At 41.1% G+C, this 144,179-nt stretch overlaps 3 protein-coding genes across 4 annotated transcripts in view; 2 read left to right on the forward strand and 1 right to left on the reverse strand.

The window, feature by feature from the left end:
* Window positions 1–14,779: 14,779 nt before the first annotated feature.
* Window positions 14,780–23,093, reverse strand: LOC139446492 (probable splicing factor, arginine/serine-rich 7). Its single transcript, XM_071227799.1, has 2 exons — window positions 23,083–23,093; window positions 14,780–15,206 (listed from the first exon to the last, which is right to left on the reverse strand). The coding sequence occupies exons 1-2, from the start codon at window positions 23,091–23,093 to the stop codon at window positions 14,780–14,782; spliced, it is 438 nt and encodes a 145-aa protein (XP_071083900.1).
* Window positions 20,169–114,891, forward strand: LOC139445552 (beta-1,3-galactosyltransferase 5-like). 2 transcript variants are annotated; one of them, XM_071226696.1, is made up of 3 exons: window positions 20,169–20,561; window positions 71,868–71,923; window positions 113,351–114,891. In XM_071226696.1, exon 3 carries the CDS (start codon window positions 113,507–113,509, stop codon window positions 114,644–114,646), a length of 1,140 nt encoding a protein of 379 aa, XP_071082797.1. In that variant the 5' UTR covers window positions 20,169–20,561; window positions 71,868–71,923; window positions 113,351–113,506; the 3' UTR covers window positions 114,647–114,891. The 2 variants fall into 2 exon arrangements, with proteins under 2 accessions (XP_071082797.1, XP_071082799.1); XM_071226698.1 differs by lacking the exons at window positions 20,169–20,561; window positions 71,868–71,923 and adding an exon at window positions 104,500–104,578.
* A 19,162-nt stretch (window positions 114,892–134,053) lies between these two features.
* LOC139446493 (cadherin-23-like) overlaps window positions 134,054–144,179 on the forward strand; it is an 18,682-nt gene continuing 8,556 nt past the window's right edge. The window contains exons 1-9 of the mRNA XM_071227800.1: window positions 134,054–134,257; window positions 135,844–136,072; window positions 136,629–136,819; window positions 138,271–138,400; window positions 139,172–139,387; window positions 140,593–140,739; window positions 141,428–141,585; window positions 143,489–143,603; window positions 143,976–144,179. The exon at window positions 143,976–144,179 is cut by the window's right edge and continues 21 nt beyond it. Of these exons, the coding sequence (XP_071083901.1) occupies window positions 134,054–134,257; window positions 135,844–136,072; window positions 136,629–136,819; window positions 138,271–138,400; window positions 139,172–139,387; window positions 140,593–140,739; window positions 141,428–141,585; window positions 143,489–143,603; window positions 143,976–144,179 (1,594 nt within the window). The remainder of the gene's footprint in view (window positions 134,258–135,843; window positions 136,073–136,628; window positions 136,820–138,270; window positions 138,401–139,171; window positions 139,388–140,592; window positions 140,740–141,427; window positions 141,586–143,488; window positions 143,604–143,975) is intronic.

Genomic DNA, 144,179 nt, shown 5'->3' on the forward strand with positions numbered 1-144,179 from the left:
TTTTTCCAAAATTTCTTCTCCAGGAACCCGAATAGAGAAACTCACTTACCCCTAACACTAATTTGTCAGCCTGTCCCTCCAAAAAAACACCACCATCCACAACTTTAATTCTCCACGCAATTCAGGACTCTACCATATTTACTTCTCCGTCATGAGATTAAATACTTTTTTCGCCGGATTTGCTCCAGGACGAAAGACGTGCGAGGAACTCCAATTTTCATTCGCATGTAGTTTTGAATTAAACAAAATGTCAGAAAAACTGCATAAAGTCTCCTCACATGTGAAGGCATTGCGTCAACGTCAGAGCAAATCGTACCTAGTCAACACAAATTTGTCTTCAAAATTGAAGAGTTCGCGTTGCGTCCCTTGCCTGGTTAGCGGATAAGATGGACCCCTGTTGATCACATTAGCCCGATGGGATAACTGTACAGACTACCAATTGTGTCCGCTGCCTTGATTCCCGATTCCGTTTTATACGGAGTCCAACATTTCGATTTGCTCGCCGCGGGTCCTCTGTATAATTTCAGAATATTTAAGTCTCCACTCCAGAATGAAAAATGTCCTTGGGAAAGAAATGTTATATTTACAGTAGCTTTCTTTGGGCAGGGTTAAAATCATTTGGGGTCTAATTCAATGTTTCCATTCGTGCTGTGAACATAATTTCTGGAAAAGGTTCTGAAATTCTGAAACGAAATTTGAACAAATCAAATACTTGACCGATTGGTATAAAAAAAGATTAGAAAGAAAAGTTGGATGAAATAAACTGAAGTTTAATCCGCTTAAAGATAAAGTGTATCTGACGAAGCTAGGTAGAGTAATGTAAGGTAGAATTACTCTATCATGTGTTGTGGATATTGGTGTGATGGCGGGTTCATGGGGATGCTTGTCTGGGGAGCGTGATAAAATATATCACGGCCTTTTTCTAATCACGATGTCACGTGACAATCTCGCTGTATGGCGTGTGTGGTATAATGGTTTTGGTTTGGTTTGGTTTGTTGTTTAACGCCACACTCAGCAATATTCCAGCTGTATGACGACGGTCTGTAAATAATCGAGTCTTGACCAGACAATCCAGTGATTGACAGCATGAACATCTATCCACGCAATTGGGATCGATGACATGTATCAACCAAGTCAGCGAGCCTGACCACCCGATCCCGTTAGCCGCCTTTTACGACAAGCATAGTCGCCTTTTACGGCAAGTATGGGTTGCTGAAGACCTATTCTATCCCGGAATCTTCACGGGTCGTGTGGTGAATACCCCTTGTTTTGTGGTATAGATAGATAATGTAATGGGCTAAACTATTGTCTGAATCATTTCTTGTAAAACCTGAATTACCGTATCTTCTGGAATGAAAACTCCAAATGAAAACTCAGGTCACGTAGGAGCCATTACTTTTGATTTGGTTTGAGCCGATATTTGCCTTCAGTCGAATTCCCTTTATAAGTGGTAAACATCTAAGATCTGCATTACTTCGGGTTTTCCTCCCACATCAAGCTAACACGCCGTGATATAACTGGAATATTGTTCAAAGCGGCGTTAACCCAACTCACTCACTCAGTGAGTGCGAGATACGCTAGCTGAAAGTTGGAATTCTTTATATTTTGTTCCAAATGTGATAATCATAATGCTCATGGGATTTTACCGCGTATTCACTATCCTCTAACATTAAGGTGAGGTTGGATGCAAGGGGTTTACGTCGCATTCAAGAGTATTGCACTTATTCACGTGTGGACTAATGTCGGTTTTATAGTGCTAGCCCACTGAGATACCATGCCGCAGTTTACCATGAATACCCCACTCAGACATAGTATACTGACTCCGAGCCGACCAGTCCTTGTTTTAGCCCCTTAATACCGAGCGCCAGACAGGGTAACAACAAGTACCATCTTGTAACGTCCTTTGGTATGACGCGGCCAGGGATCGAACCCCAGACCTTCCGGGCGGACGCTCTACCACTAGACCACGGAGGCGGTCATCTCACACCAAGCTTACACCCCATGATATAAGAACTGTTACATGTCATGATATGTACTCTCACAGTGATAACTCTCACATGGCGTGGGCTCGATTGTTGCAAATCTTTCAGCTTTTCAGATTATAGTCCCATGTCTATCTCTGTTAGATTATCACGATAACACATATTAAAAACGACAGCCAACATATAACAATCCATAATTCCAATTATGATGTAGAAACATTTTCTGAAAATATGCAATCGGAACATACCATTCTTCACCCTGTACAATTACGATCACCTCCGATCTTGATTGTGAACAGACATAAAAATCAATCGCCCCCCTAGCGACCAGCAGTCAAACTTAATTCAACAACTACAGCATCTCAGCAATACAATGCACATATGTATGTGGACAATGTTAACATATAGACATTAGTTCACATTTACTGTCCGGATCATTTTTCTCTCCTTTGATTTATTTTGCAACAGTTTCGGTGTTTTTTCACGAACTACCTGTAAGTGTAATCCATTCCTTGCCTGCACGCAGCTGCGCGCTCTCCCATCACGCCATTATTGTACCATCAGGGGAGATTACTCTGTTTGACCGTGCAAATTGGAGTTGACACTGTCCTAGCTACGGGGATGTCAAGTCTCGCACACTCGGTCCCCAGATATTGCATATTGTACGTGTTGAGACTCCAACATTCACAAAACCAGTTTTAATACCTTCGTGACTGTCCCATGAGAAAGACAGTAGATCGGTCACTGGGCCATGCTGGTCTATTTACGCGGTTACATTTGGTCGTAGTAGTCATTTAAGCAGTTTTCTCGCGAACACCGTTTACACAATGGTTGATTGTCTCCAAGTCGAGGTAATATTATTATAACAATTCGAGGTATATACATGTATATTATATTTCTCGTTATTGGTGTTTTCCGAATACATGTATTCTATTTTACCATTTCACAATTCATTGTTCATATGGTGACACCGCCATACCTCGCTATCTTTGTTATATTGCCGTTGTCACTTCGAGTTAACGATAGTCGACAGAAACGAATCGGACAGTACAACTAATAAAAAAACACACTTTGGTTATACATCGGTATTGACGTGGCATACAATCAATGTAGCGAAGGGGGCGGTCGGGTAGCCTTGTGGTTAAAGCGTTCGCTCGTCACGCCGAAGACCCGGGTTCGATTCCCGACATGGGTACAATGGGTGAAGCCCATTTCTGGTGTCCCCCGCCGTGATATTGCTGGAATATTGCTAAAAGCTGCGTAAAACCATACTCACTCACTCACTCACTCACTCACTCACTCACTCACTCACTCACTCACTCTCACTCACTCACTCACTCACTCACTGTAGCGAACTTTAAGGAACCTCAAAAAATGCTGTTCACATGAGTGGGGTTTCAAATGAAAATAATTTTCCCCAGGTTTCACATACACACTTGAACGCATACAAACCCTCCGCTCTTATCCAGTATCCGGTCACTACCTTAATATATCCAAAATACTGTTCTTTTTCAACTTTTATGAGAAGACATAAACGGGATATAAAAGAAGTAGACCAGAAGAACTTTATTGCTACGGTTATAATGAACTTAAAGGGGCCACTAAATTTAGTTCGTTATAACCGTAGTTCGTTATAAGCATATATACATCAAATGGCCGGAACCCCAAAATAAGTTCGTTATATCCGTCAGTTCGTTATAAGCGTGTTCGGTATAAACGTGTACATATTCATCGCTTGGCATTCTGGATCTCCTGAAAAATAATGTGTTGTTTTGTTTACATTACAAATACAGCTAAAAAAGTCATACTTTATTCAAATTTGAGAAACAAAGATAACAAGCATCCCAAAGGCCACTTGATTCGATATGTTCCATAGGGCTTTGAAAACAATTACGCTTACGGCATGGTGGGCCTCGTGATATATGCCCTACACATCCACTAAAATGATGATAAAGTAAAGCCTCATCAATGGTAGAACTCATCATCCCAAGCACATCAAACGCTGATGTATCACCCTGTAACACAATCCACCGCCTGTAGTACCAGCACCTGTCGAGATTTCCATGTCCGTTCTGATGATAGAAACCTACTTCAAATAGTTATCTTAATTAAGCTGGTCTTCATTATTGACAACAACAGCAACTTAATTGCTGTCCCATGCTCTCCGCCACTGCCGCAAGCAGCAATCAACCGACATTAATAGAGTAGTGTAACAAACTTACTTCTGAGAATAAAATGTGCAGGGGTATAGCGGTTTATGGCGTCCATTGATTTGAGACGGGGCTGGCACTCGTGGTCATTCAATAAATCTATTGTGAAGCTTTGTTCTTTCAGCAATGGTGTCTGGCTCGGGCCGCAGTTCCAACATTCCTGGGAACTGAAATATGTTCCGTATTCTGTTGGGATATCAAATCTATAGTGTGTTATGAATACTGATGTGGCAACAGAAAGAGATGGACTTCATCAGGATTTGAAATCTGCTATCTGAATATTGGTGGACCCACTTGCAAGGTCAATGCGAATACTTGTTTGAATTCGAGAGTTTTGTGTTTGATGATAAATGTGGACGTGGTTTGGAAAAGTAGATTCTTGGAGAAATATAAATTACGAGATTTCGAGAAAACTGAAAGGGACCTTTATAAGTCAATGAGATCATGTTCAATGATGGTAGGACATTATTTTTTGTGATAGGGATCTATTTTGCACCGGAGTACCCACAGGCCTGGCAAGCAATGAGTGCTGGGCCTACATAGAGGATATTTCATGTGTCGAATGAAGGATCGTGTTTCTCAGACTGGGGAAGGGAGATATTTTTACAAGTGGCGTGGTTATATAAGTTCAATAATCTTGAACGCGACGTTAAACCCCATTTCACCTCACCTCGCAACTGTTTGGTACGAATCAGTTTGAGCAAGGCTAGATCTAGACAAAGGAGATAACTCTCACCAACTGCATCGGGATTATCCCAATAAACAGATGTCAACGTTGCCTTAGTCATACATACCCTCAAATGAATAAATATCCAATAAAGACCATGCAAGTCTACATTATTTCGCAAGTCTTGATTACTGAATTATGAAGAGAATCTCTTATGATATTTCATGACTATAATTGAATACTTTTATCTGTCAAATATGTTATTTTCAGAGACTATATGTTAGTTTAACGTTGATGTTGGAACGTTTCATGTAACACCCTACAACATCCCAAATGTTGGTGTTGGTAATATTCATGTAATACACAATAAGACTCCAAATGTTGGTGTTGGGAATATTCATGTAATACCAAATAATACCCAAATTATTGGCGTTGGAAATATTCATATAATACCAAATAATACCCAAAATATTGGCGTTGAAACGTGCCATGTAACTCCCTATAATATCCAAAATATTGGCGTTGGTAATATTCATGTAATACCCAATAAGACCCCAAATATTGGCGTTCGAACGTTGCATGTAACTCCCTTTGATACATCAAACATTGGCGTTGGAAATATTCATGTAATACCCCAAAATACCCCAAATATTGGTGTTGGAACGTTTCATGTAATACCCAATAATACCCCAAATATTGGCGTTGAAACATTTCATGTAACTCCCTATAATACCCCAAATATTGGCGTTGTTAATATCCAGGTAATACCCAATAATACCCCAAATATTGGTGTTGGAACGTTTCATGTAATACCAAATATTACCCCAAATATTGGTGTTATAAATATTCATGTAACCCCCTATAATACCCCAAATATTGGCGTTGTTAATATCCAGGTAATACCCATAAAACCCCAATTATTGGTGTTGGAACTTTTCATGTAATACCCTATAATATCATCAAATATGGTGATGAAACTTGTCATGTAATGTCCTGTAATACCTCATATCGTGGTGTTGACACGCTTCGTGTAATACCCAAAGAAATTATTTTGTGGTTGCTTTATTAACTAGTTTTTGTGTTTATTACAAAATTTACAAAAAAGAACTATACGATTTCAATTACTCTTAATAATTGATTCTCAGCTAAACTGTTCTTAAACAACGTGATCAATACTCCGAAAACTGATTAGTGCTTGTGTGCTACGAGAGTGAAGTCTTGCGTCTTCCACAAGATAATCAATACAATTTCGAAAACGTAACCATAGGAAGTTTAGCGTTGATAACGTTCTGTCTTTGGACCAATGCTTAAAAGTACGGACTGAAAGTCTCACCGATCTTGGCTCCATAACTATGTGGCATTTACTCGCGGTAAAGTATGAAAAAAAAAGACAAAAAAATATTTAAAATAAACTACGGGGGAAAAAAATGCCACAGACAATTTTCTGGTCTAAAACAAAACAGACGCAAAATTTAGTAACAGTTGATGTTTTATTATAAAAAAACCAATTATTCACAAACGGTATTTGAAAACGACAAGATGAAACAACATGTGCTTAAAGTTCTGGAGACACGTTTATCCTGCTGGGTGTACTGCCAGTATTCGATCACACCCTCAGAATCGACGTCGATGGCTCATGGCTCAGTATCGGATGTGACCCCCTCCAGCAACGATGCAGGCCCTAACACGACGTCAAACTGAGTACACGAGTCTCCTGACATCCTGAGAAGGGATCCTACGTCATTCTTCCTGCAGGGAAATTGCCAAGGCATCCCTCGCCAATGGCGGTTGTTGACGTTTCCGAATCCTGCGTCCAAGTTGGTCCCAGGGTTGCTCTATGGGCGACAGGTCCGGTGATCTGGCTGGCCACTGTAATACGGTCACGTTGTTGGCGTTCAGAAAGTCGCTAGTGACTCGAGCTGTGTGAGGGGTGGCGTTGTCTTGCTAAAACAGCGTCCGTGGGTATCGTTGCAGGAAAGCCAGTACCACAGACCGCAACACCTCATCAATGTAACAACGTACAGTGAGATTTCCGTCGATGATAAACAGATCTGTCTTCTTGTCCCCTCAGATGGCACCCCAGACCATGACACTACCACCTCCATAAGGCTCCACTTCTAGGACCCAACAACGTGCCGTCCGTTCACAACGTCGTCGGTAGATTCAAACCCGCCCATCAGACTTGAAGAGCTGGCACCTACTCTCGTCGCTGAATAGCACTCTTCGTAAATTTCTCTGCTGCCATTGCTGTACAGTCCTGGCCCATCTCAGTCTGTGACGTCCGTGTGGAAACGTTAACATCATGGCCTTGAAAAGTCTAGACCATACAGGCGTAGTCGTCTAGCAACGGTCCTTCTGCTGACTGGGTGTGTGCGAATGATGACGTCACAGTTAGGAATCTGGACATTATGTGAAGCACCTGTAAATACCGGTCTTCCTGTGGGGTCGTGACCTTGGGTCTTCCACTCCTCGGCCTGTCTGTAGTACTGCCAGTTTGCCTATAACGTGTGACAAGTCTGGCGATGGTGCACTTAAAGCAGCCTATGATCCTGGCAGCGTGCTCCTGCGTCCCTCCCATTTGTAACATACCCATGGCTCTCTCCCTCTGCTCTGCGGTTAGTCGAGGCATGTTCGTTGTTTTAAACGGTTTCATGTGATGTGAGAGTACAATCCTGCTCATATTTCATACCAGAATTTCATACGGGTAACTTTGTGCACAATTTGTATTTTTTAGTGATTAAATTCACTTTTCTCGCAAATCACGTGAAGCACGTGCACATGTTCACAGGGAATAGGTTAGTTGCATTCCAGCTCTGTGTTCCCAACTGTTTTCGTGTTGTTTGGCAAATTTGTTGAACACCGACGACCATTGTTTGTTTGGGGGCGTTTCTTTTGCCCGCCAGTCTATTACAGTTTTTTATTATTAAATTTGTTTCACTTTTTTCGATTAAAAATGTATATACATCTGTAACAATTGCTTAACGTTGTAAATGTTTGGTGAAGAAGTTATAAACTTCCAGTCTAGATCGACAGTTAAATAATTTTTGTTGCTGGTTGGTTTGTTGTTTAACGCCGCATTCAGCAATATTCCAGCTATATGACGGCGGTCTGTAAATAATCGAGTCTGGACCAGATAATCCAGAGATTAACATCATGAGCATCGATCCACGCAATCGGGATTCGCTAATATGCTTCAACCAAGTCAGCGAACCTGACCACCCGATCCCGTTAGATGCCTTTTACGGCAAGCATGGGTTAATGAAGACCTACCCTCTACCCGGATCTTCGCAGGCCTTGTAATTAGTGTATGTGTGACATTGAGCCATCGTCGCCATATGACCAATTCTGAACTGATATAAATTTACATAATGCAATTAAAGTTTGCAGATAAACGAAATGGTGTTTTAACATTGACTGATTACGAGGAGTGACATTTATAACTCGAAGGGACCTTGAGTGTTCGACACTTCCGAAAACAGTTTACGGACGTCACACACAACACAAAATTTATCGCACGGGAGGTTTTGTGTAACAGTATATTGCGATTTATAATATTTATGTTAAACTAACAATAGTTTTAGTATATAAGTTGAGGTGAGGTGAAATTGGGTTTAACGTCGCGTCCAAGATTATTGCACTTAAATAGCGACGTGCATGCACGTGTGTGTGTGTGTGTGTGTGTGTGTTACTGCTTGTACTAGTCCGGACTGATGCCGATTTATAGTGCTAGCTCACTGAGACGCCATGCCGCAGTTGAACATGAATACCCCACTCAGACACAGTATACTGACTCCGAGCCGACCAGTCCTTGTTTTAGCCCCTTAATGCCAAGCGCAAGACAGGGTAACAACAAGAACCATTTTTTAACGTCTTTTGGTATGACGCGGCCGGGAATCGAACCCCTGACCTACCGCTCTCCGGGCGGACCCTCTACCACAAGACCACGGAGGCGGCGGTTTAGTATATAAGAACAGGATGATCACAGGAAGAAAGCCCTTGCAGTTTGACGACTCGTGAAGATCCGGGGTAGAATAGGTCTTCATCAAAACACGCTTGCCGTCCAAGGCGACTATGCTTGTCGTAAAAGGCGTCTAACGGGATCGGGTGGTCAAGTTCGCTGACTTGGTTGATGCATGTCATCGATCCCTATTGCGTGGATCGATTCTCGTGATATCAATCACTGGAGTGTCGGCTCCAGACTCAACCGCCGTCATATAGCTGGAATATTGGTTGGTGGCGTTGGTTAGTTCGAATTGTCCCCTCCCCCCAAAAAAAATAATAAAAACGACCGAAAATTCGACACCTCATAGGTGAAATGATGTTATCAAGGAATTTACAGGGACCGGGAAACCTGTTCGACAGAACCGGAAGTCGACACATTCGATATCGACTGTAGATTCTTCTGTTGTGGATTTCTGCCCATGTCATCTTTAACAGTGAACGGAGAACTTAATCTCCTACAAAAAAAAATCATATTGGCCTGAAGATACATTATTGGCCTCGTGGTGATTTTATTAACCTTAGTGTTATATAATCACGCGCGATGATGTGCTATTTAAGGCTAATCCTAATCCTGGAATGCAGTAATTCATCGTTGATTAGCATTACAGTGGAGAGACAATCCTCGTCACGCATGTTGAAAACAGCATTAGGAGGTTAGATAATTTTGGAAATGTTCCATAAATCTTCACCGTTCCATCGATCTGTCTGTCTTGTGTTATAGGGCATCATTACCGACTTATTTCAAGAGTGAAACGATAATTTATGTGAAACAGGATAATATCTACACTTTGCAGATTACGAAAATGATGAGAATTTCTCTGAGGTATGTAAGATTTATTCCCGCATTTCACGTAACGTAATAATTCACGTGACCTTCACCCCTCTTGCATCGTTCGGCTGCATATATTTGTGGGAGATCAGTGGAGTAAGGAGACGCATCTCATAATTCTAAGTGACGTCCCTTAGCCGTACCAGGATCCGCTGGTCGTGGTTTGAATCCACCATTCGCGCCAATTATGACCCTTAGAGAGCACCATAGCCATTCCCTTGGGTTTCACTTAGCGTGTAACGTCAAAAACCTACATTACTTTTGGCTTTTTCACACATGAAGCTGCAGGTCGTGTTCATTCAGCACCATACTGTTCTCCAATGTCAACTAATGTTTTATTCTTTTTTAACATTAATATTGGCAAGCATTACAAACAACAGGGGGCACGGGTGGCCCAGTCGTCTAAGGCGCCGCGATTCGCTGTGCAGAGTTGCGTCCCTTGGGCACGCCAGAAACCTATGATTGTGGGTTCAAATCCCGGTTCACCCCGATTATGTTTCTAGGTTTGCACCATACCCGTGCTCGTGGGTTTCACCGAAGTGGTAAGCGTCTAAGACCTGCATCACTTCGGGCTTTCCTCCCACATTAAGCTGACACGCCGTGATATAATTGGAATACTGTTAAAAGCGGCGTTAAACCCAACTCACTTATACAAACAACAACTGGTGACCATAGAGATGGCATAAGTCCTGCTATAAAATCATGCAGGAATCATGAAGTCCCATGATTACTGGTGGCCTATAGCCTGGTTGTAATTCATATGTAATCTATTATATATTGAAATGTTCTTTTTTTTATGTTTTGCTTTATTCTAAAACTTTGATATACCTTACTGCTTGACTTTGTCCACATATATTTTATGATGAATACCTTGTTCTCATCGTTGTTCTTATCGCCGCAATATTGCCGACGCGATGTTCCATTTGAACTCACTCACTCACTCTTACAGTGTTCGTTGTGTTACAAATGAGGTTTTGCAAAACATCTACGTATTATCAAATGTCCAACCATAGTATGCCTTAACATTAATGTCATATCAATTAAATAGGCATTAAACCACAACCACACACTCACTTTAAGGTGTTGCCTGATTTCAATAGGGGGCTGGGGGTGGGGGCTGGATGTTGGGGGTTCCATTTTGTTTCTTGGGGTCTGGATGCTTACCCTTTTCGCGAACACCCGGTGTCATCACATATTTTCAGTGATCAATTCATATAATTTCCAATACTGTTTTGCCTTCCGGGTTTAGTGGAATCTCTTTCGGTGGATAATCGAGATTGGTTATTCTCTTGCGTTGATGTTTTACATTTGGTAACATTTTGAAAAATATAATGTGTTCCCAAAATGCTGAAATCTATCGTCCACAGGATATTATGGATGTTCTGAAAAAGGCACCTTCTTTCAGAGAAAAAAATAGTGTATATCCTGAAGCGATGACCGATAAAATATTTTGTCGCTAACAAAAATCCCATACAAGATAGACACAATTTTATGGATAACAACTTCTTTAATACTGTGAATTTTTTTTAAAAAAATCCCATATGTAGCCACGGGATACATTAGATTCAAGTTCGCTTCTAATAGATTTGTGGCCTACCAACGAAATAAATAAAGAAAATACGTCATGAGTAACAAGATTTGTTTAGTTGGCATACTACTACCGGGTACCCATTCGTGGCTGGATGAACAGAGGCAAAGTTTTTATACCAAAGGAGACACCACATGTTCTATAATTAGTTTTCATGCGAACCATTTTTTATGAATAAATGTCTAATCATATCATATTAATTTTCCATCTATAAACACGCTGAAAAACAGTTTTTACTGAATATTAATATGAATAATGAATACATTTTGTGTAAATGATAATACCGTGTGTTACAGATTTAGATTAAAAAGAATTGATTAAGGGATTATTAAGTTATTAGATTACAATAGCCATGTAGGTTATGGTGGAAGCAGCTCGTGGTAGCCGATGCCGAATACGTGTTGAACAACGTTAAGGTTATATCACGGCGTGTCAGCTTGATTCGTGTGGAAAATGCCGTGATGCAGGTCTTAGACGTTTATCACTTTGGTGAAACCCACGAACAGGGGTATGGTGCTGACAAACCTTGAAACATAATCGGGGCGAACCGGGATTCGAACCCACGATCATATGTTTCTGGTGTGCCCAAGGAACGCAACTCTGCACAGCGAATTGCGGCGCCTTAGACGACTGGGCCACCCGAGGTGAAGAAATACTATTAGATAATATAATGTTCTGTTGTGCTTTATTTTTCATCATGCATTTTGTACATTATGTTAGCTTTTTTCCAAAAATATTATTCTCCATTCCATTCATGTCAAGATTAATATCTGATTGCAAACACACACACAAAAAGTATGTAACTTTGTAAATATACTAAACTTTAGAACTTTAAACGAGAGAATATTAAAATGATTTGTTCTTATATATGCCGTCCTGTCTGGTCCCATTGCCTTACCACAATTAAGATTATTTTAACGAAATATAACTTTTGCCAAATTACACCGCACCTCCGAAAAAATGCCCACTCTAAAGTGTAAATACATGCAAGTCAAGACCAATCAACGCCTCCCAAATTAAGCGTTTGATCACTGTGATCAAGGTTTCAAATGGGAAGATATGACACATGCTAACACCTGGTGTCATCACTATTCGATAGTAATTCATAAGCACATGCACATGTTGAAGTCGCAAATAGTACAATGGATTCTGCTTTTTACCTAGATTTCTTGTGAATATGGAACGGGTTTTGTTGCTTTTGTTTACAGTAAATGGCCATTATAGAAATGCACATGGGGTTATATTTTAATCAGCGTTCGACAAACATGTTTTCTCTCTCTCCAAGACAGGGTGCATGCAAGTGGCTGTTGTCTCGGTGCCCTCACGAAGTTTCTGTTGATAATTGAATCAATTTATGTTGTGAGAGCTTTTATGCTCAATACAGAAGTAAAACAGTAAACTACGGTTATAACGAACTTATATTCAATACTAATTTTAGTTCGTTATAACCGTAGCTCGTTATAAGCATATATACAGCATAACTACAGCAACTAGTCGGGGCCAAAACAGTAAGTTCGTTATATCCGTCAGTTCGTTATAAGCGTGTTCGTTATAACCGTAGTTTACTGTACTTGAATCATAGTGGAATCGTGAACCTACACCATCATAACTACCATTGATTTCTTTTATTCAAAGACACAATCAGCGAATCCTGGTTCGGCTAATTTAAGGAACACAACTCTACACACTGAATAGGGCCGCCACAAAACCAAGAATCGCCTTGTTATGGTGTAGGTAGGCTTCATCAAAGCCGTGAAAGAACTAGATCTGCACCGCATTTTGCGTTCTTCCGACATTAATCTGGCAATACTTGACACGTCTAGATCGAGGAGGTCCCTCTATCGAGGTCTGTACATTTTCAGCCATGGGTATTGTCCAGTGTGTTTATGTTTGTTGTTTAACGCCGCACTCAGCAATATTCCATCTATATAAGGCCTGTGAAGATCCGGGTGGGAATATGTCTTCAGCAACCTATGCATGCCGTAAAAGGCGACTTATGGGATCGGGTGGTCAAGCTCGCTGACTTGGTAGATGCATGTCATCGATCCCAATTGCGTGGATCGATGCTCATGATATCAATCACTCGATTGTCTGGTCCAGACTCGATTATTTACAGGCCGCCGTCATATAGCTGGAATGTTGCTTAGTGCGGCGTTAAACAACACACCAACCAACCAACCATCTATATAACGGCGGCCTTCAAAGGATTAACTCTGGACTAGACAATCCAGTGATTGATATTGTGAGCAACGATCTACTTCGTCGGGGTACGATGAAACGCCAAATCAACAAGCCTGCCCTCCAGATCTGATAAGCTGCCTCTCATGACCAGCATACCATATATGTAGGTTAGAATAAGGGCTCAATTAGAAAACAGAGGGTAGGATGTAGGGTTGGGGGGTGGAATTGTGGAACTCACCAATCCACCCTATATATACCCACCCCACACAACAAACACACATACACCAGCACCCGACCCCCACCACCCTCCGCTCTTATCTGTGATCCGGTCACTGCCCTGATATAGCCAAAATATGGCCAAAACGGTGTTTTGTGAAACCCATTTCTGGTGTCGCCCGACGTGATATTGGAATATTACTAAAAGCGGCGTAAAAACATACTCACTCACTCCAAACGGTGTTTAACTCGCTCACTTCCCTGAACAACGTATTATCATTACTTCTACATTAAACTAACCACCGAGTCAGGAAATCCCTGAAATAAGAGTCTCCTTTTAACCTTTCTACGGAGACATAAAAGGGATGTGAATGAGGTAGTCGTGAAGAAACCTGTAATATTGTATAGTCTACTGCAGCGATATGACAAGCTCTCCTCGTAATGACGAGCGATATGTATCAATTTGTATCGTCAGGCAACTTTCTCTAACTTTGTCAAAATTAATCGAACTTTATGATCACAGGAAGGATTAGATTACGGTGGAATTGTGTTGCCATGGTTACAGATGAACGTGACCATGATCAGGATGGCATTTTTCCCGAGGGGTGAATCCAGAACATATCAGTTTACCTTATTGATGAAACTGTGACCGTTGTGAATGTATCATATTGACAGTATAAAATGGTTATCGTGTATACACTTGTCAGTTTGTCAACATTTGAGGCACTATTTTCACATAAATAACGAATAGGATTTTTAAAATGTGCAAGTTAGGATTTATATTTTAGAAGATACTTGTATATACTTGTCGACTAACATGTACATTTCAACGGATGAACCGACATGGTATATTTTCATAAGTAACTGATTATGACTGTATACTCCCTAGGGAGCTGAGAATGAAATCGAGTGCACACTGACCGGTGTAATAGTGGCGTAGCGCTTTGAACATGCCCCTGCGTGGTGTGGAAATATAGAGCAAAATAAATCTTCTCCTCCTTCTTCTTCTTCTTCTTCCTCTCTCTCCTTCGTCTTCTTTCTCTCTTCTCCTTCTTCGTCTTTTTCTTCTTCGTCGTCGCCTTCTCCTTCGTCTTCATCGTCGTCCTACTTCTTCGTCTTTTTCTTCTTCGTCGTCGACTTCTCCTCTTCGTATTCTTCTCCTTCGTCTTCTTCTTCTACGATTCTCCTTCGTCTTCTTCTTCGTCTTCTTCTTTGTATTCTCCTTCTTCTCGTATTCTTCTCCTTCTTTGTCTCCCTTTTCTTCTTCGTCGTCTTCCTCCTCTCTTCGTCGTTGTCTTCTTCTCTTCGTATTCTTCTCCTTCGTCTTCTTCTTCGTCTTCTTCTTTGTATTCTCCTTCTTATCGTATTCTTCTCCTTCTTCTTCTTTGTCTCCCTTTTCTTATTCTTCGTCGTCGTCTTCTTCTTTGTCTTCCTTTTCTTCTTCGTCGTCTTCCTCCTCTCTTCGTCGTTGTCTTCTTCTTCTCCTGGTCTTCTTCGACGTTTTCTTCTCCTTCTTCTTCTTCTTCGCTCCCTTTAAGCCGACACGACGTAGAATAATACTTTCTAAAATGCTCCTAGTTGTCGGACAGGATGATAGACGAACTATATTTTTGGCATGCCGAAGTGTAAACAAACACTATATTTCCGTCGTTGGTGTTTTGGTCAGTTGCGAGTGCGACTTTAAAGTCAGCTTGTGCAGAGTCAACCGGATCCAGCTTCAAACTGCAGACAGTTTTAAAGTTCTATTTGGGGCGGTCAGGTAGATAGAAGTTTATTTTCTGTTTTGTAGTCCATCGGCCCATGTACACAACTGATACAACAATATCATACATATATGGCAATTAGGTGGTAGATGACCCAATATACTTACTGTCAAATGCATATTTACATTTCAGAGCTTATTTAACGAACGTAGCACATTTGTTAAGGGTTGACACATCATTAGAAGTCAGTAATTTATGAAATTGATGAAATATGCCACTTTGGTATGTACTGATTTCTCAACAATACATATGCCTCTCAATTAAATATGAAATGGAGTTTATCTTCAATTCTATTAGTATTACACATCCTACAAATTCGGTTGACAGTTATAGCTTTTTTACATCTGATATTACATCGCAACGGCAGTTCATGCAATCTCAACAAACACATATATCTTGAGTTCTTAATTCCCTGACACTGATGTTTGTAACATAATATTCAACAGTCAGCAATGACTTAATATTCTTATAATGTGCAAGTCGTTTTGAATCATTGATAATACTGAAAATGTTTTGTTTTCCACAATCTTCTCATCTCTGTCTGAACATCGACAGAAAATGTGGAATATCCCCAATATCTTGACTAACCCATGTATATCCAAAACCATGGTGTATAACAACAATCTTACACAGGATGTCCATGTTTTACTTCCTGCTGAATCTAACTTCTTAATAAGTAGGTAACATTGTTTGAGATAACGAACATTTGACATTCTTAACAATTTACACCAGAACTTTACACATATTTGGTAGTAATCTATATAAAGTCCGTGTCTACCGCAGTCGGCTAAAGCTGCACTACTCGGTACATGTTTACCAACACCCAATACATATTTACAAAAATTATAATGAAATCTTTCAATAACAGCTCTTTCATGATTCCGACATGGGTACAATATATGAAGCCCATTTCTGGTGTTCCCCGCCGTTATATTGCTGGAATATTGCTGAAAGCGGCGTAAAACCATACTCACTCACTCACTCACTAAAGTTCTATTTTGCCGTTTGTCTATCATCCGATTCATAACCGCCCTGAACGACGTGAAAGTCCACTCACTCACTGACTCACGCTCTCACTCACTCACTGACTCACGCTCCACTCACTCACTCACTCACTCAACCGACGCGTGGCAGAGGTTTGTTTACGGGTGTATCTCAGCACGATACACAATACAATTGTCGTGAATAGATTTGATTAAAGATACCAATCCATTATTGATGTCAGCAATGGCTGAAAATCGATGCAGTGATCTGTCAGGGTTATTGATACAGACTAACGATATATTCACAATACATCAATTATCAATGTCCACCATTCGTTAGTACGCCTCATTAAGCATCGCTTCCAAAGGCACGCTTCAAGCGCGAGGCGAGCGGAGGCTTAAAGAACTGTGACAGGGTACGGACAGGCTTCAGGTATTCGTTTTCAAATACAACGAAACTCAAATTGAAATAAATGACAGGCTGTTTAAATATATATCGGAATGTTTTGAAAGCGTTTTCCGTGCTCGTGTTTTATGTCTTTGCTGTTTCACGTATTTACAGAGATGACGATGAACATGTTTTTTTGATGATGAGAAACAATAATAGAATGAAAGAAGGCTTGGAAGAAGTGAAACTCACCATCTGTATCCCATACCTTACCAGCAGATACAATTCTCCGCCCGCTACTTCTCCCTATTCCTCTGCTACCCCTCACCGTGACTATCTCCCCCCGTCCCCTTCGCCTCACTACCTCTCCCCGTCCCCTACCCCTCACTACCTCTCCCCGTCCCCTACCCCTCACTACCTCTCCCCGTCCCCTACCCCTCACTACCTCTCCCCGTCCCTTAACTCTCCCCGTCCCCTTCGCCTCACTACCTCTCCCCGTCCCTTAACTCTCCCCGTCCCCTTCGCCTCACTACCTCTCCCCGTCCCCAACCCCTCACTACCTCTCCCCGTCCCTTAACTCTCCCCGTCCCCTACCCCTCTATATATCTCCCCTTCTCCTACCCCTACCCATCACTACCTCTCCCCGTCCCCTACCCCTCACTACCTCTCCCCGTACCCTTCCCCTAACTACCTCTCCCTGTCCCCTTCCCCTAACTACCTCTCCCCGTCCCCTACCACTCACTACCTCTCCCCGTGACCTACCCCTCACTACCTCTCCCCGTCCCCTTCCCCTCACTACCTCTCCCCGTCCCCTTCCCCTCACTACCTCTCCCCGTCCCCCACCCCTCAATAACTCTCCCCGTCAACTACCCCTCACTACCTCCCCGCGTCCCCTTCCCATAACTACCTCTCCCCGTCCCCTACCCCTCACAACCTCTCCGCGTCCCCTACCCCTCACTACCACTCCCCGTCCCCTTCCCCTAACTACCTCTCCCCGTCCCCTTCCCCTAACTATCTCTCCCCGTCCCCTACCCCTCACTACCTGTCCCCGTCCCAAACCCCTCAATACCTCTCCCCGTCCCCTACCCCTAACTACCCCTCCCCGTCCCTTAACTTTCCCCGTCCCCTACCCCTCTATATATCTCCCCTTCTCCTTCCCCTACCCCTCACTAACTCCCCCGTCCCCTACCCCTCACTACCTCTCCCCGTCCCCTACCCCTCACTACCTTTCCCGGTCCCCTACCCCTCACTAACTCTCCCCGTGCCCTACCCCTCACTACCTCTCCCCGTCCCCTACCCCTCACTTCCTCTCCCCGTCCCCTACCCCTCACTACCTTTCCCGGTCCCCTACCCCTCACTAACTCTCCCCGTGCCCTACCCCTCACTACCTCTCCCCGTCCCCTACCCCTCACTTCCTCTCCACGTCCCTTACCCTCACTACCTCTCCCCGTCCCCTCACTACCTTTCCCCGTCCCCTTCCCCTAACTACCTCTCCCCGTCCCCTACCCCTCACTACCTCTCCCCGTCCCCCACCCCTCAATACCTCTCCCCGTCCCCTACCCCTCACTACCTCTCCCCGTCCCCCACCCCTCAATACCTCTCCCCGTCCCCTACCCCTCACTAACTCTCCCCGTCCCCTACCCCTCACTACCTCTCCCCGTCCCCTCACTACCTCTCCCCGTCCCCTACCCCTCACTACCTCTCCCCGTCCCCTTCCCCTAACTACCTCTCCCCGTCCCCTATCCTCACTACCTCCCCGTCCCCCACCCCTCACTACCTCTCCCCGTCCCCTACCCTCACTACCTCTCCCCGTCCCCTACCCCTCACTACCTCTCCCCGTCCCCTACCCCTCAATACCTCTCCCCGTCCCCTGCCCCTCAATACCTCTCCCCGTCCCCTACCCCTCACTACCTCTCCCCGTCCCCTACCCCTCACTACCTCTCCCCGTCCCCTACCCCTCACTACCTCTCCCCGTCCCCTACCCCTCACTACCTCTCCCCGTCCCCTACCCCTCACTACCTCTCCCCGTCCCCTTCCCCTCACTACCTCTCCCCGTCCCCTACCCCTCACTACCTCTCCCCGTCCCCTACCCCTCACTACCTCCCCGCGTCCCCTTCCCCTAACTACCTCTCCCCGTCCCTTACCCTCACTACCTCTCCCCGTCCCCTTCCCCTAACTACCTCTCCCCGTCCCCTACCCCTCACTACCTCTCCCCGTCCCCTACCCCTCAATACCTCTCCCCGTCCCCTACCCCTCACTAACTCTCCCCGTCCCCTACCCCTCACTACCTCTCCCCGTCCCCTCACTACCTCTCCCCGTCCCCTTCCCCTCACTACCTCTCCCCGTCCCTTACCCTCACTACCTCTCCCTGTCCCCTACCCTTCAATACCTCTCGCCGTCCCCCACCCCTCACTACCTCTCCCCGTCCCCTACCCCTCACTACCTCTCCCCGTCCCTTACCCCTCACTACCTCTCCCCGTCCCCTACCCTTCACTACCTCTCCCCGTCCCCTACCCCTCACTAACTCTCCCCGTCCCCTACCCCTCATTACCTCTCCCCGTCCCCTACCCCTCACTAACTCTCCCCGTCCCCTACCCTTCACTACCTCTCCCCGTCCCCTACCCCTCACTAACTCTCCCCGTCCCCTACCCTTCACTAACTCTCCCCGTCCCCTACCCCTCACTAACTCTCCCCGTCCCCTACCCCTCATTACCTCTCCCCGTCCCCTACCCCTCACTAACTCTCCCCGTCCCCTACCCTTCACTACCTCTCCCCGTCCCCTACCCCTCACTACCTCTCCCCGTCGCCTACCCCTCACTACCTCTACCCGTCCTCTTCCCCTCACTAGTCTACCCTTCTCCATCGCAACCCCTACCCGTCCCCTACGTACAAAGATTTCAATATGTTCAGAAGTTCTGAAGCAGCAAGTTGCAGAGAGAGGGGCGAACGGTATCAAAGCGACGCCGACATATCCAAGTAACGCAAAGATCTACAGGACTTTAATGCTTGTTTTGGCTCGACTATAACCCAGTATTGATTTACACCCTCAATGTCACAGGGTCTAGCAAGGATTAATCCCAACATCAGAATCTATGCTGTAACATGGATGCCCATAACATCCACAGAATGACCGGGATCGATCCGTGGTGTGTTGAAAGCGCCGTGTTCTGTACCATATCCGTTACCTCATGCGAGACTTTCAGCCCCCGAGATGAGGCATTCGCCATCGTTCAATATCGATTTCCATCCTCCGCGTCTGCGCAGGACTAGCTTCCGGCACTATGACCTGCCAAACGATAGCGGCTAAAGGAATGTTTATATTGAGATAAGTCGCCGGCGCTTCGGATTCAACCATCAATGGATCAGTCGTCCTCGGTGCTGTCGGTTCCCACCATGCAGTTCCATCACCGAACACGTTGACGCTTGTAACACGAAAATTACGCATTACCATGGTAACGTACTAGTGTTCTGTGAGTATGGAATCGGACGCTTCCGAGGGAGTCAATATCCCAAGCATGATGCATCCAAGTAATTGAACAACTCTGGATATACAATGTGTTTCGACAGCATCGTCCGATCTCAATTAACTGAGGCGGCCAACCGACTTGCTTCATCGTCAGCTGCATGTGGATGCGAGACTGTGTTTACAATCGGTTCAGCCAGATATCATCGCTCATATTAACTGGACCTCTGTAACCAACTGCTCTGTGATTCTATCAGGTCTGACGCAGCATCCTTCGTGTGACTGACCAGTAAGTACTTCCCCTTGAGTTCTACCACGTGGTTTTCTATTGTCTGTCACATCATCATACTTTGTTAAGTGTTAACACACGTAACCTCTTTGACCTCTGTATAAGTGCAAAACGATTATCTGGAATGTTTTGATAATTATGTGTGATGTTATCAATACACTTTTGATAAATATTTCACTGCAGGAAGCGTGTTGAGTCTCACACGATTATCAATGTTTACAATACTTGCCGTTGGCGTTTTGATCGCATTATTGTTTAAAAATGTGTATATTTAGTACAAATGCATACATATGATATACATTTGCTTTGTAAAATGAAAAAGACGATTCGAAGTTTTTTTTTATATGATAACAAAAGCTGTTTCAATATTTTTAACCAATGTACATAATGCCATATACTAGTACACGTGAATATTCGGTGTAGAATAGGTCTTCAGCAACCCATGCTTGTCGTAACAGGTGACTAACGGCGGTCAGGTTCGCTGACTTGGTTGATGCATGTAATCGTATCCCATTTGCGTGGATCGATGCTCATGATGTCAATTACTGGATTGTCTGGTCCAGACTCAATTATCTACAAACCGCCGTCATATACATGTAGCTTGCTGATTGCGGCGTTAAACAACGAACAAACAAACAAAAGTTTGTTTTAAAATACAACAAATTTGAGTTGAGTTGAAAGTGTACATGTAATCGATGCATTATACACAACACAACCATTAAATTCTAAAATCAACAATAATTAACGACTAACAGCTGACAAATGTATGTTTATATTATTTCTGATAAGTTTGGGAAGTACTACATATTTTATGATTAATTGAAATTTGATTACACAAATTAATCAATATACTGTCACGTGTTTTCCTAATAGATACTACATTAAATCCCTACAGCGTAAAATGACCAGCAACTTGATGGTCGTTTTTGTCAATGTTAGTGGCCATCTGCTTTTCGTTAGGGGGCTGATTTCGCAGAGTGAGTGTATATGGTTTTACGCCGCTTTTAGCAATATTCCAGCATTATCACGGCTGGGGACACCAGAAATGGGCTTCACACATTGTGCCCATGTCGGGAATCGAACCCGGGTCTTCGGCGTGACGAGCGAACGCTTTAACCACTAGGCTACCTGATTGCCCCCCTGCTTTCGCAGAAACTGCTTTGATGATAATTGGTATGGAACCACAATCGATTTTGCATCAGATTGATGATAATTAGCATTATCTGCCAGCGGGAGTTATGAAATATTCATCACTCGACACTCTACATGCTGCCTGTAAAACTAGATCCTGACAGAGTTGACCAGCGTTGTGCATTAAATGAACTCCCAACGGTTGGAGAGCTAACTCACAAAGTGCATCAGTGTGGAAAAGACCGAAAGCTACATATAGTTACAATAACAATTATTGATGACTTTAATTAATTTTATCCTTCTCTTTTGAATGGAAAGCAATAAATAATGGTTTTAACTTTTTCTTGCTTAATGAACATAACATTTCATTGGAATGTTATGATTTGAAACCTGTTTTCATACTCCATCGGCGATATACTTTACCCTGTGTCCTATACTTTACTCTATATCCTTTACTATATATCCTATATTTTTATCATATATCCTATACTTTACTCTATATCCTATATATTTATTATATATCCTATATTTTTATGACATATCCTATACCTTACGCTATATTCTATACGTGTACTCTATATCCTCTAACTTGCTAAAACTCCTTTACTTTGCTCTATATTCTATACTTTGCTCGATAACCTATACTTTGCTCTATATCCTATACTTTGCTCTATATCCTATACTTTGCTCTATATCCTATGCTTTGCTCGATATCCTATACTTTGCCCTATATTCTATACTTTGCTCTATATCCTATACTTTGCTCGATATCCTATACTTTGCTCTATATTCTATACTTTGCTCGATATCCTATACTTTGCTCTATATCTATACTTTGCTCTATATTCTATACTTTGCTCTATATCCTATACTTTGCTCGATATGCTATACTTTGCTCTATATTCTATACTTTGCTCTATATTCTATACTTTGCCCTATATCCTAAACTTTGCCCTATATTCTATATGTTTATTAGTTATACCATATACTTTACTCTGTATCCTATACCATGCTCTATATCCAATAATTTGCTTTATATGCTATACTTTGCTCTATATCCTCTAATTTGCTAAAAATCCTTTACTTTCCTCTATATATCATACTTTTCTCTATACCCTATACTTTGCTCAATATCTTATACTTTGCTCTATATTCAGATACTTTATTCTATATCATATAAGTTCACTCTATATCTGAATATACTTTTACTCTATATCCAATATGTATATGCCCCGTACTTCACTCTATATCCTACACTTTACTCTATATGTAGCAGGGCGTGGAAGCATCCCACAGATGACATCCTTACCTTGTCAGCACCCAACTTGGGGTCAACGTAACGGCCATAAAATTTCCGAATCCCGTTATGGGATTCGCACCACGTACTTACTGATCCGCCATGTCCACCTGACGGAAAGAAGTTAATCCCGTCAGCACGCTTACAAGGTAAGGATGCCAACTGTGGGATGACTCCACGCCCTGCATCCCCCTCCCTGAGATACCGCTGAGGTGCCGGGGCAGAATGGGTCCCTGCTAATCATTCGTGTAAAAGTCGTGCTCCTTTACAGACCGTGATATTGTTGGCATATTGGTGACTCTGGTGTAAAACACTTCCCCACTCAAACACATCAGTAAGAATGAGAAGGGTTGTCGTCCCCCAGAGAGACGTTCAACGTTACTCTTGCGGCGTCATAACGTCACGGCGTCACAGTGTCACAATCAAGCATTCAGATTTCCCAACTCACGAGTATCGTTATATAAACAGCTACTGTAGCTTCTCGCCAGTGCTCTAATTAGACTGGTGTATTTGTCCACAGAACGCATTAAATCAATATTGCCTCAACGATATGGTACATGCTCTGAAAGGTGTGAAAATTCAATTAAAGTAACGCCATCATTTTTCACATATTCCCGACGAGTGAGTGAGTATGGTTTTACGCCGCTTTTAGCAATGTTCCAGCAATATCACGGCGGGGGACACCAGAAATGGGCTATTCCCGACGAACGTTCCAGTGATATTCTATATTACTTTTTCCATTAATGTGAGTGAATGTCGTTAAACGCCGCTGTCAGAAATACCCCATATCACAAAACGAACCAATGGTAATCAGCATGTCAGTAGCGTTCCACACCAACCGGACGATGACACACAATCAGTCATGTCTAACATTGTATAACCATTTTAGCGATGATGTTACGAGTTGCGTCCCTTAGGTGTACCAGAAACCTATGATCGTGGGTTCGAACCCCAGATTCTTCCTGATTATGTTTCTAGGTTGTCAGCACCATACTGGTGCTCGTGGTTTGCATCAAAGTGGCAAACGTCTAAGACCTGCATCACTTCGGGTTTTACTCCCACATCAAGCTCATACGCCGTGATACAACTTAAATGTTGTTCGAGATCTATTCTGCAGTTACCACAAGCTGTTTTCATATTAAGGTATATCGCTAATGCAATCAAATGATTTAATAATTCCTTTATTATGTTTTAAAATGATATTTTGTTACAGACGGTATTATCATTACACAACATAGACTTATCATTCACATCGTTCAATAAAAGCTCCAAACGGCGATAAGCCCAAATCACTCACTCAATCGATAAAAGCTTATATATAAAAGTTCCATACGAATAACAAATGCTATTTTGATTTCACACTGAGACATGCACAGGCACGACATGTAAAATAGCTAATAACCCTTGAAGTACAACATAGTAAAATAGCTAATAACCCTCAAAGTACAACATGGTAAAATAGCTAATAACCCTCTAAGTACATGTAAAATTGCTGATAACCCTCAAAGCGCGACATGTAAAATAGCTAATAACCCTCAAATTACAACATAGTAAAATAGCTAATCACCCTCAAAGTAAAACATAGTAAAATAGCTAATAACCCTCAAAGTACATGTAAAATAGCTGATAACCCTCAAAGCACGACATGTAAAATAGTAAATAACCCCCAAAGCACGACATGTAAAATAGCTAATAAGCCTCAAAGCACGACATGTAAAATAGCTAATAATCCCTGAAGCACGACATGCACTGCCACAAGACCAGTCGCAACTCAAGACTCCACCTTAGCCCATGACAAACATGTTAGTTTTTTATTCTCCGGGATCGTCATATTCCTTGTCAGCCGCCGTTAAAACCAAGAGTAATTAGCAATTTATTCGTCCAACTTTTTATGCCAAAAGGCATTAAGAAGAGGACTATGTGAACGAGAGAACGTAAAATATGTTGCTTTGTGCCATGATTGACAACTGAGCTATTCATTTTCCTTGTTCACCAAATACAATGTTGTTGGGATGTTGCTAGAACCACAGATACCCACTGATTCACTTACTAATATTTTTGGTTTATTAATTCATAAATTCAAAAATATTTTCAAATAACATATATAGAATGACGAAAACGATAGGCACATCAATTAAACGTCACAAATATATACACCGTGGGGGCTTTCCGGATTAGAATAGGTCCCCAGCAACCTATGCTTGTCTAACTGGGAGAATTTACTGGTCGGATTGACTACGTGTCATCGAATCCCGACTGTGTGGGGCGTGCCTTTTTCGCGAACACCTGGTGTCATCACTTATTTGCAGTAAATTCATATACCTTTCACAACTGTTTTTGCCTTTTAAGCCCAAAGGAATCTGTTTCGGTAGATAATCGAGACTTTTTATTCTGGCGTTGATGTTGTGTGTTTATAGTATCAATCACTTGATTGTCTGGTCCAGACTCATACTTTCAGGCGGCCGTCATATAGCTGGAATATTGCTAAGCGGCGTATAACAATAAATATAAGATAGCCACGCGATAAATCGCAAAGAACAATTAAGAACGAAGCGTAGTTTATTTCACGATAAAACATTGTTCTATCATGACGTCATTTCTGCAGATTCGAACATGGGCTCGAAAAGTGGATGACGTCGTAAATTGGACAACGTTATTTTTGAGAGGGAAGTGTCTTTTGAGTTGTTCCCCATGCATGTACCTTGGCACCACAGATAAACTCAATGGCGAACGATCGCATCCCAAAGCGGGAGCGATATGACAATCGGTATTGGGAGAAAGGGTACAGGTAATCGACGTGAAAATTGCGAGAATATGCGAGAAAGATCAAGTTTAACCTCCATGTTCATAAAATTGGATTTTCCGACATTGCCGACGTCGGATTCTATTCAGGGAATCATCATTATTGAAATACGGGTAACTATTTTTAAAGCTTGTATATTTTATTAACATCCTTAAAGAGGTTGTACTTAATATTGATATCTGACATAAGCTATGACTCGTGGTCGTTGTTTATCGAACAATAAAACACTGCAGGGAGAATAAACCACGCGGAGCTGCGCCCCTCATTGTTAGTTTTTAAATGATGGAGCACACAAATGTTTCGGCATTCAGGGCCTGTTACGTTGTGAGGAGATTGCATCTTTATATTCATCATCGTCACTACGACTTTTTATCAGCAGCCGTGCTCCTTGCTTTGTCACTCCGACCAATTAACTCCCCATAACTCACAGGGGTGGTGCGGACAATGGCAATTATGGATGCATATGTGTCTAAACAGCATTCCATATAATTATAAGTAATATAATAAGGGTGATAACTGTCCCATTGCTTTGATGATAATTTCGAAATACCGTATTTATTAGAGTGGAAGTCAAACGATATAAATATACCACTGTCTGGCTGTTTTAACGTCGCGACCAAGATTATTGCACTTACATAGCGACGTGTGTGTGTGTGTGCGTGCGTGCGTGCGTGCGTGCGTGTGTGTGTGTGTGTGTGTGTGTGTGTGTCTCCTTGTACTAGTCTGGACTAATGCCGATGTATAGTGCTAGGTCACTGAGATACCATGCCGCAGTTTAACATGAATACCACACTCAGACACAGTATACTGACTCCGAGCCGACCAGTCCTTGTTTTAGCCCCTTAATGCCGAACGTCAGACAGGGTAACAGCAAGTACCATCGTTTAACGTCTTTTGGTATGACGCGGCCGGGGATCGAACTCCGGACCTTCCGCTGTCCGGGCGGACGCTCTACCACTAGACCACGGAGGCGGTCGGATCGGGATGAAGAATGGATGGATGATGGATGGTTATAATGAAAGGGATATTAAAGGGTAACATTATGGCAGTAGACTTAAATGGATCGGGTTAACAGGATATGCTACTTGTTCTGATTGCGCGTCATAGTACCCCGATGACATTAAATGGTGCTCATTATATCAATCACTGGTTTGTCTGGCCTAGATTCGGTCATATACATGCCGCCGTGATATAGCGTGGATATTGTTGACTGGCTATAAGCGTCAATGACCCTTCTCTCCTCAGGTTTGACTAAAAAGCAAAGCGGAGTGAGGTTGGGAGAGCCAAAATATAAAAAAAATAAACAGAGGGGCAAATGAAGCAATACTTCTCAGTTGATTTTATGATATGTCTGATTTTCAATTAAGTTAGGGATGTTATATTAAAATGAGACTGTACTGGCGCCTATTCATCAGTGTTAGAATACTCAATTTAAGGCACTGTTCTTATCATGAATATATGTCTTTATCCTTATATGGCAACATCAGATGTATGACAGTCATCTTAACCGCCAGCACTCAAGGAATACTTGTACATGGTTTTATTTTCTAAAAAATAATTTGAATTTAACTTTTAAGAATGAAAACATCGCATAATACACAACTGCGGATGGTTATTTTCGACATCTTATCTTTGAAAATCAATAGATTTTTATTTTCGGTAAAAATTTACAGCATTTCAAACATGGCAGAGGTCATGTGGTTCCAAATTCATTTTTTACCCTAGTCTTCACTGAACCAATTTATTTTTTGCACACAAAGTATCCAGCCACAGATTACTTTTTACGAACTGTTGCAGGAATGAGTGATGGTTAAATAGACATAATAAAATTTAACAACACTTCTTTCGATTTTCAATTACACAAAAAAATACCTCGGCATACTTTCATTTGCCCCTATGTTTATAATACATGCTCATATTTATATATATTTAGCTATCACAGATTGCTGCTAAAACACTTCTCGGATGGTGTAGCGAGAATATTTTGCTTCCGTGTGTAACAAGGGACTCGTTAGAGCCGTATCATGTCAGACGTAAGTAGATGTGCACACGACCCCCAAAACTGCAATTTAATGAGGCATTTAGTTTCAATTTATTATATTATAATTGCTTTGGGTTTTTAAAATAAATAAATAACATATATGATCTGCAGGGCGTCATCGAGGAGATAAAATGACTGACGGTGCCTGCCTGCCACATTTATCATATTTATCACCCAACGGCACACGCATAGATAACAGATTGATCCCAAGACGGAATAATTTGAGGGTTCGTAAATATCTTATGAACACAAGCATATATCAAGCTCGTATTACGAAAAATTTGTTGCTGGGCAACGCCGAAGCTGAAGAATGTTACCCATGACGTCATTGGGAAAATACGTTGGCGAACTAACGTCACAGTGTTCTTGTCAGTTTGACGTCACTCTGCACACGTATCTTTCTCTGTTTCTTTTGACCAAATATCTATAAGAAGTTTACAGCATGCGTCTTATAAATCCATTGTTATCAAAATGATATTAAATGTCATCCGTCATCAAATCAGTAATGGGCGTTCTGATAGAGACTTTTGTCGACCTGCCGACGTATATCGTTTCACCATATGGTGTAATACTGAAACCCATCCTAGGTGCCCCCTGTTGTGTCATGGACGGGCGGGTAGATGATGGCTAAAAGAGGTGTGAACTGGTATGCGATCACTTGATACGACCAAAATAACTCACTGGAAATAACATTTGGATGAATGATCCTCGAGTATGGTATTTGTTAATTGTGTTCCATAGTCCGTCGTTGCTTCCAAAAAAAAGGATACGTATTGGTACATGAACGTATTGGTAGGTGAATGTATTGGTAGCTCAACGTATTGGTAGATGAATGTATTGGTAGGTGAATGTATTGGAAGATGAACGTATTGGTACATGAATGTATGGGTAGATGAATGTATTGGTAGGTGAATGTATTGGTAGATGAACGTATTGGTAGATGAACGTATTGGCAGATGAAGGTATTGGTAGATGAATGTATCGGCAGATGAATGTATTAGTAGATGAATGTATTGGTAGTTGAATGTATTGGCAGGTGAATGTATTGATAGATGAACGTATTGGTAGATGCATCTATTGGTAGATGAACGTATTGGCAGATGAATGTATTGGTAGATGAACGTATTGGCAGATGAATGTATTGGTAGATGAACGTATTTGTAGATGAATGTATTGGTAGATGCATCTATTGGTAGATGAATGTATTAGTAGATGAATGTATTGGTAGTTGAATGTATTGGCAGGTGAATGTATTGGTACATGAATGTATTGGTTGATTAACGTATCAGTAGATGAATGTATTTGCAGGTGAATGTATTGATAGATGAATGTATTGGTAGATTAACGTATTGGTAGATGAATGTATTGGCAGATGAATGTATTTGTAGATGAATGTATTAGTAGATGAGTATATTGGTAGATGAATGTATTCGTAGATGGATGTATTGATAGATGAATGTATTGGTATTGGTACTTTAATATGGCTGGAGTACAAGAGACGTGAAGCCATATGCACTTACTCACTGATTGCAAACAGAGCCTCAGTGTAGCCCAGTGGTTACAGCGTTTACTCGTCACGCTGAAGGCACTGCTTCGATTCCCATATAAGTGCAATGTGCGAAGCCAATTTCTGGTGTCCTCCGCCCTGACATTGATGGAATATTGCTATATAACTATACTCATTCACTGATTGGAAGCACGGACCCATGAAGATGCGGGGTAGAATAGGTCTTCAGCAACCCTTGCTTGCCCTAAAAGGTGACTATGCGTGTCGTAAGAGGCGACTTACGGGATCAGGTGGTCAGGCTCGCTGACTTGGTTTGATGCATGTCATCGTATCCCAATTGCGTGGATTGATGCTCATGATGTCAATCACTGGGTTGTCTGGTCCAGACAAGATTATTTACTGTCCGCTGTCATACAGCTCGAATATTGCTGAGTGCGGCGTTAAACAACAAACAAATATTGGAAACACGGATAAAGCTCTTTAGAAAACAGAGGTGCATTTGAGATCAAAACCTCACGTTTAAATGTGTTTGGTAGTCATACTATTTTTTAAATCATTATTAATATCAAATAAAGTAAGTCATATTGTTGCAATACATTTACCTTCGTACTCACGGTTACCTAATAGACATCCAGATCGGAATGGGTCAGGTGTGCTCTTGTTTATCTATACTTTTCGTCCAGCAATACTGAGGGGGTCTCAGATCACCGCGTCTGAGGGGGAAAGGGGAAGATCCCTCCTCGATCCTTCAAGAGGAGACATTTGCAAAGTGCATTAGATGTTGGGATTCACCGAGGTCAGAACAACTGTTGTGAATAAAAGCGAGTCGTAGACGTGCCAATGTCGTTATCGTTGTACGTTACCGCCCAGCTGTGTGGCTGACTAGCTTGGTGAGTTTTCTTGAGGTTGCTGCATTGTTGTGTGCTGTTTAGTTTTACGTAACTAGTCCATTTAAAGAATACTAATGATAATAATAGCGATAATAAAAAAGAAAAACTAACAACAACAACAATAACAATAACAACAACAACAATAATAATAATGATAAAATAATAATAGTGAGTGAGTACGGTTTTACGCCGCTTTTAGCAATATTCCGGCAATATCACGGCGGGGGACACCAGAAATGGGCTTCACACATTGTACCCATGTCGGGAATCGAACCCGGGTCTTTGGCGTGACGAGCGAACGCTTTAACCACTAGGCTACCCGACCGCCCCTATATAAAAATAATAGGCGACTTATGAAGCGAAAGACTCCACATGAAGAGGGGAATGTTCAAAGCGAATGGCACATTTTCATTAGCCCCATCGACGGATCACGGCGCTATCCAATTCCATTCTCAACTACTTCGGGAATATACAACGTCTATGTTGGTTATTAATATGATTATTTCGCTAGACGTAGCTTTGAAGTGGAAATATGAACCCTTAGATTGAAACTGGAGTAAACCATCTCTAGAAGTATATTCATCAGTATATTCCAAGGCGGTGTGTATAGGGAATATGAACATGCTATGTTGAAGGAAGGTTCCGTTGTGTATTTTCAGTGGTGTTTTTGTCAGTGTGGGAAATACTTTTGAACCTTGCGCTTACAATATTTCTTCAAGGTATAGTTATCATTATAATAAAATCTACAAAATTCATTTCCATAAACATAATTAATCTCTACAAAAAGCAGAGTCCATTGTACGATTCTAACTTTATCCAAATCATGTAGTTATGAATCACTTTCAAATCGTAAAGAAACCAGGTGTTCGCGAAAGGTGAGCATATCCTGATCCACCGCTTGCAGCCGTCACAAACACATGCAAAGACAAGTCAATTGTTCATTTGAAAAAACGCGGGAACATCTGGGTAATTCAAATCAAAATCGGCAATTGTTTCGGACATCATTTTTGTCACTGTTGCGTCGGGGTAGCCTAGTGGTTAAAGCGTTCGCTCGTCACGCCGAAGACCCGGGTTCAATCCCCGACGTGGGTACAATGTGTGAAGCCTATTTCTGGTGTCCCGCGCCGTGATATTGCTGGAATATTTCTAAAAGCGGCGTAAAACCACACTCACTCACTGTTGCGTCAAATTTGGGAAGTTTTACTGAGGCCTTGGATGTCGTAACCTTCATGAATCAACTTTTGAACTAAAGTCGAATGACTCTCTTTGAAATCCTGGTAGAAAGAGCATGCTCGGTTGAACATCAAAAGTTGTGAAACGTAAACACCAAAGGATAGAGCTGCAAGAATATTTCTCGACTTGAAGGGAAAATGGTTTATTGGAAAGCCATCCCTCTTGTCATACAGGAGGGAGTTTTGTCACTCTGAATCTTTATGCATGCGTGTCTAAATATGAAACAGATGAGGATGTCAAACAATTCCCCTGAGGCATAGTGGCTATGGATTCTGACTTAATTTTAATGCTTTCTTTATGACAAATGTATTTTGCATTTGAAACTCTCACCCAATATCATACTCTTTTCACAGTTAAAATGTGTGTGTGTTTATATATTTAAAAAACAGGTTCAGATCTAAAATACTTGCCAGACTACAAAATCGATTTCTTCAGAAGCAACAGCGGTTATCGAAACCACTTCGTCTTCGTACAGAGCGCATCATGTTTCCGGTTTATGAACCATCGATATTTTCCTTTTCGCGATTGATTTCTGTTTGCGTCTTAAAATGGATATGAAAGTGTCATAAAATGAATGTCACACAGTTTACTTTGAGTAGTTTGGAAGAAAGATCTATCATGAAACCTCGATAGGGGCTACTTGATATTATGCACTCTGCCCTTATCATGGATTCACTGTTTTGTTTATTCGCAGTATCTGATGGCAAATGGGAACTATTTATGTAAATCCATTAAGAGAGAGATGTTTAAGTCCTCTGAGATTATGCCTCAAAGTTCTTAAAGGAGAGGTTGCAGTTATGGTGCCAACTGCTGGGAAATACAGGTATACATTGAAAATTGGATTTGATAAAAAGAATATCAAACGTTGTCAAAACGTTACTCGGTTGAAAACGGTCGCCAAAACAATACCAACTTGCTGAAGAAACCAGAATTAGTAGAACCAACTCACAAGACGCGGTGCACAGAAGTTGGGCAAACATGTTTGGTTTGTTGCAGGTAGAGCCGATGTTTGCTTTGTGTGCACGTGCAGGGCATGAAGATGAAACTGATCACCCTCCTGTGGATACCCGTGTTGCTCATAAGACTATCAATATGTCGGTGTGACAAGTCCATACCAGAATTCTTAGCCGAGACGCGCACATATCCACATAATTTGTGTGTGTGTGTGTGTGGCTCTGTTTGTGTGTGTGTGTGTGTGCGTGTGTGTGTGTGTGTGTGTGTGTGTGTGTGTGTGTGTGTGTGTGTGTGTGTGTGTGTGTGTGTGTCCGGGCTGATGCTGGTTGTATGGTGCTAGCCCACTGAGATGCATGTTTAACATGAATAGCCCACTCAGGTAAAATACACTCCGAAAAAGAATTGCATTTTGTATAATTGACGCTATTCCCGTTTTCGTCACAGAAACTTCAGTAGAAAAACCCAAAACATAAATTGTATTTTTTTTTATTTTGAAGAAAAACCGAACCTCGCAATGTCATAATACTTTATTACGAAACATTTCTCTGTCTAACGATACCTTAAGTATTTGTATCACACTTATCTCTGAGCCTCGCTTAATTCAAACAGACCACAGCTCGAGGTATGATGAATGTTCTGTATAAGGTAACAGGTCCACTCTGTTACCACTTATATACACACAGATGTGTGAAGGTGTACATGTATGTTTTTGTATCATAATCGCGTCAAGATCCCATTAGAATTGGTATTCACCAACCCATGCTTGTAAGAGGCGATTAAATCCATCGGGTGGTCAGACTCGGTGACTTGGTTGATGCATGTCATCGTATCTTAATTGTGTGAATCGGTCCTCCTGATGACAATCACAGAATTATCTGGTCCAAACGTGAATATTTACAGACCGCCGTCATCTTGCTGGTACAATGCCGAGTGCGGCGTTAAACAACAAACAAACCAACATTACATTATAATTTAATTATCCAGTGGTTGAATAAAGTAAGTTGGTAAGAGTGGGAACATGTCTTTTATCCGTATTAACAGGTTCCGATATACTGAAATGAAATCTACAGATAAGAGGAAAAATATAATGCTTATATATACAATACAAATTAATTTATACAACCACATTTAGAATTGCAATATAAACTCTGCAAAAAAGGAAACGCAAACCTAGTAATGGCATATTTCGAAATGCAGAGTTGGAACTTTGGCAAATAAAACGCCTTGATCACAGAACTGAATCATGGCACGTGACTGGAACATAGAATGTATCGGATATACTGAATATTCGATTTTACCCAAATCAATTCAAATCCGAATGAGTTGTTTTTTACAGTTACAATTCGGTTCTTTGATTGTCATTGTTTTTTGATTGACATTGTTTTTTGATAGACATTGTTCTTTTGATTTTTTTCTTTGATTGGCCTTGTTCTTTGATTAACTTTGTACTTTGATTGGTATTGTTCTTTGATTGGCATTGTTCTTTGATTGGTATTGTTCTTTGGTTGGCATTGTACTTTGGTTGGCATTGTACTTTGATTGGCATTGTACTTTAATTGGCATTTTTTTAATGAAAATCAGCATTTGTTCTTTGATTGGCGTTGTTCTTTGATAGACTTTGTTCTTTGATTGGCATTGTACTTTGATTGGCATTTTTTTTTTTAAATCAGCATTTGTTCTTTGATTGGCGTTGTTCTTTGATTGACTTTGTTCTTTGATTGGCATTGTTCTTTGATTGGCATTTTACTTTGATTGGTATTGTTCCTTGTTTGACATTGTTTTTGATTGGCATTGTTCTATGATTGCATTGTTCTTTGATTGGCATTGTTCTTTGATTGGTATTGTTCTTTGATTGACATTGTTCTTTGCTTGGCATAGTTCTTTGCTTGACTTTGTTCTTTGATTGGTGTTGTTCCTTGTTTGTCACTGTCATTGGTATGGTTACTGGGTGTGTTACTTGTACAGGGCATCATCGAAGCATAACATGCGTGTTTTCCAGTGCCATAAATTCTGGTCACAGCAGAACTCCACTTAGTACTAGCATAATCTTTTAATACCATCTTATGATGAAGCACTGGGATCACAACCACACATCATATATGATACCCCCTGTTGAGCCAAATGCGTCGGGATATTACTGAGACAGGCTTGCGGTCGTGCTTAAACTGTCTCCTGTTCGTTGATACGCTCAGCTGTCTCTGATAGAAGCGTTCCAACAAATTGGCTGGTATGCGCCGACCCTATACAACGACATAACTCGGCCATTAATATGACATAATAGAAGAATTAGCGGCTCGTGTCGATGTTTCAAGCCAGGAGCGTGTTCGGGGAGCAATTCCCCCAATCTGTTATCTGCTGGACAGAGACTTCGGGAAGCGGAACGATAAAATGGGAATCAATAATGGCGGCTGATGTTTTAAGTTAGACCGGCTTTGGCAGAATAGTTTATTCTGCTCTCGGCAGCGCTGGTCTGTCAAAAGCATACCCAGAAATGCTTCCAATGGGACAGCTACTTGGTTTTCCGTTCATTTTACGACGTTGGATTTCTCTGCACTGGATCTCTGCATTAATTATGTATTGTCGCTACCTTTTAACTCTTGGATTTAAACATTTCTTTTTTCAAAGACGCCAGTATTTTTGGATGAGCAATCTGCATTTTCGAGACACGTATCTAAATCAATCAACTGGTTTGCTTGCGTTTTAGGAAATCAGTTTTTGTATGTGTCAGTCCAGCAACGGAGGCATTCCTTTTGTTTATCAATTATGATGGGAGGGTGTGGTTTGATTAATGTGGAGGCCCTTCATGATAGAATTGTTTTGTACACTTTTACACACATTTGTATTTCTGGTGATACTCTTGTGAGGCATGTCGGGACTCATGGTGGGAGCAAGGCGTTCCACGGTTTTCTAAGGAAAGCCAAGGATGTGGGACATACTCTTGTTGTCGGTGTTGATTTTGTTGATGGTTCTGTACTTCTGGACGGTACAGAAATGAGTGTCGACCGGGCGAGGTGCCATGTCAGATCGGCCCAGACTCTGAACGACCACTGCATCGAGTTTATGTGCAGTGTGTCGAGAAGATCGGCGATCCTACAGAGTCCTTCGCTTGGGTAAAGTCGTCGGGCCTGGGGAGAGAAACGGAAGGCTTTCTGTTTGCTGCTCGGGGCCGGTCGCTTCCGGTTCGAGGTCGTCGGTGTGTGATGTTGCATCAAAATGTGAATACGAGGTATTGATTGCGTCATGAATTTGATGAGACTGTCCGACACATTGTGAGTGGATGCCCAGCTTTGGCACAGACATAGTGTCTTGAGCGACATGGTGGGGTGGTCCATTCGCTGTCTGGGCTGCGTGTAGAGGGGGAAATGGCCCTGAGCTGATGATGAGCCTGACTGTGCCAGGATCACCCAAACCCTCTTTGCAGCATTTTTTAATTTTAATCTGTAAATGATGATGATGATGATGGTGGTGATGATGATGGTGATGATGATGATGATGATGATGTTGATGATGATGATGATGATAGTAATAATAATAATAATAATAATAATAATAATAATAATATTTGTCTTTCTAGATGATATTATCTACTATGTAAATTTATAATCGTTGTAGATAAGGTTCCGAATTTGAAATGAGCCCTATTCCTTTTACTTTATGACGAGACTATTTATATGCTAATATTTCTCATTGTGGGTTGTTCACTGCGAGTTGTATGATAAGCAGGATCTATTTATACACATATGTTTCTCCATGGTTAGTTAACGCGGCAGAGCCACGGTGGGGAAATACAGACGCTGTAGGGAGTCTTGTGTTTCCTATGTCAATTATAACACAACAAGCAATCACGTTATTATCTGTATATAATCTATATTTGTCACATTTAAATTGGTCATGAGAGCAAGAATATAGAATAACAATAAAGGCATCGAGTCTGACCAAAGAGTAAAATAATTGTTCTGACGTTCTATCATTGTATATAAGTAAATATGTGGTCGAATCCCACCTGAAAATTGTTATGAATTACTGAATTGTTTACTACTGAATCATGCATTAGTCACTGAATGATGACGTAAACTACAGATTTATGAAGTTACCCACTGAACTATGACGTTACCCACTGAACTATGGCGTTAACTACTGAATCATGGCGTTAACTGCTAAATCACAAGGTTAACTACTTAATCATGATGTTAACTATTGAATCATGGCGTTAACTACTAAATCACAAGGTTAACTACTTAATCATGATGTTAACTACTGAATCATGGCGTTAACTGCTAAATCACAAGGTTAACTACTTAATCATGATGTTAACTACTGAATCATGGCGTTAACTACTAAATCACAAGGTTAACTACTTAATCATGATGTTAACTACTGAATCATGATGTTAACTACTGAATCACGACGTTACCTGCTGCATCATGACGTTAACTACAGCATCGTGACGTCACCACTTAATCACGACGTCAACTACTGATTTATGACATTACCCACTGAATCATGGCGTTATCTACTGAATCACGATGTTAACTACTGAATCACGACGTTACCCGTTGAATCATGACGTAAACTACAGCATCGTGACACTACCCACTGAATCACGACGTTAACCATTGAATCATTACAATACCACTGAATCACGACGTTAACCATTGAATCATTACAATACCACTGAATCATGACGTTACCCACTGAATAATGACGTTACACACTCAATCACGGCATTACACACTGAATTATTACAATTACACGCTGCATCAACTTTATTGATAATAATTCACGACTGGTTACATTGTCCAATACATTTGTAGCACGATCCCTTCAGTAAACAATTCCGAGGCTGAAAACTCGTGTAATAGAAGACAGCGGATACGGACTGTGTGTTCGGCGTGTCGTGTTTCAACAGCGGGTACTTCAAGCTACAACACAACGTCGTTAACATGGCAATGGTAATGGAATAGTGCCAACACAGGAGAACAATAGCAACGCAGGGACACCTCGTTAACGCCTCGAAAATATACAGGGTATCTCACCAGGTTGATTATGATATCAAATACATCAACACGAGACGAAGTTGGAAAACGCCATTCCTTTCCGAGAATAATTTCTACTTTCGTCGAAGAGTGTTGATATATTTGAAGACTCGAGGATAAGATTGTATTCATCATCCAATACCATAATGAAACGATAATGACACATAACAATGTTTTAAAGAGGGTGCAGTGAGGGTGGGTGAGTGAGTGAGTGAGTGAGTGAGTTTTTTTTTTTAACGCCGCTTTTAACAATATTCCAGTTATATCACGGCGTGCTAGCTTAATGTGGGAGGAAAGCCCGAAGTGATGCAGGTCTCAGACGTTTACCACTTCGGTGAAACCCACGAGCACGGGTATGGTGCTGACAAACCTAGAAACATAATCGGGGCGAAACGGGATTCGAAACCACAATCATAGGTTTCTGGCGTGCCCAAGGGACGCAACTCTGCACAGCGAATCGCGGCGCCTTAGACGACTTGGCCACCCGTGCCCCCGGGTGAGTGAGTGAGTGAGTGAGTTGGCTTTCACGTCGTTCAGGGCGGTTATGAATCGGATGATAGACAAGTGGCAAAATAGAACTTTATTGAGTGAGTGAGTTGGGTTTAACGCCGCTTTGAACAGTATTCCAGGTATATCACGGCGTGTCAGCTTGATGTGGGAGGAAAGCCCGAAGTGATGTTAGTCTTATGTACCACCGTTTGTATACCACTTTGGTGAAACGCACGAGCACGGGGGTTAAAGTTAAGTATGTTTCATGTTAAAGAGTTAAAGTTAACGATGCTTAACTGTGCTTAAGTAATGTCCTTCAGAGTTAGATTGTGTTTGTTAATCCGTCTCCCTGTTATGATAGTTTGTGGGCATATGGTCTATTTCCTCACAGAGGTGTTAAAGTAAAGAAACGACATTCGTCAGACGACAATCACTTTGACAAATTAGCCCCCTGGTTTTAGTAAAGCCTCGTTCAACAAAGTCATCGCAGCGCTAATACAGTCGAAAATCAGAAAAAGTAAAAGTGACGACAGTTGCAGCTACGACCGTTCTGCTACACAAGGTTATGTTCTTGCATCTGGGTCAAGGTTTTCAGTCAGAACATTTTTTTTTTAAAAGTCCCTAAATTATGACACCGTATAGTTACGACAAACGATCGAAACTTATGACTTACGATAGTCGTTGCTAAGATCATTTTGTGACACGGATCTGTTGTGTTGCTTCCGAGTCAATTTGAAAAACTGTTCAGTCAGAATATTATAATTATGAAAAACCTGCGTGTACGACATCGTATAGCTACGACAATCGCGAATCATCGAAAAATATGACTTATGATAGTCGTAGCTAAGATTGCTTTGTGACACGGGACTGTGTTCTTCCATATGAGTGAGTGAGTATGGTTTTACGCCACTTTTAGCAATATTCCAGCAATATCACGGCGGGGAACACCAGAAATGGGCTTCACACATTGTACCCATGTCGGGAATCGAACCCGGGTCTTGGCGTGACGAGCAAACGCTTTAACCACTAGGCTACCCGACCGCCCCTCTTCCATGTGAGTCAAGGCCTATAGTCAGAACATGAAAGTTATGAAACTCTGCGTGTAAGACATCGTAGAGTAACGATAATCGCGAATCATCGAAATACATGTACGATAATCGTAGATTATTTTGTGCCATAAGACTGTGTGCATGCATATAAGTCAAAGCCTCTAGATCATTACATGAAGGTTATGAAAAAAACAAAGAACGTCAGCTTTAAACCAAATTCCTGGCTTTGAGGAATCCCCAGAAGTAATCGTCACAGACATCTTAGTCTTGTACAATCCCCCCAGCGGTTCCAAGACCCAGGAATAGTTGCCTAAATATTCTCTATATCCCACGTGTGTTCGTGTCTGAAAGCCTTATCTGCTACTTCAAACACCGAGTGGTCTTCGGACGCTTAAACCCATCTATCTATCTGTATGTCCGCGTATATGCGTCACACGGTGCTATTAATGGTCCCTAGAGAACAGCCGCGACGGATGATTTACCGACCAGCTCACCAAGTCGGAACAGTTGCACTGACAAAAGTCAACAAATCATTTGTTGGTAACAATTAAAACACTGTTTATGGCGGCGGAGCGTGGTGCATAAAACAGCGGTCTTAAAATAGTTTAATGTAATGGTCAGAAGTCTACAACGTCTAATATCGACACATCGCTTGTTTTGAATTATGGTTAAGTCGAAATGTTAACGTTGAATTCGAGTTAATGTGCCTTCAGCATCCTTACTTTCATTTTTGTCTTGGTCGTTTAGGGGCTGTGGGTAGATTTAAAACGTTAGTTCATCACCCCCGGGTTCGATTCCCTACATGGGTACAAAGTGTGAAATATTTCTGGAACATTGCCCAAGGTGGCGTAAAAAAACATACTCACTCACTCAGCTTTGGTCGTTGATGCGAAAGAAGATCATCACCTGTTGTTTGTTTTTATAACGTCACTCTTAGTCGTATGTATATTCGAGTTGTATGACGGGGGTCTTTCATATTCCAGACTAAACCAGATTATTCCAGTGATTGACACTATGAGCAACTTTCCACGTTTTTGGAGTACAGTCAACTACGGTTAATACGAACTCGATCCTAAACACCCTATTCATTAAGTCGCCTGTTAAGAACAGCATTCATTGCTGGGGACCTATTTTAACCAGGAATCCCCTTGGGGCTACGCCTATATGTATCAAATTTATACAGTAGACCCTGATTAAGAAGGACCCCGATACGAGCCATGGGGAATATTGTCAGGAATGTCCTTATGTACACAAAAGAGGTAACTCCAACCTACCCGTGATTTGGTAATCCAAACATTTCTTAATCCGGAAATTGTATCGGGAAAGTAACCACCGGGTAACCAGCATTCACTGTGTCAATATAAGATTTGGTGACACAATCTTTGCGGTTACCAGTCCAAGTCGAAATTCTGGAATACGGTACGCGACAAAAATGGTTATCTTGAAAGTTGACCAACAGTGCATGTTCTAGTATGTCTCACAGTACCTGGACGATGCTATTTTAACTTGAATTGGTCGGTTTCTTACTGTAGATGTAGCCCTAAATGAAGCAAGTCTAAATTTTCCACAGGTTCTCTCCCATCTCATTGGGGCTCCTTTCCACTTTGAATGTAGTTACTTCTTTCTATCAAAATTATATATTTTCTATTCACCTGTGTTTTTTAAATACATTTTTAATCTCTTGTCTCGTTATCTTAAATTCCTCATTGCTTTTTCCGGTTAGTCTAAAAGCTTTCAATGTTTTATCTCAAAGGTCCCCATGAAATATAAAAATCATCTCTTTGTTTTATCAAAATGCCTTCTTGAATATTTTAACTAATTTCCATTTATCGTAAAATGGTGACTACTGATCTCAAGTTGACCTTGTTGCCTTATTAGCAGTCTAGCCAGGGGCGACACGTTTCATGAATTTATTATAAAATATCATGTAGCAAAAGAAACTACGGATCTCATTTGATTGTATCAAATATTTGATTTTCAATTGGAAGTATCTTAGGTTAGCCATAGTACATCCAAGCCATGAACTGTACCGGCGCTCAGTCAACACTCAGAGGATACTTCTACGCAGTTTTATTCAACTTTTTAGAAATATATTTAATTAAAATATTTAATACTACACAAGAATCGCAAAATGCAAACTGCTGATTGGTGTCTTAAACATCCTATTTTTGGAAATAAATTAGTTAACCTTATTTCGCACAAATTTAGGGGCGGTCGGGTAGCCTAGTGGTTCAAGCGTTCGCTCGTCACGCCGAAGACCCGGGTTCGATTCCCGACATGGGTACAATGTGTGAAGCCCATTTCTGGTGTCCCCCGCTGTGATATTGCTGGAATATCAAAGCGAATGACGTCAAAAATTGGCTTTTCGCATTCTCCCCGCATGAAGAATCGAACGTGACGAACGGCGTGACTATCGCCTGATAACCACTCGGCTATCTCCCCATCTGCCGATTATATCATGTGTATGAGGCATATCCACACGCAGAAGATTAATAATCGAATATATGAAAAGTATTGCAGGTTTTTTTTCGAAGACGTCAAACGCAACGCCAAGATTCTGTGCAAGGAAAAAAGCTCGAGTTAAGACATTTATCAGTGATAGGAATCGAAAATAAGACAGCAGATCTTGTCAATGAGACACTGCGATTGCATAACGATTGGCAATTTCCTGTACTAGTTCCTACACAAATAACAATAATAGCCTATAAAAGCGCAAGAGTCGTGAGTCCAATTCAATCAGCATCAGGTGTTATGAAATCACAATCAGAAGCAATCGATAACCTCTTGGTGTATCCTCATTATTGATATCGATCTCTTGGTAACGCCGTTAGGAAGGATGGTAACCATCCTGTAAGTCCCCAGTGCCCTGAGGTGTTGGGCATTGGGGCCTTGGAGGCGCATCCCTCTGATGCATCACGTTCTGCACGTGCTAGGAGGCAATTTACTGGTGACAAATGCTTATGACGAATTTATATCCTTCAAAGACCGTTCTGATGGCAAAAAGAGGATTCTTAGCAAAAATCGAAACCTCAAGGGTTTTCAGTACGTGTGATCTTATAACTGAATATTGACTTTTGATCGTGAGCCATATCTCAGTCGCTGGTGGGGGGAGATATGATTGGGGGGGGGGGGGGGGGAGCAGCTTCTCTCTGGATATTGTACATCTGGGAATCCTGAAGTTGGTGTCTGGTTTGACTGCGTCGTGTCCTGTGGGAATACTGCTACTGGCGTGTTACAAAGGTCGATGGTGATGACTTGTGTTTGAACATTATATGGCTGATAAATGAAATACAATATTTTGCGTGAGAAACTAATTATATTTGTATGTTTATATTTCTAACTATCCCATTCACTTATGATGGACATTTTATGATGGCTGTGATTATATTTTTGACTTGTGTTGATGAATGTAACGTCCAGACCTTTCCCCGCTATGCTTTAGTAAAAGGGAAAAAGTGATCTATTTATATATGATTTTATATAGTTATTGAATTACAAATGACTGATTTTTGGTTTTTTATTTTTGAAATTTTGTATGTGTTTATAGTTAAAGGTAAAACTAACAAATACTATGAAACAGTTCAACTTTTGATTTTAGATGAAAATGCTGAAAATGCAGAACAGTTTTTTATTTTGATTAACTGAAGAAAACTTGCACTGTCCACGCAAACGGATCCCAGTGGAGACGCGACCGAAGTGTGGTGTGGCCGCGATCACGATTCGTTCTTGTCGCGTTGTCGTCGCGGACAGGTCGCGATAGGGCCCGGACCAAATCAAGATCCTTTGGAATGTTTCATTTAAACAGGAGGGTATGTTAGCACTCTTGTTTATCTATAACACCAAGGGAATGGGTATTGGTTAAAACTGTTTTATAAATATTTCCACTGTGAACATTTCAATACGTTCAAATTTGGCACCCGTATGGGGAATGGAACCTGGTTGTCGGCATGACGTACACCACTGGACTACACGCTGTTGACGGGAACTGAGTACAACGACTCTGCTACCGAATTCAAAGTTTAATATACCTATAGAGGGGAATGTCCTCGTAACTCTCCATTCCTTAAAAATAATGCATGGAGCAGAGGCCCCGCAGGGGCCGAGGCCCATTATTTGTAAGGTATGGAGAGTTACGAGGATATTCTCCTACTAAAAACTCATCCCTATTTTTACACTTTGACAAAATATTCTGTAGTTGAAAATATTTGAAAAATTCAAATGCTGCTTCAAGATAATGTACAGTTGACAAGCAGCTCACCATTCCTGAAAAATAATGGAGCGTTCAAACAATAGAATAAAGCCACAGATGTGTTTTAATTCCACATCAAGCTTGCACGCCCTAGGTTATTTACAACACGTCTGTACTTGTACAGTAAAACCCCGTTAATCCGGACGAAAACGTTCCAGATCACTTCTTGTTTTCCTCCCACCTCCAGCTTGCACGCTCCATGTAAATAGAACAAGATGGTCTGTCAAACGCCGCTTATCCGGACGAAACCGTTCCTTAAATCCACGCATTCCCGATAATCAACCAAACTCTGTGTGTAATAAGAAAGTTTTTTTAAAATAATAATTCAAACTTAAAAGATGAAACTTTTAATGCTCCTGACCTTAAAAGGTTTCTCAGTCTCCTCCAGCGAACATACATCTGATGCTTTTCAAACCACGAATTCATTGTTCTGATGGTGCAGGATAACGTGATTAGCTGGGCACCTGGAAGAAGCATTTTCCCCGGCCTACTTACGTCACAGGCTGCCCAAGTCCCACTGGGCGATTGTCCAACACTTCAACAGTCGGCTGCATCCAAATAGATCAAAGTGCCAGCAAGGCTACATAAACACGAACACTTGGATATGCACGATGACGCAAGCATAATTTGACCTTTGGCGTTCCTCGCCACCAGGGGTGGAATAATTACACTTTTTCCACGTCCGTCTTGTGCCTTTGAGGTTTGATGTCAAAGCATACTTATCTTCTTATGTGGTTATTATTCTTAAAATATATCTAACGTCAACGCTAGAGAGTGACCAATTATCACCAAAACAGATTCCATTGGTAGCAAAAGGCAAAATAACGACGAAAATTATATAAATAGATTATTAAAAATCACTCATGACATCAGGTTTTTGGGAAAAGGGTCATCATATCCTGCTCTATCGGTTTGCTTCTAAATGTTAAATATGCTTGATACTTGATAAAACTTAGTGAGGATAAGAATTTATGGATGAACAACTTCTTTATTACAATTGTAATAAAGAAGTTGTTCATCCATAAGTTCTTTTCCTTACTTATTACCCCAACTGGGGGCACGGGTGGACCAGTCGCCTAAGGTGCCGCGATTTGCTGTGCAGAGTTGCGTCCCTTGGGCACGCCAGAAACCTGTGATTGTGGGTTCGAATCCCTGTTCGCCCCGTTTATGTTTCTAGATTTGTCAGCACCATACCCGTGCTCGTTGGTTTCACCGAAGTGGTAAACGTCTGAGACCTTCATTATTTCGGGCTTTCCTCCCACATTCGCGATATAACTGGAATATTGTTAAAAGCGGCGTTAAAACCAACTCACTCACTATTACACCAACTTCTAAATGCCTATCAGAGACGTTACTTGATAAACATTTTTGTCTACATTAGGTTTTCAAATTGGTGGATGTGTTCTTAATTTTAATATCATAGATGTTGAGTAAATTGTTTAGATACATTCGGTTTTTTTACAGATGCAACTTGTTTTAATAGAAACAATCCTCATAATGTCATGTTGGTTATGATCGACTGTATACAGTCTTGATTGCTGACATGTGAACCTGCAAAAACTTATCGTCGCATCGGCAGTTTCTCTGTCTTTTAGTACGATATTTGATTATAACTTTAAACTATGTTATCTCCATATCCGTGCTCGTGAGATCACTACGGACTTTCCTCCGACACCAAGCTGATGCTCTGTGATACACATGATATACTGCTCATGCTAACTGACTGACTGACTGACTGACTGACTGACTGACTGACTGACTGACTGACTGACTGACTCACTCACTCACTCACTCACTCACTCACTCACTCACTCACTCACTCACTCACTCACTCACTCACTCACTCACTCACTCACTCACTCACCCATCCACCCACCAACCAACACACTCAACCACCAACCCACCCTCCAACCCACCCACTCACTCACTCATCCACCCACCAACCCACCAACCCACCCATTCACTCACTCACTCACTCATTCACTCACTCACCCACCCACACACCCACCCACCCACTCACCCACTCACTCACTCACTCACTCACTCACCCACCAACCCATCCACTCACTCACTCACTCACTCACTCACTCACCCACCCACCCACCCACTCACCCACCCACTCAATCACTCACCCTCCCTCCCACCCACCCACCCACCCACTCACTAACTCACCCACCCACCAATCCCCACCTACTAAGTCACTCACTCACCCACCCACCAACCCACCCACCAACCCACCCAGCCTCCCATCCACCCACTTACCCACCCACCCACCCACTCACTCAATCACTCACCCACTCACTCACTCACTCACCCACTCACCCACCCACTCACTCACTCACCCACCCACCCACCCACTCACTCAATCACTCACCCACTCACCCACCCACTCACTCACTCACTCACTCACTCACCCGTTATGGCCCCAATGGTCAACTGAACCTGTGGTACCAACTAAAATACCTGACAGTAAAAAAATACACACGTGCACTCGAGCTGCTCCTCATCAATTGCTGAATCAAAATTAAGAGGCAACGCTCGATGGAACAACGATTTACCGCCGGCTTCAAACCTCGTTACACGTCTTTTCAATTGGAGCGTTCTTTGAAAACTGTCCTACGTTTTTGTTGATAATCTTCTAAGTGTATTGCTATGCACATTCGCTAAGAAGGCAAACAGAGTCACCATGTTGGAATTCAGGGCTTTAGGTTGGTTTACATTAGCCCTACAGCATCCAATTAGATATTCCAGCCCTGCCAATCAACGATATGGTTTTCTCGAGGTGTGATCAATTCAAGGTGAAGTTTGAGACAAGCTAATCTGAGTTGGAAAGACAATCTGCACGAAAGGCCACCATTCCTGGTTCCACTGTATGTTATTGTATGTACAGATATAAAGTAGCATCCCATAGATACCAGGATCCGCTGAACGTTGGTTCGAATCTTTGACCCTATTGCCCTTGGTTCATCATTATGTTGATGCAGATTTCGCCAAAGTCGAAAATATTTATGTTCTTCGTTACTGTGGGCTTTGCGCTCCATTTACGGGAAGGTCATTTTTTAACATCATTAAGTTGTTTCTGGTAACCCACTAACTTACTCTTTGACCTCACGACCTGGTGCTAGATGAACCATGTTTGTTTGTCATATTAGTCATATTAGAGAAATTGGACGTCTTCAGGTTTGATTACGATAATCATTGATTGTCATTAAAAATACATGATCCGGAATCATCGTTAACATCCGCGGTAAAACTAGATTATCCAGATTCAGTTAGCAGAAAAATTGAATTATATACGCATGGCCATAGACAATCAGTCGGCTCATGTTATTGCTGGCTACGAAATTCTCCTACCCTGGGAGCCAGACCGCAAATTCACGTTTCTCTTTTCTCAACTTCTGAAAGCATCACCATCTGATGAGGACAAGAATGAAAGCGTCATCTTCTCAAAGCAGCATCTCAACGATGGATAATGCTGACTAGGAATGCTGATGAAGTCATACAACTATTCTTCTGGTTCTATGCCTGGCAGTCATTGAATGTTTTGCTCTTTCGACGTTCATTAGCTCTCTAATGGGATCATTTATACGTTTCAAGTTTAATAAAAGCAGGATTATTGTCCACTAGGCCATGTCTGTAATGTCGACCATTTTGTTGATTTCATGGCCAAGCCGAAGACAGCTTCCTATGAGATAGCCATGCAGTGAAAGCATCATTAGTGGGTGTGTTGGGTTTGAGAGATCTATTAATCTCATTTGTACTGCATTCGGACTATGTAGGCGTCTTTAGCTCTCCTGACCAACACTTTGACCCTAAGAGCAATGACAACGCCCAGTGAATCTTATTACTTCATTCAAACCAGTGGCTCGGTTAATGAGAATTTAATTACCATTCATTTCTGAAGGTTGTATCCTGCAAGAAGACGTCACTCGGTATCACAGCAATGCCAGACCATTGTTATTTCTCTGAGGAATTGAGTTGTGGCTAAAAATGGCCAAGGCTATTATCCATTGGCGTCAAGTGTGACGCATATGTTCTGCGAAAGATTTCACTGGTATAGTTAGTTCTTTTTGTCACAGTGACGTTCTTATTAGCACACGTGAAGATGGATAAAAAAAATCGAAAAAGAGCATCTTAAAATTTAGTTACGACTCACTCTAGTACGTGGCCGTACTCAAATTTATTCTTTTAAATTATCGATGTAACCAATGGTCTGAAGATGGTTCTTTTCTATAGCATAAAGTGTTCGTTGTGCTAATTTTGGTAAGGTGATTTCTTTGCGGAAGCTATGGGTGGAAATGGTTGTCTGTACCTCATACTTGTCAGATTGGATTTTGCCGTAATTGGCTCAATTCTGCCCTTTCAATCAACGATTTTATATCTAGTTGTCCCAGGGGTTATAATGAAGTCTAGGGTGACGCCCTTATTAGCTAATGGACATCATCTGTGGTTCTTGTTGCTAGAATTGGACTTCAACGTTCGTTCTTATTGAGGTGGATGACAATTATTTGTCCTCAATGCTTTCGGCCTTGGTGTTTGGTACTTAGAGTTGGTATTCATCGTTTATGCTTATGCTAAGCACTCGCTTCTACTGTTTCATCCTCTTGGATATCTAGACACAATTATTGTCCTCCGTGCTTCAGGCTTGTGGCATTGGGTACCTGCAGTATATTTTAAATTGTCCATCCTTGTAACTATGTACTTCTTGTAAGACTTGGTCATCACTGTTTGCTAATATACTTTATAAGCGCAATAATCTTGGACGCGACGTTAAACACCATGTCACCTCACCTCATCCTTCACGCTTCAACTATCAAGTACCAATGGTATAGGTTAATAGAATTTGCCTCAATGCTTCATACTTCACGCTTCAGTTATCAAGTACCAATGGTATAGGTTGATAGAATTTGCCTCAATGCTTCATACTTCACGCTTCAGTTATCAAGTACCAATGGTATAGGTTGATAGAATTTGCCTCAATGCTTCATACTTCACGCTTCAGTTATCAAGTACCAATGGTATAGGTTGATAGAATTTGCCTCAATGCTTCATACTTCACGCTTCAGTTATCAAGTACCAATGGTATAGGTTGATAGAATTTGCCTCAATGCTTCATCCTTCATGCTTCAGTTATCAAGTACCAATGGTATAGGTTGATAGAATTTGCCTCAATGCTTCATCCTTCATGCTTCAGTTATCAAGTACCAATGGTATAGGTTGATAGAATTTGCCTCAATGCTTTATGCTTATGACAGTGAAGACACTCAAGGGGCAGTGCTAGGGTGTCGCTGTATCACGAATGCTTGGGTGTTCATATCATCGACCACAGGTTTGATTCCCCTCCTGTTATTTCACATCGTATCAACTTTATTGGATAGTCTGCCAAGTATAGCCATATACTATCCAGGAATATACTTACATGTAGTCTTGGAAGTATCACGTTTCCTCAAAGCAACGTGTCTTCGTGGTGTTTAAACTTCAGTAGAACGTGCAGTTTGAGTGAGTGAGTGAGTGAGTGAGTGAGTTGGGTTTAATGCCGCTTTTATATCACGGCATGTCAGCTTAATGTGGGAGGAAAGCCTAAAGAAATGCAGGTCTCAGACGTTTACCATTTCGGTGAAACCCACGAGCGCGGGTATGGTGCTGACAAACCTAGAAACATAATCGGGGCGAACCGGGATTCGAACCCACAATCACAGGTTTCTGGCGTGCCGAAGGGACGCAACTCTGCACAACAAATCGCGTGTCTGTATTCATATCTATATAAATATTGTGTTTATATGTAATTTGTAAACTGCCGGGCAAAGAGACTATACACGTGAAAACTGGATTTGACTAGAAATTACAAACGTTATCAGAAGGATACTAGGCCGAAACAATGCAAACTGTAGGTCCAAACCACAACCATGAGTTCTTCTTCGATAGGCATTTACCATGATGCCCGTATTAAATACAACAACCATTTCTAGTTTGTTTCTTTTGTAGCCGCCATCAAACTTGGATGTATAGTTTCTTTTGCCTGGTTGGCTTGTTGTTTTACTCCGCACTCAGCAATATTCCAGCTATATGATGGCGGTCTGTAAAAAATCGAGTCTGGACCAGACAATCCAGTGATTGATATCATGAGCATCGATCCACGCAATTGGGATCGATGACATGATTCAACCAAGTCAGCGAGCCTGACCACCCGATCCCGTTAGTCGGCTCTTACGCTTTTGCCTGGTAGTTTAGTTGATAGTTAATATGTTGCGTGTTCCTGAATGGGATGAATGCTTTAAAAAACCCGGGACCATTCACTTCTTCTTCCGACGAGGTACAGAATAAGCCGAAAGCACCCGAATGAAATTAATCCTTGTAAAAAAGAACGAGTATTGGCTTTAAGTTCTTCAATGATTAACGGAAAAAGCCGAGCGGGCCCGAATGGGACGAATCTTCATAAAAACGAAAATCAATCTCAACTGTCTGTTAAGTGTGCTAGCGGAATCGTTCAGGACGCCGCCGATTTGTCCTACAGATGCTCGTTAAGACACATATATAATCAAAAGTTCTTCACCAATCAAGATTCTTATCAAAGCAGAACAGATATTTCATTCAAACGAGACAAGCTTTGAATCAATTTTGTTACATTTACTTAGATCCAGCCGAGGTTGTTAATCAAAGTTCAGTGATGAAAGAGCGGTTTCAAACTAAGCCTGAAACTATTAATAAAGTCAAAACGATGTATGTGTCATATGAATTCACCGTCGGCAGCCAGGAGGTATCAAACCGTTTCATTTACTCATCAGTGTGGGATGCTAAACGCTGTAAAGATCTTCGTAAGATCATATGACCTCGCAGTACATTTCGGACAAGAAGCCGTGTCTGGTTGCGTTTATTTTCAGGCCTACGCAGACAGACTTGGCTCAATAACACAAACACAGTTCGTTTACCGCTTGTGCGGATGGTACACAACTCGCCAGAGCTGGGAGATAGGGAGGGGGCGTGCAGAAAATAACCACTGGTTTTAGGTCCACCTACAAAAACTATGAGGAAACACGTTGACATCAGTCAACAGTGAGTCAGCCATAATCATTACTGCTCCTGTGTTAGGACGCTTGACGGTCTCTGTTTGTTTTCTTTTCATTTTCTGGAAAAATGTATACTAGATGACTGGAGCCACTTGCATGGTGTGCTTTGGTTCAAACGAATTGATGAGCGGACAAGGGCTAACATTTAGTCCCAGAGATAAAGTTGTCTTATTTAAAAGAATATTCCACATGTACAGAATGAAAAGTAAAGTCCAAATGGAGCCCTAGACAATGCCTTCAGCTGAGGCAATCTAGACTTGCCAAATCACTCTCGACTTGAGAATGCCGATTTTATAGTGTTAGTTCACTGAGATACCATGACGCAGTTTAACATGAATACCCCACTCAGATACAGCCCTTAATGCCGAACGCAGGGCAGGGTAACATCGTTAAAAGTTTTTTAGTATGACGCGGCCGGAGATCGAACCACGAACCTTCCAGTCTCCGGGCGGACGCTCTACCTATATACCACGGAGGCGGTCACTTTTATATGTGTGTTGTTTCTAAACAATTCGTACAACATCTACGTCATGAAGCTATTTCATTAAGTTCCATTTTAGGTTAAACTTTAATTCACTTGTCTTTTTTCTATGAACAAATTATGTTAACTTAATCTACCGATTTAGTTTTTTTACATGCTATATACGGATTTGGTTAGATATTTGCAATCCCGAGGTAACAAATATCTACGTAACCCGTTCTTACGACCAGCAATAGAAATCTAGAACTTCCTTCTAAAACCAAAGTTCGATCTACCTACACTGCAAACACGAAAACGTCGTTTTTTTCCGTATATGGTCATTGGACGGAAAAACGACTAAAAATTCATTAAAATTGATTAATTGGTCAGCGTCTAGAAAGTGTCCAGAAAAGGGTCGAGTTTTTCAAGCGTAAAATGGACGGAAAAACGATGCTTTTTGCTCCGCCTTGTACAACTGTTAACGGCCAATCAGATGGCGCTGGTCCCCCGACGCACGTGATGTCCAAGGCTACCTTTCGGAAGCTTTAGGTTTCGTATTTCTGGCATGCCTTGCTCTCGTATGTGTCGCGCGCAGTGCAGCGAGATTTGCTGATAAGCTAGTTTTAGGATATGTTACATGTTAATGGAATTCAGACACGCGCCAAGAAGTCAAGCCAAACAATGTTACTAAGTTTATTGTGGTAACGGCTATGTACAGTTACCCCTAGCGGATAATGGGTTGTGTTTCATTTGGTTATAACAATAACAAATTTTTTAATGTGAAGTTTACAAGATATACGACTTGGACGCGAGGTCGGTCACATGACGTTCTTCACGTGACTGTATTCTTGAAAAGGCGTAAACACTGACTACTTCCACATTCCTGGGGAAAACCCTTGGAATTCCCTGGTACGAATTCATACAGAAGCGTGGTTGCAAGCCCATTTAAGGATACCCTCGCTACAACCACGGACTTGTATAGGTCCATGCTACAACCCATCCCAGAGAGAAAAAACACGAAAAAAAATCCAAACTGTCGCAGTGACAATTTACAGAAATCTATGAATTTACCTTAGTATCTATTTGACACATCTTCACAATCACCTTTCAATGATCGGCCAATTGATCAGTGATGCCAAAGGCTTGAAATAGCCACAGGTTAATTAACAACTTCGAAAATATCTCCCGTCACGTTTATCGTGTCGGCCATTTTGACGTATTGTACTTGATGTAAATGTATTACGACGCTCTGTCATTGTAATTGACTTACTGAGGTAATTCTGTAAAAGATCTTCTCATCTAATGAGGATATTGTTTGGAATATATTTCTTGTAAACATACTAAAACATATGTTCCTCTCTTTAGGGGGAACTATTTTATTCCGAGGTGGCCCATTAAATGTAGTAGTAAGTCAAGGCACCATGCATGATCTGTTATTTTATGTGTTTAAAAAACGATTTGGGGCGTTAATAAAATACACTGACGCAAGTATATTCTATTCAAATCAATTGGATAATTGAATATGCTTTCTTTTACATATTACATAACATCATGGTGTATCAGACTGATGTGGGATAAAAATCCGAAGTGGTTCAGGTCATCCAATGGGTGTTCGGGAAAAGGTGAGCGTATCCTGCCACACAAGTGGCACCCGTCACAAACACATGCAAGGACAAGTCAATGATTCACCTGAACAAAGCACGGAAACACACAATGATGCCCGTCCTCAGTTTTACCGAGCATGTAAATTATTTTGTCCGTCAAAAACATGGACGAGTATAAACAATATGTTCATTCACGTAATACATGTCATACATTTGACAAAATGTATTGACTCGGAGCATTATTGTTAATCACAGCGTATGCAGTTGAACTCATCACCCATCCCATTATTGATAACCCTTCTTGAAGATCTATGAAATCAGAAGCTGCAACACTCTTTTATCTTTTAACTGGCATGTCAGACTTCTATTTCATTACTCAGTTTTATTTGCACGAATTACTATGGAAGGGACATTGTCTCGTTGTCGCATTGTCGCATTGACGCCTTTACAAAAACAAGCAAAACCTGTCAAAATTAACAAAAGCGCGACAATTGGCCATTTGTCGCATTGTCGCGTGTTCGCATTGTCGCTCTTTGATAATCTTTTTCTTTATTTTACAAAAGGGCGACGATGCCGTAACGCGACATTTTCAAGGTCAAAATATGTCTCGTTGTCGCATTGTCGCCCCATCACAAATGTGTATAAAAGGCGTAAAGTTCAGTTATTGTTACAGTTAGGAAGTTCAACCTGATAAATGTACGTCTTGAAATGAAAACACAAGTCCGTCCGCGAGTCCATAACGTTTTATTGTGAGCTCTTCTCTAAAAGTGCTTAGTGTTCAACTCCCAGTTCCAAACACGTCGTACCTCCTCAATAATCCACATACCTCCAGTGCAGTGGTCTTCCGGAAGATCTTACTCTTGACCGTATTAGACAACTGACGAGTGCACGCCTGACCTGTGACCTCGTTGCAACCCTCGTGATGTGTTTGCCGAAGGGAGAGGTGTAGGAAATGTGTGCTCCAGCCCAGCGCAGAGCTCGCGACACACTGTATACTGATGTATACAGCATATTGCAGTTGATATACTGTATACTGCATGTGATACTTATTTGCGGAAATGTAACATCTTTCAAGATTCAAGATTCAATTTGCATATACAGACCGCCGTCACTGGAATACTGCTGAGAGCGGCGTTAAAACAAATTGTTTTCATAATGGAGCTCTGCAGTCATTTAAAATAGAACCGTATACATATGTACATGTAGTACCAACTCACTCTATTTGTTTCGAATATTCAGCAGAAAATATATTATTAACCAGGTCTTTGGGAAAAGATATCAGATTTTTATAAGCAGCCACTTAGGGATGATAAAGGACCCCTCGCTGATTAGGTTCTTGTTTACTTAAGAGCAGAGTTGGCCATGTTAGATGATATAACCAAAATCCAGGCGCTCCGGCGGGGGGCAAGCTGGTCTTGTTAGTGTATGGTATGAGCTGTGACGTTGACCCAAGAGAATAATGTAAAACATGAGACCAACTCAAGTCTATAATGATTGGGAAAGTCTCGATTTCCACAGCTCTAGCCTGAAATTAAGAATTGTTCTATGCTCCATTTTAATTGTATTATTTTCATTTTGTAGACATGGATGGACCAACCAGGAAAGATATTGATGGAATATTAATATCACATGTTACCACTGATCCAGTTAAATTCATCACACAATAATAAATTAGTATTTGACATTACGGAATTTGATTATTAGGGCATGATCATGTACATGTTCACTGTAGTAATGTACACACCAGTCAACTTGATTATAATTTTTATCAAAGTGTAGCGCGGCATCAACGATTACTTTATGATATCCTCACTTGTCATCGATGTATTGACATCGAACAATGGACGGCAATTCGAAATTCTTATGGATAGCTTCAATAGGGACAGCGCCGGTCTCAGTACAATTTTCCTAGTTAAAATAAGTATCTACAAAATATAATCTGAAGCAGACAAGAACAATATTTTTTTTATTAATGCTTACTTTCGTGGATAGAATTAAGGCAATCTAGGCTTGCCAAATCGTTCTAGACTTGAGCTGGATTCCTTTTAAATTTATTCTGTATGGTCTGGGAGACGAACGGGCGTCAGTATCGCATGGAGAACTGGGACAGCCTTAATCAGTGTAATCGGATATGTTGTGGAGTTTCGGTTTTGGGCTGTTTGCTGAATATATAGAATTGCGAGTTATGTATACTCTGTATTCTTTCGTCATGGTAGCATATATATTTTCTATGTTGCTTTTTGAATTATCCACAAATAATGAGAACTACAATGTAAACCTCTCTCTGGAGATATGCAATAATACTACTGAAGGGCATATCTGAAAAATGGGACTTCTCGACAAATATTTCTTTCTTAAATACTACCCGTTACAGGCATTCTGATTATTATATCATACTTTGTACAGTTTAAAAGTCCAATAATGGCAAATTGTGTATCTTTCTACATTTTGAATTAATTATATTTTCTGAAATAAAACCTTAGCATCAGATAGTGATATACACAAATATGATCTATACTATTATATATGAATTATCAATTTCGTATTATGAATAAGATAAACAGAAATATGATAGTAAAACAAATTATTTTAATCTATTTTTGTGAGTAGGTAACGAGAGATCTAGGCAACGCACTAACGTAGCCATTTATGTAAAATGAAATATTAAAAGTTTAGGGGTTTGAACATGCACATTGAATGACAGGGAAGAAAGCAACGCAATAATTAAATTATGAATCAAATTATGTTATAAATATAACAATATTTAGAAAATATAAGTTTAATTTCTCATTGTTGGAAGGTGTTTAATAATTATATAGATTTTGTTTGATTGTTTGTTGTTTAACGCCGCACTCAGCAATATACCAGCTATATGACGGTGGTTCGTAAATAATCCAGTCTGGACCAAACAATTTAGTCATGATCATCAAGAGCACCGATCTACGCATTTGGGATACGATGACATGCATCAACCAAGTCAGCGAGCCAAGTCGCCTTCGTAGAAGCATGGGTTGTTGAATGCCTATTCTAACCCGGATCTTCAAAGGTATTTTTTTAAATAATAAGGTACAATGAAATTCTGTATATGTCCATAATAAGTGTGTATAAGTAGATGGATAATATGTCCATACACACCAAGTAAATGGTGTATGCATTAATTTAAATGCAAATGATTCAATGATGAGTTCTTTCACAAGTCCATATTTCAAGGCATGTATTTGATATTCATAATAACTCCACAAAAGCTACACAATGGCAACAAAACGGTACCAGCATCACAGATACCAATAATACATGAGATACATATAATTACTTTAAAGTTAAAACATGTATCTAAATAGAAAATTAGAAGGATACACTTCCGACATTTTTCGTATTTTGTTTTCGTTTGGAGAGAGAAGTTGTGATTAGTATCTGATGGGTGCAAACAGGTGTTCCCTTCCGCCCAGGCCTTGCGGCAATGCTATAGCCCAAAATGAAACAAGCCTTGTTCAACAGGTTCAGACTCAAATTTCTATCCCACTTGGGCTCCTTTTAAATTTAAATATAATTTCTCGTGTCGATATGTGTCAGAAGAAATGAAATATTACAGCACTGGTGAATAGGTTATATGCGCATGTCAGCGTCGATCCTATAAGATCCTTTTATGCAAAATACATATATACTTATGAATTAAGGTAGTAATACTACGCAAATATATGTCCAGATGCATACATCAGTATCATCTCGTGTTCTTAATTCGTGCTTTGAGCCCTTTTTCTACCGGAGATTCTGGGGTGTTACATCACACCAGAAAGCAAGGTCCAAATTCAAGTCATAATTTCATGGTCCGTCTTGTATGTTGGCTAAATATTGCTGAACGTTGTATTAACCCGATTACTCACATAATTATTCCATTTTCTACAGTCATCTACGAACACTATCTTTAAGGAGGTATATCTGTATCATCCAAATGTCCATACATATATGACCACATTTATATGTATAAAGCAAGTCGTCCTTCACTCTTCCTTAAAAGATAAATGTTAAGCATTTCCTCTGTATGTATTTATATATGTAAATATCGTTTTAATGTAATGCTGATGCAGTAAACGTACCACAGACCTAATGCTAGAATAACATCTAATTTCTGAAATGAACATATTTTACAGAAAAAAACAGTTGTTTAAACAATACTTATAAAATATAAGAACAAGGAGCCAAGAGCCAAATATTGGGCTGTGTTGGACATATTTGTTTCGGGGTCTTATGACAGACAAACCTGATGCCTTTAAGTATAAAGATAAGTAAGTATAGATGTTGTACATATTCAAATATGTTCGTGATTAACCCAACCCTGAAAAATATTGAAAGATGAGTGGTAACTATTTATGCCATTCTTTCAAATTAGAATGCGAGCACATCAGGAAAGCATGGTACTTTAATATACGTATCTTGTTAACACAATATTCTTTTTTAAGTAAGAGCAGCATGTATATCGAGAGTATAGGTTTGGTGCGTGACTTATCACACAGTACTTTCAGAAGAGTGTGCATATTCTGTTTATCGGCAATAAATAACATAAGACGATTTATACGGGTAAATACGATTTACTTCAGAACTAGTATAGATTATTTAAGGTTAGGGGGAAATGTATGTAATTAACAGAACTTTGGCCGGGTTTGAAGGATTTGGGTCCTGGCTTGGGCTTTGTGTTGGACGTGTAGACGGCATTTCCAGGTTTGACGTATCAATGACAAAAATGATGTCAGATGCAATTCTCTGGTTTTTCGGGTGAACAATTGGCTTGCCTTTGGATGTGTTTGTGGCGGGTGCCACTAGTGGATCGGAATGAGCTCGCGTTTTTGCGAGCATTTAATGTCATCATTCATTATGATGAATCATGAAACATGCTCCTGATGTTGTCGCAATGGTGCAGTTGGCGCTACTTTTGGCAAGGGTTTCTCATGATAATGGAAATGCTTATGTCGCTTTTGTTGACCGATAAACATGAAAATATATAATGTTAGTGTATATGGTCATGTAATTAAGAAACAAACGACGCGTGGGAGTTGTTTATTGTACGATAAACAACGACCGAGACTCGTTTATTTCTATATGAGATATCAACATTACGTACAGCCTCTTTTAGGGTGTTAAATTAGGAAAAAATACACGCTTTACAATATTTACCCGTACTTAAATAATGATGATTCCTTGAATAGAATCCGACAGCGGCCATGCTAGATAAATCCATTTTAGGATTTGAGTTTGGTCCCGCATATTCTCACAATTTTCTCGTCAATCATCTGTACCTTTTCTCCCAATACCGATTGTCATATCACTCTCACTTTCGGATTCTCCAGCAATATTTATTGGGAACAACTCACTAGACACATACCTCTCAAAAATAAGGTCAAATTAACAAATTTTACTTTTCAAGTTGCGAGTGCATGTTCGAATCTCAATAAATGACGTCATGATAGAACAATGTTTTATCGTGAAATAAATATCGCTTCCTTCTTTGTTCTTTGTGATTTATCGCGTAGCTATCTTATATCATCAAATGCCAATTTCTTAATGCTTTATCATGACGTATCCGTGTCATGTAGCAATAACATACACAAATATCGTTGACTTGGACGTTGAAAAGTGTCATGAAATATGATTATCCTCTTGTGTGCAATATTTCTGGTTGATAAATCTAACATATTCTTACTTTAAGAATAGCGACTATACATTATTATATATCCCTTATCAGGTCCCTGTAACATTTGCAAAATGATACAAATATAAAAATACAACTGAACCTAAATGTAATGTTTTAATATCCTTACGTTGCTGAGTGCAGCATTTAACAACAAACAAACAAAACATAATATCTTTAAGAATTATGTTAACAATTCCGATGCTGAAAATAATCTCACAATCTCCATACCTCTTTCTATCTATGAAAACATAATAACTTTTTTTTTAATAACCTGAAGGAATAATAATGGCAATACTATCATAATTATCATCATTATGTATGTTACTTATCCTCAAGTGAAGTAGTCCTCCACACTATACATTCAGTGAAGAAGCCCATGAACATATGAACTATGTAACATACATTCATGGAAATTAGATGAAGTTAGCACATGGTATTATTCGGTCGAACGTCTATCAGCCATTTATTCTATTCATGAAGAACATTTCACGTGGGACCAACAGAGGGAATTATGACTATCGACTTGCTAATTATTTTTTATATTCATGCCAGCTCAAACGATCTATTGGCTTGATTTATTGTTATGGTATCCACAAAATAAGTAGGATCCGATTTTTTCCGTTTTTGTTGAAATAAAACTGAATAATATTTGCTGTTTACATATCAAAGTTTGCCAAATTGTTACAAAATGTTTGCCCACAGCAAGGCTACGTATCCCCAACATATTGTGCTAGGCATAGACTAAAATCTAGTCTCTGAAATGAACATATCGTACATAAAAAACAGTTGTTTAGTTATCTTAATAAAAATATAATAAAAAGGAGCCCAGTGACTCTCTTCATCCTGATACTGCAGTGATCTAGACTTGCCAAACATTATAGACTTGCATGGGCTGTATTTGATATGTATTTGTATCAGGGTCTGTAAGACAGACTATGCTAGGCACAGTATCACTGGACTGAGGGAGGGCGGTATTCCTCCTTGTGGGTCACCTGCTTGGCAATATGGGACGGGAAAACTGCAGGGGGTGAGGGCAGTTAAGTTGATGGTACAGACAGATAAGAGAGATCATTTTACAAATGTGAAACCTCAGTCCACAAAGGAAGAGGCGAAAGCTGAAACTTGGTGAGGTTTACAGAACAAAGGCAGTTATTTCTAGTTTCTTACTGACTCTCGAAGATACATTTAATAAAACAATTAATGCGTGTGTGTGTGTGTGTGTGTGTGTGTGTGTGTGTGTGTGTGTGTGTGTGTGAGGTAGAAGAATAATTGTACACCATAAAAATGGCTACGTATGTAGTTGGGGTAGATATGTTGAATGCCCGGCCAGTATGACCTTTGAGTCACTACAGTTTCAGTCATTAAAATGCGTAAAACAGTATTTGAGTGAAAGAAAACACTATAAGTGAGTGAAACAAAAGACCTCAGTACAGGCACACCCAGTCCCCCAACCCCAAGTCTGCATGTATCAATACCCATACCTGCCACATCCTCAACCACTTAACTTACTCACACAATCATCTGACAACATGTTCGCCAACCCTCGTATCACAACGCATGCACGCATGCACGCATGCACGCACGCGCGCGCACGCACACACACACACACACACACACACACACACACACACACACACACACACACACACACACACACACACACATTCTTCTTTCCCCACCATTATGTCTACGTCAGCCATCATGGATCCATGCGCATGCTTTCATACATAATCCATCCTCCCACCATTCCCCAACATCCATCGAACTATAACTATATCCGCCCTCATGTATCGGTATTCGTGCTTTCATACATACATACACCCCCCTACCATTCCCCTACATCCATCGCAGTATAACTATGACTATAACCGCCTTCGTGCATCCGCACTTATGTTCACATTGCATTGCATATGCATCGAATTACACGTTTAAAATATCGTAAATATTTTACAACATGTACATATTATATATAAGCAAACAGAGATTATTATAACGCAATAGATTTCATCCGTCAAAACATCACAGAAAGAGGGGCAGCCTGGAATTTTACAATGGCATCTGAATGCACTAAGACGTTCAACTGGTCAGGAGGTGAGAGTTGCGGAAGATTACGGTAAACTTCAGTTACAGATCTCCATTACGAATATCTAAAGTATGAATAAAGATCACAGCTTGCTATGACGTGTACTTCATGCCTGCAGAATTAGCAATGTCCTTAGCTCTAAATTGTATGTCTAAATACTTATGTAGACAAAGACCCAAATGTATATAGGCATGACCATATTATATTCTACGCAAATATCACCACATTTAAAAACAAAGCTAGATTGAGTCTTTAAAGGGCATTAAGAACTGATACACACAAGGAAAACTATTTATGGATGTCAACGGAGGAACACTGCGTTTCGGAATATATACTTTCTCCTTCATCAGGTGCATATTATTAACTGCTATGTGGCAGAGAACATATATTTATACCTGTAAGAACAACAAAAGTAAAAAGATATCAAAGAAGGGAACGCAACAAGGGAAGTCAACAGATAACTGGCATGGCGCTGATTACCCCGCCTCCCGTTTGCCCATTGTCCATTTCCCATTACCAATCATTCATAAGTTAAGTTTTGGCTTTAATTTGTCCATTGATAATCAACCATCAACGTCTATTATCTCCACCCTAAAAATATGTAGTTTGCTGAGAAAGTGGTATCCAAATATAATGTGTGTCACTGTTGACCCCTTTCTTAAAGGCATTGTTGGTTCAAAGCTTTCGGTCTTAGAAGCCGTGCCATTTTTCTCTTGTCAGAGGAGTACACAAAGTATACGTCATCTGGACTAACATTTTTGGTTCGGTGGCTGGGTTAGATCGCCAACTTTGTGTTCTGGCGATTAGGTGCCTCACTCACAGTGTGGGTTCAAATCCCGGACGGGACTCAACCCAAGAAAGTACGAGAATCTGTGCTTTACTCAGAAAGTGTTATCCCAATTATAACATTTGTTGTCAAGAAAACACAATAAATGTATATTCGGCTTTGGATGGGTAATGATATCACAGACATATACGGATATTGATGATGACTTGGAGGAGCTTCGTAACGAACGTCTTCTCAATTCAGGGATTGGTAAATCCAAATATGTGTGTGCGCGTGCGTGCCTGCGTGCGTGCGTGCGTGCGTGCGTGCGTAAATGTGGGCCTGTTGGATGTTACATAAAACATTCATCTTGAGCGGGATGGTAGTTCGAGTTGGATTAGCATGTTAACTATATGATCTTCTTTAGGCAGAGAATGCCGCGCATGAATGTATTGATGAAATTCCTAGGTACATGGGGCCTTTTCGTCCCCAGGAATACCCACAGTGGAGACTTCAATGGGGATAGGGTGTACACAATGTGCTACCTGGTAGATTGTGTGTCATCAGACCGGACAACGTTGGTCTTTGACTGATTGTGGCGTAAAAAACACACTTATTCATTTACTTATATCGGAAATTGAATGTTCATCTTAATTGTTATTGTTGAACATGTAATATATTTTTAAAGAAATAAAACAGTGACATAATAACTACAACTTTATGTGAACGCGAGTAGCTTTTTTGGAATGAGATGAATAAGTCTTATAAAGTTGTAAGCTTCTTCACAACCGTGTAACTGTGAATTGACTTTATTGGGTAATCAAAAAAGAGATAGGACCTAAAATAGCCAAATTTCATACGATTTCACTTGTCCACCATCTTGGATGCAAGGCGAAAACATTTCAGCGCGTTTGAAGCCACTGAGAATGCCCCCTGCAGAGTTGGACGAACATTCTGCGGTGGCGCGGCTGAGTTGACCAGAGGCTATCAGCAGTATTTCCTGTCCAGGTTATTTAGGTCAGTTGTGTGTGTGTATGTGTGTGTGTGTGTGTGTGTGTGTGTGCGTGTGTGCGTGCGTGCGTGCGTGCGTGCGTGTGCGCGCGCGCGTGTGTGTATGTGTGTGCGTGTGTGCGTGTTTGCGTGCGTGCGTGCGTGTGGGGGGTGGGGGCGGGTGAGATTAGGGGGATAGATAATAGATTTAGCAACAAGTAAGGTCATCTTGAGTGGGAGGGTATTCGCAGATGGATTAGCATATGAACTATGATTCTCTTTAGGCAGAAAATGAGGATCCACGATGTTAGACCTGGTAGAAGTGTGTTATCAAACCTCACAGCATTGGTTTTTTGACTGACTGTAGCGTCAAAACAAACTCATTCATTTACTTGAACTGAATGTTCATCTTAATTGTTATGGATAGTCACGGAGCCATGATCCAGAGTACAGGGTGTCAGTAGATAGAAATAAACTAAGTAATAATAGGATTACCAGAAAAACGGGGTTTTACACACAAGCCAATAAACTTCGCTCATTAACACCAGAGTAAGTCAGTACAAGATTGAAAACTGCCCCATAATTATGTATGACATGCTTGTCGGGTATTGCTACATATATATGTGAAAACAAAGTTATTAAAATGAAGAGCAAAACTGATGAAAGTTAACAATAAACGTGTATACGTGTTATATCGTCACTGCAAAAATAATTATTGTTTGTCTTTAGTATTAACATTCAAATACGTTATATCTGTATTAGCGATATTGTCTTTGTTCCACCGGTGAGTCAGCGTTAGCCGTACTATCTCGTAGTATAATTGAATTTCTGAAGACATCACGATACAGTTTTTACGATGCATCACGTCTGCACTAGCGCTTGATAACAGCCTTGTGATTGGGTGTTTCAGTGGTTTAAATCGCTGCTCTTGATATTGTTGATTAAACTTTGATACTATGAACAATATAATGTTATGTGAGAGGTTGACTTTAGAACGGTAACATACTAATCGTATATAGGATGACATAAACAGCACAATGAGAAGTTCGTCCAGATTAGTGTATAGGCAACATTTAATAATTAAAATAATTACATTCAACAACTCCCCTTTTAAGTCCATTTTCCTGACTTATAAGTAAATGCAAGAACAATCGGCCGGAATACAATGTATAGTTCTTGTCCACTTCCATATGACTATATAGCATACAATAAGCTATCGAGTCCCGTTTAGATCGGTTTGGGTTGCAGCCTAGATAGCCATAGAATAGTTTCATCTTGGAATCTCCCATATCACTGGGGATCTTCTTCAATTTAAATGGAGTTACTCGTTACGATTCCGAACCTTCATGTGACTGTGTTTATGAACCATTGTCAAATAGTGGTGACATTAAATCTAGGAAACAATACGCGAAATCGCGCATGCACAGAACGGAAAATTTGGTCAAGGCATTAAGTAATCCGCATGCGCAGAACGATTGATTTCAGTACTTCCGCTAAGCGCTTCGAGTGCAGCGTCAAACGCGGGCCTGTAATCTAACACGCGGGGACTGACCAATGAAATCTGAGAAGTAGAAATACCGGTAGACGCTGTTGCTTGATTGACAATGTCAATCAAGAAAGGGAGGAGCTTAACGCTATCGTTCTCTCCCAGTAAATTCCGATGTCAAATAACGACGTTATTTGGACGGAAAAACGATGGTTTGAAAACGTCCAAATAACGTCGTTTTTCCGTCCAATGACCATATACGGAAAAAAACGACGTTTTCGTGTTTGCAGTGCTACCTTTTTCGTTTGTATGAAAAACAAGTCATGTCACTGACAGAGTTATTTTTCCAGATTTTTAAATTTTGTTACACTGCCTTTTGCATCATATTTTGGTAGAACTGTATTTTCGCGTACGACTAGTGTCATCACTGATCTATGATCCATTGATGTAAAGTTCACCCCAATTCTGCCTTTACATCACTCAGTGAGTGAGTGAGTGAGTGAGTTGGGTTTAACGCCGCTTTTAACAGTATTCCATTTATATCACGGCGTGTTGGCTTAATGTGGGAGGAAAGCCTAAAGTGATGCAGGTCTCAGACGTTTACCACTTCGTGAAACCCACGAGCACGGGTATGGTGCTGACAAACCTAGAAACATAATTGGGGCCAACCGGGATTTTAACCCACAATCATAGGTTTCTGGTGTGCCCAAGGGACGCAACTCTGCACAGCGAATCGCACCGCCTTAGGCGACTGGACCCTTACGCCCGGTGGAATCAATGCTGATGCCCGGTCTCCCTCATCTTGGACGAGGCGCGGTCGGGTAGCCAAGTGGTTAAAGCGTTCGCTCGTCACGCCGAAGACCCGGGTTCGATTCCCGACATGGGTGCAATGTGTGAAGCCCATTTCTGGTGTCCCCCGCTGTGATATTGCTGGAATATTGCTAAAAGCGGCGTAAAACCATACTCACTCACTCCCTCATCTTGGACGATCTCAAATAGTGCCATGTTGCCGATATCCTGCTTCACGAGGGAAAACTTGCTGTGGGCAACTTTTAAATGTCTTGTCACTGATGCGCGTTATTCATCAGCTTCAAGTCTACCAACAACGTTATTTCTTGCAATATTCGTATTAATGAATAATTTGTAACAAATCAATGTGTCATGAACATGCCCAGGAAAACAGTGACTAATTCGCACTAGCACGTGAACGCTGCTTTTCAGTTTCTCAAGAAAAGAAATAATTCAGATGCTGTGAAAGGTCATCGATATTAACTCATATGAAAGTCAACAAACTGTTTAGTGACACGCTATCAGTAGAAAACAACAACATTCAGACCTTGTTTTAATGTAGCAATAGAGCATGGAATACTTTCCATCCAAGATTTGTTTTTCTAAAATATTGATATCATGATATCATGTCTTTCCTTGTTTTGTATTATGCTGAGATACAATTTTAAAATTTATCGTAATCTAAAGGTCATAATGTTTTCATCATCATCATCATCATCATCATCATCTTTGAGGGCGTGGCGCGGGTAGCATTAGTGGTTAAATCGTTCGCTCGTCACGCCGAAGACCCGGGTTCGATTCCTGACATGGGTACAATGTGTGAAGCCCATTTCTGGTGTCCCCAGCCATGATATTGCTGGAATATTGCTAAAAGCGGCGTAAACCCATACTCACTCACTGACTCACTCTTTGAGGGGGTAAGGGAATATAATATAAATTGCCAATGCAAGAGAAGTGCCAGTCTAGATTATCCGCCAACTCAGATGAGAATTGGCGTTAAGGCCAAAATAGCTTTGGAAAATATATGAATGGACCCATCGGTTAAAGGCACTAATTTATCCCAATGTGTGAAGTCCATTAGTGCAATGAGTGTCTCCTTCTTCGATATTACCAAACGCGGCGTATAATCCTACTCCTTCAAAGGGGTGGCCAGGTGGCCTAGTGGTTAAAGCGTTCGCTCGTCACGCCGAAGACCCGGGTTCGATTCCCGACATGGGTACAATGTGTGAAGCCCATTTCTGGTGTCCCCCGCCGTGATATTGCTGGAATATTGCTAAAAGCGGCGTAAAACCATACTCACTCACTCACTCACTCACTCACTCACTCACCTACTCCTTCAACGTGTGGCGTGTAAAGGAAGATCAACTGTACTACATTTTAGTGAGTGAGGGAGTGAGTTTGGTTTTACGCCGCTTGTAGCAATATTCCAGCAATATCACGACGGGGACATCGGAAATGGGCTTCACACATTGTACCCATGTCGGGAATCGAACCCGGGACGAGCGAACGCTTTAACCACTAGGCTACCCGACCGCCCCCTCACAAACTTAAAGAAATAAGATTTTATCTCACATCCGAGTGTTGGCGTGCTCCTTAAATCCGATCCCTTTACACATAATTTAAAAAGTGATATCACTAAAACCTTTCTATGCAAGTTGGCCGATGTTCCTTACATGGGCTGTTGAGTGATCATGATTACCGGATGTAAAAATATACTTTTAAAAAATTCACGTTTTTTTAAAAAACTTAAAGTCATTCCTCACATACTTTTGAGTTTTTGTTTTGTACTGTCTGAATGTTTTTTATTTAACAATAATGCGAAATATTCATAATAATCAATAACAGTCGGACACGTCAATTCATATAAGTTAACCGTTCGGTTTCCTGTCGTACTCCAAGTTGACATCACCTTGTTAATAAAGCCGTGCTGTGATTCAGACCCACTGTCAATGCCTGGCCGTTCGCTAAAGAACGTAATGCGAGTATCAGCCACAATAATAAGTTGTCAGACAGATAGTACATGCGGAACTGACAAGGTCATAGTTGAGACATATCTGAGAAGCTAAATAATTTGAAGAGATTAGGAGGTCATTATCTAGCTCGAAGTGAATGCTTCGCTTTATCAACAGTTCCTCCGATGACTCTATCCTGCCCCTATTACGCGAGTCGGAACAGAGCGTATGTCTAGACCGAATATAATAGATTTTCTATTATGATCTCCTCAGGAGAAGGGAATTTGTATATTGCATCCATAATGCAATGCGACTGGTTATTTTATCTGCAGAAGCATCATGCGACTTTATCTTTAGGTATTGTTTATGAAATATTGCAAGTATCGATGTACCGGTGTTTTTTCCGTGGCGAAAGCGGTTTGAATCCCACGCACTCTCTCATTAACCCGCATATTGGTGGAATCTCAGTGTGAGTGAGTGAGTTGGGTTTAACGCCGCTTTGAACAGTATTCCAGTTATATCGCGGCGTGTCAGCTTAATGTGGGAGGAAAGCCTAAAGTGATGCAGGTTTCAGACGCTTACCACTTCGGTGAAACCCACGAGTACGGGTATGGTGCTGACTAACCTAGAAACATAATTGGGGCGAACCGGGATTCGAACCCACAATCATAGGTTTCTGGCGTGCCGAAGGGACGCAACTCTGCACAGCGAATCGCGGCGCCTTAGACGACTGGGCCACCCGTGCCCCCTGGAATCTTAGAGCAGACAAGCAACTAAATAAAAATATAAAATAAAAAATGGAAATTTTAAAGGACATTAAATTGAATTAAATATAAATTAAATTATACAAATTGTTGCGGTCGTTACCGGTAGAGCAGGACATGCTCATTGCTGCCCTGTTTCGCGAACACCTGGTGTCATCACTTACTTTCATTGAACCATTCATATATTTTTTACCAGTATTTTGTCTTTTACACCCTATGGAATCTGTTTGGGCAAATAATTTAGACTGATAATTCTCTGGCTTTGAGGTTTTATATTTATTGCGTATAGATAACAATAACCTTTAGGCTAATCATATTTAAAAACTTAAACGATAAATATTGACGAATATGTATGGTAAGAACTGGAACTAATATTCAAGATAAGCTCTATTTATAGTCTTTTCATTACATATTGAATTAATTTATTTTAAATATTTATGTTTCTTTCAATCCTGCGGAGAGACCCGGGGTGTGATTTGATTTTTAAATCGATTATGGTTTTTAATGTCTTGGGAAACATTATACTAATTTCAGGGCTGGGAAGGTTTTTCCAGGAAAAAGATCTGCCATAAATGTGCTTGTGATATATATCAGTGTCTGAAGCACATGTAGCACATATGGTGTCTAAATTGGCAAGTTATTTTTTTCGAAATGCATAAATGTGCTTGTGATATATATCAGTGTCTGAAGCACATGGAGCACATATGGTGTCTAAATGGGCAAGTTATTTTTTTCGAAATGCATAAATGTGCTTGTGATATATATCAGTGTCTGAAGCACATGTAGCACATATGGTGTCTAAATGGGCAAGTTACTTTTTCGAAATGTTCCTCTGTTCACCCAGAAGAGGATGGGGCCCGAATGAGATCGTAATGTGTTTTCCTGAGCCTAACAGGTATCTTGGGTTGTATTCTCCCCAGGGCGGTGAGAATTAAAATCGAGTCCAGACTGATCCATTAACCGGGGTAATTATAAATTTAATTATTATTAAAAAGAAATATATTTTATCTCAGGATGATCCTTTTTGACAAACAGCCAATGAAAATAAAAACTCAAACAACAAAAAACAACAGCTCCTTTAACGAAAAAGAGCGTTCCCCAAAGTAATCGTCCAGAGTTTCCGGTATAATGGGGTTTATCTGTTTTTCGGGGTTTAAACATTCCGGACATCTACTGTAGGAACCTTTTTTCTGTATTCAAAGCTCATAACTCTATACTGCTTCGTTATTCCGGACAGTTGTTAATCCAGACGATTTCACCGACAACGGATGAACTGTACATGTATTTTCCTATAACTTTAGTTTGTCATGTCAACATTGAACGGCTCCGGTGCAGGGTCACAGTCAGTGTCTGTGTTGAACTTTTAGCAAACGGGTGGTGTCATTTGATGTTGTGTAACGCCCATTTCTCGTCAGTTTTACACTGGCTCTGTAAATACTCACAGTAGCTTGTAGACATAGCGTTAAGCTTGGCCTGATCCAAATGGGTCGTGACCACGCATGGTTAAGATATATATGATCCACGGGACAGGCGTCAGGAACGCCCATACCCTGACGTCACAACGGGGTGTGTTTGTGTGGGTGGGGGTGGGGGATGGGGTATGAATAATCAAAATCGAAAGTTGGTAGGAAGGTAGGATAGGATGGATAGGTTTGTTTGTTGTTTTACGCCGCAGTCAGGAATATTCCAGCTATATGACGGCGGTCTGTAAGGTAATCGAGTCTGGACCAGACAATCCAGTGATTGACATCATGATCATCGATCCACACACTATTGGGATACTATTACATGCATCGAGTCTGCCTACCCGATCCCGTTAGTCGCCTTTTACGGCAAGCAGGGGTTGCTGAAGACCTATTCTACCCCGGATCTTCACGGGTCGAGTGAGTGAGGGAATGAGGTTTTATGCCGCTTTAAGCCCATGTCTGGTGTCCCCCCGCCATGTTATTGCTGGAATATTGCTAAAAGCGGCGTAAAACCATACTCACACACTCATCGTACCTTCAAATACCTTCTTATTATTATTCATTGGGTCCGTTCCACAAAGCTGCGTTGTCCTAAGGTACTCGTAGCTCCCATACGTTAACATACACCTGCGACTGTCGTTGCGCTACGGCCGCTTTGTGGAACCGGACCCTTGTGTTGAGAGTGAGTGAGTATGGTTTTACGCCGCTTTTAGCAATATTCCAGCAATATCACGGCGGGGGACACCAGCAATGGGCTTCACACATTGTACCCATGTCGGGAATCGAACCCTGATCTTCGGCGTGACGAGCGAACTCTTTAACCACTAGGCTACCCGACCGCCCCCTGGTGTTGAGAACCTGACTCAACAGATTGCCGTCACTCGATGGCCTTTCATGGTATCAAATGACAATTATATCAAGAATGATGCATTTCTTGAACATCTGTTCCCCTCTCATATTTCTAATTAGGATAACATTCATCCTCTGTTGCCATAGAAACCGGGACGCTGGGTAGCCTAATAAAGTTTATATAGTTAATGTGATTAATCTTCACTCCGTTAATCAGGGTTCGATTCAATATATGTGTACAATGTGTCAATTCTTGTCTGTTTTTTTTATGGAATAATATTTTGCTGAAAACAGTTTTTAGCCATACTCACGCATTTCAATCAGCTGTCGTTATTCACTTCGAAAAACACCCATAAACTCGAATCTCGAATGTCTCGAAGCATATATTTGGTCCTTTATTTACAATCGAGGTACCAATGAGAGATTTAATATCATTTGCTGAAACATGTTAATTCATACTCACACAAAATATAATAATGGCACAGAGATGTGAATATATCCTTCGATGTGTATAGTTTCTATTTATCACAAATGAACAGTCCTTGAGACAAAAACTTTCTAAAGTCTGATACGCCTTTCAGTGCAAATCGCCAATAACTGTTAGATTTGACATTTGAAACCTCACGATGCACTTCAGGGTTCAAATGCAATTTAGCGCCGTCAAACTGCAGGTTTGAAACGTCTGGCCCAAAATACAGCCGCCGGCCTAGCTGGCATGTAACTCGGACGGGTTTTCGTTATGGTCAAAACAAGGGGCGCTCGGGTAGCCTAGTGGTTAAAGCGTTCGCTCGTCACGCCGAAACCCGGGTTCGATTCTCGAAATAGGTTCAATGTATGAAGCCCATTTCTGGTGTCCCCCGTCGTGATTTTGCTGGGATATTGCTAAAAGCGGCGTAAAACCATACTCACTCACTATAGTCAAACCATCATAACGGAGGGGACACAAAATTATTACTGGATGAATGTGGAGAATCGAACACGGGTCATATGGTCGTGAGTGAGAGAGGTGGGTGAGTGGGTAAGGTCGTGAATGAGTGCGTGACGTACGTATTTTAGCACTAATGCATTAAAATCAACTAAATGCAGACTGGGAACGTACATTCGACATAAGGAGGAAACGCTTTTCAGCAGTGAGTGAGTGAGTGAGTGAGTGAGTGAGTGAGTGAATAACCTGGTAGGCGACTATGCTTGTGGTAAGAGGCGACTAACGGGATGGGTGGTCAGGATCACTGACTTGGTTGCATGTCAGTCATCGTATCCCAATTGCGTGTATCGATGCTCATGATGTCAATCACTGGATTGTCTGATACAGACTTGATTATTTACAGACCGCCGTAAAATAGCTAGAATGTTGGTGAGTGCGGCGTTAAACAATAAACAAACAAAGCATAACCTGTTTTTTTGGAATGAATTTGTTATTTACGTATTTTAACAGTAAGCATCATAATAAAGAAAATCGGGAATATGATCGTATTGTCGGTATCACGTGATAAAGCTGAAAGCAATGAGTGAGTGAGTGAGTGACTGAGTGATTGATTGAGTGAGTGAGTGAGTGAAAGCATGTCCTGGTATTTTGTCAAATACGTTCCCCTTTACATACGTTGCGTTACTTCTTGCAATCAGTATATATCGATTGTTGTGTAGTAGAAACGTGAGTATTAATTGATCTCTCCTTTCACCAAAACTCCGGTCATATCACAGCTCTACTTCATTCACCATTCGAGACAAAACCAACGTCTTCTAATAGTCCTTCGTAAAAAAACCTAGTTGTTCAAAGTGAAAGGAATAATTCTGTCATATAAGTCGTCACCTAAGTTTCATCATGATAGATAGTGTGTCACATATTAACTCAAATAACAATATTTTTTACAGTCTTTTCAAATATTACAACGGTATAAGATCTAACGCGGATTGCCATTTTGTAAACTCGCATCCATATATGGCATACGGATATCATAATGGTCTCCGCTGTAATGAAAACGGACACATTTTTCTGATTTAGCTCGACGTCTTGAAGTGTTATTTGTTTCTACAAATTAAATTCCACTATTTTTAGTCTTAATGGCACATTTGAAAGTAGGGCTCAGGCTTGTTGATTAGAAATATGCATGCGCTTAGCGGCAGGATAAAGTTTGAGACGCAATTAGTTCAATATTTGGCTGAAGGAAACGTATATGTGTCAGCTGACCACATGTCGTGACGTCGCCAGATGAAAAAAGAAAAATGGATTTTTTAGAGACAATTTGCTTCAACATAACAACAACAAGAACGTTAGTATCGTACCGCTTTGGATATTTGGACTTCTTTACCTTGTCACAGTTTTAGATTTAACCCTGTGCTATATACGGAGATGCATAATTTATACATCATAACACATATAGAAAAGTATGTATACCCATCACTGACGTCTTCAAAAGACAGTGAGCACGTTTATACATATGTGCTATATATATACACCAAGATTCACCTTGCAGTGCAGGCAAACGGCAAACATCAGAAACTGTCACACTGTCTTTTTCAAATTAACTTCAGCGTCCGATGTTTACTCCGGACTTAAATAAACACGGACACGATCAATGCACTTCGACCCATTAAACAAACAACCTCATTGAAAAACTAGGAAGTGTTTAGCACGTGACTCACTAAGATATTGGTGTTTCAGATACCTGCTACCTGGACCCGCACCTGGAGTCGGGGGATGCTGAGCTTAACCTGCGGGTAAGTAAATCATAATACTACAAGATGATGACAAGAATTATAAAGACCTAAAATTCACAATCACATTAAAATTCGTTTTTACTAAAAACCCTTATATATACGTTATCATTTTCGTAGACTCGTTACTTGGATTCGTGGTGTGGACTAACACTGTTTGTTTTACAGTCTTTCCCTGTAAACAATGCGTTATAGATTAACCGCTTGTGGTCGCTGGGGTTTGTGAGTTGTGATGGAACATATCGACTTTTCTTATTTGTCCCGTCTGGTTTGTATACATATTTACATCAAATACTTTTCTAACGTTCCTTGTCGCTCACATTCCCACGCGTTGCTTGCGAACACCTGGTGTCATCACTATTTAGCAGTGATCCTTTCCTAGGTTTCACCGCTATTTTGCCTTTACGCCCGATGACATCTGTCGGATAACACCTGGTGTCATCACTATTTAGCAGTGATCCTTTCCTAAGTTTCACCACTATTTTGCCTTTACGCGCGATGGCATCTGTCAGATAACACCTGGTGTCATCACTATTTAGCAGTGATCCTTTCCTAAGTTCCACCGCTATTTTGCCTTTACGCGCGATGGCATCTGTCAGATAACACCTGGTGTCATCACTATTTATCAGTGATCAAGTCCTAAGTTTCACCGCTATTTTGCCTATACGCCCGATGGCATCTGTCGGATAACACTGGTCATCCTGGTGTTGACGTTTTAGGTTGCGTCAGGAAGAATCTGTGATGCGCCGATATGAGTAGCATTGCAATGTTGGTCTTCATTCACTGCGCCTGTGAAGGATTCGACCTCAGTGTTGTGAAGCGATCACGCTAACCTACATACTGTACAATGAGAATTTGTCCTTTAGTTAGGCACTGTCCTTATTAGCAGGTATGTCCTTATCATGTAGGTATGTCCTTATCATGTAGGTATGTCCTTATCATGTAGGTATGTCCTTATCATGAAGGTATTTCCTTATCATACAGGTATGTCCTTATCATGAAGATATGTCCTTATCATGAAGGTATGTCCTTATCATGAAGGTATGTCCTTATCATGAATGTAGGTCCTTATCATGAAGGTAGGTCCTTATCATGAAGGTAGGTCCTTATCATGAAGGTATGTCCTTATCATGAAGGTAGATCCTTATCATGAAGTTATGTCCTTATCATAAAGGTATGTCCTTATGCTTATATGGCAACATCAAATGTTCATATGACATCCTAACCGTCAGCACTCAAGGAATACTTGTACATGGTTCTATTTTTTATATTATAATTTGATTGAAAGTTTTTGAAAAAAATAAAAAATCGCATAATACACAACTGCGGATGGGTATCTTAGACATCCTAGTTTTGAAAATAAATAAATATGTTGATTTTATGGCACAAATTTACTTTTCAAACATGGTAGGTGTCATGTGTTTTCAAATTCACATGTTACCTCCGTATTCAGTGAACCAATGCATTTTCACACAAAGTTATCCAGAAATATATTACTTTTTAAAACTGTTGCAGGAATGAGTGATGGTTAAACAGACATAATCCAATTTAACAACAGTTCTTACAATTTTCAATTCCATAGAAAACAATCAAGGTATACCTTAGTATACTGAGTTTGTGAATATAAATATGATTTAACTACTAGCTACTAACTACTAATGCAAGTACAATGTACATCTTTATCCAGTTGTATTTCTCCTGATAGCTTTACGAGGAATCGATCTTCCTCATGTGTGAGACAACGATATTGTCTCCAAGGCGATGGGCAGATCACACTGAAAGCCGCCTCGGCTTGTCTTACATGTCCAAATATCGCTAAAGTATGTAATTTAGCTGAAGACTTCATCCAAAGCAGTCCAGAATATATTTATTGTTGGACGGATAAAAACACTCCATTATTCAAGCTATTGCTATTTTGAGAAGCCACCTGATCAATCGAGTATCGCCTACCTCTCAGTGACGCACAGGAATCTATATAAAGATGCAGTGTGGAAGTATACATACGATAGCTTTTTTTTTACTGAAAGCTATAATTCTTGAACAAGACGTTCTATTCAGAAGATTGCTTTCATTTTAATATTTACAATTATGTATCCTGATTCATTCTCACTCATGGCTTTAAGTAAAATCAAGTTATGTTCGTACACGCTCAACTGTGCTCTTCAGCTGCTATATAATGATATGGTGTTATTATCATTCTAGTGTTGTTGAGGGAGCACGGGTGGCCCAGTCGTCTAAAGCGCCGCGATTCGCTGTGCAGAGTTGTGTCCCTTGGGTACGCCAGAAACCTATGATTGTGGGTTCGAATCCCGGTTCGCTCCGATAATGTGTCTAGGTTTGTCAGCACCATACCCGTTCTCGTAGGTTTCAACGAAGCGGTAAACGTCTGAGACCTGCATCCCTTTGGGCTTTCCTCCCACATTAAGCTGACACACCGTGATATAACTGAAATACTGTTAAAAGCGGCGTTAAACCCAACTGACTCACTCACTCACTTTAGTGTTGTTGGTTCCTGTTCAGTTTCTGCTCCTCCAATACACATTCATTCATTCATTCATTCATTCATTCATTCATTCATTCATGGTGACACGCCGTGATATAACTGGAATACTGTTAAAAGCGGCGTTAAACCCAACCCACTCACTCATTCATTCATTCATTCATGGTTCCCTCGCTGTTGTTTTTATTAAACTAGGCTGTATATAGTCAATGTGTAAAATGATTGAAATTTTCACTGAGGTAATTTACAAAACGCCAAAATATTTTTATCAATTATTTTATGCCAGACTGACTAAAAGTTGTTAAGAAATCCAAGGGAATTAAAAACACCACACTAGACTAATTATGCTGGGATTAAAATAACATGCATTAACTTTTGTTTTCTTTTAATCTTATCATTTTCAGTTACTGGGTGAAGTAGAGCATAAAAATGTTTGGAATTCGTTATCATAATATTATAAATGGAAAAATAATTATAAAATGACTTAAATAGTTTGGCGTTTTGTAAATTGCCAAAGTGAAACTTTTCGTCACTTAACACAGTGACTGTCATACACAGCATGCAAGTCACAGGCAAGGCAATGGTGTACTTATATCACATCAGTTACCATTGACAGTTCACACCGTTATTGAACATAAGTTGACTATTGGGGTGAGGTGAAATGGGGTTTAGCGTCGCGTTCAAGATTAATACACTTATATAGCGACGCCATGTGTGTGCGTATGGCTGCTTGTACTATTCCGGACTGATGCCGATTTATAGTGCTAGCCCACTGAGATACCATGCCGCAGTTTAACATCGATACCCCACTCAGACCCCGAGCCGAGTCTTGTCCCCTTAATGCCGAGCGCCAGGCAGGGAAACAACAAGTACTGCCTCTTCGGGTATGACGCGGCCGGGCATCGAACCATAGACCCTCTGCTCTCCGGGTCGAGTTGACTTGTGACGTCAATACATACAGGATGTTGGACATGAAGAGATTCAGCTGGCGTCCGCCCACAACATGTAAAAGTTCCTCGCTTGAGATTTATCTTGTACTTGAACACAATAAGGAAATATCTGGAAAAATGTAAAATCCAACAAAAAATGTCTTCTTCATTTTTCAGTGGATCAAACTTGAAACCTATTTTTAGCTTGGTGGGTGAACAACTCGACTACAGAGGCGCTGACAAACCACAGTGCGTTGAAGAATCTCTTGTCTTCAAGTACACGTCCTCTGGCAAGCTATATTGCACACCTGTTTCCTAAAGTTCACGGGAAGAGTTTGAAGCAAAAGTGTGAATCAAATTTTATGTTGTTTCAGAGTTTTCGTTCGGTTTATATGTTTAATAAATGACTTCCCTTCGGGTTTTAATGGAATTTGAATAAGAATGAGGTTTTACATCTGACAAACTCCCTCGGACACGTCATGGCCCACGGTTTAACCCTGTAACGCTTTCGTGAACCTGAGTGTATTATGGCCTACATAACGACCCCCAGATTCTGATAGGTCTCGAGGCGCTCTGGTCTCAATGTCACAAGCGTACCTTTGATCGCCATCTCTGCTGACAGGTGGAGTGGTCTCCAACACAATAAAACTTCTGCTGCATCTTCGAATATCAAGATCTTTGGTTTTAAAAGTGACAAGGAGAGATCACATCACTTACATCTTGGCTCGTCAAATGAACCACTGATGTTACGTAGTAACAGTTATATCTATCATTTCGACATTTCAGTGCTAGGAAGGTGTCCATAATTAAAGATCTCTCATGCTTTCCCCTGGCCGTGCCAGGATCCGCTTCTCGTGGGCACGAATCCCAGATTCCCACCGATTATGACTATTGGTCTATCAGCACCATTACCGGGCAGGTTGGTTTTGCCATAGTGATAAACGTCTAGGACTTGCGTTAAACAACAAACACACAAACAAACAAATCACCTTAGGCTTTCCTTCCAGATTGAGCTGTTATAGCTAAATACTGTTCAAAGCGCCCTAGCCCCAACTCACTACCTCACAATATTTTTCTAGTTTAAGTGAGTGAGTGAGTGAGTTGGGGTAAACACCGCTTTTAACAGTATTCCAGTTATATCACGGCGTGTCAGCTTAATGTCGGAGGAAAGCCCCAAGTGATGCAGGTCTCAGACGTTTAGCACTTCGGACAAACCCACGAGCACGGGTATGGTGCTGACAAACCTAGAAACATAATCGGGGCGAACCGGGATTCGAACCCACAATCATAGATTTCTGGCGTATCCAAGTGACACAACTCTGCACAGCGAATCGCGGCGCCTGAGACGACTGGGCCACCCGTGCCCCCTTCTAGTTTAAGCAATATAACGCTTTGCAAATTGTACCCTCTTTGGGATTCGAACCATCAAACCGAAATCAAACTGTCATAATATATATTAATATCATTATACACATGTTCTTTGATGCCGTTATCACAATCACAAATCGATTTTCTCAGAAGTGCCTGAGCCAAATGCAGTTATAATTTAAATTTATCCATATCAATAATTGATTGTTCAAAATAAATTCTTATTCGGGGAAACAATTGCAACTATATAAACATAAATATATAGATATATAAATATATAAAAACCATGGTTCTCTACCTTTACTATAAACGCAAATATATATGACACATACTACGAATGTTGTTAGTCTAACACCCCAACGTAAACATACACTAATCGGACGGAGGGTTAGCCTAATGGTAACAGTAAAATTCCCCACATGGGCACAATGCGTGAAACCCATTTCTAGCGTCTCCCGCCGCGACATTGCTCGTATAGTGCTAAAAGCGGCGTAAAACCATACTCACTCACTTACAATAAGAACACTTTATGCAGGTGGGCCCTGATAGGTTTAACAGGAAGAGGCCCTGTTCGGGTTAAATGGATGTCGACCTGTTAATTTCCTTTACACGTTCGTTCAATAAGCCTGAATTGACGTATTCGATCGTAATGGTGTCGATAGAGAAATTCTCACCTGATATGAATGAATGAGGGTTAAATGCAATTAGTTGCGCCTCGCAGTGACCGACCGGACCTTTATTTAGCTAGAGAGATGAACTTCCCGCCATTTGTAAACACTGTCGCCATTTAGTGGATATTTGCTTCCATGTGACGGCTAGCGCTGATCAGTGACCGGGCGGATAATTCCGCCTCCCGCATATATAACATTAAACAATCATCAAATTCAGTCCGGTTATGTCGAAGGGCCAAAAAGTACTTTGAAACGATATATATATAAAGGCGGAAGCATGATTCGGTGAAGATGGTAATTGAGTTCGCTTCCATTAAAAGAGCTCGAGACAAAAAGAGAGATTTGACACCATTGTGGAGCCATACAACTGGGTGACTCCATTTTACTTTCATTGGGAATCGAAGCTGGGTCTTCGGCTTGACGGGCTTTAGCCAGTAGGCTACCTCGGCGCAAGACGGCTTTCCAATTATAGTTTTATACAGACATAAAGTGATATATTTACATATGAAATGAAGATGATGCAAAATTAATTTTTATCAGATTATTTCATTTCAATAACGTTAATATTGAGTGAATAGGGTTTTGCGCCGCATTTGGCAAAATCTCAGGTGGTGGACACCAGAAATGGGCTTCTCACATTGTACCCATGGATGAATCGAACCCGGGCTTCGGCGTGATAATCGAACGCTTTGACCACTAGGCTACACACCTCCCCATACCACAAGCCGATATAGTTGACTCCTTTGTCAAATGTATCCATCGTCAAAGAATAGAGGTTGAGAAGAAAACCGAAGCAAGACCCACACACATCAGGAGTCTCGCCGCGTTGTCATACCATGTCGGACGCGGACGCTTGGGTGGTGTTCCACAGCGCGCAACACCACCAGCGCTGTGGAAGAGTATGTATAGCCGCTCCTGTATACAAACCTACTGCTTACTGTTTCACAGGGGCGATGGAGACGGACAAGCATGCATCCATCACTGCGGTCATGAAGGTACTCATTTCTTTCGCATCTTTGAGTTAACAAATTAAAATATCATCACGTGTCCACCAGGGATTCAGATGTTCCTCATTCATGCCTCATCCCATGTGATAATATTTGTATTATATTATAACTGATGAGAGGGATGATGATTATATTTATCTTTGATTTGACGTAATAACATTGCGTGTCTCATAGCGGGGAGAGTAGGGCTTCTGTGGAGACCTTTTTCATGCGGTTTACTACATGTATGATGATGATATGATAAAGATGATGATGATGATGATGATGATAGTTATGATATTACTATGATGAACATGATGCCGATGCCGACTTTGATGCCGATTATGGAGTGGTTTAGACTTAGCGGCTTGTTTGACAAATTGTTATATTTAAGTTGCGGGATAGGTGTGTGGTTACAGCGTTGGCTCGTCACTTGAAACTTGGGTTCGATTCCCCACATGGGTAAATATTTGAATTTCTTAATGTCCCTAGTCGTGATATTTTTTCGATATGGCTCAAACAGCTTTGAACCAAACTAACAATAACTAATTAATAATGCGCTCAATATACATTTCTGTTATGAATGCAATTCACTCTATTCGCCGCAGTGACCGACGTGTTTACATTAGCTGTTGAGTTAAAACATGTATTCACAAATAGATTTTTTTTTCGTGTATGTACAAAATCTATACTTTTTGTCAACTAATACACGATATTTAAATATTTCTCTTGTTTTCACACTTTCCCCTAATGTATGTGGAGGCAGAAGCGCTGACAACAGCTGTGCCCAGCTTATAGGTGAACACGTCCAGCTGCTTACACGTGGCGCGTGTAGTGACTGTTCACGTTCGTCATATTATGTTATTACATACATGTATTAAACAACAAACATTTTTGTATTTTAATTAATCCAATTTTTCATGTTTCGTAAGCTGTATTGGGCTTCAGTTGGGCTTAAGATAGGCCTTGTAAAAAATGTTTGTTTACTCATTTAAAAAAATAATCTTATATTGTTTTCCAAATTTCGTATTCTTTGTTACAATGAACGCATGCAATGGTTGAATTTCCATTCGAGGTTTAATGTATGATTAATAGAATGCGGAAGGAAAAACCTATCTTTTAGAAATGGGTTTCTTTTAGTCCAAGAACGCATAACCACAACTTCAAGAGACCAAAGATGTTTTTGTGCATGTGCAGACTGTTGAAGGATTGACCTCTTTCTGAAACAAACCACTGAAGAGTTTAGTTTAAAATCGTCAGAATTTGCTTTTTGTCCTGATAAATAAGTATGATAAAATGTAAGTTAATGGTGTTTTACGTCGCAATCATCACTACTACTATCACTGAATGGTGGAGAGACTCATGAAGATCGGGTAATCGATGCTCATGATGTCAATCACTGGATTGTCTTGTCCAGAATCGATTATTCACAGACCGCCGTCATATAGCTGGAATATTGCTGAGTGTGACGTTAAACAACAAACAAACAATAATCGCGGATATTCTAATAATTCTGGAACCAGGAGCATCCCAGTCATACATACTGTCTGTCAACGACCCCAGTGGGTATTAGCAATGGTCCCGATCCCGATCCCGAGAAGCCTACGCTTAAACACTAGTGGTCGGGCTCCGTGATGTGACTGTGTTAACGTACACCGACGGCGAAGGACGTTGTTCATGATATCAATCCCTGGTTGTCCAGTCCTGACTCGATGATTTATAAATATAGTTAGCTGACACACTTCGAGGTGTAGATGTTGTCGTTAATCCAGGTCGGTGCGAGTAGCCCAGTGGTTGAAGCGTTCGCTCATCATGCCGAAGGCCGGGTTCGATTCCCCACAGTGGTACAGTGGGTACAGTGCATTCAGTGCGTGAAGCCCATTACTGGCGTCCACCGCCGTGATATTGCTGGAATATTGATAAGAGCGGCGTAAAACCCATCTCACTGTCAATGATCAAGTCATTATCTGAAAACCCCCATAATGATTGGTTAATGGAATGAACAACGATCCTCATGATTGAGTACGATGCCAGCTTTGTCACGCACTGTAACATACTATTTCATTTCTAAGGCTCTTTCAACAAGCTTGGGATCGGGAATCCTCACCTTGACCCGTTTTACAAAGTAACTTTAGTGCTACGACGGTCTTAACTCCCATGCCTACTCTAGCACGGACATACGACAGTATGGCTACGATGGTCTTAACTTCCACGCCTACTCTAGCACGGACATAGGACAGTGTGGCTACGATGGTCTTAACTTCCACGCCTACTCTAGCACGGACATATGACAGTATGGCTACGATGGTCTTAACTTCCATTGCTACTCTAGCCTCTAGCACATACATACGACAGTATGGCTACGACGGTCTTAACTTCCATGCCCACTCTAGCCTCTAGCACAGATACACGACAGTGTGGCTACGACGGTCGTAACTTCCATGCCTACTCTAGCAGTCATACGACAGTGTGGCTACGACGGTCGTAACTCCCATGCCTATACCAGTACCGACATTCGACAGTATGGCTACGACGCACGTGCCTACTCTAGCACAGACATACGACAGTGTGGCTACGACGGTCGTAACTTCCATGGCTACTCTAGCACAGACATACGACAGTGTGGCTACGACGGTCGTAACTTCCATGCCTACTCTAGCACGGACATACGACAGTGTGGTTACGACGGTCTTAACTTCCATGCCCACTCTAGCCTCTAGCACAGATACACGACAGTGTGGCTACGACGGTCGTAACTTCCATGCCTACTCTAGCACAGACATACGACAGTGTGGCTACGACGGTCGTAACTCCCATGCCTACACCAGCACAGACATACGACAGTGTGGCTACGCCGGTCTTAACTTCAATGCCTACTCTAGCACAGACATACGACAGTGTGGCTACGACGGTCTTAACTTCAATGCCTACTCTAGCACAGACATACGACAGTGTGGCTACGACGGTCGCAACTCCCATACTCTAACACAGACGTACGAGAGTCGTAACTCCCATACTCTAACACAGACGTACGAGAGTCGTAACTCCCATACTTTAATACAGACGTACGAGAGTCGTAACTCCCATACTTTAATACAGACGTACGAGAGTCGTAACTCCCATACTTTAATACAGACTTACGACAGTAGTGGTACAACGCTTTGATGAACGGACACTTGGTCGATTTGATCTCATTGCTAAGGGCGAGTTTGCGTCATAACTAATGACACTGTACGCCAACTCCTTGCTGAACAAGCCTGTATGTGCATTTCTGACACAGGCACCTGTGACACGAATCTACATGTGAGTTTGAATATTTATTCATGTTCAGCTCGTGACGCTGCATACCACATCTCATGCTGTCGAATAAAATTACTGTTTCGCATTCGTTTCCACTCGTGTCATCCCGTGACAAACCGAACGTTACGGAACAGGGCGGAATTGGGCGAAATGTGACGAACGGATGGATTGAGTTACATTTGGGACTTGACGTCATATGCCCCCTTCCATAACACTCAGTATAGTATACTGGAAAAGGATTTTAACGGTAAGCGATTATAAGATACAATATTTCAATTAAACGTGTATGGGGTGTGGGTGTGTGGGTGTGTGGGGTGTGTGTTTGTGTTTGTGGGTGTGTGTGTGTGTGTGTGTGGGGGGGGGGGGGGGGGGGGGGGGGTATCCTCGATGGCCTGCAAAAGTCTGGATGGTGTTTGTTGTTTAAGAACGCACTCAGTAAAAGTTCAGCTATGTGACGGCGATCTATGAATACTAGTAATCGAGTCGTGACCACACAATCCAGTGACTGACATCATGAGCATCGATCTACACAAATGGGATACGATGACATGAAGTCCACAAGCTGAAAACCGATTCTCTATGGATATCTAGATTTTGTTATTCTCCCTGAACAGCGCACGCGGTTCATCGTTATATAACAAAACACGATAACTGTGATGCGAAGCATCCACACGGCGGTAAAATATTGTCATGTCTTTATCAAAATGGCAAAAAAATTTTTTTTTGTATTCAACTCAGTCATGTTTAAAACAATATTAACAATATTGGTTTCAATTCATACCCTGTTTTTCATCTAACACCATGTTTTTGACTACGCTGACTTGGTTGATGCATGTCATCGTATCCCAATTGCGAGGATCGATGCTCATGATGTCAATCACTGGATAGTCTGGTCCAGACTCGATTATTTACAGACCGCCGTCATTTAGCTGGAATATTGCTGAGTGCGGCGTTAAACAACTAACAAACAACAGCTGTCGCCGAGCTGACCGTTGTGATGAACTGGCACGTAGGCACTGTCTCTCCCAGAGTGAGTGAGTTGGGTTTTACGCCGCTTTTAACAGTATTCCAGTTATATCACGGCGTGTCAGCTTAATGTGGGAGGAAAGCCCCAAGTGATGCAGGTCTCAGACGTTTACCACTTCGGTGAAACCCACGAGCACGGGTATGGTGCTGACAAACCTAGAAACATAATCGGGGCGAACCGGTCTGTCCAATAATTGCGGTAAACTTGCTAATAATTGTCAAGCATTTCAGGGTTTGAATAACTTACAACATATCAGGAATGTTATGATAAAGTAGATAAAATATCACATGCTCTAAATATATGTTTTAAAAAGACCACAACTCCCATAGACTGAGTTAACAGGCAAATACAGCTGTGTTTGAACGATTTGAATGATATTTGCTATGAGTGCACACTTGCCTGTGACCCGCCCCCTTTAAATACACTTGAAAGTAGGTTTACGGAATCCTGTGGAGTCTGTTGCATGAATAAAAGGTTGTCAAGCACAGGCATTACAGATCGTGCAAACAATCTTTTTTATTCGAAGTCTCTGTGTGACAACTCATTTTAAATAAAAATATTTTGCATTGTTTTAGTGATTAATTGAATGTCACACTCAGCCGTATTACAGCGGTCTGTAAATAATCGGATCTGGGCCAAACAAAACAGTGATTGATATAATGAGCAACGATCAATATTTACAGGCTAATTCTAACTAACAGCCCAGGTAGACTGTAATGAAAATCTTATTGCTGCAACAGTGAGTGAGTGAGTGAGAATGGTTTTACGCCGCTTTCAGCAATAGTCCAGCAATATCACAGCGGGGGACACCAGAAATGGGCTTCACACATTGTACCCATGTCGGGAATCGAACCCGGGTCATCGGCGTGACAAGCGAACGCTTCAACCACTAGGCTACCCGACCGCCTCCTCCCCACCTCCCGACAAACGGGATCGGGTGGTCAGGCTCGCTGATTTGGTTAATGCATGGTATCGTATCTCAGTTGCATAGATCGATGCTCATGATGTCAATCACTGGATTGTCTGTCCGGAACTTGTTATTTACCGACTGTAGTTGGAATATTGTTGAGTGTCGCGTTAAGCAACAAACGAACAAACAAACAATTGTGATGTGTGTGAGTAAATACCTTGTCTGGGACGACATGACTACGTGTACAGTGACAGCACACAATATTCGATAGCTTGAAAAAGGTATTTGTCAGGGTAATGCATACATTATTTTAACGACTGAGTGACTTTAATCTTCGGACCAGATAGGGAATTGTTGCAATAGTTTAATAATGCAGCTATTTCCTTTCAGGCAACATTGAGTTTCTCCGTCGAAATCGAAATAATTCAAGCTGCTGAACAGAATTTCAAATGAAGCAGTTTTGTAGAGGCAATACGGATATTGCTTCTAACCTGAATTTTTTCGTTTCCACTTTTATCATTAATCTTAAGGTTACTTCTCTTTTAGAACTTATTGACCAAATACTTTAAATTTCAAATACATCAACCTTGTTTATCCGGATTTCGTGAGCACGGAAACCTGTTGGAGTCATACTACATCTTTTGGACTGCTTCGTTGGTAGGGATGTATTCGCACTGTACTATGTAGCCTCGTTATACTGAGATTCTTCCAGTAAATACTGCATTGTTCACCTTACCTTTCACGTACTGGTATGATCGGTGTCTGAAGATGTAGAAGATGAGCTGGTTTGTGAACATGGGGAGAACCAAAGAGGTACAAACGGAACAGCAACCAGTCACTCATTTGAAGTTCGGTCTGTTTTCAGAATAATAAAACACAGTGGTTGTTGATTTGATAGTTAGTTTTGCATTAGATGGCTACGCACCTTTGTATTTAACATTTTAACTTATTACGTTGCGAGCAGTGAAGCATATACAGTAAACTACGGTTATAACGAACACGCTTATAACGAACTGACGGATATAACGAACTTCGTTTTTTGGTCCCGACTATTTGCTGTAGTTCTGCTGTATATATGCTTATAACGAACTACGGTTATAACGAACTAAAATTAGTAGTCCCTTTGAGTTCGTCTTAACCGTAGTTTACTGTATGTTAATGTATCATGAATGCAGATTTCACATTGATATCATAGAAGCTGTATTCTGGACAGCATGAAGTATTTACATACTTGATTACTTGGATTCACAAGGACGCAACTTAGCAATTGGGAATTGAACCCGGGTCTTCGGCGTGGCGAACGCTTTAACCACTAGGCTGCATCCCCTATCCTGAGTTTATGGATACGGTACAAACATTGGAGCTGATGTGACTTTAGAAATGCTGTTACTGTCCTTATATGAATACATACACGTACATTTGTATATACAAGATTGGAGACATATGTGAACCTTTTTGACTGTATGACAAGTGGACTGACTCCATATTTGATACCTTTTTGACTGTATGACAAGTGGACTGACTCCATATTTGATACCTTTTTGACTGTATGACAAGTGGACTGACTCCATATTTGATACCTGTTTGACTGTATGACAAGATGACTGACTCCATATTTGATACCTGTTTGACTGTATGACAAGATGACTGACTCCATATTTGATACCTTTTTGACTGTATGACAAGTGGACTGAATCCATATTTGATACCTGTTTGACTGTATGACATTGATACCTTTTTGACTGTATGACATTGATACCTGTTTGACTGTATGACAAGAGGACTGACTCCATATTGGATACCATTTATACTGTACGACAAGAGGACTGATTTCAACTTTCCCTTCATGTCGAGCAATGCGTTTCAGATAAAATCGAGCATGCTCGAAGATTTCAACGAATGCCATGTGACAAACGTCAGGATTACAACATATAAAGCATTAGTAAAGCCTCAGAATGTTTTACGAATCAGTGATGTCCGATGCAATTCCCTGTGTTTCCCCGTGTTTTCTCAGGTTAACAATTGACTGCCCTTGCATGTGTTTGTGATTGGTGCCACCAGTGCGGCAGGTGAGCGACGTGCATGCACGTGTGTGTTTGTGTGGCTGCTTGTACTAGTCCGGACTAATGCCGATTTATAGTGCTAACCCACTGAGATACCATGCCGCAGTTTAACATGAATACCCGACTCTGACACATTATACTGACACCGAGCAGACCAGTCCTTGTTTTAGCCTCTTAAAGCCGAGCTCCAGGAAGGTGCCATCTTTTAACATCTTATGGTATGATGCGGCCGGGGATCGTGCCAACGACCTTCCGCTCTCCGGGCAGACGCTCTATTCACTAGACCACGGATGCGGTCGCAATTACTCCAAACCTTTTAAAATTTTCCTGAGAATCCATGTGAACTGGTGTCACTAAGACACGATTAACCTTCTGCACTGAAGTGTACGCACACATCGACTTCATTAATCCGTCCCGGCAAAATTTGTCTCGACAAAAGACACTCCGTTCGTCTCGAACTATGATAAACTCGATTTCTGCGGTCTCAGTGTAACGAGGTTACATCGTACAGTACTAATCCGTCCCTACATCCGAATAAACGAAGCAGTCTAAGAGATGTAGTATGATTCTCCGACAGGTTACGTGCTCACGAAATCCGAATAAACAAGATCGATGTATTTGAAGTTAAAAGGATTGGGTCAATACATTCTAAAAGGGAAGGAAGATTAATGATAAAAGTTGAAACGAATAATTTCATGGCGATAAAACAATATTCGTATCATTTCTACTAAACTGTTTCATTTGAGAATAATTTCATGGCGAGAAGCAATATTCGTATCATTTCTACTAAACTGTTTCATTTGAACATTTTCTCAACAGCTTGAATTATTTCCATTGATTAAATGTTGCAGTGACAACGGGCTGACTGATATATATGATCAAACGAAGATAAACGAGGATGAAGATAGGATTATGTCCAGGCTAATACCACAAAAAGTCGGATCATTCAAATCGATACGTGATTTAACGCGCAGTAATAACACACAAGCGCTGGAAAAGAGATGCTTGCGCGAGCTGAAACAAAGGGATTATTTAAGATTGTCATACTTGCAGTTATTAAGGATCATATTTAATGGAAACAATAATAGCTTTCGTGGGAAACACGAACATGAAAAATAAATCTGGCTATTGTTATTTTTTGCATTTAATTTAATTAATCTTTCAGCAAAAACGAATATTAATATATGTAATCATGAAAACTTTGTTAGAATGTTTTTTTAAAGTGTTCTCGCATTTGAAAATATTGATATTTTCCCAGCACGTATAGAAGTCTATATATCAAAGTTTGAAAAAGGCTTTTACTCTTCAGTTTTAAAAAATACTTACGGCCGGTTTGTGATGTAGTCGCTATTTTAAACCAACCAATCAAGCCACGGCATGGAGAGGGATACCAGTGACTGCTCTGACCAATGAGCGTTCAGATTACATCGGCATTATTTCTCGTGCACCATGTGTCACAGAACTTGACTGACTGAGTGAGTGAGTAAATGAGTATGGTTCCACGCCGCTTTTAGCAATATTGGACCAATATCACGGCGGAGGACACCGGAAAAGGGCTTCACGCATTGTCCCCATGTAGGGAATCGAACGCGGTCTTCGTCATGACGATCCAACACTTTAACCTCAAGGCTGCCCTTTCACTCCTGGAAACTAAACAAGAAAATGTTTCGAGGTATTTATGTAGCGGTCAGACACGCCATGTGGAGGTTAGTAAACATCGTCCTGCAGACATATTGCCTCGTCATGAGCTGCCATCACTCGCAGATTCAGGTCTCATCTATGACATTTGAAAGACTCAGAATCTTAGAGGAAAGTCCAAGAAGGCTATTGAATGTCTCGATGGTAGAAACGGAACCACATCAGATATTTCTGGCCTGAAAGCTCGCCATAGACTTAGTTACAAGGATAATGATGTCTTGCATTGACTAAGAGCCGTGTTTAATAATTCAGCCCAGGACATCACGATTAGCAGTCAGGCTTATGGCCGAAAACACGAATCAATCTGTCTTAGAGTTGTCTCCCCTTGTATGTTCCGCGGCATGTGAAAAAATATTCTAATGGAAAGAGTGAGTGAGTGAGTGAGTGAGTGAGTTGGGTTTAACGCCGCTTTTAACAATATTCCAGTTACATCGCGGAGTGTCAGCTTAATGTGGGAGGAAAACCTGAAGTGGTGCAGGTCTCAGACGTTTACCACTTCGGTGAAACCCACGAGCACGGGTATGGTGTTGACAAACCTAGAAACATAATCGGGGCGAACCGGGTTTCTAATCCACGATCATAGGTTTCTGGCGTGCCCAAGCTTTAAGGGACGCATCTCTGTTCAGCGAATCGCGGCGCCTTAGACGACTGGGCCACCCGTGACCCCTTATGGTATGTTTATCGCAAAAGATCTGGGTTTATTGGCCCTACGATTTTTTAGTCTATTTTACATTATTTGTTTGATAGGCATTACTTAGAAGTTGACGGATGACAAGATAGACACAATTTTTATGGATAACAACTTCTTTATTACTGTAAAAAGGCGACGTTTCGGTATAGATCCTTATACCGTTGTCAAGCAAGACTGAATGAGGGACATAGTGCAGAATATATAGCAAGTGGATGATTAACAATAGAGGATTAACAGTAACAACAGTATTTTACATTATTGCAGACGCAGATACCTCCGTTCCGCAAAACGATCTCAGCGTTGCGACTGTCGTATTTCAGTGCTGAGGTATTGGAGTTAAGACCGTCTTAGCGCAAAGAGCGTTTTATGGAACTAGGTCCTGTTCCAATTGACTTCAAATGTCGCCACTATATATTGTACAAGGTCATGTTGACAAAACTATATTTGTATAGCCATGAGTGGTGCCACTCCCATTTTCCAACCTGGAGAAGCCATTGTACTGAAGCGTCATTACAGATCGATTTATGGACGGTATTCGCACCGGGAGCTCGCTAGGATAAGGGTACCTGGTACCTGAGTCTCTGAAAATTAAAAAATGTCAAATGTCCTCTGGGAAATTGGAAAGCTGCTCTGTATTCTGGTAATGGTTTTTGACTTCAAAATTATTATTCGTGTTGGCAAACAGTCGTTAGCGTCAGTACAACAATGGTCAAAAGTCAGTCAAAATTAGTTGCTTTTTTTGTGTAGGCCTTTGGCCCATAGACAAGAATTGTAATGTCAATAGTACAATGTGAAACACATTACATGGATTTTAGGACGTCATGTCTTTGTGTATGCATAATATACATAATATTGTGGACGTTTTAATAAAAATCCTGAGTTGTACTCAACCAACTTTTGAATTTATATATAGTTGGAAATTTCCAATACAATTCTCGCAAATAAACTTTTCGTAGTTCAATATAATGTTTACAGATCAATACGAAATTATATTCATCTTCAACAGACATATTGCAAACAGGACACATACGTAAACATGATTCAATAGATTGCCATCTACCCTCGTTCTGTCGTAAAGGTAAACGTTACATCTTAATTTAGTAAAAACACTGCGTACATGTAAAATATTGTAAATACTCAAATATCTTTCAGGTTCAAACAGTGATTTATAATCTTTATGCCTCACATATCGGGTACTATTGTTGAGTGTTGACATCCAGTTTTGACAAAATTCGTCTAAAAGACACGTTTTCAATACCCCAATGAAAGCTGTATTGTTCGCAACAGACTGGTTTAACCATACAAAACCAAAACCATACCCAAAATGTTACGAAGAGATGCTACCCAAGTATTATGACCAATGTTGTCGAAATACATGTTGATGATATATACTTTTCATGGGATACGCCCTTCTTGCATTCTGGTTAATTTTAAATACGGACCTGCGCATTGACATAAAGCGGGTAGTGATAACATTCGCCGTAGACAATGGCATTTGGCGTTTACAGAAGAGGTGAGGTGAAATGGTTTCAATGGGGTCAAAGATTATTGCACTAACATAGCGACGTGCATGCACGTGTGTATGTGTGTGTGGCTGCTTGTACTAGTCCGGACTGATGCCGATTTATAGTGCTAGCTCACTGAGATACCATGCCGCAGTTTACCATGAATATCCCATTCAGACACAGTATACTGACTCCGAGCCTACCAGTCCTTGTTTTAGCCCCTTAATGCCGAGCGCCAGACAGGGTAACAACAAGTACCATCTATTAACGTCTTTTGGTCTGACGCGAACCCCGGACCTTCCGCTCTCCGGGCGGACGCTCTACCACTAGACCACGGAGGCGACCGTTAACAGAAGACCTTACAGAAGAGTAAATGGTTTTAGGGCTGATACCATTTTTCCATCCAGGCCATTACATTACTAACAGTACCATAGTTTATTTCATTTTACATAGTCGAGGGCTTTCTTAAAGTCTATAAATAAAACATAGAAAAGTTTTTGATTTTCTCTTTTTAATCAAAAACTTTTCTATGATAGAGTGTAAAGTAAAAATATGATCGGTGGTGGAATACCCAGATCGGAAACCTGCCTGCGACTCTGGTATTTTGTCCTTTAGTTCTGCCCAAGCGGAAAGTCTGTCAGTAAGAACTCCCGTATATATCTTGACAATAAAATGCGACTGTAGTTGTCTGGAATCTCCCTTCTTATGTAGCCGTACGATAATAGACTGGGTCCAAACTGAAGGAAATATACCAGAGTTGTAGATCTTAAAAAAAAGGCAAATAAAAACTGGTATAAAACTGTCTGATGTACTTTTTAACATTTCAATCAAAATCTCATCTATACCCGCAGATTTGCTATTTTGTATATGATGAAGAGCCTTTTCTATTTCTTCCTCTGCAATCAATTTAATCTAAAGGCGGAGCTTCAATATTAATCTGATTATCCTTGAGGTTTATAATGTCGGACTGAAACATTTCACTGAAATGAAATATTCTGACTTATAGTGTTAAGATGACAGGGCACTCATTTTAAAGATTATTGCACGTAAACGCGTCTTTTGGTGTGACACGGCCAGGGATCGAACCCGTCTCTTCCGCTCTCCGGGCAGACACCCTTCGACTGTTCTACGGTGTCAGTCAATGTCAAGTTGAACAATAGCGACGAAAGAATAGCTGTATCAGCGATAGAATGATAAGTGTCAGTAAACCAATGGTTCGTGACAATAACGCTAAGGATAATGTCGATAAAACATTGGTTCTTGTAAGTAAAACAATGGTAAATGTCGGAAAAAGTAACGTTCATATCATTAAAACAATAGCTTCCTGTCGGTAAACAATGGCAATTGTCGGAAATTTTACGTTCATGTAAAAAAACATAGCTTGGTGTCGGAAAAGAATGATAAGTGTAAACTCGCAATAGTTCCAGTCAGTAATTGCAGCTTAAACAATGGATATTGTCAGTAGAAGTGAAGCTAAAAATGTTTAATGTCAGTTGAAAATGGAAAACCACAGTGGCCAAGACGACGGAGCATAGTTTATGTCGGATTTCATTCGTCCGGATCAAGTCATCCTACCCGTTGCATATTTTGCTCCCTTTGATCCTGAAACCGTGGTATCGACTTTTTCCTTGTCATGACGAGCTAACACTTCTGGTAGACATCTCGCATTCCAAGTGGTATATTAAGCTTAGGGCGTTTCTAAATCAGAAATATAATTAAAAAAAGCATGCAATTCTTTTCGGGATTTATAGAGTAGGGTAGTTTTTTGTCAATGCTACTTTTTTTCAATGCGCCCGGTCAAGTTGGATGTAAAGAATGACGTTCCAAGTTTTTTTGTACCCTTTTTGCGAACATCAGGTGTCAACACTAAGTTTCAGTGATCCATTGAGGTAAGTTTCAGTTTTTGCTGTTACTCCCAACGGGCTCTGTTTCTGTCGATAATCGAGACTGGCTGTCCTCTTGCCTTGGTGTTTAATATTGTAGGAGACCAGTATCGTTCAAGTGGTTAAAGCGTTCGCTCGTCACGCCGAAGACCCGGGTTCGAATCCCGACATAGGCACAATGAGTGAAGTCCATTTCTAGTGTCCCCCGCCGTGATATTGCTGGGATAATGCTAAAAGCGGCGTAAAACCATACTCACTCACTCACTCACTCACCCTTTGTAGAAAACATGACTTGTTGGGAGTTTAATGACAAGGATGCATTACCAGACCTTCTGAGCTTAAGCATGAACACCAAATTGTGTGAGCTGATATATATGTGTATTATAGAATATGACTGTAACGGTGAAATACACAACACCATCCGTTTACCCCATAAATATGTATGACCCGTGAAAATCCGGGTTAAAATAGGTCTTCGGCAACCCATGCTCGCCATAAGAGGCGACTATGCTTGTTGTAAGAGGCGACTAACGAGATCGAATGGTCAGGCTCACTGACTTGGTTGATGCATGTCATCGCATCCCATTTGCGTAGATCGATGCTCATGATGTTAATCTCTGGATTGTTTGGTCCAGACTGGATAATTTACAGACCGCCGTCTTATAACTGGAATATTTCTGAGTGTGCCGGTGAACAACAAACAAACATAAATATGTAAGAATAGCAATTTACTGGTTTTACGTAGCTGTCGATATAAGAAACCCATTTTCTGTAACATTAGTTTATGTGAAGTGAAGTTATAGCTCAGTCTCTCAAGCTTTTGCGAGCGTTTGAACTTTCGAGCCTGTTTTCATCGTCGCATTAAAACTAGTTCTTGCTATTTTCAGAGAGCAATCACTTGATATCCAAAACAACAGTTTGTCTCCAGAATAAGTGACTTTTTACAATATACTGACGGGATCATATCGGTGTGTCAGTGTAGCCAAGCAGCTTGTAGTATTTTACAGGCTGATCGCTAATGACCCACCTGATCGCGAAATGGCCGGCGGCGACTGCGGCAGCGACTTCGACATCGCAGACAGCGACTTTGAGTCGGGCTCCTAACAGCCAATCAGATCCTTGTATACTTAACCACAGTGATTTGACATAATCACTACTGCTCGTCCCGAGATGGAAAGCTTCAATGGTAGTACTTACAAGAACGCGCTCTCCCCCCCGCCATCCTCCCGGATGAGGCTGTTTTTTTCTCCTCATCTACCGTTCCATCACTTATCGTGGTCTGCAGAGGCAGTACGACAGCATGGACGATAATAGTATTTGACTGGGCCAATCTCCTTTGTTCTCTTTAACCCATCGCAGAAAAATGGTGCTTTCAAATCCGGTTTAACGCGGGGTATTTTTACTTTGGAGTTTTGTTGGTATTAAATTGCCCGCGTTAATGGATTTTTAAACCGACGTTGTAGGATTCGGCTCAATTAAGTTTTCAGTTTCAGACCTCAAGACGTTTCTTTTGCCAATCAATGTTGCGCTTTTCAAGGAAGCAAGTCGTTTCTGTCCTCCGAAATCAATTGATTCTGAAAGATAAATTCTGAAAGAATTAAGCAATTATTGAAGGGGAACTATTTTAAACGCGGTGATGTCAAAAACTGCCATTCCATTGCACACAGCACTTCAATCTTCTGTTGACTTTTTCCGAGAAGTTTAAAACAAATAAATTGTGTTTACTTTAAGTGCACTGAGGTATTCCGGATTTCTGATATACTAGTACATATTTTGGCCGTGGTGTTAGATTCACGTGGTAATCACGAACAGCATGCATTTCGTGCTGAATGCTGGGATATCTTTCTGCGTGAAGATCCGGGGTAGAATAGGTCTTCAGCAACCAATGTTTGTTGTAAGAGGCGACTATGCTTGTCGTAAGAGGCGACTAACAAGATCGGGTGTCAGGCTAGCTGATGTATGTCATTGATCCCATTTGCATGGATCGATGCTCCGGATTTCAATCACTGGGTTGTCTGGTCCAGCCTCGATTATTTACAGATCGCCGTCATAAAGCTTGAATATTGCTGAGTGCGGCGTTGAACAACAAACAAATAATCAAACAAACAGTGACTTGCTCATACAAATTCGTATGGAAATGACCAGTAAATGAACACTTAACTTCGTATCGACGTCATCCCCGATCCAAAAACCCACATGCAGACCCTTCTTCCAGACTTGTAAATTTGAGCATGACCTTTGTAATATGAGGAACGCATTAATATTGTAATTCACCAGGTGTAAATTGACGATAATTTGACTCTTTCTGTGTGGTTCTGTGGTATCAACAGCGATTAGCAGGTAAATGTTGTGTTTATAATTAGAACAGATAAGCTGTTAGCATTAACATTAGCACAGATGGCCTTTTCAAAGAAAGAATTAATTTTGTATATCTTGAAGCACAAACTTGAAAATGTCTTTTCTCCAACATAATTCCCACCGAACTTTTATCCGTATTCAAAAATAAAAAATAGCGTAATCATCTCAAATGATTCATTAGTGGAAACGTACATGACTGATGATGATTGTTTGTTTGTTGTGTGACGCCGCACTCAGCAATATTACAGCTACATGACGGCGGTCTGTAAGTAATCGTGTCTGGACCAGACAATCCAGCGATTGACAACATGAGCATCGATCCACACAATTGGGATACGATGACATTCATCAACCAAGTCAGCGAGCCTGACCACCCGATCCCGTTAGTTGCCTCTTACGACTAGCATAGTCACCTTTTACGGCAACCATGGGTTGCTGAAGACCTATTCTACCCCGGATCTTCAAGGGTCTTATGGTTAATCTTTGAGACATGGATTTGTGTAAAAAATTGCTGGACCAAGCAACCAATCTCTCTTTGTACGGATTTTACGGAATAAATCCACCAGCAACTTACAGTCGTATAGCCGAAACCCATGACTTCATGAAACAATCAATATGCCCACCAGAAGCTTGTGTCGAGGAGTCGAAAATCTGCTAAATCCTAGCATTGAGAACACATAATTTTCAGTTTGTTTTTCAAATTACTTTCCTTGGTGATAAGTTGACAAAAGGGTTGGAGAAACCCCATGGATTGCGCTCATTGCGACAGACATTGGTTGCAGCTAGCTCCTCGATGGAGGTCACAGCCAGAAGGACACGCAAATACCACAAATATGTTTACAAGTTCATCTGGGTTAGGGCCGATGTACGTGCATGGTTTAAGGTAGACATTTGTTTAGATTCGCGGTATGTGTATAGTGTGTGTCACTGTATGGGAAAACCCACTGTTGATGGAGACATGATGGAACAACGATAGAACTAAGGTCATTAGTTATGAGGTCACAAGATGTTATCACCGTAGAGTGCCACACTATGTTAATTTTAGAGCGTTCACTAGTGATATTATTCTCTGTGTTGGTTGGGTAGCCTAGTGGTTGAGGCGTGGACTCGTCTCACCGAAAACTAGGTTCGATTCCCGCCTTGAGCTCTCTGTGTGAAACCTATTCCTGAAGGCCTCACCTTATATGACTGAAATATATTAACTACGTTTATAACGAACACGCTTATAACGAACTGACGGATATAACGACACGCTTATAACGAACTGACGGATATAACGAACTTACTTTATTCTCCCGACAATTTGTGGTAGTTATGCTGTATATATGCTTATGACGAACTACTGTTATTACGAACTAAAATTAGTGGTCCATTTGAGTTCGTTATAACCGTAGTTTACTGTATTTCACTCACTCACTCATTGTTTTGTTTTCTTGCGAAATTTGTGACGTGTTTGATTTTTATACTTATTCACTGGAGAAAGTGTGAAAAAAATTGAGGAAATCGATGGACATTTTTTTGAGTGGCACAAAGAGTGTGTAAAAAAATCGTGTAATTTGGATTGAAAGAACTCTTCAATATTGTTTCAGCTTCTATGGCTCATTCTAGAATCATCTGAATATAACCTTTTGCGAAGCTGCCTGTGCCGATGTTGGTATGTACAATGAGTGAGTGAGTGAGTGAGGTATGGAGGTTTTACACTTCAACCATTAGGCTACTCCACCTTCCATGTAAGAAAAAAAAGCTACAGAAACCACGGTTATAACGAACACGCTTGTAACGAACTGACTGATATAACGACCTTATTTTTTAGTCCCGGCCATTTGTTGTATATATTCTGTATATATGCTTGTAACGAACTACGGTTATAACGAACAAAAATAAGTGGTCCCTTTGAGTTCGTTTTAACCGTGGTTTACTGAAGTCTGAATTTTGATGGTTCAAGCCACAGACATTTTAAAAAATCAGATCATGTTAACAGGGGAGACAACTAGTATCGTATTTCTTATTCTTATTGCGTGAGCGGCTGGTTCTACCGAAAGAGGGGGGGTACGGGTGGCCCAGTCGTCTAAGGCTCCGAGATTCGCTGTGCAGAGTTGCGTCCCTTGGGCATGCCAGAAACCTATGATTGTGGGTTCGAATCCCGGTTCGCCCCGATTATGTTTCTAGGTTTGTCAGCACCATACCCGTGCTCGTGGGTTTCATCGAAGTGGTAAACGTCTGAGACCTGCATCACTTCGGGCTTTCCTCCCACATAAAGCTGACACGCCGCGATATGACTGGAATAATGTTAAAAGCGGCGTTAAACCCAACTCACTCACTCTACCGATAGAACAGGACATGCTTACACTTTTCGTGAGCACCTTGTGTCATCAATGATTTTCCATTAATCCATTCACATAATTTTCAACACTATTTCACGCCCAATTCAATCTGTTTCGGCAGATAATCGAGACCATTCTTTGGTGTTATCGTACTGTATTTACACATTCCAAGACCCAGATCAAATAGTTCAAGTGGGTTCAGAGCTAAAAGAATTTTTTTTGTAAATTATCAGGGAATGGCATTATTCATTGATTGTTCAACACGTTGAAATGCTTGGTCTTCCATTATGCCCATATCGACTATGTCAAGGCCAGAAGAGTGACTGTAATTCTATACAATCAGCTACGAGCCATTATGACCACTAGGGGGTATTTTCTACCAAAGACGAACCGGGTCACCACAGTTTAATCTCAGCCTCCCAGTCGACATTAGTGAGTTATGGAACCCGATTGTGGAAATAAACTTAATATCAGCGGCGAGTGTTTCGAAAGTTGTCGTCATTTCGTCCCCACTGCGGTTGATGGAACCACTTTAGTCGTTACTTGGGGTCATAAAAATCTGAAATCAAATTACTTCATCACAAGTCCGTGTTATTCGACGTGTCGGACTTTATAACGACAACCAGCCTTCGTTCTGGGTTTAAAATCGAATGTCGTAAAGTACGAGTCGAATCCGATTACGACAAAGCAGGGAGATTGCCAAAAGCTTGAATCTGCGAGGGATCCAATCTGAAGAATCTGGTATTCTTATTTCCCATCTCATTGGATGACTTTGGCACCGAATGTGTACAAATGCAGAACTTTCATTTGGAGTCAAAAGAAACATTGGAATATAGGACTTTAGTCTGTAATTTCCCCCCAAGGGCCATTTATGAAGCATGCATATGAATTGCTAAATATTCTTTTCTCACTGACATTTACTTTACTGCTAGGTTACGTCACTGTAGTGTAGTGGTTAAAGCGTTAAAGGTTGATGGTTTGATACCCTGGTCTCGTCATGCAAAAAGACGTTAAAGGATGGTACTTGTTGTTTCCCTGCCTTGGCATTAAAGGGGATAAAGCCAGGACTGTTTATACTGTGTCTGAATAGGATATGCATGTTATACTGCGGCGTGGTATCTTAGTGAGATAAGGTGAGGTGAAATAGGGTTTAACGTCGCGTCCAAGATTATTGCGACGTGTATGTATGTTTTTGTATTAGTCCGGACTAATGCCAACTTTATAGTGATAGCCACTGATATCCAAGCCGCATGGATACCCAGATCAGACACAGTATACTGACTCCGAGCCGACCAGTCCTTGTTTTGTCCCATTAATACCGAGCGCCAGACAGGGTAACAACAAGTACCATATTTTAACGTATTTTGGTCGGGACGGGAATCGAACCCCGGACCTTCCGCTCTCCGGGCGGACGCTCTACCACAAGACCACGGAGGCGGTACCCTGTTTTGGTGGTTAATGCTTTGCACGTATTTTGCCATGACCCGAACGGGAATCGAACCCACGACCTTCCGCTCTCATGGCAGACGCTCTACCACTAGACCAAGTGGTCCTGGTATCTCAGTGGGCTTGCTCTGTCAAACAGGCTAAAGTCCGGACTAGTACAAGGAGTCACACACACACACACACACACACACACACACACGCGCGACCCGTAAAAACCTGGGTCAGAATACGTCTTCAGCAACCCGTGATTGCCATAAAAGGCGACAATGCTTGTCGTAAGAGGCGACTACCGGGATCGATTTGTCAGGCTTGCTGACTTGGTTGATGCATGTCATCGTATCCCATTTGCGTAGATCGATGCTCATGATGTCAATCTCTGGATTGTCTGGTCGAGATTCGATTAATTACAAACCGCCGTCTTATAGCTGGAATACCCCTGAACGCGACGTTAGAACCAATTTCACCTTACATCACCTTTCTCTTAATATCAATCACTGGATTGTCTGGTCTATATTTGATTATTTATAGGCCTCCGTCACATGGCTGGACTATTGCTGAGTGCGGCGTTACACACAGAACTAAAACAAACTTTGCAGTCGATACCCATTTAATCATATTGAGTGTCGAATTCAGACTCACATTTCAGCAGTTAATCACTCGTCTTTGTTCAACACTGACTCAAGGGATTCAAGTTAGTTTCAATGGCTTCTTTCTGTTAATAATCGAAACAACTATTTGTGAACCAGGAGAGCATGTGAATGATATGTTGACGAACACATTAAGAGCATATCGGTGACAATTGGAACAGTCTCATGGGCGTGTCATGTTGTGAAGCTTTCAAAATCTCGGAGTAGAGGTATTGGGTTTCAAATTGGTGGCCATTGAGACAACATTCATTAGTTACACAGTCATTAAATGAAAGGATGGTATTATATCATGGGTATGGGCTGACAATAGCCGTCGAGTGTGTTTGGATCGGCTCGACATTTGTATCAATAGTGACTTTAATTAATAAATGTGAAGCCCTTTTCCCTCTACATTCTCAACATAGTCTCTATCAGAAGTGTCTCGCTTGTGCTCGGTCCGACTTGGCCCGGGCTGTCAAAATCAGGGACCTTTTTCGCAAAACTAAAATTCAATTCAATCCTTGTCTATGCAATCGTATTTCTATGGGTCTATGATACACAGTCTGTTACTCAGTTTTATTTCGCTTATTGACTTTCTACATAGGTGAACAGGGACATTTATTTTACATGAAAACAACATGTTATTCAGGAAAATATAATTACATGATTGGGGTTTGTGAACACACAAATAATTATTTATTCAAACACCTCTTCCTTTAAAAAAACCATATATATTAACACACACAAATGTTTTTTACAAACAATAGTTGATTTTATGCTTCCAAACAAACCACACGCAGCTATTGTTGAATTTTAAAATATAGCCAAGGTAAATGTATCCACAATCATATTTATATATAATCACAAATATCGTTCTGTTCTATATACATGTAACAAGTGAACTAACCATTTCCGTGGATCTCAACATGGACAAAACTGTTGGAGATGTTCAACGAGTGAATGTTTATTTAATGAAGTAAAAACGTAGATTCTTTCATGTTGGTAAATACATGTAGCTGTACATCTTATAGATGTTCCAAGAGAAAATAATATTATATCTACCTATATACCACTTTATAGTGTCTCAGATCGCGGTATGTAAAGAAAACTTGGTGCTCAAAGTGAAGCCCTTTTCCCTCTACAGTGATGATACATCTGTGTGTTTAAAGTTGATTTTGACAGCCCGGGCCAAGTCGGACCCACCACAAGCCAAACACTTTTGATAGAGACTATGTTGAGAATGTAGAGGGGAAAGGGCTTCACTTTGAGCACCTTGTTTTCTTTAAATACAGCGATCTGAGACACTATAAAGTGGTATATAGGTAGATAAAATAGTAATCGATAGATGTGAACCCATTTCATGTTACATCTGTGAGGTTTAAGTTGATTTTGATAGCTCGGGCCAAGTCGGACCCAACACTTCTGACAGAGATTTTCTTAAGAAAATACAGTAAAAGTGTTTGACTTTAACGGTTCAGTTTTCTTTAAATGCGGTACACTATGGTATTATAAAGTGGTATATAGGTAGATATAACACTGATCTATAGATGTAAATACATTTGATGATACATCTGTGTGTTTAAAGTTGATTTTGACCGCCCGGGCCAAGTCGGACCCAACACAAGCCAAACACTTCTGATAGAGACTATGTTGAGAATGTAGAGGGAAAAGGGCTTCACTTTGAGCACCTTGTTTTCTTTAAAAACCGCGATCTGAGACACTATAAAGAGATATTTAGGTAGATATAATACTAATATATAGGTATGAATCCATTTCATGCTACATCTGTGAGGTTTTAGTTGATTTTGACAGCCCGGGCCAAGTCGGACCGAACACTTGTGTGACTGTTGAGAGTATGGGGAGAAGAGGTCTACTTTAACCAACGTGTCTGCTTTATACACGATGAACAGTGACATTATTAAGTGGTATTTACATAGATTAGTACTATCCTATAAATATAAACGCTACGCCGACAGATGGAAATTTGTATCGCGATAGCTAGAAGTATTTGATACGTTTCAAATCTTATTTCGTTTAACGATTGCTCTTTTACATGTTACCTAGATCAGCGACGCTTACGCACAGCTCCACTTTCTGATTTTCAAGCGATTTACTCCGAATAATTTAATTATGGTGCACTTTTTTGTTTGGTGATTGTTCATTAATGTCATGTGTGTATGTTGCAATAATTATATGTAGATATGATGGCCGATAATGAAGTAATTAGCCAATAACACTTTGGCCCGTCTTGGCCCGGCCCGGCCCGACTTTTAGGCAATGCCTACACATAGCTCCACTTTCTGGTTTTCAAGCGATTTACTCCGTAAGACCTAATTATGTTGTACGTTTTTGGTTGTTGATTGTTCATTAATGTCATGTATGTATGTTGCATCAATAATATGTAGGTATGATCGCCGATAATGAAGTAATTAGCCAATAATACTTTGGCCCGTCTTGTACTTATGAGATATTTGGTGTCCCATAGGCCGTATCGGCCGAATGATATGCAATAATTGTTTTTAACTGTTTTAACCTACCAAATTTACAAAGTTTTATTATTACTATATTTATTACAAATACACAAGCATGTTGCTTCCGTGTGTGAATGCAGGTTATACTTGGCATATCAGTTCTCATTTTTATACCGGTTGTATATCTGAATTTGTATATGGAACCATGCGTACAGCATGACAATTATTTGCTAGTCGTCAGTCTACAACACACATAACACGGTCAAACAATTTTGGGCACCGCTTTTGCAAGTTATTTAGTATAATAATGTTTTATTGAAATCTATTTCAATTTGTTTTCACCATTTACGCTATTCCATTCCATGCATGTTTATGTTGCTACATCTTATTGCTCATGTTCCCAAGTATTATAAAACACTTTAATGTTTCTCCTTCCTAATCTAACTTTAAAACATTTCAGGTCAATACCATCATCTAATACACAAGAGATGATACCAAGACATATTTAATTCGGTTTTATGGTCTATGCGGTCTTACATTTGATTTTATTAGTCTTTAAATCTGATGTCTAGTACATATTTTCACAAACAGGGCTGTTAGCTGATATAAGGAAGGTAACATCCAGTTGATTCCCAGTTGACGTATTTACTTCTTCTTCTTTTTTATCAAATATGAGGACTGTATACGACATACGTTAGTCTCTTAACGACGTTTCTACAATTAATATGTTGAATAAGCCATTAATATGCCAGTTGTGACAGGCCTAGGGATGATGGTATGGTAGCTGTAGCAGACAGTTGGACAGTCGTTGTTACGTGCGTCACTGGGTAATTAGTACGGCATTGACCTTGTTGATTGTTACTATACTTTGAGGACTTCTGTGGCCAGTGGCGGACGTAATTCAAACACCTTCCACACTGACACCGCATCAAATATATTTGTGTACCGATTACATAACTCTTACGGACAGGGTGGGGTGGTAGTTCACCGGACGACACTGTGTTTATTGGGCGGCTCCTTTGATATCTCCTCCAAACATACTTTTATTGAATGACACGATGATACACATTTCGTTGAATATAATTGGAAAAGTGTTGGGGTTGTTGTCGATGTGTTCCAATCTGTACTGCCTTGGGTTTACGGGTACAATAACCATCACAGTAAAATACGTTTATCACGAACACGCTTATAACGAACTGACGGTTATTACGAACTTAATTTTTGGTCTCGGCCATTTGCTGTATAGATGTTGTATATATGCGTATAACGAACTACGGTTATAACGAAATAAAATTAGTGGTCCATTTGAGTTCGTTATAACCGTAATTTAATTTACAAGCATTCTGCGATACCTGGGTATTCCCAGAACAATCACCAGAGAGACAGACAGACAGACAGACAGAGAGACAGAGAGAGATGTCGAGTTATCTGATGTACAAGTAGAACATGTCGAGTTGTCTGACGTACAGGTAGAACAGGTCGAGTTATCTGATGTACAGGAAGAACATGTCGAGTTGTCTGATGCACAGGTAGAACATGTCGAGTTGTCTGACGTACAGGTAGAACAGGTCGAGTTATCTGATGTACAGGAAGAACATGTCGAGTTATCTGATGTACAGGTAGAACATGTCGAGTTATCTGATGTACAGGAAGAACATGTCGAGTTGTCTGATGTACAGGTAGAACAGGTCGAGTTGTCGGATGTACAGGAAGAACATGTCGAGTTGTCTGATGTACAGGTAGAACATGTCGAGTTGTCTGACGTACAGGTAGAACAGGTCGAGTTATCTGATGTACAGGTAGAACAGGTCGAGTTATCTGATGTACAGGTAGAACATGTCGAGTTGTCTGATGTACAGGTAGAACATGTCGAGTTATCTGATGTACAGGAAGAACATGTCGAGTTGTCTGATGTACAGGTAGAACATGTCGAGTTGTCTGACGTACAGGTAGAACAGGTCAAGTTATCTGATGTACAGGAAGAACATGTCGAGTTGTCTGATGTACAGGTAGAACAGGTCGAGTTATCTGATGTACAGGTAGAACATGTCGAGTTGTCTGATGTACAGGTAGAACAGGTCGAGTTATCTGATGTACAGGAAGAACATGTCGAGTTGTCTGATGTACAGGTAGAACATGTCGAGTTATCTGATGTACAGGTAGAACATGCCGAGTTATCTGACGTACAGGTAGAACATGTCGAGTTATCTGACGTACAGGTAGAACATGTCGAGTTATCTGATGTACAGGTAGAACATGTCGAGTTATCTGATGTACAGGTAGAACAGGTCGAGTTGTATGAATAGAGAATAGAGGAACTGAGCCTTTAGCCATATATCTGTGTAGGACATCAGTCTCTGGCAGTGGCTGTAGCTCACGCAAGGTCAGACTCGCCCCGATGGCATTCGTCACCTCTCGTCCATTTCCGTAACCTGCTTGGCTCGGAATGACACGAATGGTCACGACCGCCATCACAAGACTGAAATACATTCGTGACCAAGCCGAATAGCGACTCGTGCCCCTCTCATGGCCATTTTTGCGACTGGGTTTCGTCTTAGCGCAAACGGGCATACCTAAAACAATTGTCAACTCGTTGCATAATGTTTCACATATATTTCCCAATATATTATATATATTTCAGATGCAATTTAAAGCACACCGGGACGTGCGGAATTATACAGTATGATTGAACACATATAACTCTGTCTTGGGTATATTTTTAGGTGCAAGACATATGTAAAATCAAAAATTATATCTGGGGGTTTATTTGAAAAGGAACTCGAAATCATACGTGCATTCTGATTGGTTTGTCGTATTTTCGCACATAACATTCATCGATAGGGGGACGAGTCTTCTTGCAGGTTACGGAAAGGGGCGAGTGGTGACGAATGGACTGAAATATTGTTTCATTCGTCACCACTCGCCCCTTTCCGTAATCTGCAAGGAGACTCGATTTTAAGGACACACGAAAACACTGAAACCCCGGGATGGACGTTCTGGGGGGAAAGAGTCCGGATTAACAGATTGCCGGATTAACTGTTCATAGATACGGTGTCTATGTCTATGTATTAACGGGGTCCAGATTAAATAGGTTTTGCTGTAGCTCCCTGGCGTATAATCTGGCCATGTATGGGATATATATTTTGCAATAATCATAATAACCTATTTCAAATATTCATTAGGCAATGTTAAGGAAATTATTTTGCATAATGAATAATGCAAGGTATCACGTGATCTTCAGTAAAAGTTCATTCTGGATCCGATAACGCACGAGATGAGATTTTTGTTGAAATGAAGAACAATAATGCCCTTTTGGTGCTACTTTTTTTTCCCCGTGTCACAACGGACGCAACTTTGTCATAGTCATATAAAATATTGATCTTTATAATTTGCCAGTAGGATGACAGAAATACCCCAAGCGTGAGATAACATTACTCTTGGTTCATTAAAACCAGTTTACGTTTGCCGATCCGGATTACGTTTTAATTCTTGAATTTCCGTTCGTACTGTACAACACATCGAAACCGGTTCTCGGTTTCCGTTTGCTCTCGGAAGTTGCAAATGTGACTAAACTACGATCAAAACCGAATGTCACACGTGACGCGTCAATTAGTAGGATAGTGGAGACAGAAGAGCAGGCTAGGAGACATTTTCTGTGTCGATTATCCTTGGGGTTGATTTCTCATACGTCCTCATGTGCCCTGAACCTGTATATAAGACGAGTAATCTGGAACTGGTTGCTTTCCCGCTGGGTAGATCCAAACCAGTTCGTGTATCAGTGTTTCTTTATTGAAATACACATGGGCGTTTCACTGTCGGATGTAGGGTCCGTGTGTTTGTTTATTCAAACTGGAAGTGCTTTGCGCGTACTGGTTGTGGTTTCGACTATGTGTGATTAGTATGTGAGTATATATATTTCATATTTATTCTGGAGTAAGTGCTTATTATTATTATGTAAGTATATATATTTCATATTTATTCTGGAGTACGTGGTTATTATTATGTTAGTATATATATATATTTCATATTTGTTCTGGAATAAATGGTTATTATTATGTTAGTATTAATATTTCATATTTATTCTGGAGTAAGTGCTTATTATTATTATGTAAGTATATATATTTCATATTTATTCTGGAGAACGTGGTTATTATTATGTTAGTATATATATTTCATATTTGTTCTGGAATTGATGGTTAGTATTATGTTAGTATATACATTTCATATTTATTCTGGAGTAAGTGCTTATTATTATTATGTAAGTATATATATTTCATATTTATTCTGGAGAACGTGGTTATTATTATGTTAGTATATATATTTCATATTTGTTCTGGAATTGATGGTTAGTATTATGTTAGTATATACATTTCATATTTATTCTGGAGTAAGTGCTTATTATTATTATTATGTAAGTATATATATTTCATATTTATTCTGGAGAACGTGGTTATTATTATGTTAGTATATATATTTCATATTTGTTCTGGAATTGATGGTTAGTATTATGTTAGTATATACATTTCATATTTATTCTGGAGTAAGTGCTTATTATTATTATGTAAGTATATATATTTCATATTTATTCTGGAGTGAGTGGTTATTATTATGTTAGTATATATATTTCATATTTGTTCTGGAATTAATGGTGAGTATTATGTTAGTATATAAGTATATTTCATATTTATTCTGGAGTGAGTGGTAATTATTATATGAGTATATTTATTTCATATTTATTATGGAGTGAATAGTAATTATTATGTCAACATATATATTCTGGAGTGTTGGGTGACTGGGTTGTTTAAAGGGATCGATTCCGACGTGCCACGTGAAGTTCTCTTCCGGGTACCACCAGCACGACATTGTTTGAATACTGCAAAAAAGAGGCGTAAAAAGCTCATTAATATATAATTACAATTAATGTCCTAGTCATATGATGAGATTTTGTGTGGATAATAATTTGTATTACAAATTGGTAATGAAACCACCACATTTGGTAATAAGGCTAGAAATTGATACTATAAATATCTGGACATCCAACTAAAATATGATAAATACAGAAAGCAAATATCAAAACATAATACTGTTGAATGTATTCAGCAGACCCCCTCGTGATTTATTATCTTAAGAGGATGTTAAAAAACGCGGTGGAGGAAAACTTGTCGCTCGATAAGTTTCACCGGCCAACAATGACGGCAAATAATAATAGTAATGATAATATTTATCCATTTGCATGATGCTTTTACCACGCTGAATATTATCCTCAAAGCTCAGTATCATGCCGCTCAAGTGTGTGCACTTATCTATTTTCTGATATAGGAGAGGAAACATGCCAACTTACGTCATCGTCTTCCCTTTGTACAACTGTGAATTAAGGTTGTAATGCTCAGGGAAATTCACCCTCCAAAACATTGTTTAAATTGAAAAAGATAAACTTAACATGTTGCATAACGGTGCATCACTAAGCCTGTTTTGATAGATCATATGATGCCAACACGCATTTATACCACAGTTAAATACGTTTATAACGAACACGCTTATAACGAACTGACGGATATTACGAACTTAATTTTTGGTCCCGGCCATTTGCTGTATAGATGTTGTATATATGCTTATAACGAACTACGGTTATAACGAACTAAAATTAGTGGTCCATTTGAGTTCGTTATAACCGTAGTTTACTGTATTCTAAACATAAAAAGAAGTTTAATTGCTAAACTCCCTTTACATGCGTGTCAGGAGTAACCTGTGGTCTGAGATGACGTGATTAGCTATACCGAGATGTGTCCCCAAGGTACCAGATATGCTGGTCTGGGGTTCGAATCCTGAATTCGCCAAGCTATGATCAACTGTCTGGCACCAGATCAATGCTCGTTATTTTTATTAATTACATATACTACCTGCATCAATTTGGCCTTTCCTCACAGACTCGTTTTTTTTGGAATAAGCAGCGCTTGGAATGAGGGGTTGATGACTACCTTTAAGCTGCTGTTTAAATCGGCGTTACGCTCACCACCTCCTTCCAATATAATCTGCAGAGTTGCGTCCCTTGGGCACGCCAGAAACCTATGAGTGTGGGTTAGAATCCCGGTTCGCCCCGATTATGTTTCTAGGTTTGTCCGCACCATACCCGTGCTCATGGGTTTCACCGAAGTGGTAAACGTCTGAGCCCTGCATCACTTCGGGCTTTCCTCCCACATTAAGCTGACACGCTGTGATATAACTGGAATACTGTTAAAAGCGGCGTAAAACCCAACTCACTCACTCTGGGAGAGACAGTGCCTACGTGCCGGTTCATCACAACGGTTTCCTCGGCGACAGCTGTTGTTTGTTAGTTGTTAACGCCGCACTCAGTAATATTTCAGCTATATGACGGCTTTCTGTAAATAATCGAGTCTGGACCAGACTATCCAGTGATTGACATCATGAGCATCGATCCTCGCAATTGGGATACGATGACATGCATCAACCAAGTCAGCGAGCCTGACTACCCGATCCCGTTAGTCGCCTCTTACGACAAATATAGTCGCCTTTTACGGAAAGCGTTGGTTGCTGAAGACTTATTCTATCCCGGATCTTCACCGGTTCGCCCCGATTATGTTTCTAGGTTTGTCAGCACCATACCCGTGCTCGTGGGTTTCACCGAAGTGGTAAACGTCTGATACCTGCATCACTTCGGGCTTTCCTCCCACATTAAGCTGACACGCTGTGATATAACTGGAATACAATTAAAAGCGGCGTTAAACCAAACTCACTCATGATCACTCACTCCAATATAATCCGTATTGGTTGTGTGAGGTGAGGTGAGGTGAGGAAAAAAATGGGGTTTTACGTCCAAGATTATTGCACTTATATAGCGACGTGCATGCGCGCGTGTGTGTGTGTGTGTGTGGCTGTTTGTACTAGTCCGGACAAATGGCGATTGTATAGTGACAGCTCACTGAGATACCATGACGCTGTTAAACATGAATACCCCACTCAGACACAGTATACTAACTCCGAGCCGACAACTCGTTGTTTTAGCCCCTTAATGCCGAGCGCCAGACAGGGTAACAACAAGTACCATCTTCTCTGCCCAGTTTTCGTATGTGCGATCATACCGATAATGCGGGACCGCCTCCGTGGTCTAGTGGTAGAGCGTCCGCCCGGAGAGAAGAAGGTCCGGGGTTCTATCCCCGACCTCGTAATACCAAAAGGCGTTAAAAGATGGTACTTGTTGTTACCCTGTCTGGCGCTCGGCATTAAGGGGCTAAAACAAGGACTGGTCGGCTGGGAGTCTGTATACTGTGTCTGAGTGGGGTATTCATGTTAAACTGCGGCATGGTATCTCAGTGAGCTAGCACTATAAATCGGCATCAGTCCGGACTAGTAAACACACACACACACACACACACACACACACACACACACACACACACACACACACACACACACACACACACACACACGTCGCTATATAAGTGCAATAATCTTGGACGCGACGTTAAACCCAATTTCACCTCACCTCACACCTCCGATAATGCGATTGAAAACCTATTACCGCTCTGTTACCACGATACAATATTCAGGTGCAAGCGAGGTCTCTAGCCGAACCAAGTAACGTGGGAAAGCTTTCCCTTGCAAACATTAAAATGGTTTTGAGTTACAAAAAGTAGATAAAATACATAGGAAAGGGCATAGCGATGCTTCAGCCCTCAGCGAGATCAATATTGTAGTGGTCGTCTTTGGTTTGGGGATGTGTCGGTTGTTAAACTGGTGTAGTATATGTAGGGGTATGGATTAGTACGGGCATCACAGAATGGTGACGAGCTGACAGCCGGGTTGGATTATCTAACAGGTGGGTGAGATTAAATAGGTAAATACTGGTGGATTGGATTAGTTTTGCGTTAATACTTACGGATGAGATCATTTTAAGTGAATATATGTGGCTAACATTAGCTTTGTGAATACATGTAGTGAATTGTCTTTGTGAATGGGTGAGTTATCTATGTAAATAGAGCTGAGTGAGTTATCTGTGTAAATACAGGTGGATGAGTTACAAATGTAAATAGAGGTGGGTGGGTTATCTATGTCAATGCAGGTGGGTAAGTTATCTTTGTAAATACAGCTGGGTGAGTTATCTATGTAAATACAGTGTGGTGAGTTATCTATGTAAAACAGTTGGGTGAGTTATCTATGTAACTACTGGTGGGTGAGTTATCTTTGTACATACAGATGGGTGAGTTATCTATGTAAATACAGCTGAGTGAGTTATCTTTGTAAATGCAGGTGGGTGAGTTATCTATGTAAATACATGTGGGTGAGTTATCTATGTAAATACAGGTGGGTGAGTTATCTATATAAATACAGGTGGGTGAGTTATCTATGTAAATACAGGTGGGTGAGTTACAATTGTAAATAGAGGTGGGTGGGTTATCTATGTCAATGCAGGTGGGTAAGTTATCTTTGTAAATACAGCTTGGTGAGTTATCTATGTAAAACAGTTGGGTGAGTTATCTATGTAACTACTGGTGGGTGAGTTGCCTATGTAAATACAGGTGGGTGAGTTATCTATGTTAATACAGGTGGGTGAGCTGCCTATGTAAATACAGGTGGGTGAGTTATCTATGTAAATACAGGTGGGTGAGCTGCCTATGTAAATACAGGTGGGTGAGTTATCTATGTAAATACAGGTGGGTGAGTTATCTATGTAAATACGGGTGGGTGAGTTATCTATGTAAATACAGGTGGGTGAGTTATCTATGTAAATACAGGTGGGTGAGTTATCTATGTAAATACAGGTGGGTAAGTTATCTATATAAATACGGGCGGCTGATGCTATCGTTTTGAACCCCTCTGTATATACCTTGCCTGTGCGAGTGAGGGATTGGAGTTTGACTTTTAACACTATTTTAGCAATGTCCAAAAGGCCAACGTTGTATATATTGCAACATTCCACGTCTCAACCCATTTAGGATAAAAGTGGCATGCGCACTGTTCCATAAATAATTGGAAATTCCCACATGAAATTTAATTTTATAAATGAGAATGATCTTTAGTCACTTTTATAAGCCGAAACCAATAGCGAGCCAATATTTCATTCATTCGTGACAGTATTAACCACCAAGTTAAGCCTACGAGCATGTCCCCTGTAGTGTTCCATAGTGGAGTGATTCCTACACACCGGACACCGAGGGCCTTAATTGGGTTGATATTACCATCTTGAAAATATTACAGAACGGATTGGTTTTATCAAGTCTTTGATAGGCATTAAGAAGTTTCATGTCTTAATATGTTTGCTGTTCCATGACATAAGTCCTTTACCATATACGTGTGTATATTTAAGAATCATTGGGACTGGTCACTTGATGTCTGGTTTGTTTACGTGCCGCTTTCGCATGACAGGAGTACTGTTGTGACGTTAAGTAATAAACACTAACTTTTATATGCAAATTGTGCGTGTGTGCGTGCGTGCGTGCGTGCGTGCGTGCGTGCGTGTGTGTGTGCTTGGCGACTGGTACCGAAAGGGTAGGACATGTTTACCCTCACGTTCACATTTGTACAAGTGGATAAATGTGGGATCCTTGGCTTTTAAAGATGCAGAAAATATATTATCTTCGCATATCATCTATAACCAGATAAGGGGCGGTCGGGTAGCCTAGTGGTTAAAGCGTTCGCTCGTCACGCCGACGACCCGGGTTCGATTCCCGACATGGGTACAATGTGTGAAACCCATTTCTGGTGTCCCCCGCCGTGATATTGCTGGAATATTGCTAAAAGCGGCGTAAAACCATACTCACTCACTGTAACCAGATAACATAACGGATAACAGGGATTACATGTGGGATAACAGCGGCGGTCTGTAAATAATCGAGTCTGGACAGGACAATCCAGTGATTAATATCATGAGCATCGATACACGCTATGTGGGAATCGATGACATTAACCAATCAGCGAGTCTGACCACCCGATCCCGTTAGTCGCCTCTTACGACAAGCAAAGTCGTCTTTTACGGCAAGCATGGGTTGCTGAAGATCTATTCTTCTTCGGATCTTCACGGGTCAGATAACATGGGATTAGAGATAACATGTAGGATAACAAAATATATATGGGTAAACAGAAATGACATGTGGGATAACAGAGACAACTTATTGCGATATACGTACAATTTCATTATCTTAAGCAATCTCTCGTTAAAATGGAAGGCATGTGACTAGCAATTAGTTATTCAATTCGTTGACTTTTTCGTCATAAATAAACATTGCCGTGTAGATGCTGACATTTGCGTCTACCTGAGGAATTCGGCGTGGAATGTTCATCACGACGAATATTTACATTGAAATAACGTTATTTTGACAGTTGTTTGAGTACAGGTTAGCCCGTTGTTCGCCCATGTAGACTGCCGAGTGTCTCCCTGGCCCTATAGAATAAATTAAAAAAAGAGTCCAACTCAAGTCTAGAATTATTTGGAAAGTCCAGATTGCCCCTGTTCCAGGAATTAAGGATTGTTATGCGCTCCATTTGGAATTTATTTATTTTTTATTTTGTGGATATAGATTTTTTAAAATAAAAGAACTTTATTTCTGGGAGTAAATGTCAGCCTACGAAATTTCGGGTTTTTTGCGTCACAGTACAGGGATGGTGGTGACACAACAAATGAAAAAGTACTCTGGTTGTGTCGAACCTCTTTTGTTTCGAAGCTATGCGTACGTTTCCTACCTAGAACTAAACATATATATTGAAACTAGTATAAGTGAAATCGTCCCGTATAATTTTCTGCTTTTACTTTAGCGAGTGTGTGGATATTGTTTTACTGCGCTTTTAGCAATATTCCAGCAATATCACGGCGGGGGACACCACAAATGGGCTTCACACATTGTACCTATCTGGGGAAGCGAACCCGGGTCTTCGGCATGACGAGCGAACGCTTTAACCACGAGGCTACCCGACCGCCCCGTACAGCTTTAGTATAACTATTGACTTTTTGATGGGGTGTCCGAACGAGATGAGATGTAGTTACATTAAATCGATAAATGTCGCTAAAACACTAGCACTCAGACATTAGAATAAAATTCCAGACGTCCAGTGACCTTTCCTAGCCCATTTTCAGTCAATCCTTACCAATTCCACGCGTCGTCGAGTACCATGTACATCCGATACAACTTAGTGTCCTGTTCTGACAAGCAATAGCTGGGAGCTGTGGACCTATTCTAACCCAGGTACAAAGTCAGAATACAGTAAAGTACGGTTATAACGAACTCAAGGGGACTACAAATTTTAAGTTCGTTATAACCGTAGTTCGTTATAAGCATATAAACAGCATATCTACAGCCAATAGTCGGGACCAAAAAGTAAGTTCGTTATATCTGTCAGTTCGTTATAAGCGTATTCGTTATAACCGTAGTTTACTGTACTTTAATTGTTGCGACTTCTGATCCGACGGGGGACTCGGGTGTGCAGAATTGCTTCCCTTGAGCACGCCAGAAACCTGTAAGTGTTGGTTCGAATGCTGGTTTGTCACCAACAGCACCACGTGTAAACGCCTGAGACCTGGATAACTACGGTATTTTCACCTACACTAGAGCTGTATTGGCGAAATCAAAACACGCATATTTTCTGCGAAAAAAAGAGACGCGCAATCCACAGCATCAAGCATGCCCATGAAACATTTTGGGCTGGGGCGGGTTCAAATTTACTACAGGGTAACCACCACCTTATTTACCCGACCCTACCCGGGTACCCGCTGTAGATATTTAGAGATAGGTACAAACTGTCCGATTTTGAAAAGTTTGACCTCATCCCTGGCAAAATGTATTTAGATACACGTAGAAAACGATCTGGTCATGCATACACTGAAGTTTACTGCATGAAGCTTTATCTGTATTCAAACATATAAAAGTCAGAAGGAATGGGTGCATTGTCAGAAAGAAATGGGAACATTAGTGACATATAGTGTAACCATAGATTTTTTGTCATTAAAGAATATATCACGTGACTAACCACGGGTCCGGGTAGTCCTGTGGGTACCCGGGTCCTACTCAGGACCCACCCGATCCCAGCCTTACAAACATTTTGTTATTTTTTAAACCTGAACAAATTATCTTTTTCCACATTTGTTCAATTACATCCTCGCCTCATCCTGTGGTGAATATTTCCTGGTTTAAACTTAAAAATGAGTTTAAAATCATAAGGCGACAGATCACTCAGACAGAATTGTGAACAAATAATTGACGCAGATAGAAATGATATGAGGAAGTGGTAACTGAATCCACTTTGAATCTTTCAATGAGTTCAACTTGACTTTTAAGTATCAGTACAAGGAGTGGGTGAGAGAGTATGGTTTTACGCCGCTTTTAGCAATATTCCAGCAATATCACGGCGGGGGACACCAGAAATGGGCTTTACACATAGTACCCATGTCGAGAATCGAACCCGGGTCTTCGGCGTGACGAGCGAACGCTTTAACCACTAGGCTACCCGACCATCCTTCAGTACAAGGAAGCATATGCATTGGTTGATTGGTTGCAAACGCAGACATGTATGACACTATGTATCAGTATGGTAATGGAGAGATATGTGACTGTAAACTAGGAAGTGAGATCGGTTACATGCATCCACGTCTAGTATCCCGTTCTTATTGGCATTTATTTCAGTGACAGAATTAGATAACATGATAACCCTTTGTTTGCTTTCAGATTAGTCGGTGAAGAAATGAGAGGCCAACTGTGTTGAGAGTTACCTCCCTTCGACGAAAGGTGGTGTGAACGCCATGTTGGATGACATAGGGTGAGAGCGAGGCTGCGTGTGACCCCGGTGAAGAACCTGCCGTCCCCGATGACGCTCCCGAGAGAATGTTTCCTCGGTTATCCACTGTGTTTAGGTATGCTACCCTTCTAGTCCTCGTCCTCATCTCCGCCATCATGATCTTCCAACTCGGGACAAACAGTGACGTCACTTCCGAAGAGATTATACTTCCTGTGGAGGTCTATGACGTGGAACCTATTCGTCGGGAAGACATCATGACGTCACTTCCCAAGCACACTGCCCGGGCCACCACGGCAATAGAAAACGACAACCCAAACGGCCATCAGCATAAATCTGCGAATCCTCATTCGTTCGAATATCGCATCAATCCAGTGACGCAGTGCGCAGGACAGGAGGTGTTCCTTGTGACGTACGTTCACTCAGCTCCCGCCAATTTCAAAAAGAGGCAGACGATACGGGAAACGTGGGGACACCACGTGTTTCTCAAGCGTCATAATGTGAGAGTTGTATTCATAATGGGGACCGTTCCTGAGGCCCATGTGATGAACATGGTCGACATGGAGGCCAACAGGTACGGAGACATCGTGCAAGAGAAATTTGTTGACAGCTACCGGAACCTTACCCACAAAGCCATCGCAGGCATAAAGTGGGTCTCATCGTACTGTTCCAATGCTAAGTTTGTTCTCAAAACTGATGACGACATTCTTGTCAATTTCCACACATTTCTAGACTTTCTAAAATCCACTGTACAAAAGACCTACGGGACTAAAAGGTTGATTGTGTGTAATCAATGGATTCGCATGAAAGTCATGAGGGACAAGAGGTCCAAGTGGTACATTCCGAAAGAGGATTTCCCGGATGATTACTTTCCGCCATATTGTTCCGGTTCTGCGTACTTGATGAGCGCAGACGTTGTGGGCGGAATGTACAGGGCGTCAATGACAACCCCGTTTTTCTGGGTAGATGATTATTACATTACGGGTATGTTGATTCAGAGGCTGAACCTCACGCATCGGCGGTACAACCAAGCGTATATTCTGAATCCTGGAGTTGTTGTGGACAAGTTTAACAGCGATAAAGAAAACAGTCTTGTGTTTTTCCACGTCCACAAACTGAGAACGATGTACCAAATCTGGCAGAATATGACGATGAAACACATAGAGAAATTATCATTAGTTGACTCTGTTGAACAGCCGTTCAGGCCGTCCTCCGCGCGATCTGTGTGAAGGAGTGTTTCCCACCACATAGCCAATAGACCTTAACCATTCGGGACCGACCATTTGATAACCAGGGATGGGGACCTGTAATTGTAAAAAAAAGATGGTCCCGAAAAAAATTACGAAAATATTTTTATGTTACCAAATGTTTTAATAACAAAAGAAATCGCTGGTTAGTTCTGAAAAAAATGTCCATACCCTGAGCAGTGACCGATAAAATAGGCTAGCTTTTCTAAAAACAATTCCACCAGCCCTTCTCCCCCCCCCCCCCCCCCATTTATGAAATGGTCTGTCCTGTGTATACGGCGTGTTTGTTTCTTAGACACATTTGTACATAAAAGGAATGCTGCATACCTAGGTAAACCATAGTCCCTGCTTACTAAGGCAAATGACAGGTGCTGCATGTTACGGAGACGTGTATGTTCCAAAAGCTTTACGGTTCTGAAAATGATGTACTCGTGAGCTTAATGGTTGCGCGTTGTGTCCTGCTACGGAAGCATGTAGGGGCCATAAAGGGCTTTTTTGTACAGGTCATCATCTACCAAATTCCAAGGCTAAATGAATTAACGTGAGATCACGTACAGGCTGTTATGTTCTGATAATGATTTTGCAAACGACGAATCTTGTTAGCATTTCAAGGGTCAATTTACGGTAGCCTGTAGGGACCATTATGAGTTTTAGTTCTATTTTTATATTACAAGTTGCGAAGCTAAAGAAATTCAGTTTGGCTCTTGGGGCTCTGGGTGTTTATGTTCTCAGTATGAGCTTCCAAACGGCGAGGCTAAATATTTGCACGTATCGTCATGTTTTGTTAAATGTATTGACCAACATGGTGTTTGTTTCATGCGATGATAGTGGAAAAGGGAGCTGATAAAGAGATGCGGGATGTTACGGATGCATGTAGGGACCAACGCGCGATTTTTATAACAGTATCACTGGTAGTAGGTTGAGTCGTGTTATGGAAGCCTGTAGAAATTTCATTCATTGGTTTTGAAAGAGATATTGAAAGTGAATTGTATTGACCGATTGAATTAACAAGTTTTGACCAATATACGTCTGGTCCTGACGCACATGGGACCCTGAAAAAAGCAAGTTTAAGTGGTAACAGATCATAAATACAGAAACCTGCCAGGGCCAAAAATGTCTTTTTGCAGTATGAATAAATTTATTTATTTAAATAAATGTAATTTTTATCTACCCAGTACTAAAAGGCCGACCATTTGATATACATACGTTCCTTTTTATTTTTTATTTTTCAAACATAAGAAAATATTGAAAAACAGCATATCGACACAGACTTTACAAAAAAAAACAATTATTGAAGAAGTGTCTCAGAATATATTCTGTCTCAAAAAACCCTCTGTCCCTCCTTCCCCCCCACCCCCCACCCCCCACCCCCGATATTAAAGGGTCGGTCCATGTGCATTTATACACGTCATAGGACGTACATGTTCCCACTACTGAAGTCATGATATTATGTAGTGCAAATGATATCTCATATCTGTTATTTTTTTAATGTGAATTACATTCCGTTTGACATTCCATCGACTGATCCTGAAGATAATACTCCTGTCTCCATCTTACCTGTGTGGGTGTTCTCACTACTTAAAACAGAATCATGAAATGTCGCGATGATTAATTAATGGAGAAGGATGCATGTGTGCTAATACTTATACAGTAAAAACAAGCCATTCCGCCGATACTGAATATTACTTAAAATAATGACAACAATTGCAAGGTGCGTGTTTCAAGAAATATCCATTTTGCTTACGACAAACATCATCATCGTGTTTTAATCACACGGTTACAATCGGCCTAGAATCGGCCTATCAACGAGACAATAGACAGACACGGGGCAAAGAATACTTAAAGTCAAATGCATGCAGCGTGACCATTAGTAGAGGTTAAACTCTCAGCAAGCTTTACCTTATGTTACAGAGCAATGGGGTGAATGTTTAAGGTGTAAAAGACTAAATTATAAAATATAACCAATATCTTAACCAATAATATATTCATTTTGTATAATGTAAGTATCAAATGTACTTAAATTATTTAATGGCAACACGTTCATACAATCTTAAGCTTACTACTAACTTATATTAATCAAACATTTTAATAAATAATTGAGCCTCCTACAATTGTTATTATCAACTGTTTGTATCTTGAAAAAAATATTATGATCATGATATCATATGATTATTATAAAAAGGACTGTAAGCGAATAACGGTATATTATAGTCCTCTTTTTAGACACAATGTTTGGAGGTGTCACGCAAAAAGCCTTTTCACATATTAATGCTATTTCCGTGTAAAACAATCCACTTTTGTCTCTTGTATAGGTATATTTTTATCATTATTATAAGAACGGGTGTCAAGTTACTGCATTCCAAAATATTATTCTCCAGTTGGTTATATGTTTGTTTCGTTGTTCAGGAACCCCGTTAATCCAGATTTGTCAGTGAAACCGAACTGTCCATATTAATGAGGTACAAGTGTGATACTGACATCGTGGTTGTACGTTCAACGTTCGTTACAACTCGCGAATTTCGTTCTTTTTATATCTTCTCTCTTTGATGATAAGAAATTAAATGGTCGAAAAATATCCTGTTTGCAAGTTACATTAAATGGTGTTTATTTTAGGATAAAACGTCCTTCGTCATTAAAGGCAGTGAATACGTATTTATTTATTTTGAACATGTTTGTAATAGCAGTAGTACTATATCCAGCCAATCAAATTCCTGACGTCTAGCTTCACAGAATGAGTTCGGTGCAGACACCTGTAGCGATGCCTTACATTAGCTGTCATTGGAACAATGTCCTCAGCTTGTAACAGGAGACGGCTGCAAAATTTACGACGCCTTTGCGCAGACAGGTGTATAATGTTGTCAGCTTTTCAATCACAAAATGTCTCGAATTTTACTGCTTTAAAAGACAGCCATACTTGAAAAAAACTGAAGCTGTAATTTGTATTTGTCAGGTGATATTCCTAAATGCACGCATTTGGCTGGTTATTTAGCAAGGTACGCTATATTATCGCGGTAGTTAATTTATTATGGATGGTAATGGCGAATGTTTACTAACACATTAACTATGTCAAACGCAAAATGTTTCTTGTTCTATATTCAACTTTTATGACACATCGATTTGGATTGATCGATGCTGATTTTCTTTACCGAGTTCGGGCAATCTCATTAAAATCAGACCTTAGTTCTCGGTACCGCTAAGCTTTGTTTAGCGGTACCGAGAACTAAGGTCGGATTTTAATGAGATTGCGACTTCGGGAAACAAAGCACCTGTCTTTGGCGACTCAAGGGCGGGCAACTCTATATTATCGCGGTGCACTATTTTGTGTGATACGTGGGGCTTATGTGGTTTACATCACTTCCTGTTTTTGATTATGCATAATCAGTATTCATACGACCTAGGTCAAAGGACAACGTTCAAACAAGTTGAGTCTTTTCTAACCAATTTTGAATGGAGGTAGGGATAATTCCACTTCGAAAACGTTCCCGAAACTATCATAAAAAAGCTAACGTGTTACTTACGAGTAGCCGTGACATAACGCAACGAGTCCTGTATTCGATCATGCGATGAAATATTCTGCTTAGTTTTGCAGTCGACAGGGAATTTAGATTACGAGATTTACCGATACCGCGACAATATAGAGCCCGCAATAACATAGACTGAGTCATACCTTACGTGAATAATGAGTTCAAGGCTGAGGTTGTGCATTATCGGTGGTATGAGTTTTCATTATATTGTACGTTTGAAACTGTCGAAATAGGAATTTGTGTTGTATTTTATGGGCGCATCACGCTACCGCGGCACAATCGTGCCCATTCGTGACCAACTCGGGTTATTCCGGCACAAGCCGGATAGCGATCTCCTTGCAGGTTACGGAAATGGGCGAGTGGTGTCGAATGAATCGTTCCTTCTCGCACACCTCACGGAAAACCACGACAGCACTAGGACATGAGGATTTACCTCGGGTTTTTAACGAGTTCAATTTCGAAAGAGATTTAAGTTAACGTAAATAAACCTAACATAAAACTACAGATGGGTCACTCTGCAAGAGACTGGATAATACGACCATGTCTGATTCGGAGCATGCCATGGTGGCCACATCAGGGACTTTATACTATATGCAGTTTTATATGTAGCTAACGCCATTGTGAAACTGCGCCAAAGCTTAGATAAAAGAGATATTTCAGCAGTTTGATATAGAGAACGGTGATTCATCGCGTTGAAATGTGGAATATTTTCCCGAATCTGTTGACTTGCTTCCGTAATGTGAATAAAAACTTTAGGGTAAACCTTTGATTCTATTTTTAACAAGCAATGTTTTAGATTTCACTCTTTTTTTCTTCTTTTTTTTCACTCAATCGACATTACTTTAAATGGTCGCTTAACAACGCGTTTCAAATTTGATTTGTATTTTATTATATATCCCCGACAGTATGGTTTTGTTAAAATATGTTAACTATAAATTGCAAAAAGAAAGCCTTACTGAAACAACAACTTCTAGGGTTTAGAGGTGCAGTCCCTCATATTCCTTTAGTTTCAATTGAAAGGAGTAAATCGTTTGTAGAGACCTTTTTTAACCGATACCTGTTGTCATAATAGACTTACATCGGCGAGAATTGGATAATATGTATTTTCAAAGGATATAAGGTCACACGTTTCTGCAGCTGTTTTCTCCGACAGAGTTTTTAGGTTTTGAAACAAACGCAGATTGCGATTCCTTGTGTACCTCATTGATATTATAAACAAGGTAACCTCGTTAATCCGGACACCGTTAATCTGGAAACCACGGGTCTCTGGTTATCGTGTTTGGAACGCCCATATGCACACAACATTTACGCCTGAAGTTTATTTGTAGATCTGGTTGAATTCACCGGTAATTGTTTTGTCCGGATCAGAAAGGTTTCACTGTATAATGTTTTGTTGAAATGTAAAACAATATATGTCGTTTTTACTGTCATTATTCATTCCAAAAAATATATCTGCTACTTACGTCACAGGGATCTGAAGTTCTGATTAAAATAATATATTAAGATTGTATGGCTTTTCCATATCAAAGACCTTTCTCAGAGTCTGAACTTTGATAGTGATGGCGACTCTGCATTCAACTCTCTCTCTCTCTCTCTCTCTCTCTCTCTCTCTCTCTCTCTCTCTCTCTCTCTCTCTCTCTCTCTCTCTCTCTCTCTCTCTCCATATATTTATGGAGTGATATATACGCAGTGATATCACGATCTCAGGATGAATTTTTGATTTGTGACGTCACCGCACACCCAATGTATTTATATAGAGAGAGGGTAGTTTCATAGATAGTGATGAGTCTTTATTTCCTTATTGTATTCAGAACTTCATATGCCTATACTGACATATCCGGAGAAGAGAGGAAAACACATCCTCTTCCTGTCCCCGTTACACCCTGATAAGCTTGATGTAACGGCACGTGTCTGTCTCTCATTGTGTGTTATAGTCCTTGACATATTTCTGTGAAAGTACCGGTTGAAATTCGTCGAGAGGATTCGTGAGATTACCCCTGTAGTGTTACTAGCGTGTTTACTCCCAGTTATGCTACATCCGGCGCCTATCGGTACTACAAAGTTGTGCTTCCGGGTTTCAGTGCTGTCTTCACTCAACCAGTTGATCTGTCTGTCATTATTGTCTGTTTCGTCACGAGGGCAATCAACACGTTTGTTAATAAAAGTCTGTGGGAGAGCTTTTTATTCCGGTGTTGTGTTGTTTTTTGTTACAGTTAATAGTGTTTCAGCATAGAGTTTGGAAAAGGCAAACCAGTGATTGATAGCACGAGGGATGCTTCACGCTGCTAGGGCACGCCAACGCCATCGGTAGATGTGAGATGGGAGATTCAGAACCTGTGGAAATCTAGACTTACTTCATTTTGGCCTATAGCATCACAGTAAGGGCTGGGCAGAAGGGGAAATAATATCGTTCAGGGACTGTGAGACGGACTAATCTGAGACCTGCATCACTTCGGGCTTTCCTCCCACATTAGAGCAGCTCGTAGCCTTGCCCCAATACTGCATTAAAGGGAAAGTCCACGACACTTAGGTCAAACCTAGGTCATATTCCCGAGGCAAGGGAGTTAACTGACTCGATCGTAGCGCCACCAGTGACTATTACGAGTTACGTCCCTTCTATGTCCCTCCTACTGACCGATCAAATTCAACCTCTCATATCACTTGCATTTGCTTCAAACAAAATTGCGGTGCCCAGTCAAAACGATCTGAATGATTAACATGATTTTTATTGTAATAAAATGGGTCTTACCTCGTAAAAGGCATCTAACCAGTTGAGCACCTTGGTAAAAAATATGAAAACGTGGTCAAATATCTGTCGACTCCAAGTTGACGGAACACATCCTCTGCAAATTCTTCAATCGTCCGAAAACTGCGATTTCGTTAATCGACTTCGATAAGATTATGCACAGACTCGTTAGTCTGTAACTGTAAACTGTAACTCCATAATACCAGCCTAGTTCGGCAAGGGTGGAAACTGGACTTATATAGTCAGTTAACTCCCTTGCTTCGGGAAGATGATCCAGGTTAGAGGACAGAAAAGAGACTCGGTTTGTCATAGAGTCAGTTCATTATGATTTTGTCATTTTGTGAAAACGAAAGACGTATACGTCTTTGGTGAAACCGTATCTTGATTGTTACCCCTCTCGACTCTCGACTGCTCATTGACAAACATCATCATCGAGACCACGCAAACACAGAGAGAGTGAGTGAGTGAGTATGATTTTACGCCGCTTTTAGCAATATTCCATCAATATCACGGCGGGGGACACCAGAAATGGGCTTCACACATTGTACCCATGTCGGGAATCGAACCCGGGTCTTCGGCGTGACGAGCGAACGCTTTAACCACCAGGCTACCCGACCGTCCCACAGAGAGAGAGGTAAGTGAGTGTTGTTTTACACCAGTCTTCATTATTACAGTCAGGGTGTGTTTTTGTTTGTTTGTTTGTTGTTTAACGCTACATTCAGCAATATTCTGAATATATGAGGGCGTCTGTAGATAATCAACTCTGGACCAGACAATCCAGAGAATGATCGTATCCCATTCATGTGGATCGATGCTCATGATATCAAACACTGGATTGTCTGATCCAGACTCGATTATTTACAGATCACCGTCATATAACTGGGATAGTGCTGAGTGCGGCGCTAAACAACAAACAAACAACAACAGTGAATAATATTAGAGTAGCGATCCACGCCATCGGGGTACGATGATACGCAATCAAACAAAGCACCTAGCTTCATTACCCGATCCAGGGGGCATGGGTGGCCCAGTCGTCTAAGGAGGCGCGATTCGCTGTGCAGAGTTGCGTCCTTTGGGCACGCCAGAAACCTATGATTGTGGGTTCGAATCCCGGTCCGCCCCGATTATGTTTCTAGGTTTGTCAGCACCATACCCGTGCTCATGGGTTTCACCGAAGTGGTAAACGTCTGAGACCTGCATCACTTCAGGCTTTCCTCCCACATTAAGCTGACACGCCGTGATATAACTGGAATACTGTTAAAAGCGGCGTTAAACCCAACTCACTCACTCACTCATTACCCGATCAATTCTATGCGCCTCTTACGGTTACAGCATAGCATAGCTTACGGCAGATCTATTCTAACCCAGAATCACAATATGCCGACTCCACCAGCGCAGCTGGTGAGTGAAGGAGCGAACAGATATGGTTTTAATCCCCTTTTCAGCCATATTCCAGCAAAATTATGGTGGGGGACTTCAGAGGTTGGCTTCACGCATTGTACACATGTGGAGAATAGAACCCGGGCCTTCCCCCTGATGAAAGAACGCTTTAACCACAAGGCCCATCGCCCCTGCAGCTAATCGTAGTGGAATCCTACATGCGGGTGATTACAGCACGAGCGTAGACCACACATCAGCCAAACCACACTGTGTAAATATATAATTCCAAAAAGTAGCGCATAATGAACTAAAAATGTTAATACCAAGCATTAAAACAAACATAAGTGTTGACGACAAACATTCTATGCAAGAACGGTTTTGTGTGTAAAACTTAACACCATAACACATCCAACAGTTTGCACTAGACGCATGCAGCTTCGCCTCACACGTGCGTTGGGTGTCATTCCTGATTTTGACACTTTCAAGGAAGGTCCATTAATCTCTAGAGACTATCATTTCTGTCAATCTTATTGATTCTGTTTATCATGCAGTTGATGTTTACTTTCATTCATTGTTTGTTTATGAACTGGCCATGCGGAGTCTGCATCGCACGGAGGGTCTACGGGTTATTGGTATGTTGGAAACTGGCAGAATAGAACTTATTCATTCAAGGCTATTACCTGTGAAGATGCGGGGTAGAATAGGTTTTCAGCAACCCATGCTTGCCGTAAAAGGCGACTAACGGGATCGGGTGGTCAGGCTCGCTGCCTTTGTTGATGCATGTCAATGTATCCCAATTGCGTAGATCGATGCTCATGACATCCATCACTGGATTGTCTGGTCCAGACTCGATTATTTACAGACCACCGTCATATAGCTGGAATATTGCTGAGTGCGGCATAGTCGCCTTTTGCGGCAATCATGGGCTGCTGAAGACGCATTCTAAACCGGATCTTTACGAGTGTTACACGTGGTGACTTTCTTATGAAGATCAAGTGAACATTTTTAAGTTTTCCAAGGCATAAATCAGCGTTCATTTGCCAATAGGGCAAATGTTTCACAGTTTGCGATTACCAGATAATGGGACAGGTGCCAACAAAACCTAAATGCTGACATCGATTCCGTTCAGGGCGTCCCAGGTCAACGACAAAAGTGCAGGGTCGATTGATCCGAAACTAGGCCCAAAGGCGAATCAAATTGCTGCTAACTTCCGTCAGGCTACTGGAGTACGACTTACGGGTCTGATGATTAGGAATCGTCTACAAGCAAGGTCCTCCCATCCCAAGGGTCAGTGGACAGTACTAACGGCACAACATACTGACACCCTTTGTTGTCCCGTTTCCAAGGCGTGTGGGTCGACGTTTTGTCTTTCAGGACGATAAAGGCCCCTGCTCACCATGCACGAATCGTCAATGCTCAACTCTAGCATCACAACATCCGCAGAATGCCATGGCCAGCAATGCGCCTAGACCTTTCTCCCATTGAAAACGTCATGGACACGATAGGGAGGCGTGTGAGTCAACGTCAAAGGACGCCGACGATATTGGCTGAACTTGGCCAGGGATCGGGACAGACACCCTCAAATCACCATTGAAGGACACATACACAGTATGCCTCGTCGAGTAAACGAATGTTGAACAAATCGTCGCGGCATTACGCACTACTGCTCCAAAAATATCGACTTTGAAATTACCCATCTTACTCAAGTCGTCCTTCAAGATCATTGGCTGTCATAACATCTAGTGTCATACTTCACTAACGGGTGTAATTTGTTCCAAATTCGTCATTACAATCATACACTATTACCAGAAACTAATACATCTTTCGATGTCGAACATTAAAGCTTTTTCCGAATATCCCCTTGCTATTTTTGAAGAGAATAATCAGGCAAGGGAGTTAACTGACTGAAAAGTCCTTTCCATCTTGAAACTGGACTTTTACACTCAGTTATCTCCCTTGCCTTGGGAGGATGCGATAATCTGCTGAAACAGATTCCTCCGGGCATAAAAGGTAAAATCATACAAATGGACAACCAATATCCAAATTGTTCCGTCCTAACGACAAGCATAAAACACAACAGCTGTGTCTGTCCAGAAATGTCCACGGCATACAACCGAAAGTAGACTCACTGTAACCCATCTGGCCACTGACCTGTCCCGTGATGACATGATGAAATAAACGTTAGATGGCAGTTGACTCTATTGTGTATCATAGTGACTCGCCATGTTACACGACATGGCCTATCACCATTTATAACAAGCGTCATCTATTATGTACGTCTAAAATCCACAAGTAATTGCGTAGTTACGACTCCATCAAACGCTTTCTCCTTGCGAGACGACACACCTTAATAAAATGCTATGTTATGGTAGTGATTAAGCAAGCACGACCGATTTGATCCAAGTATGTGAAGTCAGACGTGCTTGACACCGCCTCAAAGGATTCTTTCCAAACGTGAGGAACCCCCAAGCTGTTCGGTACCAATTGGCCTCTCCTATTTCGCGATCATCCCAATTCGACATTGAAACCCACATCAATATGTCTTTCAAACTCCAATTGTTATAATTCCCTAATTGTCATTAAATCTTCGATCCGTGAAGATCCGTGGTAGAGTAGGTCTTCAGCAACCCATGCTTGCCGTAAAAGGTGACTAAGAAGTCGAGTCTGGACCAGACAATCCAGTGATTGACATCATGAGCATCGATCTACGCAATTGGAATACGATGGCATGCATCAACCAAGTCAGCGAGCCTGACCACCCGATCCCGTTAGTCGCCTCTTACGATAAGCATGGGTTGCTGAAGACCTATTTCTACCCCGTATCTTCACGGGTGTTACCGCTTAGAGAAATGGATTAGACCAGGTAGTTGGAAAACAAAGCAAACAGAGCACATGTTGATAGATTGAAGATTTTGAAATATGTTTGTTTGTTTTTGTTTTGTTTTTTTGTTGTTGTTTTTGTGTGTGTGTGTGTGTGTGTGTGTGTGTGTGTGTGTGTGTGTGTGTGTGTGTGTGTGTGTGTTTTAATATTTTATCTACTTTATCATAACATTCCTGATATTTTGTAAGTTCTTCAAACCCTGAAATGCTTGACAATTATTAACAAGTTGTTCGCAATTCTGGGAGAGACAGTGCCTACATGCCGGTTCATCACAACGGTCAGCTCGGCGACAGCTGTTGTTTGTTTGTTGTTTAACGCCACACTCAGCAATATTCCAGCTATATGACGGCGGTATGTAAATAATCTAGTCTGAACCAGGCAATCCAGTGATTGACATCATGAGCATCGACGGGATGACATGCATCAACCTAGTCACCGAGCTTGGCCACCCGATCCAATAAGTCGCCTCTTACTAAAAGGACAGGTCGCATGACACCTATTGTCCTATTCAGAATGAAAGAAGTTTCGGAATGAAGTTCGATTCCATTCGAGTGAAATGTTGATTTTATTTTTTTAGATAAATAAAGCATTTCACTTGATCCAACTAAAACGCGCTTTCCATTTTCAGAATAAAAGTATAATATAATTGTAATAATACATGCCCTCTAACGTTCACAAATACCTTATTTCCGTATTTTCTTAATTCAGCAGTAACTTAAAACTCTCCAGGTCAAGATAGCTGAGGGGCATTCAGTATATATTTCAATAAACATATTCCATATTCCAGCCCACAGCTAACCAATAGCTCCATTGTGCTCACCAATCCCACAAATAATGGCCATGAATCGCGTAAACAGACCGAACACGCTGGTGAAAGACGATCTTCTCACTTTCTTATCCAGTCAATATAGAAAACATGGTTACGTGCGTCCTTCAAGCATAAACACCATCTACTCGTGTGGAGCTAGTCAACACACCATTGTCCGAGATTAAATGACCTCAGTGTGAGTACACTGTATATGGCTGTCGGACAAATGACCTAAGAGATACCAACTGAATAGACTCTGAATGGTCATATAGACGTTAATTATTTGTAAAGGACATATATGTTGTGCTATTGAATGCTCTGCCACATGTGTGTGGTTTCTACAATTATTTAGTTTGATGGCCGAAAAATTCATCAGATTGAGATTCTTTATTTCTCTTTTAGCCACCATCGTTGGTAAATGAGCAATGGTACAACATAGGATATATAAAATATGAACAGTGAATCAATGAATCAAGATTACAGGGTGCATACATTTATATATAACCATGGATATACACGATTAGTTAATGGGACTTCAGATTGTATTCTGTATATATGACTTTCTTAATTTCCTTGATTGAATCTTCATTGATGGAAGTTGAGGGACGTCCAGACCTAGGGTCATCATCAAGGCTTGTTCTCCCAGCCTTAACATAGCTGCCCAACGTTTAACAGTGTACAAGCTAGGGCACTTATCCCCATACACTTGTTACATGCAGTCATGAATATCTTGAAGTAAAAAATGCTCGGTACTCGTCCTTTTCCATTTCTGTGTCCATTTGGACCCCTATCAGTTCAAAGGCGATTACGCTTGTCGTAAAAGGCGACTAACGAAAAACAACAAACCAACCAAACCAACCCTATCACGTTCAACTGGCTGTCACGTATATACAAACGGCCTCAACACACCAAATACACTGGCAGTGAACTACTCATACAAATTGTACTACATTGACTAGTTCTCTTTGTATGGCCCATAGTTGAAAGTTAGTCAGGCTTAGAACCTTTTTGACAACCCCTGGTATCAGCCATTTCTAACTATTTGTCTCCAAAGGGGTAGGATATATTTGCTTCAGCTGTACCTCTACCACATATGACAACTTTCTTTTTGCAAAATTGACATCAAGTTCCCAATTCGCAAGTCTGTTCAACGAATTATGGCTTTGAGAGATGCACGTAGTAGACGTTTACCACTTCGGTGAAACCCACGAGCACGGGCATGGTGCTGACAAACCTAGAAACATAATCGGAGAGAACCGTGATTCGAAACGATAATCATGCGTTCCTGGCGTGCCCATGAGACGGAACTCCGCCGTGATATTGCTGAAAATCACACTCACTCACTCACTCACTCACTCACTCACTCACTCACTCACTCATACGCCCAATTAATTATCCCATGTGATATGGTGGTACCGCATTTAAGTATATGAAAGAAACTGTATGTTCAAGATATCTATCTTTGCATTTAATGACAATTCACGAATAGTTCGTGTATACAATATATAATCTTAAAATATTGATACATTAAATTCCTTAACATAGTGACATCGTACCCCATACGGAGCATTTTTAGAAGCAAAACATAGGCATAAACAACCCAGAATACCAATCCCATTTCAATGTGACTGAGTTTTGTAATTGTTTTGACCTCAAATGACTTAAATAACCGTAACCGCCTATTATCCACTGTCAACAACACCTAAAACTAGCATGTAAACCTTCTGTGTGGATTTAAGAAGCAGAATAATCGAATTTTACGGTGGAGAGACTCGTCTGATGTTTGAAAGGGACGTCACCAATGACGCCTTACCCCCCTATCCCCCAGAGGGCGTCAGTGTTCGTCTCACGGGTCAGCAGTGGGAGTCGACAGGGTGCCTTTTAAGCACACTTTGACCCTCTCTCTTTCACCAGTGAGACAGAAAGTTGTACACCATCAACATTTTACGACCTCCGCAAGTCACCGGCGTTGTGTGTGATAATGTGTTGAAGTGGGTACAGTTTGCCATGGTCGTCAATTCATTTGACGGTTATACATCTTAGGTTGTGAAAATGCGAATACATTTGTTATAGGGACTACTCTTTTATTCTGAAAAGAAGTTCATGTCATGGGAATAAAATATAAATATTATTGTTGTTGCTAAGCGTGGATTTTCGCTTCACACCAGTTACGCGCCTTAGCTTATCGTGTGTCATTTTAAATAAGCTTCAGATGTATCGATGATGTGATATCGTTCAGTAAGGTGAAATAGCCAATCCTCCTCCATTGAGTCACCCACCTGAACTAGAAATGAAAGAGACGAGTGAAAGCGATTCATATTTAGGTTTATGTATACAGGAATGACAAACACATCTCCACAAGAGGGATGTCTTCAATTTTCCAATAGTCAACTTTGAAATCACTAACAAGAAGTCGACATCAACCAATTAGAAAGCAGCTTTCTCGAGCTTTACGGCACTCGTTTCAACCATGCGACTTCCATTTCAGAATACGCTTGAAAAATATGTTGACACAGTTCTCGAATAAAATTTTGAAAACTGAACAAACGAACATTCCGAATGTCTGATGTTGAGATTGTATGGCAGTGCTTTCCACGTACTGTGCAACGCATCCTCCGATCAAATGTGTATCTAACGGAAGCGGGAGGTAGACGAAAATTTTGACGGAATTAGTCGTACGGCCGTAACTGTCGTTCGGAATACCCCGTGTTAACGTTTTCGAGGTTGCATGATCAGAAAACACATTCCGACTGTCACTTTCACGATCTGGTAAGCGACGCTCTGATTGGTCGGATTAAAGGTCGTTCTGACATGACCCGTAATGGGATGTCCTCAGATCTTTGTTTAGCGATAGCGAGAACTAAGATCTGATTTTAATCAGATTGTTGCTTGTGGTAAACTTCAAGGACCTGTATCACTTCGGGTTTTCTCCCACTGCCATGCTGCCATGCCTAAGGGACGCCACTCTGAAATGCAAATTGCGGCCCCTTAGACGGCTATCTTGGTCACCCCCAGTTAGATATAGAATTAAATGATGCAGTTCATTAAGAGGTAAATCTTACCATATTACATAAGAAATCAGAGGTCACGCGTTCCATTCAATTCATAGTGACTGAGTATGGTTTTACGCCGTTTTTTGCAATATTCCAGCAATATCACGGCGAGAGACACCAGAAATGCCCTTCATACACAGTAACCATGTGGAGAATCGAACTCGGGCCTTCGGCGTAACAAGCGAACGCTTTAACCATTAGGCTACCCCCACATACCTCAGTGGGTATTTCGCGTTCTACATCACTTAGCTTTGTGTTTATTTCGAAGGATATCGAAAAGATCTAAAGTTAAAGGATATCAATTTCTAATGTCTTATAATCCACATCGTCATAATCATTATCAATTCTCCGTTATCAACATGATTCATATTCATTGTTATATATGGGTTCGGGTCCCCGATTCGTCCTGATTATGAATCTTGGTTTGTGTGTGTGTGTGTGTGTGTGTGTGTGTGTGTGTGTGTGTGTGCGCGCGAACGTCCGTGTGTGCGTGCGTGCGTGCATGCGTGCGTGCGTTCGTGCGTAAAGCAGTGTCAGTTTGTACGATTCCGACTACGTGTCATAGTCACTATCATAATGATACCAGATGATCGCGAAAAGGTAAGTGGATCCTGCCCCACTGGTGGCACCCGTCACAAACACATGCAAAGGCAAGTTACATAATCAATACCCTAATGATCTAGAGACAATTTCACACAGGGCATTAACTACAACATCTAGATGGAGAATGGGAAATATGGAGCAGAAGCCCCTTTAAATCGTGATATAGACTGAGGGGCAAAAGAAACTATACCTCTCGGTAGATTTGTCATATGTTTGATTTTCAATTGAAAATATCCAAAGTTAGCGTTATCATTTCCAGAAAATGAACTGTACTGGCGATTACTCAAAGAATACTTCTACATATTTTTTTTTTTAAAACATAATTTGATTTAAAACTTGAAAATAAATATATAAAAATTCGTATAATACACAACTGCTGATTGGTATCTGAGATATTGATCTTATATTTGTAAATCAATAAATTAGCTTTTTTTAAAGACAAATTTACATTTCAAACATGGTAGGGGTCATATGGTAGTAAATTCATTTTTTACCCCAGTTTTCATTGAACCAATATAATATGTACATAATATCACCCATTCACAGATTACGTTTTACAACTGATGCAGTAATGAGTGATGGTTAAATAGACATAAATAATCACAATTAACAACACTTTTTAAAAAATTTAATTGTATAAAAAAACACTCGTTATGCTTTCTTTTTGCCACTCAGTTTAACTAAACATTGACCAAAGCGGAATTAAACCAACCCACTTATCATATTCCACTGCTTGCATAGATTATACCAAATACATGTTTGTAACAAACATGCATATAACGAACTGACGGATATAACAAACTGTGTTTTGGTCCCGTCCATTTCCTGCATATATGCTTATGTACGCTTATAACGAACTACGGTTATAATGAACTTAAACTCGTGGTCCCTTTGAGATAGTTATAACCGTAGTTTATTTGATATCAAAAAATGCATTTATTTGTTCTAAAGCGATAAATGGAAATATTGTTAATATGTATAAATAATATAAAATTAGGTATCTATAAGACCGTGGTTGGCTTTTCATGTCCATATTTCGTTGTTAACAAAGAGAAACGTACTGAATATATAAGGGTGTGTGTAAATAGTTTATTGGGGTCTTTATCTTACCGTTATGGAAATGTAGGGAATGCGTTCCACTCCTCTGAAGAAAATAAACGGAGACCATGGCGGAACCATTATGTGTTTTAACATAGGGGTCAGTGGCGCGTAGAAAGTAGATCGTAGAATGTTGTTTGTTGTCATAGATAGAGGTCTAAATAGTGTCCGATGGGTATTTCAGCTCACACCGTACTGCCACTGTCAGAATGTACACACTGAAGTCAATGGACGGTCATAGGTGTTCTTTGAGATATCAGGGTGCAGTTAAATAGCCTCAAACTGGAGCGACGTAATACACATGTTATTCATTATGTGTGGATTGAAATACCTCGTTGTGCTTGTTGGAGTTCTCTGTTACTGTTGTAAGTATCTGGGTTGTATTCCTCCCTGTGTCTTCACGAGTTCAACTGGGGGGATAGCATGTCCCTTCCAACGTATGCCTGTTTGAGAGGCGTGATATTGGTGAAGTATTGCTAAAAGCGGCGTAAAACAATACTCACTCACACTGTATAGGCATTATTACGCCTTACTTGTGCCCGTAAAGATCCGGGGTGGAACAGGTCTTCAGCAACCCATGCTTGCCGTAAAAGGCGACTGTGATTGTCGTAAGAGGCGACTAACGGGATAGGGTGATCAGGGTCGCTGACTTGGTTGATGCATGTCATCGTTTCCCAATAGCGTAGATCGATGTTCAAGATGTCTATCACTGCATTGTTTTGGCGAGATTCCATTATTTACATACCGCCGTCATATAACTGGAATAATGCTGAGTGTGGCGTTAAACAACAAACAAACAAACAAACAAACAAACACACCTTTAATGTGACAGATGTGACATTTTATTGTTACATCTTCTACCACGTCATTAACGCTTTCTTCGGATCATCAAAACATACTTATTGTCACAGTACATGAAATCTGAAAACCTAGATATAGTTATTGTTTTCAAAAATACACTTTTCGCTTTCTAGTGTTCATCGGTGTTTCATAATTTTTGCTTTTGAATTTAATTGAGAGAAGCAATTTTATCGTGATGTTGACTCGCGATAAGAATGACGATTTTACTGTTACAATTTCGAAGAAGCGTTATTTTCTGTTTGATATAGACATAAAGTGTTTTGTCTCAATATATATGTGTTGCACATGCATGATGCAACACACTGCAACGATATAGATGTTGGTGGTTAAGGGATGTATGCAAAGTGAGTGAGTGAGTATGGTTTTACGCCGCTTTTAGCAATATTCAAGCAATATCACGGCGGGGGACACCAGGATGGGCCTCACACATTGTACCCATATCGAACCCGGGTCTTCGGCGTGACGAGCGAACGCTTCACCTACCTGGCTACCTTACCGCACTGTATGTAAAGTGCAGGGCAAAAGAAGTATACACCAAAGTTTGTTCGTGACTAAAGATAAAACAAACAAGAAATGGTTATTCTATGGTGATGTATTGAATTTGACACCGGTATTGAAGTTGTTTTTTGGACCTTCGTGTTCAGTTTTTCGGCAACTGATTTCAGCCAAGTAACCTTTTGATAACGTTTGTAATAATTTGGTCAAATCCAAGTTGCAAGTGTGTGCGTTTCTTTTGTCCGGCAGTATATTACGTAAACAATGAAACCAATTTCATATTTTTGTTATTGTCAATATCGCCTGTCGTTGATCCTGTTTCATGGCAAAATGGAAAAATGGAGTTCGTGAATCAAGAAGTAGAATAAAACACAGGCGTGCCTGAATTTTGAAATATGTTCTTCTGCTTCAAATATCTGCGTTAGTGGACACATTGAAACACGCGTGACACAAAAGTTCCATCGTGTCAACTAATTGTTTCTCTCCCTTCAGCAACTCGGACAATTACCGCCACCTTCCATCCTGGTAAATTATTCCACCACACTTCTCAATGATGGGTATTCTCGTGTCAACGTGCGCGCAGTTCACAAGAAACACCAGTCAGTAATGGCAAACAGGAATATCAGGAACCAGCAATTAGACTAACACCTACTGAACTCGTCAAATATCCATTTTCGTTCAATTTCAAGAACTCCCGCTGTGAGAGAAGAATGTTCGATATAAAAGGCGCCAAGTTAAAATTAACTCAAGTGAATTATTGATCTCATTATAGCGACCATTCCATGTGCTGAAACCATTTGCGTCTGATAGTGGCAAGGGGGATTGGCTGATACATATATACGAATTTCGCAGTCTTATATAGAATATTGGTATTTGCTTCAGTTGTCTGGAACTAATGCGTCACTGGACCACAATAGCAAATGTGGTCTGTTATAGGAGGCCACGAAGGAATATCATCTTGAGGTGACACATTGATTAATTTGAAGTATAATTTGTCAAAAGTAATATGACAGGACTATTTGGGCTATGGAATTTGTTCGAAGAAACAAAATTTGATTGTTCTTAGAAATATCATTTATGTCTTATAAAAATGAAAATATCTGAAAATATTTGATATAAGATATAAGCGTTTTATGCCTGTGGTATATGTCAAACTAATGCACTAGGTAACCGATGGTGTGCTTTAAAGTGAAAGTGTCGGGGGTGAGAGATATAATTGAAGCACATGTTGCGTCACCTTGGGCAAGTGACTTTGTTTGATGTGTGTCTCTGTTCACCCAGGAGTGAATGGGTACCCGGTAGAATGAGATGGCAATGTGGTTATTAACCTTCTAGCGTCTAACAGGCAGCTTGGGTTGTATACTCCCCGGGGAGCTGAGAATGATTCTTCAGTGCACATTGATCCCGTGACTGGGGTAATAATAGCGCGCTGAGCATTCCCCCGAGTGGTGTGGAAATACGCGCAATATAAATAACCTATTTTAATTGAAATCATCAGGCATCAACTGAAATGTTGTCAACTGTATCAACAGTATCAATATTTCAATTCAGAAACTCCTTCACATGTTCATGAATGTTCACACTTTCCATCTCAGATCCTTACATGCAATCGAGACCCGTCAAGATCCGGGTTAGAATAGGTCTTCAGCCACCCAAGCTTGTCGTAAGAAGCGAGTAATGGGATCGGGTGGTCAGGCTCGCTGACTTGGTTGATGCATGTCATTGATCCCAATTGCGTGGATCGATGGTCATGATGTCAATCACTGGATTGTCTGGTCCAGACTCGATTATTTACAGGCCGCCGTCATACAGCTGGAATATTGCTGAATGCGGCGTTAAACAACAAACAAACAAACAATTGAAGTCTGATTTTAGCCCAAGGAACAGAAGCCGTTGACCCTCCATACAACGTCCCCTCGTGTACAGAGACGTTCCTGCAAATGAATCTATCCGAGACTACCAGCGTCAACACCATCATCGTCCCGGCGCTGGCATGCACCGATGCCGACGACCCCTCCAGCCCCGAGGGTACATTGAAGTACGAGATGTTCTCGGGAAAGGCCGCGAGATTTGACGTGGACGCGAACACCGGGGCCGTCAAGTTAAAGAAGAAATTCAATGCGGACTTCCAGAAATACTACTTTGTAAGTCTTTGATTGTTTATTATTTCAAATTCTGTGGTATTTTTCATGGAATTATCCAACGGAAAAGTTTACCGATTTATATAGATATACTTAAATATGAAAATAAAAATGTTTGCTTAACGTCAGGCAAGAGAGCACGAGTTCCGTGTTGGCATACTAGTTATCACAATTTCGGCGAATGTGGGATTCGAAATCAATATGCGGATCCTGGTAGTCAACAGTACCACAGGTGCCCCTCTCTGCCATTGACGGTGGTAAGGGTAGCCTAGGGGCAGATTAATAGAGTTCCCACTACGGTGGAAAGTGCGTACCGTAAATCCTTAAATACACACCAGTCAAAAATAAACGCGCGTTGGATGAGGACAAATAATGGTTCCTTCGCAATTTCCGGTGTGAGATCAAGACTTAGATTTAAAAAAACGTCCATATAGCTGAAAGAAAGTTCGGGTACTTGTATTTACAAAGTGATTATAGCGATACGATAACAGATTTGCAGTGGTCCTTGCGCTTCTGGGCAAGGGTCTCTGGTTTTCTTCCCAAACCTGAATCTGAATCAGATCCTTTGAAACTGAATGTACGTTTGAAACAAAATTGAATACAACTTGATACAAAACGTCACTATAAAGTATCTAATGCCTCATGATCTAAGGTGAGTGAGTGAGTGAGTTGGGTTTAACGCCGCTTTTAACAGTATTCCAGTTATATCACGGCGTGTCAGCTTAATGTGGGAGGAAAGCCCGAAGTGATGCAGGTCTCAGACGTTTACCACTTCGGTGAAACGAGCATGGGTATAGTGCTGACAAACCTAGAAACAAAATCGGGGCGAACTTGGATTCGAACCCACAATCATAGGTTTCTGGCGTGCCCAAGAGACGCAACTCTGCAGATCGAATCGCGGCGCCTTAGACGACTCGGCCTACCCTGCCCTCTCATGATCTTATATTAGGACCTTTCGAAATATGAATGAGTAAGTGAGTGGGTTTAACGCCGCTTTGAACTGTTACATTATTACAGTTATATCACGGCGTTATATGTGGGAGGAAAACCTGAAGTGATGCAGGTCTTAGGGATTTACCACTTTGGTGAAACCAGCAAGCACTGGTAGGTGCTTACAAACCAAGAAACTTTACCAGATTCGAACCCACGATCATAGATTTCCGGCGTACCCAAGGAGCGCAAGTTTGCACACTGAATTGCGACGCCTTAGACGAGTGAACTACCGGAGGAAAACATATGCGCATGGCCAAATATTAGAACAAGGCTTCCTGAAAATGCTTCCTGACATGTAGTGTTTTTAAATCAACAAATTCTAATTTAGACTTCAGAAGTTTTGCTCATTTCATACAATATGTAGATGTGTACACGTAGGCTCTTATACCTCTGTTGAACTCCGATACTCACTGGCACGTCTTTCATATCAAAGATCGCTCTTTGAACTTTGATAGTGATGGCGACTCTGCATCCAACTTGCGACTCTCTCTCTCTCTCTCTCTCTCTCTCTCTCTCTCTCTCTCTCTCTCTCTCTCTCTCTCTCTCAAAAACGCTTCCATGCTTAACGCGGTCGTAACTCTGACTTTTTTTCCCAGGTGGAGGTGAAGGTATACGACCAGGGTGTACCCAGCCAGACCGCCATAGTCGGGATAAGTTTCTACCTGTTCTCCGTCAACGACAACGCCCCCAAAATAACGAACCTACCCCCAAGCGTCACCGTGGACGAGATGTCTGCCCCTGGCACTCTAGTAGCGACCTGTACATTGTCCGATAAGGACTCGAAGGCAGGGGGCTTGGCAGGGGAGGTTCGGATCGAGAAGACAGGTGATAAGTTTTGCAAATCAATACATACGTTTTTTGGGATGGTATTGGGTGGTGCGTGGAGATTGGAAGAGTGAGTTGGGGGTGGGGGGTATATAATTGTGGATCCCAGAGTCGACCAGTGAATCCGAAGCTTTCATTTCCTTGTCAAAATGTTCAGTCCTAAGATGTCAGCTTTATTTACATTTTACCACACTCTTGACTGTAACAATAGCAGTTTTTGAATTTCGGAATTTTTGGCTTGAAAAAAAGAACAATTCCACAACATAGTTGTACTAAATACATTCGGAGCTTCCCGGTAACATGACATTCAATTATTGGTAGTAGCGTCACCCTAACCGAAGTGATGTCATAGGCAATAGAAATGACGTCAGAGCGAGAGCGAGAAACGTGTTTATTATCCAGAGGGTTAGAAAACGTCGAGTTCATACTGATTTTACATCCTTGTATAATAATGTATTTTTCACCATACACTCAGGTGAGATCATATTGATGTCAAAGAAGGCAGTCTGGATTAACAGGGTTCATCTATAGATAACATTTTTCTGCATATCCGTAGATGGTGACCCGTATAACAAGTTCTGGATAGATCCACAGACGTGTAACATATACATTCACAAATACCTGGAGTATGAGAAAAAACACACCTTCGATTTGACTTTCAAGGCCACTGACCTTGACCCTGATATCCCGAAGACGGCCACGGGCCAGTTGACGGTTAAGGTGGTGGATTCGAACAATTTCAAACCGGTAAGTACGGATTATTTCCATTCTCTATTCTTTATTGTTTCTTTTGATCTACGTTCTGTCTAGTATCTGCCGCCAAACATGGCATTGAGCAAACTGATCTATGTCAATGTGCTTCAGTTCGATCAGCAATACAATGGATACCTGATAGGTACTTTCATTTTTTGAATCCATAAATGGTTAGGCACTGGCTTAACGTCAAACCCGCAATCGTGGTATATACAGTTTTCGGCGACTGACCTCATGTTTGCATCTTCACGAACAGCGAGTGAGTATGGTTTTACGCCGCTTTTAGCAACATTCCACCAATATCACGGCGGGGGACACCAGAAATGGGCTTCACACATTGTACCCATGTCGGGAATCGAACCCGGGTCTTCGGCGTGACGAGCGAACGCTTTAACCACTAGGCTACCCTACCTTCACGAACAGCTGACTTTGTATCATACGTTTGTGCTCTCTTGCAATTTGGGTCATTCACGGGAAGTAGTTTCCATGGGAAACATTAACACTCCCGGACAAAAAAACGTATACGCTGGAAAATTGGATATGACCAAAACATTACAAGCGTTACTAGTCTGGAAGCTGTCGCCAAAACACAGTCAGTAATATCATGGATTCTGATCAGAGTGAGTGAGGGAGTGAGTTTGGTTTTACGCCGCTTTTAGCAATATTCCACCAATATCACGGCGGGGGACACCAGAAATGGGCTTCACACATTGTACCCATGTCGGGAATAGAACCCGGGTCTTCGGCGTGACGAGCGAACGCTTTAACCACTAGGCTACCCGACCGCCCCCATTCTGATCAGAGAATCCAGTGATTGACATTATGGAAGTGACAAATGGCACAACAATTTGCTGGGCAAAAGAAGGTGTACAGTTAAAAATGGATTTTGACCAAAAACAACTTATAAACGTCATAAAAAAACTACTTGCCTAAATCAGTCGCCATAACACTGCTAACTTAAGGTTCAAAACACAACTATGATACCCGCATTAAATACATCATCATAGAATAACCTTTTTTGTTTGGTTCATGTTTAGCCGTGGTGGTCGGGTAGCCTAGTGGTTAAAGCCTTTGCTCGTCACGCTGAAGACCCTGGTTCTATTCCCGACATGGGTGCAATGTGTGAAGCCCATTTCTGGTGTCCCCCTCCGTGATTTTGCTGGAATATTGCTAACAGCGGCGTAAAACCATACTCACTCACTCATGTTTCGCCACCATCAGACATGGGCGTGTACTTTCTTTTTCCGAGTAGTTTAATTGTTGTCTGGGGCCGACAAATATAAGTGCTATTATGAATAACGTCCCAAGCTGTTGGAGTGCGATGCCAAGTCAGCGAGCCTGACTCTACTTAAGTCACCTCTTAGGTTACAGGGGACATCTAACCTAATCTCTTAAGGTTCTTGTGTCGCGATTCCCTAGAATGATCTTTAACTGTTTTAATTCAGACGTGCACGGATTATCTGAAGCTTGTCTACATCGCGGAGTCTACGACGACAGGGTCAACCATTACAACGCTTACTTGCAGCGACATCGACAGCGGGAGTCTGAATACGCTAACCTACACCGCTGTTGGGGGTACGTGGATGAATGATATTTATGTTTGTTTGTTGGTTGGTTGGTTGGTTGGTTGGTTGATTGGTTGGTTGGTTGGTTAACGCCACACTCAGCAATATTCCAGTTATATGACGGCGGTCTGGAAATAATCGAGTCTGGACCAGACAATCCAGTGACTGACATCATGAGCATCGATCCACCCAATTGGGATCGATGACATGCATCAACCAAGTCAGCGAGCTTGACCACCAGATCCCGTTAGTCGCCTCTTACGACAAGCATGAGTGGCTGAAAACCTATTCTACCCCGGATCTTCACGGGTCGAATGATATCTATGAATATGACAAATAATCATAATAATGAATAAACATGACCTGTACAGGAGGATGAATTTGGCATCCTTGAAAATGTGTATATGTGTATTTTTTTATGCAAACGTTTTCCATTTCTACAAGAGAATAGAGATTTTTAAATTAGAGACAAATTGCATCCTCCGCGCAGAGAGTATAAACTTTCTGTTATTCAGTACATAGGTTATAAAAATATAACCATATATTTACCATTCGTCTTAAAATTATCTCAACATAAATGTTTGAAACGCAGCATACAAAAAGGATTAATTTCATAGGGTGAATAAGTAATTTATGTAACTTTATATTTCATTTTTGAGATATTATCTTCTGTTTTTCAATATTTTTATTATGAACATAACAACCCAGTGAAATATTTAAAAGCGTCTTTTGAACGTGAAAATATTTTAATGATTCTTTTCATTCGGTGCGTCTGTGACAGGTGACACGAGCTTTCTTGGTGTCGACGGAACGTCAGGGGAGGTAACTCTTAACAGCCCTGTCGACTTCGAATCAGGACAGGTGGAGTATTCGCTTATAGTTGATGTCAAGGACACCGGACTTGTCCAGTACACGGCTAGAGTAGAGGTCAAGGTCACCGTCACCGACGTCGATGATCAAGATCCCACGTGGACCTCGGCGAGCGTGTTTACAACAAGTATGTGGAGTACATGGCTACGCAATAAGCAATCTTCAGGGTTCATAATTCAACACGGTTTCTTGATATTTGATTAAATTGAAATAGATTCACGAAAATCAGGAAAGCGAAACTAAATGTATTAAATGTATCAAATTAAGTCAACCTTTCAACTGAAGTAAACCTATTATATCATTAATGTATATAACTGCGGTCTGTAAACAATCGAGTCTGACCAGACAATCCAGTGACTGACATTATGGAAATAACAATAGGCACAACAATATGCCGGGCGAAAGAAAGTGTATAGTTGAAACTTGGATTTGAGAAAAAACTTACAAACGTTATCAAAACGTTACTAGGCTGAAAACAGTCGCCGCAACACAGCAAACTTCAGATTCAAAACACAACTATGATACCCGTATCAAATACATCGAATAACTATTTCTTGTTTGTTTCATGTTTAGCCAACATCAAACATCGGTGTATACTTTCTTTTGCCCAGCAGTTTATCTGGGATGCAGTATAAACTACTGTCAATAAAAAGATATTGATTTTCAAACAGTTGACAGTTGCACAGGATGATGAGAGCCGTGTTCACAAAGCGAACTCAACACTACGACTATGTCCATGTTAGTGTATGAGAATTGATGCAGTCGCAATGCTAAGATCGCTTTTGTGCTAGTGGGCCCAGGGTCCAGCATCAAGAAACAATGTATCACTAATCATATCATTTATAGTTTTATGGTAGAAATTAAGAGGTGGGGTGACATGGTGTTTAACGTCGCGTCCAAGATTATTGCACTTATATAGCGACGTGCATGCACGTGTGTGTGTGTGTGGCTGCTTGTACTAGTAGTCTATAGTCCGGACTGATGCCGATTTATAGTGCTAGCTCACTGAGATACCATGCCGCAGTTTTAACATGAATACCCCACTCAGACACAGTATACTGACTCCGAGCCGACCAGTCTTTGATTTAGCCCCTTAATCCCGAGCGCCAGACAGGGAAACAAAAAGTACCATCTTTTAACGTCTTTTGGTATGACGCGGTCGGGGATCGAACACCGGACCTTCCGCTCTCCGGGCGGACGCTCTACCACTAGACTAGAATATAAGAGTTAGTATAGTTGCTAAGATTTTTTTGTGCAAGTGGGCCCGGAACTTTATACCGATCATACGCAGACTTGTTATCATCCACTCTTCATGTTTAATTTCACCACCAGGTATCTTGGAGACGACGTCCATAGGGACAGTGGTTCTCACTCCCCAGGCCGAAGATCTGGACGCCAACCTAACTGAACCAAACACTATCATGTACGGGTTCGAATCTCCACCACTTCATCCATGGTTTACAATCAACTCTAGAACAGGTAGAGGGGTGTGCTTGTACAGACACTTTTTACATTTGATTTAATAGTCAACTTATTTAAATGCTGGAGGAAGGAGCGATGCAAAAGAGGTCACATTTACATTAGCCTTGCTTTTTAATTTGTAACATACAGATTTTGAAATAGTCACGAGTTTATACATTGTTATGCCAATTTGCAATGATTCGGCTGAAACGTCTGAAACCGTTCGATACATTATTATCTGATTTCTATTTATTTCCTTTGGAAGGTGGTGATGGGAAATGGGGTTAACGTGGCGTCCGAGAATATTAAACTAATATAACAACGTGTATGCACATGCGTGCGTGTGTCTACTTGTAGTAGTCTGGACTAATGCCGATTTTATAGTGCTAGCCCACTGAGATACCATGCCGCAGTTTAACATGAATACCCCACTCAAACCAGCAGTCCGAGCCGACCAATTCTTGTTTTAGCCCCTTAATGTCTAGCGCCAGGCAGAATAAGAACAAATACCATTTTTTTAACGTCTTTTGGTATTACGCTCCGACCTTCCGGTTTTTTAAGGAAGGGGCTGGGGGAGAGGAATGGCCGATTTTTATCAGTGTTTTGCCAAACAAAGATAAAATCCAAAGATATTAATCATAAAGGCATAAGATCCCCACTGAAATGTAGCTGTCATCCACTTTTTCATTATGTAATGTTTTCCAAGGTGCCATCGTCGTGACGTCTGTTCTAGACCGAGAGACGTTGTCCGTGGTGGAGTTTGACATCAACGCTTACAGCAGCAACAACGTCGACAAGAATATCACGGCCCATGTAACTATCACTCTCACCGACGTGAACGACGAAAAACCAAGGTTCACCATGGTAAGCATAGCATCATCTACCGCAGACATTGGAAGGGGTGTGGATGGGATGGGGTAATCGGTGAGGGGCGGGGCGGGTTGGGGTAATTGGTGAGGGGTGTGGTGGGGTGGGGTAATCGGTGAGGGGAGGGGTTGGGGTGGGGTAATCGGTGAGGGGTGTGGTGAGGTGGGGTAATCGGTGAGGGGAGGGGTGGGGTGGGGTAATCGGTGAAGGGTGTGGTGAGGTGGGGTAATCGGTGAGGGCGGGGTGGGGTGGGGTATTCGGTGAGGGGAGGGGTGGGGTGGGGTAATCGGTGAGGGCGGGGTGGGATGGGGTAATCGGTGAGGGGAGGGGAGGGGTTGGGTGGGGTAATCGATGAGGGCGGGGTGGGGTGGGGTAATCGGTGAGGGGTGAGGTGGGGTGGGGTAATCGGTGAGGGGTGAGGTGTGGTGGGGTAATCGATGAGGGGTGGGGTGGGGTGGGGTAATCGGTGAGGGGAGGGGAGGGGTTGGGTGGGGTAATCGATGAGGGCGGGGTGGGGTGGGGTAATCGGTGAGGGGTGAGGTGTGGTGGGGTAATCGGTGAGGGGCGGGGTGGGGTGGGGTAATCGGCGAGGGGTGGGGTGGGGTAGGGTGTTGGTGTCCAAAAGTGGAAAAATCTGGTTGAAGTTAAAGATCATGTCTATTTTTGCACGGCCTGGGTACTATGGAAAGCCCATTTCTGGTGTCCCGTGATATTGCTGGAATAGGGCTAAAAGCGGGCATAACTTACTCACTCAGGATAGTTCGCGGTGGCCGACCCAAGCGTGGACTCACTCACTCTCATTGCAATAGTTCTAGTGAAATGTGCCCAGTGTATTAAGAACTGCACCGATCATTTTCCACCGGACGTGTGTTCGAATCCCACATTCGCTCCGCTTATGACCCATGGTCTGCCAGCACCTTGCATATACTTTTTCATGCCGATTGTGTGAGTGTCAGGTGCTACCGATGGGGCAGGGCTTGCATACCCTTTTCGCGAACACCTGGTGTCATCTTCGATTTTCATTGAACCATTCATACAATTTTGCCCTTTGCGCCAATGGAATCTGCTTCTGTGGCTGATCTGGCGTGGACCTTTTATATTTCTCTTTGGTGTTAAGCGTTTATGCACCGTGTTACATTTGGCATCCTCCACGCTGAGCTGACACCTTGTCTAAACTCATTCACTCCCTTGAGTGAGCTGGAGGGTATCTATTTTCACTTAATCTAAGTAATCTACACCAGTATTAAGCTCAGCCATCTTGAATTATGTACACATTAGGGTACCCGTGAAAATCCAGGTTAGAATAGGTCTTCAGCAACCCATGCTTGAACGTAAGAGACGACTAACGGGATCGGGTGGTCAGGCTTGCTGACTTGGTTGATGCATGTCATCGTATCCCAATTGCGTAGATCGATGCTCATGATGACAATCTCTGGATTGTCTGGTCCAGACTCGAATATTTACAGACCGCCGTCATAGAGCAGGGATATTGCTGAGTGCGGCGTTAAACAACAAACAAACAAAACAAAACACATAAAGGAGTTCTTCCAAGTTCACCTAAAACAGAATTTGTTCTTTTCCCAACGTAAATATAACTTTTAAAGAAGTTACTGTGAATTTTTTAAAGGTGAATCCCCAGATTTTTTAACCATATAAAATAATAGGAGAAGTCTCGAGAGTATTTTGGAGAGAGTATTTTGTCAAAAGTTTTAAGACTGTCTAAGATGCTGTCTATGCTTGAACAGATAGAGCATTTCAAGCTTCAGTCCAGACAAGTCGTGAAGAAAATAATGAGTCAAGACAATAATAGTATGGTACAACTTTAACTTGGGAACATTTATAATTACTTTTTTGAAACGGTTGGATAAAACAATTAAATCTTAGATTCTTTCCCATATAGCCTGTATACGCTGTGACATTACCGGAAAACACCGCGTCGGGGTCGACGGCAACGACGGTGACTGCAAACGACTCCGACGACGGAGCGGGGGGACAAGTCGAATACTCAATAGATGGTACGTATAAGTAGCGATGTCTGTTTCCCTGCCTTGATGCCTAGATTACTCATACTAGGTCAGAGTTACGTCCCTTAGGCCTGCCAGGAACCTATAATCGTGGGTTCGATTCCAAAATTCTCTCATTCTGTTTCTTAGTTTGTCAGTAAAATGCAGGTGCTCGTGGGTTTCATAAAAAAAAGTAAACGTTTAACTCCTGAATTACTGTATTTCTTCCCATTTAAAGGTCATACGCCGTGATTAACTGAATTTTTTTAAGGGCGCCCTTAAACAACATTCACACTCCCACTGGTTCTACTTATTTTCCAAAACTTGCCACATTTTTTTGTAAAGAAGAATACGCGTAATTTTGACATTATTTCTTTCTTGCAGGAACGTTCTTCAGCATTGACGCAAACTCTGGTGTTGTGACCACCACGGAGATCGTCGACCTTGCCAGCGGAATTGTCCATGCTGCACGAGTAACTGCAGTGGACAAAGGAGTGCCCAGCCTGACGTCAGAATGCATGGTTTTATTGACTGTCACCCCGGTAAATGACTACACTCCGACATTTGCTGCGGTGGCCACCCAGAACA

Source organism: Haliotis cracherodii, unplaced genomic scaffold, assembly GCF_022045235.1.
Source record: "Haliotis cracherodii isolate W230 unplaced genomic scaffold, xgHalCrac1.p SCAF_6, whole genome shotgun sequence".
Classification (NCBI taxonomy): domain Eukaryota; kingdom Metazoa; phylum Mollusca; class Gastropoda; order Lepetellida; family Haliotidae; genus Haliotis; species Haliotis cracherodii.

Bases quoted from the DNA above. Each gene is read 5' to 3' on its own strand.
- LOC139445552 (XM_071226696.1), top strand. From the start codon at position 113,507: ATGTTTCCTCGGTTATCCACTGTGTTTAGGTATGCTACCCTTCTAGTC.